The sequence below is a fragment of the Phyllobates terribilis genome, unplaced genomic scaffold, assembly GCF_046119375.1.
Source record: "Phyllobates terribilis strain yellow unplaced genomic scaffold, ASM4611937v1 Scaffold_259__1_contigs__length_2703414, whole genome shotgun sequence".
Lineage (NCBI taxonomy): Eukaryota > Metazoa > Chordata > Amphibia > Anura > Dendrobatidae > Phyllobates > Phyllobates terribilis.
This window is the reverse complement of record NW_027363019.1, coordinates 1,435,186-1,579,364: the sequence shown is the minus strand read 5'-3', so window position 1 is coordinate 1,579,364 and position 144,179 is coordinate 1,435,186. Positions and strand designations below refer to the sequence as shown.

Sequence of the window (144,179 nt, the reverse complement as noted above, 5' to 3'; positions counted from 1 at the left end):
TACCTACACAATGTCCCTCCGCATACACTGCCTCCCATACTGTGCCCCCTCTCCACACTGTGCTCCCTCCATACTGTGCCTACACAATGTCCCTCCGCATACACTGCCTCCCATACTGTGCCCCCTCTCCACACTGTGCTCCCTCCACACTGTGCCTACACAATGTCCCTCCGTATACACTGCCTCCCATACTGTGCCCCATCTCCACACTGTACTCCCTCCATACTGTGCCTACACAATGTCCCTCCGTATACACTGCCTCCCATACTGTGCCCCATCTCCACACTGTACTCCCTCCATACTGTGCCTACACAATGTCCCTCCATATACACTGCCTCCCATACTGTGCCCCATTTCCACACTGTACTCCCTCCATACTGTGCCTACACAATGTCCCTCCGTATACAGTGCCTCCCATAATGTGCCCCATCTCCACACTGTACTCCCTCCATACTGTGCCTACACAATGTCCCTCCGTATACAGTGCCTCCCATACTGTGCCCCATCTCCACACTGTACTCCCTCCATACTGTGCCTACACAATGTCCCGCCGTATACACTGCCTCCCATACTGTGCCCCATCTCCACACTGTACTCCCTCCATACTGTGCCTACACAATGTCCCTCCGTATACACTGCCTGCCATACTGTGCCCCATCTCCACACTGTACTCCCTCCATACTGTGCCTACACAATGTCCCTCCATATACACTGCCTCCCACACTGTGCCCCCTGTCCACACTGTACTCCCTCCATACTGTGCCTACACAATGTCCCTCCGTATACACTGCCTCCCATACTGTGCCCCATCTCCACACTGTACTCCCTCCATACTGTGCTTACACAATGTCCCTCCGTATACACTGCCTCCCATACTGTGCCCCATCTCCACACTGTACTCCCTCCATACTGTGCCTACACAATGTCCCATCGTATACACTGCCTCCCATACTGTTCCCCATCTCCACACTGTACTCCCTCCATACTGTGCCTACACAATGTCCCTCCGTATACACTGCCTCCCATACTGTGCCCCATCTCCACACTGTACTCCCTCCATACTGTGCCTACACAATGTCCCTCCGTATACACTGCCTCCCATACTGTGCCCCCTGTCCACACTGTACTCCCTCCATACTGTGCCTACACAATGTCCCTCCGTATACACTGCCTCCCATACTGTGCCCCATCTCCACACTGTACTCCCTCCATACTGTGCCTACACAATGTCCCTCCGTATACACTGCCTCCCATACTGTGCCCCATCTCCACACTGTACTCCCTCCATACTGTGCCTACACAATGTCCCATCGTATACACTGCCTCACATACTGTGCCCCATCTCCACACTGTACTACCTCCATACTGTGCCTACACAATGTCCCTCCGTATACACTGCCTCCCATACTGTGCCCCCTCTCCACACTGTACTCCCTCCATACTGTGCCTACACAATGTCCCTCCGTATACACTGCCTCCCATACTGTGCCCTGTCCACACTGTACTCCCTCCATACTGTGCCTACACAATGTCCCTCCATATACAGTGCTTCCCATACTGTGCCCCCTCTCCACACTGTACTCCCTCCATACTGTGCCTACACAATGTCCCTCCGTATACACTGCCTCTCATACTGTGCCCCCTGTCCACACTGTACTCCCTCCATACTGTGCCTACACAATGTCCCTCCGTATACACTGCCTCCCATACTGTGCCCCATCTCCACACTGTACTACCTCCATACTGTGCCTACACAATGTCCCTCCGTATACATTGCCTCCCATACTGTTCCCCATCTCCACACTGTACTCCCTCCAAAATGTGCCTACGCAATGTCCATCCGTATACACTGCCTCCCATACTGTGCCCCATCTCCACACTGTACTCCCTCCATACTCTGCCTACACAATGTCCCTCCGTATACACTGCCTCCCATACTGTGCCCCCTCTCCACACTGTACTCCCTCCATACTGTGCCTACACAATGTCGCTCCGTATACACTGCGTCCCATACTGTGCCCCCTCTCCACACTGTACTCCCTCCATACTGTGCCTACACAATGTCCCTCCGTATACACTGCCTCCCATACTGTGCCCCATCACCACACTGTACTCCCTCCATATTGTACCTACACAATGTCCCTCCGTATACACTGCCTCCCATACTGTGCCCCCTCTCCACACTGTACTCCCTCCATACTGTGCCTACACAATGTCCCTCCATATACACTGCCTCCCATACTGTGCCCCATCTCCACACTGTACCCCCTCCATACTGTGCCTACACAATGTCCCTCCATATACACTGCCTCCCATACTGTGCCTACACAATGTCCCTCCGTATACACTGCCTCCCATACTGTGCCCCATCTCCACACTGTGCTCCCTCCATACTGTGCCTACACAATGTCCCTCCGTATACACTGCCTCCCATACTGTGCCCCATCTCCACACTGTACTCCCTCCATACTGTGCCTACACAATGTCCCTCCGTATACACTGCCTCCCATACTGTGCCCCATCTCCACACTGTACTCCCTCCATACTGTGCCTACACAATGTCCCTCCGTATACACTGCCTCCCATACTGTGCCCCATCTCCACACTGTACTCCCTCCATACTGTGCCTACACAATGTCCCTCCGTATACACTGCCTCCCATACTGTGCCCCATCTCCACACTGTACCCCGTCCATACTGTGCCTACACAATGTCCCTCCATATACACTGCCTCCCATACTGTGCCGCATCTCCACACTGTACTCCCTCCATACTGTGCCTACACAATGTACCTCCGTATACACTGCCTCCCATACTGTGCCCCATCTCCACACTGTACTCCCTCCATACTGTGCCTACACAATGTCCCTCCGTATACACTGCCTCCCATTCTGTGCCCCATCTCCACACTGTACTCCCTCCATATTGTACCTACACAATGTCCCTCCGCATACACTGCCTCCCATACTGTGCCCCCTCTCCACACTGTGCTCCCTCCATACTGTGCCTACACAATGTCCCTCCATATACACTGCCTCCCATTCTGTGCCCCATCTCCACACTGTACTCCCTCCATACTGTGCCTACACAATGTCCCTCCGCATACACTGCCTCCCATACTGTGCCCCCTCTCCACACTGTACTCCCTCCATACTGTGCCTACACAATGTCCCTCCATATACACTGCCTCCCATACTGTGCCCCCTCTCCACACTGTACTCCCTCCATACTGTGCCTACACAATGTCCCTCCGTATACACTGCCTCCCATACTGTGCCCCATCTCCACACTGTACTCCCTCCATACTGTGCCTACACAATGTCCCTCCGTATACACTGCCTCCCATACTGTGCCCCATCTCCACACTGTACCTCCATACTGTGCCTACACAATGTCCCTCCGTATACACTGCCTCCCATACTGTGCCCCATCTCCACACTGTGCTCCCTCCATACTGTGCCTACACAATGTCCCTCCGTATACACTGCCTCCCATACTGTGCCCCATCTCCACACTGTACTCCCTCCATACTGTGCCTACACAATGTCCCTCCGTATACACTGCCTCCCATACTGTGCCCCATCTCCACACTGTACTCCCTCCATATTGTACCTACACAATGTCCCTCCGCATACACTGCCTCCCATACTGTGCCCCCTCTCCACACTGTGCTCCCTCCATACTGTGCCTACACAATGTCCCTCCGTATACACTGCCTCCCATACTGTGCCCCATCTCCACACTGTACTCCCTCCATACTGTGCCTACACAATGTCCCTCCGTATACACTGCCTCCCATACTGTGCCCCCTCTCCACACTGTGCTCCCTCCATACTGTGCCTACACAATGTCCCTCCGTATACACTGCCTCCCATACTGTGCCCCATCTCCACACTGTACTCCCTCCATACTGTGCCTACACAATGTCCCTCCGTATACACTGCCTCCCATACTGTACCCCATCTCCACACTGTACCCCCTCCATACTGTGCCTACACAATGTCCCTCCACATACACTGCCTCCCATACTGTGCCCCATCTCCACACTGTACTCCCTCCATACTGTGCCTACACAATGTCCCTCCGTATAAACTGCCTCCCATACTGTGCCCCATCTCCACACTGTACTCCCTCCATACTGTGTCTACACAATGTCCCTCCGTATACACCGCCTCCCATACTGTGCCCCATCTCCACACTGTACTCCCTCCATACTGTGCCTACACAATGTCCCTCCATATACACTGCCTCCCATACTGTGCCCCATCTCCACACTGTACTCCCTCCATACTGTGCCTACACAATGTCCCTCCGTATACACTGCCTCCCATACTGTGCCCCATCTCCACACTGTACCCCCTCCATACTGTGCCTACACAATGTCCCTCCGTATACACTGCCTCCCATACTGTGCCCCATCTCCACACTGTACTCCCTCCATACTGTGCCTACACAATGTCCCTCCGTATACACTGCCTCCCATACTGTGCCCCATCTCCACACTGTACTCCCTCCATATTGTACCTACACAATGTCCCTCCGCATACACTGCCTCCCATACTGTGCCCCCTCTCCACACTGTGCTCCCTCCATACTGTGCCTACACAATGTCCCTCCGTATACACTGCCACACATACTGTGCCCCATCTCCACACTGTACTCCCTCCATACTGTGCCTACACAATGTCCCTCCGTATACACTGCCTCCCATACTGTGCCCCATCTCCACACTGTACTCCCTCCATACTGTGCCTACACAATGTCCCTCCATATACACTGCCTCCCATACTGTGCCCCATCTCCACACTGTACTCCCTCCATACTGTGCCTACACAATGTCCCTCCGTATACAGTGCCTCCCATACTGTGCCCCATCTCCACACTGTACTCCCTCCATACTGTGCCTACACAATGTCCCTCCATATACAGTGCCTCCCATACTGTGCCCCATCTCCACACTGTACTCCCTCCATACTGTGCCTACACAATGTCCCTTCGTATACACTGCCTCCCATACTGTGCCCCATCTCCACACTGTACTCCCTCCATACTGTGCCTACACAATGTCCCATCGTATACACTGCCTCCCATACTGTGCCCCATCTCCACACTGTACTCCCTCCATACTGTGCCTACACAATGTCATTCCGTATACGCTGCCTCCCATACTGTGCCCCATCTCCACATTGTACTCCCTCCATACTGTGCCTACACAATGTCCCTCCATATACACTGCCTCAAATACTGTGCCCCATCTCCACACTGTACTCCCTCCATACTGTGCCTACACAATGTCCCTCCGTATACACTGCCTCCCATACTGTGCCCTCTCCACACTGTACTCCCTCCATACTGTGCCTACACAATGTCCCTCCGTATACAGTGCTTCCCATACTGTGCCCCCTCTCCACACTGTACTCCCTCCATACTGTGCCTACACAATGTCCCTCCGTATACACTGCCTCCCATACTGTGCCCCCTGTCCACACTGTACTCCCTCCATACTGTGCCTACACAATGTCCCTCAGTATACACTGCCTCCCATACTGTGCCCCATCTCCACACTGTACTACCTCCATACTGTGCCTACACAATGTCCCTCCGTATACACTGCCTCCCATACTGTGCCCCATCTCCACACTGTACTCCCTCCATACTGTGCCTACACAATGTCCCTCCGTATACACTGCCTCCCATACTGTGCCCCATCTCCACACTGTACTCCCTCCATATTGTACCTACACAATGTCCCTCCGCATACACTGCCTCCCATACTGTGCCCCCTCTCCACACTGTGCTCCCTCCATACTGTGCCTACACAATGTCCCTCCGTATACACTGCCTCCCATTCTGTGCCCCATCTCCACACTGTACTCCCTCCATATTGTACCTACACAATGTCCCTCCGCATACACTGCCTCCCATACTGTGCCCCCTCTCCACACTGTGCTCCCTCCATACTGTGCCTACACAATGTCCCTCCGCATACACTGCCTCCCATACTGTGCCCCCTCTCCACACTGTGCTCCCTCCACACTGTGCCTACACAATGTCCCTCCGTATACACTGCCTCCCATACTGTGCCCCATCTCCACACTGTACTCCCTCCATACTGTGCCTACACAATGTCCCTCCGTATACACTGCCTCCCATACTGTGCCCCATCTCCACACTGTACTCCCTCCATACTGTGCCTACACAATGTCCCTCCATATACACTGCCTCCCATACTGTGCCCCATCTCCACACTGTACTCCCTCCATACTGTGCCTACACAATGTCCCTCCGTATACAGTGCCTCCCATAATGTGCCCCATCTCCACACTGTACTCCCTCCATACTGTGCCTACACAATGTCCCTCCGTATACAGTGCCTCCCATACTGTGCCCCATCTCCACACTGTACTCCCTCCATACTGTGCCTACACAATGTCCCGCCGTATACACTGCCTCCCATACTGTGCCCCATCTCCACACTGTACTCCCTCCATACTGTGCCTACACAATGTCCCTCCGTATACACTGCCTCCCATACTGTGCCCCATCTCCACACTGTACTCCCTCCATACTGTGCCTACACAATGTCCCTCCATATACACTGCCTCCCACACTGTGCCCCCTGTCCACACTGTACTCCCTCCATACTGTGCCTACACAATGTCCCTCCGTATACACTGCCTCCCATACTGTGCCCCATCTCCACACTGTACTCCCTCCATACTGTGCCTACACAATGTCCCTCCGTATACACTGCCTCCCATACTGTGCCCCATCTCCACACTGTACTCCCTCCATACTGTGCCTACACAATGTCCCTCCGTATACACTGCCTCCCATACTGTGCCCCATCTCCACACTGTACTCCCTCCATACTGTGCCTACACAATGTCCCTCCGTATACACTGCCTCCCATACTGTGCCCCCTGTCCACACTGTACTCCCTCCATACTGTGCCTACACAATGTCCCTCCGTATACACTGCCTCCCATACTGTGCCCCATCTCCACACTGTACTCCCTCCATACTGTGCCTACACAATGTCCCTCCGTATACACTGCCTCCCATACTGTGCCCCATCTCCACACTGTACTCCCTCCATACTGTGCCTACACAATGTCCCATCGTATACACTGCCTCCCATACTGTGCCCCATCTCCACACTGTACTACCTCCATACTGTGCCTACACAATGTCCCTCCGTATACACTGCCTCCCATACTGTGCCCCATCTCCACACTGTACTCCCTCCATACTGTGCCTACACAATGTCCCTCCGTATACACTGCCTCCCATACTGTGCCCTGTCCACACTGTACTCCCTCCATACTGTGCCTACACAATGTCCCTCCGTATACACTGCCTCCCATACTGTGCCCTGTCCACACTGTACTCCCTCCATACTGTGCCTACACAATGTCCCTCCATATACAGTGCTTCCCATACTGTGCCCCCTCTCCACACTGTACTCCCTCCATACTGTGCCTACACAATGTCCCTCCGTATACACTGCCTCTCATACTGTGCCCCCTGTCCACACTGTACTCCCTCCATACTGTGCCTACACAATGTCCCTCCGTATACACTGCCTCCCATACTGTGCCCCATCTCCACACTGTACTACCTCCATACTGTGCCTACACAATGTCCCTCCGTATACATTGCCTCCCATACTGTTCCCCATCTCCACACTGTACTCCCTCCATAATGTGCCTACGCAATGTCCATCCGTATACACTGCCTCCCATACTGTGCCCCATCTCCACACTGTACTCCCTCCATACTCTGCCTACACAATGTCCCTCCGTATACACTGCCTCCCATACTGTGCCCCCTCTCCACACTGTACTCCCTCCATACTGTGCCTACACAATGTCCCTCCGTATACACTGCGTCCCATACTGTGCCCCCTCTCCACACTGTACTCCCTCCATACTGTGCCTACACAATGTCCCTCCGTATACACTGCCTCCCATACTGTGCCCCATCACCACACTGTACTCCCTCCATATTGTACCTACACAATGTCCCTCCGTATACACTGCCTCCCATACTGTGCCCCCTCTCCACACTGTACTCCCTCCATACTGTGCCTACACAATGTCCCTCCGTATACACTGCCTCCCATACTGTGCCCCATCTCCACACTGTACTCCCTCCATACTGTGCCTACACAATGTCCCTCCGTATACACTGCCTCCCATCCTGTGCCCCATCTCCACACTGTACTCCCTCCATATTGTACCTACACAATGTCCCTCCGCATACACTGCCTCCCATACTGTGCCCCCTCTCCACACTGTGATCCCTCCATACTGTGCCTACACAATGTCCCTCCATATACACTGCCTCCCATACTGTGCCCCATCTCCACACTGTACCCCCTCCATACTGTGCCTACACAATGTCCCTCCATATACACTGCCTCCCATACTGTGCCTACACAATGTCCCTCCGTATACACTGCTTCCCATACTGTGCCCCATCTCCACACTGTGCTCCCTCCATACTGTGCCTACACAATGTCCCTCCGTATACACTGCCTCCCATACTGTGCCCCATCTCCACACTGTACTCCCTCCATACTGTGCCTACACAATGTCCCTCCGTATACACTGCCTCCCATACTGTGCCCCCTCTCCACACTGTACTCCCTCCATACTGTGCCTACACAATGTCCCTCCGTATACACTGCCTCCCATACTGTGCCCCATCTCCACACTGTACTCCCTCCATACTGTGCCTACAGTGTCCCTCCGTATACACTGCCTCCCATACTGTGCCCCATCTCCACACTGTACTCCCTCTATACTGTGCCTACACAATGTCCCTCCGTATACACTGCCTCCTATACTGTGCCCCATCTCCACACTGTACCCCGTCCATACTGTGCCTACACAATGTCCCTCCATATACACTGCCTCCCATACTGTGCCCCCTCTCCACACTGTACTCCCTCCATACTGTGCCTACACAATGTCCCTCCGTATACACTGCCTCCCATACTGTGCCCCATCTCCACACTGTACTCCCTCCATACTGTGCCTACAGTGTCCCTCCGTATACACTGCCTCCCATACTGTGCCCCATCTCCACACTGTACTCCCTCCATACTGTGCCTACACAATGTCCCTCCGTATACACTGCCTCCTATACTGTGCCCCATCTCCACACTGTACCCCGTCCATACTGTGCCTACACAATGTCCCTCCATATACACTGCCTCCCATACTGTGCCGCATCTCCACACTGTACTCCCTCCATACTGTGCCTACACAATGTACCTCCGTATACACTGCCTCCCATACTGTGCCCCATCTCCACACTGTACTCCCTCCATACTGTGCCTACACAATGTCCCTCCGTATACACTGCCTCCCATTCTGTGCCCCATCTCCACACTGTACTCCCTCCATATTGTACCTACACAATGTCCCTCCGCATACACTGCCTCCCATACTGTGCCCCCTCTCCACACTGTGCTCCCTCCATACTGTGCCTACACAATGTCCCTCCGTATACACTGCCTCCCATACTGTGCCCCATCTCCACACTGTACTCCCTCCATACTGTGCCTACACAATGTCCCTCCATATACACTGCCTCCCATACTGTGCCCCCTCTCCACACTGTACTCCCTCCATACTGTGCCTACACAATGTCCCTCCGTATACACTGCCTCCCATACTGTGCCCCATCTCCACACTGTACTCCCTCCATACTGTGCCTACACAATGTCCCTCCGTATACACTGCCTCCCATACTGTGCCCCATCTCCACACTGTACTCCCTCCATACTGTGCCTACACAATGTCCCTCCGTATACACTGCCTCCCATACTGTGCCCCATCTCCACACTGTGCTCCCTCCATACTGTGCCTACACAATGTCCCTCCGTATACACTGCCTCCCATACTGTGCCCCCTGTCCACACTGTACTCCCTCCATACTGTGCCTACACAATGTCCCTCAGTATACACTGCCTCCCATACTGTGCCCCATCTCCACACTGTACTACCTCCATACTGTGCCTACACAATGTCCCTCCGTATACATTGCCTCCCATACTGTGCCCCATCTCCACACTGTACTCCCTCCATAATGTGCCTACGCAATGTCCCTCCGTATACACTGCCTCCCATACTGTGCCCCATCTCCACACTGTACTCCCTCCATACTCTGCCTACACAATGTCCCTCCGTATACACTGCCTCCCATACTGTGCCCGCTCTCCACACTGTACTCCCTCCATACTGTGCCTACACAATGTCCCTCCGTATACACTGCCTCCCATACTGTGCCCCCTCTCCACACTGTACTCCCTCCATACTGTGCCTACACAATGTCCCTCCGTATACACTGCCTCCCATACTGTGCACCATCTTCACACTGTACTCCCTCCATATTGTACCTACACAATGTCCCTCCGTATACACTGCCTCCCATACTGTGCCCCATCTCCACACTGTACTCCCTCCATACTGTGCCTACACAATGTCCCTCCGTATACACTGCCTCCCATACTGTGCCCCATCTCCACACTGTACTCCCTCCATACTGTGCCTACACAATGTCCCTCCGTATACACTGCCTCCCATACTGTGCCCCATCTCCACACTGTGCTCCCTCCATACTGTGCCTACACAATGTCCCTCCGTATACACTGCCTCCCATACTGTGCCCCATCTCCACACTGTGCTCCCTCCATACTGTGCCTACACAATGTCCCTCCGTATACACTGCCTCCCATACTGTGCCCCATCTCCACACTGTGCTCCCTCCATACTGTGCCTACTCAATGTCCCTCCGTATACACTGCCTCCCATACTGTGCCCCATCTCCACACTGTACTCTCTCCATACTGTGCCTACACAATGTCCCTCCGTATACACTGCCTCCCATACTGTGCCCCATCTCCACACTGTACTCCCTCCATATTGTCCCTCCGCATACACTGCCTCCCATACTGTGCCCCCTCTCCACACTGTGCTCCCTCCATACTGTGCCTACACAATGTCCCTCCGTATACACTGCCTCCCATACTGTGCCCCATCTCCACACTGTACTCCCTCCATACTGTGCCTACACAATGTCCCTCCATATACACTGCCTCCCATGCTGTGCCCCCTCTCCACACTGTACTCCCTCCATACAGTGCCTACACAATGTCCCTCCGTATACACTGCCTCCCATACTGTGCCCCATCTCCACACTGTACTCCCTCCATACTGTGCCTACACAATGTCCCTCCGTATACACTGCCTCCCATACTGTGCCCCATCTCCACACTGTACTCCCTCCATACTGTGCCTACACAATGTCCCTCCGTATAAACTGCCTCCCATACTGTGCCCCATCTCCACACTGTACTCCCTCCATACTGTGTCTACACAATGTCCCTCCGTATACACCGCCTCCCATACTGTGCCCCATCTCCACACTGTACTCCCTCCATACTGTGCCTACACAATGTCCCTCCATATACACTGCCTCCCATACTGTGCCCCATCTCCACACTGTACTCCCTCCATACTGTGCCTACACAATGTCCCTCCGTATACACTGCCTCCCATACTGTGCCCCATCTCCACACTGTACCCCCTCCATACTGTGCCTACACAATGTCCCTCCGTATACACTGCCTCCCATACTGTGCCCCATCTCCACACTGTACTCCCTCCATACTGTGCCTACAAAATGTCCCTCCGTATACACTGCCTCCCATACTGTGCCCCATCTCCACACTGTACTCCCTCCATATTGTACCTACACAATGTCCCTCCATATACACTGCCTCCCATACTGTGCCCCATCTCCACACTGTACTCCCTCCATACTGTGCCTACACAATGTCCCTCCGTATACACTGCCTCCCATACTGTGCCCCATCTCCACACTGTACTCCCTCCATACTGTGCCTACACAATGTCCCTCCGTATACACTGCCTCCCATACTGTGCCCCATCTCCACACTGTACTCCCTCCATACTGTGCCTACACAATGTCCCTCCGTATACAGTGCCTCCCATACTGTGCCCCATCTCCACACTGTACTCCCTCCATACTGTGCCTACACAATGTCCCTCCGTATACAGTGCCTCCCATACTGTGCCCCATCTCCACACTGTACTCCCTCCATACTGTGCCTACACAATGTCCCTTCGTATACACTGCCTCCCATACTGTGCCCCATCTCCACACTGTACTCCCTCCATACTGTGCCTACACAATGTCCCATCGTATACACTGCCTCCCATACTGTGCCCCATCTCCACACTGTACTCCCTCCATACTGTGCCTACACAATGTCATTCCGTATACGCTGCCTCCCATACTGTGCCCCATCTCCACACTGTACTCCCTCCATACTGTGCCTACACAATGTCCCTCCGTATACAGTGCTTCCCATACTGTGCCCCCTCTCCACACTGTACTCCCTCCATACTGTGCCTACACAATGTCCCTCCGTATACACTGCCTCCCATACTGTGCCCCCTGTCCACACTGTACTCCCTCCATACTGTGCCTACACAATGTCCCTCAGTATACACTGCCTCCCATACTGTGCCCCATCTCCACACTGTACTACCTCCATACTGTGCCTACACAATGTCCCTCCGTATACATTGCCTCCCATACTGTGCCCCATCTCCACACTGTACTCCCTCCATAATGTGCCTACGCAATGTCCCTCCGTATACACTGCCTCCCATACTGTGCCCCATCTCCACACTGTACTCCCTCCATACTCTGCCTACACAATGTCCCTCCGTATACACTGCCTCCCATACTGTGCCCCCTGTCCACACTGTACTCCCTCCATACTGTGCCTACACAATGTCCCTCCGTATACACTGCCTCCCATACTGTGCCCCCTCTCCACACTGTACTCCCTCCATACTGTGCCTACACAATGTCCCTCCGTATACACTGCCTCCCATACTGTGCCCCATCTTCACACTGTACTCCCTCCATATTGTACCTACACAATGTCCCTCCGTATACACTGCCTCCCATACTGTGCCCCATCTCCACACTGTACTCCCTCCATACTGTGCCTACACAATGTCCCTCCGTATACACTGCCTCCCATACCGTGCCCCATCTCCACACTGTACTCCCTCCATACTGTGCCTACACAATGTCCCTCCGTATACACTGCCTACCATCCTGTGCCCCATCTCCACACTGTACTCCCTCCATATTGTACCTACACAATGTCCCTCCGCATACTGCCTCCCATACTGTGCCCCCTCTCCACACTGTGATCCCTCCATACTGTGCCTACACAAAGTCCCTCCGTATACACTGCCTCCCATACTGTGCCCCATCTCCACACTGTACTCCCTCCATACTGTGCCTACACAATGTCCCTCCATATACACTGCCTCCCATACTGTGCCCTATCTCCACACTGTACTCCCTCCATACTGTGCCTACACAATGTCCCTCCGTATACACTGCCTCCCATACTGTGCCCCATCTCCACACTGTACTCCCTCCATACTGTGCCTACACAATGTCCCTCCGTATACAGTGCCTCCCATACTGTGCCCCATCTCCACACTGTACTCCCTCCATACTGTGCCTACACAATGTCCCTTCGTATACACTGCCTCCCATACTGTGCCCCATCTCCACACTGTACTCCCTCCATACTGTGCCTACACAATGTCCCATCGTATACACTGCCTCCCATACTGTGCCCCATCTCCACACTGTACTCCCTCCATACTGTGCCTACACAATGTCATTCCGTATACGCTGCCTCCCATACTGTGCCCCATCTCCACACTGTACTCCCTCCATACTGTGCCTACACAATGTCCCTCCATATACACTGCCTCAAATACTGTGCCCCATCTCCACACTGTACTCCCTCCATACTGTGCCTACACAATGTCCCTCCGTATACACTGCCTCCCATACTGTGCCCTCTCCACACTGTACTCCCTCCATACTGTGCCTACACAATGTCCCTCCGTATACAGTGCTTCCCATACTGTGCCCCCTCTCCACACTGTACTCCCTCCATACTCTGCCTACACAATGTCCCTCCGTATACACTGCCTCCCATACTGTGCCCCCTCTCCACACTGTACTCCCTCCATACTGTGCCTACACAATGTCCCTCCGTATACACTGCCTCCCATACTGTGCCCCCTCTCCACACTGTACTCCCTCCATACTGTGCCTACACAATGTCCCTCCGTATACACTGCCTCCCATACTGTGCCCCATCTCCACACTGTACTCCCTCCATATTGTACCTACACAATGTCCCTCCGTATACAGTGCCTCCCATACTGTGCCCCATCTCCACACTGTACTCCCTCCATACTGTGCCTACACAATGTCCCTCCGTATACACTGCCTCCCATACTGTGCCCCATCTCCACACTGTACTCCCTCCATACTGTGCCTACACAATGTCCCTCCGTATACACTGCCTCCCATCCTGTGCCCCATCTCCACACTGTACTCCCTCCATATTGTACCTACACAATGTCCCTCCGCATACACTGCCTCCCATACTGTGCCCCCTCTCCACACTGTGATCCCTCCATACTGTGCCTACACAATGTCCCTCCGTATACACTGCCTCCCATACTGTGCCCCATCTCCACACTGTACCCCCTCCATACTGTGCCTACACAATATCCCTCCATATACACTGCCTCCCATACTGTGCCCCATCTCCACACTGTGCTCCCTCCATACTGTCCCTCCGTATACACTGCCTCCCATACTGTGCCCCATCTCCACACTGTACTCCCTCCATACTGTGCCTACACAATGTCCCTCCGTATACACTGCCTCCCATACTGTGCCCCCTCTCCACACTGTACTCCCTCCATACTGTGCCTACACAATGTCCCTCCATATACACTGCCTCCCATACTGTGCCCCATCTCCACACTGTACTCCCTCTATACTGTGCCTACACAATGTCCCTCCGTATACACTGCCTCCTATACTGTGCCCCATCTCCACACTGTACTCCCTCCATACTGTGCCTACACAATGTCCCTCCGTATACACTGCCTCCCATACTGTGCCCCATCTCCACACTGTACCCCGTCCATATTGTGCCTACACAATGTCCCTCCATATACACTGCCTCCCATACTGTGCCGCATCTCCACACTGTACTCCCTCCATACTGTGCCTACACAATGTACCTCCGTATACACTGCCTCCCATACTGTGCCCCATCTCCACACTGTACTCCCTCCATACTGTGCCTACACAATGTCCCTCCGTATACACTGCCTCCCATACTGTGCCCCATCTCCACACTGTACTCCCTCCATACTGTACCTACACAATGTCCCTCCGCATACACTGCCTCCCATACTGTGCCCCCTCTCCACACTGTGCTCCCTCCATACTGTGCCTACACAATGTCCCTCCGTATACACTGCCTCCCATACTGTGCCCCATCTCCACACTGTACTCCCTCCATACTGTGCCTACACAATGTCCCTCCATATACACTGCCTCCCATACTGTGCCCCCTCTCCACACTGTACTCCCTCCATACTGTGCCTACACAATGTCCCTCCGTATACACTGCCTCCCATACTGTGCCCCATCTCCACACTGTACTCCCTCCATACTGTGCCTACACAATGTCCCTCCGTATACACTGCCTCCCATACTGTGCCCCATCTCCACACTGTACCTCCATACTGTGCCTACACAATGTCCCTCCGTATACACTGCCTCCCATACTGTGCCCCATCTCCACACTGTGCTCCCTCCATACTGTGCCTACACAATGTCCCTCCGTATACACTGCCTCCCATACTGTGCCCCATCTCCACACTGTACTCCCTCCATACTGTGCCTACACAATGTCCCTCCGTATACACTGCCTCCCATACTGTGCCCCATCTCCACACTGTACTCCCTCCATATTGTACCTACACAATGTCCCTCCGCATACACTGCCTCCCATACTGTGCCCCCTCTCCACACTGTGCTCCCTCCATACTGTGCCTACACAATGTCCCTCCGTATACACTGCCTCCCATACTGTGCCCCCTCTCCACACTGTACTCCCTCCATACTGTGCCTACACAATGTCCCTCCGTATACACTGCCTCCCATACTGTGCCCCATCTCCACACTGTACTCCCTCCATATTGTACCTACACAATGTCCCTCCGTATACAGTGCCTCCCATACTGTGCCCCATCTCCACACTGTACTCCCTCCATACTGTGCCTACACAATGTCCTTCCGTATACACTGCCTCCCATACTGTGCCCCATCTCCACACTGTACTCCCTCCATACTGTGCCTACACAATGTCCCTCCGTATACACTGCCTCCCATCCTGTGCCCCATCTCCACACTGTACTCCCTCCATATTGTACCTACACAATGTCCCTCCGCATACACTGCCTCCCATACTGTGCCCCCTCTCCACACTGTGATCCCTCCATACTGTGCCTACACAATGTCCCTCCGTATACACTGCCTCCCATACTGTGCCCCATCTCCACACTGTACCCCCTCCATACTGTGCCTACACAATGTCCCTCCATATACACTGCCTCCCATACTGTGCCCCATCTCCACACTGTGCTCCCTCCATACTGTCCCTCCGTATACACTGCCTCCCATACTGTGCCCCATCTCCACACTGTACTCCCTCCATACTGTGCCTACACAATGTCCCTCCGTATACACTGCCTCCCATACTGTGCCCCCTCTCCACACTGTACTCCCTCCATACTGTGCCTACACAATGTCCCTCCATATACACTGCCTCCCATACTGTGCCCCATCTCCACACTGTACTCCCTCCATACTGTGCCTACAGTGTCCCTCCGTATACACTGCCTCCCATACTGTGCCCCATCTCCACACTGTACTCCCTCTATACTGTGCCTACACAATGTCCCTCCGTATACACTGCCTCCTATACTGTGCCCCATCTCCACACTGTACTCCCTCCATACTGTGCCTACACAATGTCCCTCCGTATACACTGCCTCCCATACTGTGCCCCATCTCCACACTGTACCCCGTCCATATTGTGCCTACACAATGTCCCTCCATATACACTGCCTCCCATACTGTGCCGCATCTCCACACTGTACTCCCTCCATACTGTGCCTACACAATGTACCTCCGTATACACTGCCTCCCATACTGTGCCCCATCTCCACACTGTACTCCCTCCATACTGTGCCTACACAATGTCCCTCCGTATACACTGCCTCCCATACTGTGCCCCATCTCCACACTGTACTCCCTCCATACTGTACCTACACAATGTCCCTCCGCATACACTGCCTCCCATACTGTGCCCCCTCTCCACACTGTGCTCCCTCCATACTGTGCCTACACAATGTCCCTCCGTATACACTGCCTCCCATACTGTGCCCCATCTCCACACTGTACTCCCTCCATACTGTGCCTACACAATGTCCCTCCATATACACTGCCTCCCATACTGTGCCCCCTCTCCACACTGTACTCCCTCCATACTGTGCCTACACAATGTCCCTCCGTATACACTGCCTCCCATACTGTGCCCCATCTCCACACTGTACTCCCTCCATACTGTGCCTACACAATGTCCCTCCGTATACACTGCCTCCCATACTGTGCCCCATCTCCACACTGTACCTCCATACTGTGCCTACACAATGTCCCTCCGTATACACTGCCTCCCATACTGTGCCCCATCTCCACACTGTACTCCCTCCATACTGTGCCTACACAATGTCCCTCCGTATACACTGCCTCCCATACTGTGCCCCATCTCCACACTGTACTCCCTCCATATTGTACCTACACAATGTCCCTCCGCATACACTGCCTCCCATACTGTGCCCCCTCTCCACACTGTACTCCCTCCATACTGTGCCTACACAATGTCCCTCCGTATACACTGCCTCCCATACTGTGCCCCATCTCCACACTGTACTCCCTCCATACTGTGCCTACACAATGTCCCTTCGTATACACTGCCTCCCATACTGTGCCCCATCTCCACACTGTACTCCCTCCATACTGTGCCTACACAATGTCCCATCGTATACACTGCCTCCCATACTGTGCCCTTACTGAACCTTCAGCTCCACTAAGGAGCACTTATTTTCCCCTACTTTGTGGCGCTCTATCACACAGCCAGCACCCCATGTACCTCCCAAATACAGCCAGCACCCCATGTACCCCCCATATACAGCCAGCACCCCATGTACCTCCCAAATACAGCCAGCACCCCATGTACCCCCCATATACAGCCAGCACCCCATGTACGTCCCAGATACAGTCAACACCCCGTGTACCTCCCATATACAGCCAGCACCCCATGTACCTCCCAAATACAGCCAGCACCCCATGTACCCCCCAAATACAGCCTGCACCCCATGTACCTCCCAAATACAGCCTGCACCCCATGTACCTCCCAAATACTGCCAACACCCCATGTACCTCCCAAATACAGCCAACACCCCATGTACCTCCCAAATACAGCCAGCACCCCACGTACCTCCCAAATACAGCCAGCACCCCATGTACCTCCCAAATACTGCCAACACCCCATGTACCTCCCAAATACAGCCAACACCCCATGTACCTCCCAAATACAGCCAGCACCCCACGTACCTCCCAAATACAGCCAGCACCCCACGTACCTCCCAAATACAGCCAGCACCCCACGTACCCCCCAAATACAGCCAGCACCCCGTGTACCTCCCAAATACAGCCAACACCCCATGTACCTCCCAAATACAGCCAGCACCCCACGTACCTCCCAAATACAGCCAGCACCCCACGTACCTCCCAAATACAGCCAGCACCCCGTGTACCTCCCAAATACAGCCAACACCCCATGTACCTCCCAAATACAGCCAGCACCCCACGTACCTCCCAAATACAGCCAGCACCCCACGTACCCCCCAAATACAGCCAGCACCCCGTGTACCTCCCAAATACAGCCAACACCCCATGTACCTCCCAAATACAGCCAGTACCCCATGTACCTCCCAAATACAGCCAGCACCCCATATCCCTCCCACATGCCGCCATTACTGCCCGTGTGCACAGCCCCTTATACAGCCGCACAGTATGTCCTCCAGAGAGATAGATATAGTGAGCAATCGCCTTAGAAGCCCCCTGATTAGTGCCGGCCCCCCTGTATGACGCCCCCTCAGTATAACCAGTATGGAGCGGCTGTAGGACTCGTCCTTATAGACCGCGCTGTGTGCACAGGAGCCTCAGTGCAGGAACTCCATCTCCTCACCTCTGCAGTGACACCGAGGAGGGGGCGGAGCTCTGAGGAGTGGGAGGAGCTCTGAGGAGGGGGCGGAGCTCTGAGGAGGGGGCGGAGCTCTGAGGAGGGGCGGGGGCGGAGCTCTGCAGAGGGGGCGGAGCTCTAATGAGGGAGAAGGAGGAGCTCTGAGGAGGGGCGTGGGCGGAGCTCTGAGGAGGGGCGTGGGCGGAGCTGTGAGGAGGGGGCGTGGGCGGAGCTGTGAGGAGGGGGCGTGGGCGGAGCTGTGAGGAGGGGGCGTGGGCGGAGCTGTGAGGAGGGGGCGTGGGCGGAGCCCTGAGGAGGTGGCGTGGGCGGAGCTCTAAGGAGGTGGCGTGGGTGGAGCTCTGAGGATGGATGTGGGCGGAGCTCTGAGGAGGGGGCGTGGGCGGAGCTCTGAGGAGGGGGCGTGGGCGGAACTCTTAAAAGGGGCGTGGGCGGAGCTCTGAGGAGGGGCGTAGGCGGAGCTCTGATGAGGGGCGTGGTCTGAGCGCTGAGGAGGGGCGTCTTCTTCGTGGCCCGGGGCCCCACATGCTGAGGGCTCAGTGCTGGAGTCCCCGCCCTGTACACAGACAGCAGCCTCCGCTGTGACTCCATCCATCACCACTGGGGCTGACACCAGAGAGCAACAGAGCGCAACACAGACCTACACCGAGCGGGAGGAGCTGCGGTGACGTCATCACATCACATGGCCTTCACTTCTCTCCTGAGCCCCGCCCACTGATCACATGTCAGTGACGTCACCACAGGTCCTTCACCACTTCTCTCCTGAGCTCCGCCCCCTGATCACATGGCGGTGACGTCACCACAGGTCCTCCCGCTGTCAGTGCAGCAGCTCCGTCCTGGCTGTGCGCAGCTCTTGCTCTCTGGTATCAGCCAGCAGCAGGTTTCCGCTTCCCGCCATTCCGGTGAGATTACAGGGAGGGTTTGTGGTGAATCTGTGAGAGGAGAGTGTGGGGTGAGATCAGAGCTGTTCCTGTGGAGGCTCCTGCTCCATGTGACTGCGGCTCCTCAGTGTTGTATGGGGGATGTGCAGCGGCTCCTCCTCACCTCACCGCCCCCGCTGGAGGTGGAGTTACCACGGTGACCGCCCCCCCGCTGGAGGTGGAGTTACCACGGTGACCGCCCCCCGCTGAAGGTGGAGTTACCACGGTGACCGCCCCCCGCTGGAGGTGGAGTTACCACGGTGACCGCCCCCCGCTGGAGGTGGAGTTACCACGGTGACCGCCCCCCGCTGGAGGTGGAGTTACCACGGTGACCGCCCCCCGCTGGAGGTGGAGTTACCACGGTGACCGCCCCCCGCTGGAGGTGGAGTTACCACGGTGACCGCCCCCCGCTGGAGGTGGAGTTACCACGGTGACCGACCCCTGCTGGAGGTGTAGTTACCACGGTGACCGTCCCCCGCTGGAGGTGGAGTTACCAGGTGACCGTCCCCCACTGGAGGTGGAGTTACCACGGTGACCGTCCCCCGCTGGAGGTGGAGTTACCACGGTGACCGTCCCCCGCTGGAGGTGGAGTTACCACGGTGACCGTCCCCCGCTGGAGGTGGAGTTACCACGGTGACCGTCCCCCGCTGGAGTTGGAGTTACCACGGTGACCGCCCCCGCTGGAGGTGGAGTTACCACGGTGACCACCTCCGCTGGAGGTGGAGTTACCACGGTGACCGTCCCCCGCTGGAGGTGGAGTTACCACAGTGACCGTCCCCCGCTGGAGGTGTAGTTACCACGGTGACCGTCCCCCCGCTGGAGGTGTAGTTACCACGGTGACCGTCCCCCGCTGGAGGTGGAGTTACCACGGTGACCGTCCCCCGCTGGAGGTGTAGTTACCACGGTGACCGTCCGCTGGAGGTGTAGTTACCACTGTGACCGTCCCCTGTTGGCGGTGTAGTTACCATGGTGACAGTCCTCTGCTGGTGGTGTAGTTTCCACGGTGACCGTCCTCTGCTGGAGGTTTAGTTACCACGGTGACCGTCCTCTGCTGGAGGTTTAGTTACCACGGTGACCGTCCTCCCTTGGAGGTTTAGTTACCACGGTGACCGTCCTCCCCTGGAGGTTTAGTTACCACGATGGCCGTCCTCCCCTGGAGGGTTAGATACCACGGTGACCGTCCTCCCCTGGAGGTTTAGATACCACGGTGACCGTCCTCCCCTGGAGGTTTAGTTACCACGGTGACCGTCCTCCCCTGGAGGTTTAGTTACCACGGTGACCTTCCTCCGCTGGAGGTGTAGTTACTACGGTGACCGACCTCCTACGAGGCTGATAATGAGCGGTCAGGTCGGTGGAGGAGGCCTCGGTGGAGTTTGTGGCTTTTCCTCCAGATTCTTCCTGATAAATGTCGGATATTTGGAGCAGAATTCAGTGATTGTCGTTATATCGTCCTCTGTGATCTCCATCTTCTCCTTTATCATGAAGACGCCGGCAGGACGAGATCCCTCCAGCTGATCCAGTGCTCATCCCTCCTTCTCCTGAATGACCCCCCGAGGATGGACGAGGATGAGACCACCAGAAGATTATTACACTTCACCCTGGAGATCGTCTCCCTGCTGAGCGGAGAGGTAACTCCTCTACATTTCTATCAGCTTTATTGTGTTATGTAACAAGTCCGACATCAGGAAGAGGAAATCCAGAAGAGGAAGAGAAGGATTCTTTACTGTAAGAGCAGTGATTGTGTGCAGCTCTCTGCCAGGAGGAGTTGTCATGGGGATTCCCTATAAGAGCTGTAGAGGGGCCTGGATGTCTGTCCTGAGTGTAATAATATTCCAGGTTATGGCCCCAGATTACTGGAGACGGTTATTGATCCCGGGATTTCTACTGATTGTCAGATCTGGAGTCGGGAAGGAATTCTTCTCCCTAAGTGTCTCTCTCCATACACAGGATTACACAATAGTGAGGAAGACAGCGGGGGAGGGTGTGACTCCCATCATCCATCTCCAGGAGTCAGGAGGGCGGAGCCCGGACCCCATCACAGAGCCTCCCCCGCACCCCCCGATACATGAGAGGAAGAGGAAGATCCTAGAGCTCAGCAACAAGATGATTGAGCTGCTGAGCGGAGAGGTGACTGCTGGGACATTATACAGGACAGCACTGGAGGATTCTGGGTGATGAGCAGAGAGGTGACTGCTGGGACATTATACAGGACAGCACTGGAGGATTCTGGGTGATGAGCAGAGACGTGACTGCAGGGACATTATACAGGACAGCACTGGAGGATTCTGGGTGATGACCGGAGAGGTGACTGCTGGGATATTATACAGGACAGCACTGGAGGATTCTGGGTGATGAGCGGAGAGGTGACTGCTGGAACATTATACAGGACAGCACTGGAGGATTCTGGGTGATGACCGGAGAGATGACTGCTGGGATATTATACAGGACAGCATTGGAGGATTCTGGGTGATAACCGGAGAGGTGACTGCTGGGATATTATACAACATAGCACTGGAGGATTCTGGGTGATGACCGGAGAGGTGACTGCTGGAACATTATACAGGACAGCACTGGAGGATTCTGGGTGATGACCGGAGAGGTGACTGCTGGGATATTATACAGGACAGCACTGGAGGATTCTGGGTGATGACCGAAGAGGTGACTGCTAGGACATTATACAGGACAGCACTGGAGGATTCTGGGTGATGACCGGAGAGGTGACTGCTGAGACATTATACAGGAGAGCACTGGAGGATTCTGGGTGATGACCGGAGAGGTGACTACTGGGACATTATACAGGACAGCACTGGAGGATTCTGGGTGATGTCCGGAGAGGTGACTGCTGGGACATTATACAGGATAGCACTGGAGGATTCTGGGTGATGAGTGGAGAGGTGACTGCTGGGATATTATACAGGACAGCACTGGAGGATTCTGGGTGATGACCGGAGAGCTGACTGCTGGGACATTATTCAGGACAGCACTGGAGGATTCTGGGTGATGACCGGAGAGGTGACTGCTGGGACATTATTCAGGACAGCACTGGAGGATTCTGGGTGATGACCAGAGAGGTGACTGCTGGGACATTATTCAGGACTGCACTGGAGGATTCTGGGTGATGAGCGGAGAGGTGACTGCTGGGACATTATACAGGATGGCACTGGAGGATTCTGGGTGATGACTGGAGATGTGACTGCTGGGACATTATACAGGACAGCACTGAAGGATTCTGGGTGATGAGCGGAGAGGTGACTGCTGGGACATTATACAGGACGGCACTGGAGGATTCTAGTTGATGAGCGGAGGTGTGACTGCTAGGACATTATACAGGACGGCACTGGAGGATTCTGGGTGATGACTGGAGAGGTGACTGCTGGGACATTATACAGGACAGCACTGGAGGATTCTGGGTGATGAGCGGAGAGGTGACTGCTGGGACATTATACAGGACGGCACTGGAGGATTCTGGGTGATGACTGGAGAGGTGACTGCTGGGACATTATACAGGACAGCACTGAAGGATTCTGGGTGATGAGCGGAGAGGTGACTGCTGGGACATTATACAGGACAGCACTGGAGGATTCTGGGTGATGACCGGAGAGGTGGCTGCTGGGACATTATACAGGACAGCACTGGAGGATTCTGGGTGATGACTGGAGAGGTGACTGCTGGGACATTATACAGGACAGCACTGGAGGATTCTGGGTGATGAGCGGAGAGGTGACTGCTGGGACATTATACAGGACAGCACTGGAGGATTCTGGGTGGTGACCGGAGATCTGACTGCTGGGACATTATACAGGACGGCACTGGAGGATTCTGGGTAATGGCGGTGTCGTTGTTGTCAGGTTCCTATAAGGTGTCAGGACGTCGCTGTCTATCTCTCCATGGAGGAGTGGGAGTATCTAGAAGGACACCAGGATCGGTACCAGGAGGTGATGATGGAGGAGCTCCGGCCTCTGACATCACCAGGTGAGAGGAGACTCTTGTTGGCTCCGGTGGATGTGATGACGTCTCTCGGCCTCGTCCTATAGTAGATGAGTTTTCTCCAGACTTGCTCTGGTTTTCTCTACATTTTCTCACAGCTTTCATTCCCTGATTATTCTCTTCTGATCTGTGAGTCGCGGTTTCTCCGCTGTCGTCTTCATCAGTCTTGAGTCTTCGTCCTCGGCGGCTTCTTTCAGAATCTTTCACCTTCCTTAGAGCATCGGTCACATTTTGTCTGCAGATGTCCCAGCGCTTCTGTCCGTTCTCTCCTGTGAGATCTTTCGGTACCTGAGTCTGTCGTGGATTGTTACTCAGCAGAGTCGGGGTTAATTTACTGATGATTTCCCCCCTAATCCGCTGTCGCTCGTCCGTCCCTCAGAATCGGTTCAGGCTCAATGTCGTCATCAGTCGTGGTCGGGCGTCCTTCTCCTCCCTCTTGGCTGACACTTGTGTGACCTTCCTTGGTTTCCTCCGTTCATTCTTCTTCTTTGTGACAAATCACTTTCTCCGTACTGAGCACAAAGTCCTGGATAAATATCGGCATCGGACCGTCCCTCAGACCCCGAAACACGAGTCCTGAGATAAAGATGGAGCGTGGTGGAGCCGATCACCCACCAGAGCCTGACATGGAGGCTCCAGCAGTTCTCCAGCCCCCGTGTCTATTCACCACTCGCTCTGCAGGAGGAGAAGCACAGAACTTTCCGTATTGGAGGAGAAGGTCGGATCACCGCGCACTCCTCTCTATAGGGGTAATGTGTCTCCTGGAGGAGAGCGGCGATTCTGAGTACGGAGAGTTATAGGCCGTGCAATGCCCCATGGGAAATAAGATATGCAGAGAACGGGGTCTCTAGCGCCACCTACAGGAGGCAGCAATCATAGGAGTCAATAGCAATGTTTCAACCCCATCCTGTTGGGGAAAATTTCCATTTTTTTCATTTTTTTTCCTCTTCTTCCATAAGCCAGAACATTTTTATTTTCTATCCACAGATGTTTGGGGTTTTGTGTTTTTTTCGCAGGACAAATTGTGCATTTTACCATATAATGTGCTGAAATCAGGAAAAAAAAAATCCAGCTGAGGTGAGACAGTTAGTGAAAAAAAAACAAAACGCAATTCCACATTTATATTTTGTTTTTTGTTTCTTTGCATTTATTGGGCGGTAAGAACGACCTTGTGGCGATTTTCCAGGTCAGAACAGGTACAGCGATTCCAAACTTGTTTTTTTGTTTTTTGAATATATTTTTTGGGTTAAACAGATTCTGTGGCATCGGACCAGACAATCTCTCCTTGGCTCCCCGTGTGCATCAGTAAGCGCCCATGACCCCGGTGCCGGCTCTCTAGTTGTCCTTTCTACACATTGATAGGTACTAACCGCTGCGTACCTGGTGCTCCCCACAACACCGTCCTTCTGGTTTCTGTGACTTCATCCGTCAGCCGTACATGTGCCCTTTTTTCCTCCTTCAGAGACAAACGCAGAACTTTTCAGCACTTGCTGCCTATTTTAGTGTTTATATCGAGGCGGATGTGGAGATTTATGTCTATTTAAAAAGGACTAAAAACGCATTAACTCGTATCTTTTTGGCTCTCAAAATACAATCACTGGTAAATGGTCACCGTCCTTCCCTCAATCTCCATACAGTGAATTAGGAGAGAAGAAACCGATAGATGGAAATGTGGAGCTTTCTCCAGCTCCTCTGTGGTTCCGTCCCTGGTGGAGACGAGACTTGGAGAAGTTGTGTTTTTTAGTACAGCTTCTCCATCTGACTGACGAGGGTCTTCTCTGTCCCTCTCCTCAGGGTCCTCATCCTCCGAGAGCATTAGGCTTTGGCCTCGCTGATTATCACTTCATAGTTGAGGCCACAATGTGCTGGGACCTCTGTACCGGGGGTGAGGACCACAACAATGTAATTTATTCCCTGATACATAAACCTAGAATTACCGGTTCTGAGAGACGGATCTCAAATATAGATAGATACACGGCAGGTCATGTATTCAGTCTCTGTGTCTCCACAGATGGATCCAGGAGGAGAAATCCACCAGAGAGATGTCCCCGTCCTCTGTATCCCCAGGACTGTCCAGAGGAGAATCACAACATCCCAGAGGATCATCAGGTAGATGACACTGAAGTCCCCACAACATCTGACCATGAAGTAATGGGACCTGAGCCCATCTTACATTTTTATTTTTAGGGTGAAGATCTGATTGATAATAAGATTGAGGTTATCGATGAAGAAGAAGAGATGATGGATTCATGGACCAATCAGCAGGGTGAGAAGAGGAGACTGTCATATCTGTTCTCTGGTCACCTACTACTACTCCCGTCATCTCATCACATGACACAATCTATTCCATCACTGAATTCATCATCTTTCCGCCATCCCATTCACCCCCCCCCCCCCAACTGACCTATCTATCAATGTCAATGGCTGTCCACTCTCCCCAGTCCCTCAAGCTCGCTGCCTTGGAGTAACCCTGGACTCTGATCTCTCCTTCAAACCACATATCCAAGCCGACTCCAACTCAAGAATATCTCCTGGATCCGCACATTCCTCAACCATGAATCTGCAAAAACACTAGTGCACGCTCTCATCATCTCCCGCCTCGACTACTGCAACCTCTTGCTCTGTGGCCTTCCCTCTAACACTCTCGCACCCCTCCAATCTATCCTAAACTCTGCTGCCCGACTAATTCACCTTCCCCCCGCTATTCCCCGGCCTCTCCTCTCTGTCACTCTTCACTGGCTCCCCATTGCTCAGAGACTCCAGTTCAAAACCCTAACCATGACATACAAAGCCATCCACAACCTGTCTCCTCCATATATCTCTGACCTAGTCTCCCGTTACATACCCGCACGCAACCTCCGATCCTCACAAGATCTCCTTCTCTACTCCCCTCTTATCTCTTCCTCCCACAATCGCATACAAGATTTCTCCCGTGCATCCCCCCCTACTCTGGAACTCTCTACCCCAACACATCAGACTCTCGTCGACCATGGAAACCTTCAAAAGGAGCCTGAAGACCCACCTCTTCCAACAAGCCTACAACCTGCAGTAACCACCACTCCACAAATAGCGCTGCATGACCAGCTCTACCCTCACCTACTGTATCCTCACCCATCCCTTGTAGATTGTGAGCCCTCGCGGGCAGGGTCCTCGCTCCTCCTGTACCAGTCGCTGTCACATTGTGTTCAAGATTATTGTACTTGTTTTTGCTATGTATACCCCATTTCACATGTAAAGCGCCATGGAATAAATGGCGCTATAATAATAATAATAATAATAATCACTGTGTGTTTCCTACAGATGGACTCATGAAAAGAAATCCACCAGAGAGATGTCCCCGTCCTCTGTATTCCCAGGACTGTCCAGAGGAGAATCACAACATCCCGGAGAGTCATCAGGTAGACGGTGCTGAGCCCTGTACCGGATCTGTATATGGGGGGACATTTCTGGTACTGAGGTCATAGATGTCACAGATTTTGGTGGTTTCTTGTATTGTGCTGATTGTTACATCTGATATATCAGGAGGAAGATCCGACTAAGAATAAAGTGAAGAATGAAACAGAAAAAGAAGCGATGACGAGGAGGGATCAGCTGTGTGTGAGTGACGGGAAGGAGGAGATTCCGGTAGATGTTTCCACAGGTATGTAATAATGACCGGCGTGTGATGATGATGACTGGCGTATGACGATGATGATTGGCATGTGACTATGATTAGCGGCGTGTGATGATGATGATGATGTCCGGCGTGTGATGATGATGATGACCGGTGTGTGATATCGTGTGGAGTCTCCGGTGCAGTGAAGCTTTATCCTCTGTCCACATCACAGCAGAAGAGTCCGGTGATGGCGCGGCTGCTCCTGTAGAGTCCGGATGCGCACAGATGACTAACAGGGCCGCCTCCACACCTGTTTTTGATGATTTAGGAATCAAATTCTTAATTTTCCTAATTATATGACTTCTAATATTACTTCCATATTTTTATTACACAAGTCCCGTGCTGCCATATAAATGACTGAGCTTGTGATCCAGACAGAACCTTTGGCAGAAGATTCCCTGTAATGAGGCAGATGGAGGCATTGTGGACCCCGTCTGACCTGGATTTGGCATTCTCCGTCTTTTCAGCGTGCGTAAAAGAGCCGTTAGCACAGTTTTGTGCATCTCTGAAAAGATGGACACAGCTGAACAGAGGCCTGACGGTGTCCAGAGTAACTCTGCTGCCACATTATAGTGAATGGATCCCTTGGGGGTGTCATCTGAATCACGTATTTTGTAGATTTAGATGGAAACCCTGATGTAAGTGCTCAGCGTAGAGCGCAGGATAAATGTGATCAAAATGTTTTGTACCCCAGAATGCCACCAATAAAAGCTTCTACTCAACCCACGAAAAACAAGTCCCCACTCTGGTTCATCATATTAACAAAAACATAAGGTGTCCACATTATGTGACGTGGCTCCCACCTAATGAAATCCAGCAAAATCTGCTCATCTAAATATCCTCTCTTCCTGTGTCCCACAGTATGCTTAAACCACAAGTTAGCGTCCACATGTTTTGCATTATTGTAGCAAGGAGAGCCCACTTAATTTACAGGGTGCGTGTCTCCAGAAGCACAAGCTGAGCATAATGTACTAGGCACTGCAATATACCGGGCGCTACTGTGTACTGGGCACTACATCGTATGGGCGCTGTGACGATACAGCTTAAAATTTTAATTAGCCAGATGATTAGATTTGTTAAGTCACAGTGGCTCAGTGGTTAGCACTGTAGCCTTGCAGCGCTGGGGCCCTGGGGTCAAATCCCACCAAGGACAACATCTGCAAATAGTTTGTATGTTCTCCCCGTGTTTGCTTGGGTTTCCTATAGATTCTCCGGTTTCCTCCCACATTCCAAAGACATCCTGATAGGGAATTTATATTATGAGCCCCAATGGGGACAGTGCCCATAATGTCTGTATATGGCGCGATATAAGTGAGTAAAATATATAAATGAATACACTATTATCTTGGTGTTGACTTGTAAATGTTTGTGTATTTATGTGCCTGGTCAATAAGAACAGACCAGTATTTGTATAACCCTGAATATTAACTTCTATTTGTTTGGAAACAAGGATGTTTACTATGCTAAAGACATGTTGCACTAAAAGGCAACTAGATGTTTATTTACAAGAGCCCCCTGTGATACCAACTATGTAAATTGATTAGCTCAAACAATGCCCTCCGTAACACCTTACCTGTGAATGTGTACTTGCACAGACAACTGTAGCTATTTTTAAGGGACATGTGCTTCTGTAGTAGTTAGTCTTGAAGCAGAGAATCAGAAAGGAGAATGAGAGACATCCTTCAGGACAGTAGATGGGTAGCATGTCAATTCCATTCAAAGAGACACAGATTTGGATTCTACATGACTCCGGCATAAGGGTATCATCCCTGAATGGAAAGATACGGATCTCTGCTCCATTGACAATCAGAGAACAAGGATACATTTGGGGAGACCAGGTTGGGATGATGAAGTCACTTGGCCCCATGGATATGTTGTTTGGAGTTGCCGGGAAGGACCCACTGGTCGCCTGGAACCCATGGAGACATTCAAAGAAGCCAGATTGGGACCCACTGGTCATCTGGCCCCATAGAAACTCTTGGAAAAGCCAGGTTGGGACCCTCAGGTCAACTGGCCTTGTACCTTGATGGACTACTAGCTTCCTAAGCTTACCGCTACCTTCTCTCTGTGGGGACCCGCCATAAGCGAGAAGCCACTGGTTGAGGTAGTTGGCCCTGGAAGTTTCCAAAGTTGCAGCTGTTCTATCCCAGGCGGGCGGAGTGGAATGGTGAGACTGTGTAATGTTGTACCATCTTAGGTATTTGCTGGGACTGTTCTGTGTGTTTATTGTCCTCTTTGTGGTTCAGTAAAGTATTGCCACGCTGTTTTACCCTCACCCTGTGTTGTCTGAGTAGCATTTCGCCCATGGAAGACCCCGGGTCTTCACAGGCACTATAATGGAATATTTGCATTTTCACTTTGCAACATCCACTGCTGCTCGTTTCTGAAAAACATTGATGGAGTCAAATCAATCACTATACCTGTAGATAAATTCTCAGATAGGTGTAATTTCCAAAACGGGATCACTTGAGGGGGGATTCTGCTCTTCTGCACTTAGGGGCTCCTTATATGGAGTCCGCAAACTATTCTAAAAAAATTTGTTCTCCAAGAGTCAAGTAGCGCTCGCTATATGCTGCCCCACGCTGCATATCTGACCGTCTTTTCCAAACTGTATCTATCTGTCTCCCGGTATGTTCCCTGCATCCAATATCTGCTGTGTATCCACTGATCCCTGCTAATTTCATTCTAACTGTCCTTGGTATGTTTGATCCCATCTGCACGTTCATCACCTCAATCCTTTGATCCCAAAACACACTGGTCCTTGACTGTCTATTTCCTGAATACATTTAGCCTCTGTGTCCTAATTACTCCCCCCTCCACCCATGCTTTTGTGAGCAGTCTTCCTGCGGCTCCTGCTCACCTGAGCCATCTCATGTGCTGTTCAGAGCTCCATAAATCAAGTGAGCCAAGTCTGGCACAGACGGGTCTGGTTTCTAAAGGGTCGCTTTTTAAGGGTCTAAAAATGAAATATGCCAGAAATGGGACAGAAGTGACCAGAATGTACGAATAACTATTTACTAATTGTACTTAGATTCTCTTTCTCATTCACACTTAACATTCATTATACTAACATACACCCTTACTGTTTTTGCCCCACTAATCCTAACTGTGCTTCGCTATCCCCAAACCCCAGCACCCTCTAACCAAATCATCATCTCTCCTTCCCTCTTACCTCCCCACCTGACCTCATCTACAGACCTGCTCCTCAACCTCAGGTCTATCCTACCAAAACATAACACAAGCCGGACACTCTCCTTCTCCCACCTGCTCTCCCTCTCTCTACTTCTCCTCACTGCTGGCGACATATCTCCCAATCCTGGACCCCCACAGCTTGTACCTTCGACCAATTCCCCCACCTATCGCTTCAAACCAACTGCAAACTACCACAACCTCTTTTATGTAAAACCCGTGCCCATGATGCCCACCCCCCTGCTCCCTCTCTCTGTAGCACCCTGGAATGCCCGCTCTGTCTGCAACAAGCTCCATTTTGTCCACGACCTCTTTACCTTTCGCAGTCTCCTTCCTGGGCATCACAGAGACATGGCTGACACCTTCCGACACTGCCTCCTCTGCTGCGCTGTGTTACGGTGGCTTGCACTTCACCCGCACTCCTCTCCCTGGTGACAGACATGGTGGAGGAGTGGGTCTTCTCCTTTCTAACAACTGCACCTTTGGCCCTATTCCCCCTCTACCCGACACCTTCCGACACTGCCTCCCCTGCTGCGCTGTGTTACGATGGCTTGCACTTCACCCGCACTCCTCGCCCTGGTGACAGACATGGTGGAGGAGTGGGTCTTCTCCTTTATAACATCTGCACCTTTGGCCCTACTCCCCCTCTACCCTCCCTTATTCTCCCTTCTTTTGAAGTCCACTCTGTCCTCATCTACTCTCCCTCCAACCTCCAAGTGGCTGTCATATATCGACCGCTAGGCTCGGTCACTGCCTTTATTGACCAATTCGCCACCTGTCTTCTTTACTTTCTCTCTGCTGACATTCCTACAATCATCATGGGCGATTTCAACATCCCCACTGACACATGCCAGTCAACAGCACCCAAACTCCTGTCACTTACTTCATCCTTTGGACTTACTCAGTGGTCCTCCTCAGCCACCCACACAGACGGACACACCCTAGACCTCATCTTCATCCGACTCTGCTCCCTATCTAACCTCACAACCTCCCCCCTTCCCCTATCTGACCATCATCTACTCACTTTCTCATCCCTGTCCTCGTCACCTGTCACCCATGTCCAGCAACTAGCACACCCCCTTAGAAACCTTGTACATCTAGACACTCACAAACTCTCTGACTCTATTCTACCACTGACATCCATATCTTCACTCCACAACACAAACAGCGCCACTGCTTTCTACAATGCCACTCTCGCATCAGCTATTGACTCGGTTGCCTCTTATGCATGGCAAAGCACGACGAGTCAATAGGCAAACCTGGCATAAAAACCTCACTAAACAGCGTAGCAACACTCGCATTCAAATCAGCACTCACCTCTGCTAAACAGGCCTACTTCACAACCCTCATATTTTCCCTGTCCTACAACCCCAAATAGTTATTCAACACTTTTAACTCGCTCCTCTGCCCTCCACTTCCCCCTCCGACCTCTGTCATCTCTGCTGAGGAGTTTGCCACACACTTCAAAAACAAGATTGACCAAACAGGGCAAGTCTTTACTGCCCAACCACCACAATCCCTTTGTTTTCCACACCATTGCTCTTCCCCCATAACCTCCCTTCCCAACATCACGGAAAGAGACCTTACTCGTCTCCTCTCCAAATCACACCTCACCACTTGTGCACTCGACCCCATCCCTAACCCATCTCTTCAACCTATCACTAACTTCAATTACCTTCCCCGCTGCCTTCAAACATGCCACAATCACACCCATCCTCAAAAAGCCATCCCTCGACCCAACTGCCTTGTCCAGCTATAGCCCCATTTCGCTCCTCCCATTTGCCTCCAAACTTCTTGAGCAACATGTTCACGCTAAACTTTGCTCCCACTTCTCATCTAATTCTCTCTTCGACAACCGACAATCCTGCTTCCGCCCCCACCATTCCACCGAAACTGCTTTTACCAAAATCACCAATGACTTACAGCCAAAGCTAACAGACAATTCTCTGTACTACTTCTTCTTAACCTGTCCTCTGCTTTCGATACAGTTGACCACTGCCTCCTACTACAGATCCTCTCTTCCTTTGGCGTCAAAGACCTTGCTCTGTCTTGGATCTCCTCATACCTTTTTAACAGCACATTTAGCGTCTCCCACTCACAAACTACATCCTCACCCCTCCCCCTCTTTTCTCAATGTATACCCTTGGCCTGGGACAGCTCATAAAATCCCATGGCTTCCAGTACCATCTGTACGCTGATGACACCCAGATCTACCTCTCTGCTGTCCAGAATCCCAGCGTGTCTATCAGCCATATCCTCCTTCTTCTCCTCTCGCTTCCTCAAGCTCAATGTGCACAAAACTGAACTCCTCATCTTTCCCCCAACTCGCATATCTTTCCCACTTGATCTTTCTATCACAATAAAGTACATCACGCATCCCCTGTACTGACAATCCGCTGCCTCGGAGTAACCCTGTCCTTCAAACCTCACATCCAAGCTCTCGCCACCTCCTGTCGCCTCCAGCTCAAAAATATTTCCAGAATTCGTCCTTTCCTCAACCCTCAATCTACTAAACTGCTTGTGCATGCCCTCATCATCTCCCGCCTCGACTACTGCAACATCCTCCTCTGTGGCCTACCTGCTAACACTCTCACACCCCTCTGGTCCATCCTTAACTCTGCTGCGCGACTGGTCCATCTCTCGCCTCGCTACTCCTCTGCTACCCCCTTTGCAAATCCCTTCACTGGCTCCCAATTGCCCAACGTATCCAGTTCAAGCTACTAACACTGACCTACAAAGCCATCCATAACCACTCTCCTCCGTACATCTCTGAACTAATCTCCCGATACATTCACTTACGTAATCTCCGGTCCTTTCAACACCTCCTTCTCTTCTCCACACTTATTCGTTCCTCGCCAAATCGCCTCCAAGATTTCTCCTGAATATCCCCCATCCTATGGAAGTCTGTGCCTCAACACGTCTTATTATCCGCCATATTTGGATCCTTCAGACGGAACCTGAAAACCCATCTCTTCAAACAAGCTTCCAGCCTGCCATGACCTTCCTTGCTGCCACCTCAACAACACCGGAGCTATTGCAACCCCCCCAACCTACTGTCTCCTTCCCCGCTCCTGTAGAATGTAAGCCCACAAGGGCAGGGTCCTCTTCCCTCTGTACCCGTCTATCATTGTTAGTTTGTTTACTGTAAGTGATATCTGTATTTGGCATGTAACCCCTTCTCATGTACAGCACCATGGAATCAATGGCGCTATATAAATAAGTAATAATAATAACTCTCCTTCCCTCCCGAGTCTCGCCATGTGGCTAAGCAGTACTGTACAGCCACATATAGTTCAGCAGAAATTGTGTAACAAATTATGTGGTCATTTTTACCCATTTACCTTTGTGAATATGTAAAATCTGGGCCTAAAACAACATTATAGTGGTAAAAATTAATTTTTTGTGTCTTCTCCGTTCAATGGTATAACATTTTGTGCAACACATATGGCGTCAAAACGCTCACTACACCCCTAGATAATGTATTTGTGAAAATGATTAATTTGTGGCCAAAATAACGTTTTTTGGGGAAATTTTTTTCCCTTCCACATTGCTTTAATTCCTGTAAAGCCCCTAAAGGGTTAATAAACTTCTTGAATGTGGTTTTGAGGACTGTGAGGGGTGCAGTTTTTAAAATGGTGTCACTTTTGGGTATTTTCTATCACAGGACCCTCAGTCACTTTAAATGTGATGTTTTCCCTAAAAAAATATGGTTTTGTAAATTTTGTTGGAAAAAATGAGAAATTGCTGATGAACTTTTAACTCTTCTAACTTCCTAACAAGTTTCATCAATGATGCTGATGTAAAGTAGATATGTGGAAAATGTTATTTATTAACTATTTTGTGTGATATAACTCTCTGGCTTAAGGGCATAAAAATTCACAGGTTGAAAATTACAAAATACTCAAATTTTTTTTTGCTAATTTATTTTTATATTTTCATAATTAAAGGCAAATAATAACGACCAAAATTTACCACTAACATAAAGTGCAATCTGTCACAAAAAAAACAGTCTCAGAATCAGTGGGATACGTTGAATTACCACATAAAGTGATGCTGGTCAGAATTGTAAAATGAGGCCGGGTCATTAACCCACATAACGAGCAAAGTATCTTGGTCCTTTAGGAGTTAATGTACCTTCAGCACTATTGCAGTTTTCTGAGGTTTCCTATTATGCTCTTATGCATGCTGTGGACATGATTACGGTGGCCAGAGCTCGACTGCTCCTGGATGTAGGGCCGCCTTCACTTTACCCGTCATTGTGTTAATGTTATGGCATGTAGTTGTCTTCCTTATTACCGGTACTTTCACTGACGAGGGTCTTCATTGTGAGATCCATAAAATACATTCTGAAATCTCTTTGGATATGATTTTTTTCTTTAACACAAATCTATGTTTCATCCTAATAGGAAATCTTTGTGAGAATAACGGTTTATCACTAAATTGTAAAAAAGAAGATATCATGAAGCACTCTAATGGAGGAAACCTCATCACCCTTCCTGCACCTCCTGGACTTCACAGCACTTCACTTTCTTATAATCCTCCTAATCATGAGGAACCCTCTCCTGAGCAATCTCACATTGTTACCACTATTCCAGGTGACACAGTGGATACAAGACTTCAGTGTGACAAGCAATTTACTAAAAGCTCAGCTCAGACACAAAGAAAACACAAAGGAGAAAAGCCATACTCCTGTTCAGAATGTGGGAAATGCTTTACAAGTAAATCAAAATATGTTATACATGAGAGAATTCACACAGGAGAAAAGCCGTTTTCATGTTCAGAATGTGGGAAGTCCTTCACAGATAAAGGGAGTCTTATAAAACATCAGAGAATTCACACAGGTGAGAAGCCATATTCATGTTCAGAATGTGGGAAGTCCTTCACAGATAAAGGGAGTCTTATAAAACATCAGAGAATTCACACAGGAGAGAAGCCGTATTCATGTTCAGAATGTGGAAAATGCTTTACAGATAAAGGGAATCTTATTACACATCAGAGAATTCATACAGGAGAGAAGACATATTCATGTTCAGAATGTGGAAAATGCTTTAAAGATAAAGGGAATCTTATTAGACATCAAAGAAGTCACACAGGAGAAAATACTTTTTCATGTTTACAATGTGGAAAGTTCTTTACAAATAAATCATATCTTGTTACACATCAGAGAATTCACACAAGAGAGAAGCCATATTCATGTTCAGAATGTGAGAAGTCCTTCAGAGATAAAGCGAGTCTTATTATACATCAGAGAATTCACACAGGAGAGAAGCCATATTCATGTTCAGAATGTGAGAAATGTTTTATAGATAATTCAGTGCTTGTTAAACATCAAAGAATTCACACAGGAGAAAAGCCGTATTCATGTTCAGAATGTGGGAAATGCTTTACAGTCAAATGGAATCTTATTATACACCAGAGAATTCACACAGGAGAGAAGCCATATTTGTGTTCAGAATGTGGGAAATGTTCTAGAAGTAAATCAGATCTTGTTAGACATCAAAAAATTCACACCAGGGAGAAACCGTTTTCTTGTTTACAATGTGGAAAAAGCTTTAGAGATGAATCAAAACTTCTTGTACATCAGAGAATTCACACAGGAGAGAAGCCGTATTCATGTTGACTTTGAGAAATGCTTTACAAAAAAAGTCTTTTGAGCCACGAGAGAAGTCACACAGGAGAGAAGCCGTATTCATGTTCAGAATGTGGGAAATCTTTTACACATAAATCATATCTTGTAAAACATGAGTAGTCAAACAGGAAAGAAACTGTAATTATGTTCTCTGTGTTTCATCAATTTTAATAAACATTGCTCAGCATAAATGAGTACACCCCTTTTGATAAATTTTATTTAATATCTCACTGAACACAAGAACAATTTCTAAAATTTTGCCAACACTGAATTCCATAGAATTTTTTTTAGAATCAAAACATGAAAGTAAGGTTGATTAGTGATTTGGTACTCGCCCGAGCATCTCAGTGCTCGAGATGTTTGGTACTCGGCGAGCATATTCTGAATGCTCGGGCGGGAGCCTGAGTCCTCTGCCTGCATGTTTGGTGCTGTTTAGACATTTAGACAGCCAATTAACATGGAGAGATTGCCTGCCAGCCACGGTAATGCCTCAGCCATATTGGTTGTGGCATTACAGTGATTGGCTGGCCGCATAGCGTCATTGGGTCTATATAAGACCTGGCGCCGCCATGCTCGTCACAGTCACTCCGGAATCAGACAGTGTAGGGAGAGGTGCTGCTGAGCGAGGGAGAGAATTGGCGGTTGTTTTAGTGAGGTATTCCACAGCATTACAAATCTACAGTAACAGTCCTTCTAAGGACTAATGCTACTGAATATTAATCCTGGTGATAGCAGGAGTTAGGCAGGCAGAGTTTGTGGAGAGCGTATACAACACAATAGGATCCTTTGCATGTTCTTTCTGCTGCTGTTACTCATATCCATAGTCCTAGATATCAGGGCTAATATTCTTATTGCTCTTAATCCTGATAATTTTGGTGAAAGCAATATAATACACCATTTTTACTGCTCCATTTGCTTGTTAGCAGCATACAGTCAGATTTGGTTGATTTTAACCCCTTCGCAACCCTGGGATTTTCCGTTTTTGCATTTTCGTTGTTTGCTCCCTTTGTTCCCAGAGCCATAGCGTTTTTATTTTTTGGTCAATATGGCCATGTGAGGGCTTATTTTTTTGCGGGACGAGTTGTACTTTTGAACGACATTACTGGTTTTACCATATCGTGTCCGGGAAAACGGGAAAAAAATTCCAAGTGCGGTCAAATTGCATAAAAAGTGCAATACAACAGATTGTTTTAAAAAATTTTTTTACCACGTTCACTGAATCCTAAAACTGACCTACCGGTATTATTCTCCAGGTCATTACGAGTTTGTAGACACCAAATATGTAGAGGTTCTCTTTTATTTAAGTAGTGAAAAAAAATTCCAAAGTTTGCTATAAAAAAAAAAAATGGCGCCATTTTCCAAGACCCGTAGCGTCTCCATTTTTTGGGATCTGGGGCTGGGTGAGGGCTTATTTTTTGCGCGCCGAGCTGAAGTTTTTATTGATACCATTTTGGGGTAGATCCGATGTTTTGATTGCCCATTATTGCATTTTATTGCAATGCTGCGGCGACCAAAAAGCGTAATTCTGGTGTTTAGAATTTTTTTCTCGTTATGCCGCTTACCGATCGGATTAATTCTTTTTTTTATATTGATAGATCGGGCAATTCTGAACGTGGCGATACCAAATATGTGTATGTGTTTCTTTATTATTATTTTATTTTGAATGGGGCGAAAGGGGGGTGATTTTAAACTTTTATATTTTTTACATTTTTTAATATTTTTAAAAACATTTTTTTTTTCCACTTTTTGCATGCTTCTATAGTCTCCATAGGAGACTAGAAGCAGCACTTGTCTGATCGCCTCTGCTACATACAGGGGATCAGCAGATCACCTCTATGCAGCAGAAATGCTCCTGTGCTATGAGCACCAACCACTAGGTGGCTGCTGCAGACCCAGGGTTGTCATGCTTACGCATCGGTGACCCGCGATCAAGTGACGGGGTCACGGCTGGGCGGGGTAAGTGGTGTGCTTCCGGAGCGGCAATGTTAAATGCCGCTGTCAGAGATTGACAGCGGCATTTAACATGTTAACAGCCGCAGTGGATCGCAATTTCCACCCGCGGCTGTTGCGGACACATGTCAGCTGACATGTGCCCGGTTGAACGGGTTTACAGCCTGGTGCGTACTAATACGCCACAGGCTGTAAAGGGGTTAATAGCATTGCTGTATTGTGGAAGCAGAGAAACTTGTCCATCATCTCAGGTGGTCAGATATTACTGTGGTAATAATCCAGACATTTTTGGAACGTGACAGATATTATACTCCATTTAAAGTCTGACAGCTGTGTCTTCAAACCTATTCACACTTGGTCGCTGACCAATAGCTTATCTATTAGGGCAGTGTTCCCCAACTCCAGGCCTCCAGGCCCACCAACAGGCCATGTTTTCAGGATTTCCTTAGTATTGCACAGGTGATATTTACATCACCTGCACAGGCAATAATCCCATCACCTGTGCAATACTAAATCCTGAAAACATGATCAAAGCTATACATGGAGTGAACATGCATGATTATATATAAAAGACCCACCAATACAATTCAAGATTGACATCACATGATTAAACTACCAATACAAAAGACAATCAAGATAACGTCACATTGGGGGCGTGGCCTAGCCAGGGATGTAGGCAGACGTGGTTCGGTGCTCTCTCGCCGACCGTCGCTGTGTGCGCCGACCCGGTATACCGCCGAGCCCTTCAGACACCGCCGGATCCTGTGAGAAGCTCTCCTGCCGCCCTGGGGAGCGTTTCTGACGAGCAGGAAAGAAGTAATGACCCGCACCAGGCAGCGAGATACTGGCCCTGGTAGAGGGGGCAGGGGCCAAGATGGCGCTGAGACTCAGGAGGAGGCGGCCAGAGAGAATGCGGCGTGCTCCAGGAGGACGTCGGCTGCTGCGCGCCTTGAGAGGTTTGCAAGAGTGGAAGTGGGTGAACACAGTGCTGGACTTTCAGAAAGGGAGGCTGGGGCAGAAGATGGTATGGAGGATCAGGAGAATACTGTGGGTGCAGGAGACTGTGCGGCTGATGGCTCTGGAGATGAGGTGCAGGACAAAAATATGGAGTCTGCTGCTGACCCTGCTGTGGAGGAACCCACCCTGAAAGATGTGTTCACTGTGGTGTCATACTGCAAACACGCGCTTACAAAGTTGTCAAAGCAGGTTACGGGTGTGCAAGCAGGAATTACTAACATTAAAGCTGCCATGCAGAAAGCCGATGTCTGCACAGGAGAGATAGAGGAAAGAGTGAGCGCGGCTGAGGACACCATAATATCTCTACAAGCTGCTCAGAAAAAGCCGGACAAGCAACTAACAGATGTCATTGCTAAAAATGATGACTTGGAAAACAGGTCACGACGTAACAATGTCAGGATAGTGGGGGTCCCGGAAAAATCAGAGGGATCAAATCCTACAGAGTTTATTGAGAAATGGCTGCTGGAAAAATTTGGAACTGATAAACTGTCAAAGGTCTTTGTTGTAGAAGGAGCTCACAGAATCCCACTGAGACCCCAGCCTCCTGGAGCAGCCCCCCGGGCCATGCTGGCTAGGCTCTTAAATTACAGGGACAGAGACACTATCTTACGTACGGCGAGGAAGATCAAGGATTTAACAATTGATGGACAAGATATCTCGTTCTACTCAAACTATTCATCCACGGTGCAAAGAATGCGCATGAATTATAGAGATGTAAAGAAAAAATTGAGAGACATGGGACCGGCGTATTCTGTGATGTATCCGGCCAAGCTGAGACTGGCTGCACTGGGGAGAGTACACCGGCCAAGCTGAGACTGGCTGCACTGGGGAGAGTACACCGGCCAAGCTGAGACTGGCTGCACTGGGTAGAGGACACTTTCTGCAATTTCCGGAAGAAGCTCTGGACTGGATTGAAAAGAATTCTAGACGAGTGCGAGAGCACAAGGACGGCTGAAGAGAGGGAGATTGTGGTTTTGTGAATGTGATTTATAATTATCCTTTGTTATCCTTTTTCAGTTGCATTTAACTATTTGTTGCAGGATACAAGTCTGATCATGGACTGGAGCGGCGTACTGGTGGTGCATACAGTTTATATACCTTTTATATAATATGTTTTTCATAAGGCGGGAGAGGCCTTTGGGAAGATAGTTGGTGGAATAGGCCGGTTTCATTCACCAACTCTCGGATAGAGAGAACGGAACGACAAATTGGGAGGTGGTTTGGGGGAGATAGGGGCGGTCAGAGGAGTTTTGGTTTGGGGCATGGGGGAGGGGGGGTTGGATGCGGGGGGGGGGCAGGGACAGACGGCATGGAGGACATCTTATGATGTGGTTATATACACAGAAGTTGAATCTGATAAACAATGGCGGGTATGGTTAAGGTGTTAAGCTGGAACATACGTGGTTTGGCAGACCGTAAGAGACGGGCTATTGTTCTCCAAAATATTATGGCCCACGGGCCTTCCATTATCTGCCTCATGGAAATACACCTGATGAGGGACAAAATTATGCCCCTGGCGAGGAAATGGGTTCAAAAAGTATACCACTCTACTTATTCTGCATATGCGAGAGGGGTTTCCATCTTGGTGCATGTGGGGACTCCATTTGAGGAGGTTGAGGTTAAAATAGATAAAGATGGACAGTACGTTTTTCTAGTCTGCAGACTTTATGGTAAATTATATTGCGTGGTGGCAGTGTATTTCCCACCTCCATTTACTGGGACAAAACTGCAAGAGATTATAGAGCTCACGAGGCATTGGACAGGGATTCCTGTGTTGCTGATTGGAGATGTTAACAATATAATGACTAAAATTTGGGACAAAACTAGTAGGCAACCGGGAAGAACCGGAGAGGGGGAGACACCCTTTGCTAAGTATGTGTCAGAGGTGGGCCAGATAGATTTGTGGAGAGTGAGACATATGGGAGTGAAGACATATTCATGTTACTCCTTGACGCACGGTTCTATGTCTAGAATAGACTTAGCCTTGGGAAATGGGTTGCTTAACCAAAACATCACTCATATTGATTATTTGCCTAGGATACGCTCTGATTATAGTCCCTTGCTGGTGGAACTGAGGTTCGGTATGTGTGGGAATGGTGGACGGAAAGAGTGGAAGGTTCACCCGGTATGGCTGGAAACGGTAGATATTCAGAAAATAGCAGGAGAGGTGGAGGAATTCTTCCAGAACAATATGGGAAGTACAGCCATAGGAACTGTGTGGGACACAATGAAGGCTTATGCTAGGGGTTTATTGATTCAAGATATATCCAGATGTAAAAGTCAGAACAGATTGGAGGAAAGAGAGGCATTGGCTGCGCTGAGGGGGGCAGAGGAGGAGTTGGTGCTTAATCCCACCGTAGAGGCACAACAGAACATGAAGGAAGCTCAAAAAAAGGTGGATAAAATATTTCTGGCCAATGGGGAAAAGAAGAGGGAATTCCAAAAAATTGCCTTTTATGAAGAGGGTGAAAAAGTTGGTCACCTGTTAGCTACTATAGCGGCAGCGCAGAGGGAACCGGGATTTGTGTATGGTCTCTTGGATCCAACTGGCACCCTAGTCACTGAAACGCGAGATATCTTGAGGGTGTTTAGAGACTTCTATAGTGACCTATATAACTCTAAATTAAGGAACACGGGAGATGATATAGACCAATTTTTGAGGGGTACTCAGATATCTGGGCTTAGTGAGGAGGCTAGGGATAGCTTGGAGGGCCCCCTGACGGTAGAGGAAATGGAGGAAGCTTTGGCTTCAATGGCAAATAATAAAGCCCCAGGTGCAGATGGTTTACCAACAGAATTCTATAAACATCTTAGAGATGTACTATTGCCAAAATTAAAAGATGTGTTTTTGGCTCTGGAGGTGGGAGAATTACCGGAGTCAATGCGGGAGGCTACGGTGGTGGTTCTGCCCAAGGCAGATAAGGACCGGACACAGCCAGATTCGTATAGACCCATATCCTTACTACCGGCTGATATTAAAATTTTAGCTAAAGTAATGTCTAACCGATTGAGCCGGGTGGTTTCTGGTGTTGTACACCCGGATCAGTCAGGATTTATGCCGGATAGATCGACGGCCATTAACTTGAGGCGACTATTCCTTAATATGCAATTGGCCGCTGATAATGCTGGGCATGGAGTGGTGGTCTCATTAGACACATGGAAAGCCTTTGATAGTGTGGAGTGGAGTTATCTTTTTCGTGTTCTCCAGTTGATGGGAATTGGTCCGTTTTTTTTGGCATGGATAATATTGTTATATACACGTCCGGTGGCCAGATTGAGAGTAAATGGGGAGTTGTCAGATAAATTTGATTTGACTAGAGGAACTAGACAGGGCTGCCCCCTCTCCCTGCTGTTATTTGCTCCGGCCATAGAGCTGTTGGCTGCTGTACTGAGACAGTCAGACGTGGTGAGGGGATTCCGGTATGGTGTGACGGAGGAGAAGATAGCGTTGTACGCAGATGATATTTTATTATTCTTACAGGACCCTCAGATATCATTACATGGAGCAATAGCTATTATCAATAGATTTGGTTTATTATCTGGGTTACAAATTAACTGGGATAAATCTCATATTATGGAAATAGACTCCCTGAATAGTTTAGATGTTGAACAGGTGGAGCGTACACAACTCAAGTTGCTACAAGAATTTAAGTATCTTGGAATTACAATAACATTACCAGTAAAGGAGTACCTTCAGCTGAATGTATACCCGATACTGGGGAAATTAAAGGATAAAGCATCTACATGGAGCAAAATGCGCCTCTCGGTGGTGGGACGCACCAATCTTCTTAAAATGGTGCTGATGCCCAAATTGTTGTACGTTTTACATAACTCCCCTGTGTGGATTCCTCGGTCGGTGTTCCAGCGCATTAATGCAATATTTAGGGATCTGGTCTGGGGTGGAGGGCAGCCTAGGATTAAGATGGAGTCTCTCCAGAGGCCGAAGGAGGAGGGGGGTCTCGCTCTACCAAACCCGTGGGTATATTTTTTGGCAGCTCAGTCCCAGCATATTAGAGGGTGGGAGCAGAGGGCAGGGAATGGGACTATTTGGGCGGTTCTGGAACTTTATCTTAAAAAGAGTCCATTGGTAGTGGGTCTAGAAACGGGACTTTTTGGGAAGATGGGCAAGTCATACCCGACCTGTGGCCTAGTCCATAAATTGTGGACGAGGGTGAAGAAGATTAGAGGCATAGTGGGGCTGACAATGTATACTCCTATTTGGGATAATGAAAACCTATGTGAATATTACAAAATAAGAGATCTGAGAGGCTGGGTGGTAAAGGGTGTACAATACATCTACCAACTGATGGATAATCAAAGCATCAAAACCCTAGAGACGCTGAAAGAGGAATTTCACTGATCGGACGGACACAGCTATCAGTATACACAGGTTAAACATGCGTTTATTAAGCCAGGGAAAATCAGGAACCGATCTGTTCAAAGGGACATCGTCATTGATTATATTTGTATGGGGGGATGTAAACAGGTGTCATATCTACGGTGTATGCCGATCTGCTTCACACCTTTCTACTGAATTATCCTGTTTTGGCGAAGGGAAAGTGGGAAGCAGATGTTGGTACCATTGAGGATGACAGGTGGGAATCCATATTAGAATATATCCCCAAGCTGACTCTAAGTGAACCCGCCAGAATGTCCCCACTACTTCTTATTCACAGAGCGTATAGGTCGCCCGATTTTATGTTCAGAATAGGGGTACGGGAGACCTCGGATTGCCCGAGATGTGGGTCAGAAGCTGACGGTATACTACATGTCATGTGGAGTTGCCCAAAACTTGCAAACTATTGGTCTGAAGTAGCTGGCCTAATTGAAGGGCGTTATCACTGTATAATTCCTACAGATCCAGTGGTTTGCTTGCTGGGATATGTGGAGGAACTTGTGGGGAATGATATCGCAAAACTGGCAATTGCCAGACTCTTATATGCAGCTAGAAAGGTAATAGCGAGGTATTGGGTGCGACCGGAGCCTCCCTCTAGACAGGAGTATATAAGGCAGGTGGATTATGTGGTGCGGATGGAGGAGAAAATCTATTTCAAAAGGAAAAATGCCAAACTCAGTGACAACCTATGGGCACCATGGAAGGTGTGATTAATGCTATTGGAGGGAAGATTCCGGTGAATACACTACGAAATGCAGTGAAATGGTTATAGGATGTTTTGTGGGATATTGGATCATATCTTATATAATGATGAGGGATTATTGCTGTCTGTAAAAGGGGAGGGGGGTTGAGGGTTCTTTTTGCTAATAAGAAAATGGAAAATTGTTATACTGAAGTTGTATTTCATTATTTTTTTCTAAATGAATAAAAAATTATCTGATTTAAAAAAGATAACGTCACATAATAAAGTCATCAATAGAAAAACCCCAATATAAAACTTCACAAGTAAGTACAATAATATATATATTTTAAATAATTATACATGCGAGCATATAAGATGCGATGTTGTTGTGGCATTGTATGAAGTGCCTGGAAGCATAGGATGTGTTGCGGCTGTATCTGACATATTATATACATCTAAAAACTACAAAAGACAAAAAATATATCTCATACCCTACCATCATTATATATAAATGTAAAGCAAAGTTGCATATGAAATATAGGGTACTTAGTGAACTATTTTTGATCAAGAATAGTTCACTAAGTACCCTATATTTCATATGCAACTTTGCTTTACATTTATATATAATGATGGTAGGGTATGAGATATATTTTTTGTCTTTTGTAGGTTTTGCATCTTTTTGCTAGTGTGAACATGCTCCTTTTTCTTGCATGTCTACCATCTTAGACCTCAGTTCACATTGCTTGGTTTGTTGTATATTATATACATCTGTGATGTGCTCAGAGATTCGTTTTTTTAATCTTCGTATGGTGCACCCCACATACATTTTGTCACATGAATTACATTTAATAACATACACCACATGATCACTGTTACAATTAATGTATTGTTTGATATGATTGTGATTTGTCTGAATTATGAAAGTCCTTTGTTATTTCTACATTTTGGCATAAATTACATCGACTGTGTCCACACTTATAAAATCCCTGGCAATTAAGCCCGGTGTGGCGTTTTTGTATTGGATTACATACATTTGGGGATAAAGTATTTCCCAAGGTTTGTGCTCTTTTGGCTGCTACCCGGATACCTGGGGTTAGAATTTTAGAGAGTCTGTTGCATCATCCTGAAGAATAGGTAAAAAAAATGTTAAGATTATCTTTTTTAATACTATAAAATTGTGGACTGAATTGTAAAGAAAGTGCTAAAGTATTAGAAAGATAATCTGAACATTTTTACCTATTCTTCAGGACGATGCAACACTCTCTATAATTCTAACCCCAGGTATCCGGGTAGTATTAGTTATTTAAAAAAATATATATATTTTTGTACTTTCTTATTTGTGTAGTTTTATATTGGGGTTTATCTATTGGTGACTTTATTATGTGACGTTATCTTGATTGAAATCACACGATTAAACTACCAATACAAAAGACAATCTTGAATTGTATTGGAGGGCCTTTTATATGTAATCACGCATGTTAATTCCAGGTATAGCTTTGACTAAGAACGCAGGCTTGCATCTGAAACGCGTTGCTTTGCCTTTTTTCTCCATGGAATTTCCATTTTACCATTAAAATCTAAATGCGCATGACAGAAGCTGGAACATTTTGTATTTTTACTTCTAACGCAAGTGGTCCCTTGAGGTCCAAGCTTCAGGACGCCAGGAAGTGTGGGTAAGCTGGTTTCTTTTTTCTCCTGTTTGACAGATATTATACTCCATTTAAAGCCTGCCAGTTGTGTGTTCAAACCTATTCACACTTGGTCGCTGACCAATAGCATATCTATTAGGCCACTACCTAAAACTGTGGTCATTAGACATGATCCTATATTACTGCAGTAATAATACAGACATTTTTGGGAATGTGTCAAATATTATACTCCATTTAAAGTTGGCAAGGCATGTGGCAAGGGACGGGGAAGTGGACGTTGCCAGTCCAGCTGCTAAGTCTTCCCGAATCTTGCTCTTTTTTAAAGACTGTACAGTTAACCCAAAAAAGGCCATTTGCAACATCTGTAATGCCAGCATCAGCAGGGGCAGCAAAACTACCAGCCTGACTACAACCAGCATGCTCAGGCACATGACAGCAAAGCACCCGACTAGTTGGGCAGAGCGCCAGGGTCCAGCAACAGTGTCTGCGGGTGACACCACTACCTGTTCCGCTGTTGTGCGTGCACGACAATCCCCTGTCTATGGCGCAGGCGAAGATGCCTCCCGCCCTGCACCTGTCATTGTACACTTGCAACCACCACCATCAGCATCCATGTTCTTGTCCCAGTGCAGCGTTCAGCTGTCCCTACCCCAGCCCTTGGAACACAAGCGCACATACGCAGCCAACCACCCTCAGGCCACAATACTAAACTGCCACATTTCTCGACGGCTTGCACTGGAAATGTTGCCTTTAGGATTTCCGCAACCTCATGGCGGCGGCCGTCCCTCGGTACTTGGTCCCCACCCACCACTATTTCTCCCAGTTTGTAGTCCCAGCCTTACACAAGCACGTGTCCCAGAATATTACCCGTGCCCTCACCAACGCAGTTACTAGGAAGGTCCACCTAACCACAGACACATGGACAAGTGCTTGTGGTCAGGGACGGTACATCTCACTGACGGCACTCTAGGTTAAAACTGTGGAAGCCAGGACCCAGTCGGACCCTGGGACGGAACACGTCCTCCTGACGCTGAGGATTGCGAGCCCTGGGTCAATCAGAGTTCCCCACACATTCTACAGCTCCTGCATCTATTCCTCCTCTTCAGCCTGCATATCCAAAATGACCACATCAGTCGCAAGCTGGAAGCACTGCCACCGCGAAGCGGCAACAGGCTCTGCTGAAGCTAATATGCTTAGGTGACAAACTGCACACTGCTGCAGAGTTGTTGAAAGCTTTAACAGAGCAGGCAGATCTGTGGGTCTCACCACTGAACCTACAGCCAGGCATGGTCATGTGCGACAATGGCCAGAACCTGGTGGAGGCTCTGAGGCTTGGCAATCTCGCACATGTACCGTGCCTGGCCCATGTGCTCAAATTAGTGGTTCAGCGGTTTCTCAAAACCTACCCAGATCTGCCCGAGCTCTTTGTGAAAGTACACTGCATGTGAGCCCATTTTAGAAAGTCAGCTACAGCTTCCACTGCCCACGTATTGGAACTCAACGTTGCAGATGTTGGGAAGGATTTGTGAGCAACAGAGGGCAGTTGTTGAGTACCAGCTTCAACATGCCCGTCGGTATTCAGGTCAGCCTCCGCACATAAGAGCTGATGAGTGGGCATGGATGTCTGACATCTGTGCCGTCCTCCAAAACTGAGGACTCAACCAGGATGGTGAGCAGTGATGACTCCATAATTAGCGTCACCATCCCGCTTCTCTGCTTACTGAAACACTCGCTCACAATTAAAGAGGAGGCTTTGCAGGCAGAGCACAATGAGATGGAGCAAGGAACTATACAGGGTGATGCTACACAGCCCAGCCTCATCTCACCCCAATGTGGATTGGGTGAAGAAGATCAGGAGCTGGGTTCCAGCGCTACAGACGGTACTACCCACACCACATTCGTACCGTCTATTCAGCTTGGATGGCCCGAGAAGAGGGAGAGCGAAGAGGAAGAGAACATGGACAGTCGTCCTCTTGGTGAGGACAGGGAAGTCTTGACTGTTGGCAGTCTGGCACACATGGCTGACTTTATGTTCTGCTGCCTTTCCTGTGACCCTCACGTTATATGCATTTTGAGCAGCAGTAATTACTGGTTGGTCACACTTCTAGACCCGCGCTACAAGGAGAACGTTCTAGTCTGGCAGAGAAGTCTATTAAAATGTTGCAGTACCAGAAGGCCCTTGATGAAGAATTATCTGACAACGCTGGTGGCAGAGGTCACATATTGTTGGATAACCAAGGAGTACAGGTGAGGGAGACACAAACCAGAGACAGGGAAACACTGTCAAAGGTCTGGGACAGTTTTCTCAGACCCTCCCAGCGCCTAGGCCCTGATTCGTGAGGTACTCTGACAAGAAGGGAAAAGTTTTGGAAGATGCTGAAAGAGTACCTTGCCGACCGTACCAACGTCCTCCGTGATTCCTCTGTGCCTTACAGCTATTGGGTATCCAAGCTACACAAGTGGCATGAACTGGCTCTCTACGCCTTGGAGGTCCAGGCCGCTGGCGTTTTGTCAGAGATGGTTTTTAGTGCCACCGGGGGTATTATAACATATACACAATAAATGTGTAGGAGACCCACTCCTTAATAATGGGAATGATATATGCAGGGAGGAGGAGAATGGAAGATCAGCTCAGCAGTAAGTAGTATCCAGGACACAGCTGCAGGGATCCGCTCAGAAGTCCCGGGACCGGCCTGAACAGCAAATGTAACAATACAAGTTCCAGCAGAGATCCAAAAGTAACAGAAGATGAAGTTTATTCACAAAGTAGTTACAATACACGGCAGCAACACGACCAGCTAGTGTGAACACCAAAGTGTTTCCACCCCCTGAGGGGTCTTACTCAGGGCTGTTTGCTGAAAACACAATGGTGCTATTTACAAGAAACAAATACACAAGTCCCATGTTAATGGCGACCAATGAATGTAACAGGTTAATTATGATAATTACATCACACCTGTACTTAGCTGAGGAGCCAGGAAACTGTTACCATCAGGGTCTGCATACAAATCTCATGAGTCCTATAGGGAAAAAAGAGTCCTGCATGGAAAGAGTTACATGGACCCGGAGTATAGTATCTGAGGGAAGGAAGCATACAACATATAATATCCCATATTCACACATAATATAATGCACGACAGCCGCTACCAATAATGTCATTACATTATCCACGGAGTATAGTCCCAGTTATTATAATGGGGTTAGAATCCACATCCATCAGGACATCTCAGCCCAATCTCCTCAGTGCCTGGATCCCCTTCCCTGTCGCAATTCAAGCTCACTAGCCATCTTTGAGGCTGTTACAGAAGAAGTTACCCAGCTCCTCACTTCTTCTTGACCTACAACCTGCAACAGTGACCCCATTCCTTCACATCTCCTGCAGTCTCTCTCACCGGTGGTCACCACTCACCTGACTAAAATATTTAACCTCTCTCTTTCTTCAGGTATCTTTCCCTCCTCAGTTAAACATGCCATCATAACCCCTTTACTTAAAAAGCCATCCCTGGTCCAGAACTGCGCTGCTAACTACAGACCTGTCTCTAACCTTCCTTACATCCCTAAACTCCTGGAACGCTTGGTCCACTCCCGTCTAATCCGCTATCTCTCAGATAACTCTCTTCTTGACCCTCTACAATCTGGTTTCCGCTCCTTACACTTCACTGAAACTGCCCTCACTAAAGTCTCTAATGATCTACTAACAGCTAAATCCAAAGGTCACTGCTCCCTGCTGATTCTCCTGGATCTCTCAGCAGCATTTGACACTGTGGATCACCAGCTCCTCCTCACTATGCTCCGCTCTATAGGCCTCATGGAAACCGTTCTCTCCTGGTTCTCCTACATCTCTGACCGCTCCTTCACTGTATCTTTTGCCGGCTCCTCTTCCTCTCCTCGTTCCCTTACTATCGGGGTCCCGCAGGGCTCAGTCCTAGGCCCCCTCCTCTTCTCTCTATACATTGCCCCTATTGGACAAACAATCAGCAGATTTGGGTTTCAGTATCATCTCTATGCTGACGACAAATTATACACTTCTTCCCCTGACATCACCCCTACCCTAATACAAAATACCAAGGATTGTCTGTCTGCTGTCTCTAACATCATGTCCTCCCTCTATCTTAAACTGAATCTCTCTAAAACTGAACTTCTTATGTTTCTCCCCTCTACTAACCCAACTCTACCTGACATTGAAATTACCTTGGAGGGTTCAACCATAACTCCCAGCAGCACGGCCGCTGCCTTGGGGTCATATTCGACACTAACCTTTCCTTTACTCCCTATATCCGATCACTCACTCGCTCTTGTCACCTGCATCTTAAAAACATCTCCAGAATCCGACCTTTTCTCACCTTTGAAACTGCTAAAACTCTTACTGTCGCTCTTATTCACTCTCGTCTGGACTACTGCAACTCTCTTCTGATCGGTCTCACTCTTACCAAACTTTCTCCAATCCGTAGTGAATGCGGCAGCCAGGGTCGTATTTCTGTCCAGCCGCGTCACCGATGCCTCCATCTTGTGCCAGTCATTACACTGGTTGCCTGTCCGCTACAGGGTCCAATATAAACTCATCACTCCCACCCACAAAGCTCTCCACAGTTCTGCGCCGCCTTATATCTCCTCTCTCATCTCTGTAAATCGCCCTACAAGTGCCCTCCGTTTTACAAATGACCTAACATCCCCCATAATCCGAAGCTCGCACCTCCGTCTCCAAGACTTCTCTCGTGCTGCGCCAGTTCTCTCGAATGCTCTACCCCAGACGATCCGACTGATGCCTAGCCCCCATGTCTTCAAGCGCGCTTTAAAAACCCATCTCTTTAAACAAGCCGACCACCTTAACTACTCAGTAAACTAACTTTCCCCTGTTCCCTCCTTCTAAATATTATTCAGAATCTGTTCCCTACTCTTCATCTGTCTCCACACCCTCCATGCACAAGATAACTGCACTCGATACTTGATTATTGCACTTATACATACGGGCTGATGACCGGATCATGCAGCTTTATATGAAAATCCCTATTTATTATAATTGCCAGACCTGAAATAACAAGCACTTTTCACCTACTGTGTCCCCCCATTCCCTTGTAGATTGTAAGCGTGCGAGCGGCCGGACCCTCGCTCCTAATGTAACTGTTTAAACTGTCTTACCTTGTATTGAATTTATTGTCTGTACATGTCCCCGCTTAATTGTAAAGTGCTGCGGAATATGTTGGCGCTATATAAATAAAACTTATTATGTTTTTTTTGCATTTCCTATATACGCCTATATATATATTTGTGGCAATGTGTATTGGTGTAAAATTCCATATTTTATTTGATAGTTAATATACTTTGTTATGGACGTTTTTTCATTTTTGTGTATATACACTGCTCAAAAAAATAAAGGGAACACTGAAATAACCCATCCTAGATCTGAATGAATGAAATCTTCTCATTGAATACTTTGTTCTGTACAAAGTGGAAAACACACTACAGGCTGATCCAACTTTGATGTAATGTCCTTAAAACAAGTCAAAATGAGGTTCAGTATTGTGTGTGGCCTCCACGTGCCTGTATGACCTCCCTACAACACCTGGGCATGCTCCTGATGAGGCTGAGTATTGTGTGTGGCCTCCACGTGCCTGTATGACCTCCCTACAATGCCTGGGCATGCTCCTGATGAGGCTGAGTATTGTGTGTGGCCTCCACGTGCCTGTATGACCTCCCTACAATGCCTGGGCATACTCCTGATGAGGCTGAGTATTGTGTGTGGCCTCCACGTGCCTGTATGACCTCCCTACAATGCCTGGGCATGCTCCTGATGAGGCTGAGTATTGTGTGTGGCCTCCACGTGCCTGTATGACCTCCATACAACGCCTGGGCATGCTCCTGATGAGGCTGAGTATTGTGTGTGGCCTCCACGTGCCTGTATGACCTCCCTACAATGCCTGGGCATGCTCCTGATGAGGCTGAGTATTGTGTGTGGCCTCCACGTGCCTGTATGACCTCCCTACAATGCCTGGGCATGCTCCTGATGAGGTTACGGATGGTCTCCTGTGGGATCTCCTCCCAGACCTGGACTAAAGCATCCACCAACTCCTGGACAGTCTGTGGTGCAACGTGACGTTGGTGGATGGAGCGAGACATGATGTCCCAGATGTGCTCAATCGGATTCAGGTCTGGGGAACGGGCGGCCAGTCCATAGCTTCAATGCCTTCATCTTGCAGGAACTGCTGACACACTCCAGCCACATGAGGTCTGGCATTGTTCTGCATTAGGAGGAACCCAGGACCAACCGCACCAGCATATGGTCTCACAAGGGGTCTGAGGATCTCATCTCGGTACCTAATGGCAGTCAGGCTACCTCTGGCGAGCACATGGAGGGCTGTGCGGCCCTCCAAAGAAATGCCACCCCACACCATTACTGACCCACTGCCAAAACGGTCATGCTGAAGGATGTTGCTGGCAGCAGATCGCTCTCCATGGCGTCTCCAGACTGTCACATGTGCTCAGTGTGAACCTGCTTTCATCTGTGAAGAGCACAGGGCGCCAGTGGCGACTTTGCCAATCCTGGTGTTCTGTGGCAAATGCCAAGCATCCTGCACGGTGTTGGGCTGTGAGCACAACCCCCATCTGTGGACATCAGGCCCCCATATCATCCTCATGGAGTCGATTTATAACCGTTTGTGCAGACACATGCATATTTGTGGCCTGCTGGAGGTCATTTTGCAGGGCTCTGGCAGTGCTCCTCCTGTTCCTCCTTTCACAAAGGCGGAGGTAGCGGTCCTGCTGCTGGGTTGTTGCCCTCTTATGGCCCCCTCCACGTCTGCTGGTGTACTGGCCTGTCTCCTGGTAGCACCTCCAGTCTCTGGACACTACGCTGACAGACACAGCAAACCTTCTTGCCACAGCTCACATTGATGTGCCATCCTGGATGAGCTGCACTACCTGAGCAACTTCTGTGGGTTGTAGAGTCTGTCTCATGCTACCACGAGTGTGAAAGCACAACCAATATTCAAGAGTGACCAAATCATCAGCCAGAAAGCATTGGTACTGAGATGTGGTCTGTGGTGCCCACCTGCAGAACCACTCCTTTATTGAGGGTGTCTGGATAATTGCCAATAATTTCCATCTATTGTCTATTCCATTTGCACAACAGCATGTGAAATTGATTGTCAATCAGTGTTGCTTCCTAAGTGGACAGTTTGATTTCACAGAAGTTTGATTCACTTGGAGTTATATTCTGTTAAGTGTTCCCTTTATTTTTTTGAGCAGTGTATATTTTATATAATGAGACTAATATGATTATATGAATGTTTGTGGTTTTCTTCATTTTTTATTTCATTGTGATGTCATTTCCTTGTTTTTTTCTATATAAATGTTGTATTTCTATGTGATTGGCCACAATTGACAAAAGCTCTGGAGGAGCTGAAGCGTTTTGCAGATTTGAGGATGTGGAATAAATGATTGACTACAGGTGAGTGCCGGGATCTCTTTCCTTTCCCCCTCCATTACTAACCTGAGGGCTTGAAGACAGCTGTGTTTTTTGACAAATCACAGCTGTCATCAACCCTAACCACCATTACCCCGATTGCCACCGCACCAGGGCAATCGTGAAGAGCCATGGGTGTTGTCCACATAGAAAGCCTCTCCTAAAGCCCATGTTCACAAAAGCCGCCCTACAATCTGCCAGGACACATGCGGAAACATATGAAGACTCCTGGGACTTTATACTCTGGAGTGATGAGACCAAAATAAATGTTTTTTTTTGAACTGATGGCTTCAAAACTGTATAACATTGAAGAGGTGAGGAATACAATGAGAATGCATGGGGTCTACAGTGAGACCTGGTGGTGGCCGTGTCCTTATGTGGGGCTGCATGAGGAGCTACATTTCATTGATGGTATCTTGAATTCACAGATGTTTTGCTCTGTAGTGAAAGAAAAGATGCTGCCATCACTCTGTTCCCTTGGTAGGCCACCATTGCATTTCTAAAGAACAGGATGAAAGTGATTCTGTGGCCAAGTGTCTCCTGATCTGAACCCAACCAAACACCTATGGGGAATTCTGAAGAGACAAGTTGTCATCACTCCATCCAGCATCCAGACTCCAAGTGAGCTCGTTATTGAAAAAGAGAAAAAAGATAGTTGTAGTAGTTGTAGCCAAAAAAAAGGATGGATGAAGGAAGAAAATACAGACAATAAGGGAAAGATGCCATGTTATGTGTATTACAAAGATACTGCTCTCCAGCCACCGCCCAATAATGGCAGACGGGGGGGGGGGGGATGGACCTGTACAAATTCCAGTCAGCAGAGTATTGTGTTGCATGTCACGCGCCCCGTCCAGGAGGCCCACCCCTTGCTACTACCCAAGCCACTCCTAGTGCCCCATCCTCATCTGTTATACCTATGTCCGCCCAAAGTTCCAACCCTTCCTGCAGCGGCCATGTTGCTACACCCATTGCATCACCTCCAGCCTCTGACCACATGTCCCTTTGGTGGCGGCCATCTTGGCACACCCGGAATACAGGCAGCACTACACCCGGAATGTGTATGATGAAGATCATCATGTCAGTATGTTATACATGCGATGGGACCAAAATATGATCCCCTGGATGTACCCAGGTCACAACACCTGCTCACAGAAACAATTCAAAACACCATAGCATACGCATCACAGCTTCATGCGGTCCCAACCCTAGCCCTGCCATTTATTTCCACTGGTATCTTTGCCTAATCAGTTTGCAAAGAACATGTCTAGCTGTCTGCTGCCATGGCAGCTGGACAACTCTGAGGTAGTACTGTTACAATACGTGGATGATCTTCTTTTGTGTGCCCCCACGGAGCAAGTGTCCATCAGGGCCAGTGTTAGCCTTCTCAAGCATCTGGCAAAACTGAATTGTCGAGTCTCAGCCTCGAAACTTCAGTTTTGCCTCGGTCAAGTGGTCTTCCTAGGCCACTGCCTTACTCAGGGTGCCAGACATCTCGCAGAAGAAAGAAAGACGACCATCTACCTGCTACCATTCCCAAAAGATCCCATAGAGCTGCAACAGTTCCTTGGACTATGTACATATTGCAGACAATGGATCCCAGACGCCTCACGTCTGATGCAGCCCCTATATGACAATTAAAAGAAGACACTCTGGCAGGTTTCATACTGGATATGCTGTCACAACTGAACATACATTGGTAGAGGCTACAGCCTTACCTCCCAGTATGTCAGCACAGGAAGCAGAGCTCAAAGCTCTGACTGCAGGTTCTCCTGTGAAAAATGCTGAAAGCGTCAGACAATTGATGGAAGCGGTGCAGCTACCAAGACAGTTGGCTGTCGTAAAGGTAAAAGCTCATACCCGACCAGATGCCCCTAAAGCAAGAGGTAATGCACTTGCTGATCTCCATGCTAAGCGAGCAGCTCTTCTTCCGACATCCATGTACATGGCTGTTGCGCGGCAACAGGCCAAACAGCTAAATTCCATGCCAACCCAGGATCAACCTGCAGAAGAGCATCAACCGGTCCCTCCAATCACAAAGCTACGCTCCACACAGCAGAAAGTCTCTAAAGAAGAACGCCAGTCATGGAAGGAGGCGGGTGCTAAATTGATAGATGGGCTATGGAAGAAGGAACAACTGTATTGTTTGCCTCGACTCCTATATCCAGCCACTGTAGCCTGGGCCCATGGACCGGTACATCGAGGGAAGAATCAAGCTTTGCTACTGGTACAGAAACTCTATTGGGCTCCAGGAATTTCCACCGTGTTGAGTGCACAGAACAAAGGTTGCACAATATGCCAAACCTGCAACCCAGGCTGATTACAGAAGGTACCGACAAAACACCTTGCCAAACCAGAGTATCCGTTCCAACGATTGCAAGTTGATCACATCACTCTCCCTAAAGCAGGACAATATGAATACTGCTTAGTAGTAGTGGATATGTTTTCCAGTTGGCCAGAAGCATTCGCCGTTCCAAACATAACTGCCAAGACTACCGCCAAGAAGCTGGTCTCTGAAGTTGTTTGCCGGTATGGAGTCCCAGAAGTTATTGAAAGTGATCAAGGACCAGCCTTTTCCTCATGCATGTATCAAGAAATACTTGCCATGATCGGATCAACAGTGGCGCTGCATACTCCTTATCATCCACAGTCAAGCGGCAAGGTGGAGAGATTGAATGGCACACTGAAAAGGCAGTTGACCAAAATGATGCAGGAGACTACGGCCCAGTGGCCTGAGCTCCTTCCCATTGCACTATATCACATACGCACCACCCCCATAGGGAAACACAAACTGTCACCATATGAGATACTATTTGGGTCACAACCAGCTATAGCTCTATTTACCCCACAACAATTATCAGAAGAAACAGATAATGTTGTGCAATATGTAATTCAGCTTGCCAAAGCACTAACACCCATGCGTTAGTATCATCTTCTATTCCAGATCCAGCTGATGCAGAAGGTTGGCATACCCCCAAGCCTGGAGATTACGTGTATGTGAAGAAGCATGTTCGGAAACACGGACTAGAACCATTATATGATGGACCATACCAAGTGCTCCTGACAACCCCAACAGCAGTAAAACTTGAAGGGAAGTCAACATGGATCCATGCTTCACACTGCAAACGTCAACCATCCTGAGATGTTTTATAATATTATGTATGGTTGTGACGCGCCCCCTGGGCCGTGGGGTACCCGGAGTCGGGCCAGTAGATGCTGGGGGTTGTAGTCACTGTGGCGGTGACCTGGTCCGTGACCCAGGGCAGTCAATAAAAGGGTAATTAAGATATATAGGTTGTATAATGTCCAACTATGCTACCTGTGGAGTGCGGCTAATGGAGGCCGCCGCTGCGGAACAGTCCTCTGAAGCTGGTGGTTTGGCAGCAAAGGTGATATAACTCCCCACAGGAAGAGTTAGCTTCAGGGCAGCGTGTGGATGATGGTGGTTGTGCAGGGTGTCGCGGTGCATAAATAACCACAAAGTCCGTATAGTGCAGTCCCAAGGTCGTTACTGGTGGCAATTAGACAGGCCTGGACTGGAGTACTGGCTAGAGATAAGAGTCTGGTCAGCCTGGGAGCAAGCATAGAGCTCTCCTGGCCAGGTGGAGTTGTAGGCCTGCCGTTCTAATATACTCCGTGGCTTTACTGGTTGTAGCTGTGTTGTAGTCCACGTCCCTGAGTGTAACGTGCTGTGCTCACCCGTATGGCTAGCAGCTCGGGCCTTGCGGATGCCTCTCTCCTCCGTGGCGGTACTGGTCCTTTGGTGCTGCTCAGCCTCCGAGCGTCTGATGGGGCCAGGAGACCTGCAATCTCCTGCCCTGCGGTATCTGCTGCTGGGCCTGAAGTGCCCTACAGCCTCGGACTCCGGTGTCCGGTTCTCTTTGTATTCCAGCTAGGACGAGCTATCTCCAGCTCCAGTCCCTAGCTCCTCTCTCCTGAATGTCCTAAACTCAACTCCTCACACTAGACTCAATTAACCCCGCCTCCAGATCCAGTTATCAAGGGGAGTCTCCTCCCCTTGCTGGTCTGGAGCCAGGAAGTGTTGCATGTGTAGTGTTCCTGACCAGGAAACCCCTGTTTGCTTCTAGACATGGTATTAACTCTTTTGAGGGAGGCAATACCACTGTGGCAACCAGACCCTTGGGGTGCCACAGTTGGACTAGGCAATACCTGGAATAGCCTACAACAGAGTACTGACTCTTTTAATAACAAGTTCATTACTCACCACCAGATTTTGGTACAAGAATTGAGACAATTAGAGAACAACCAGATCAGTGACTGTTGGATATGTACTCACTCACCAGTTTCAGCCGCTAGTATGCCCAGTCACTCTGGAAGAAATACTAAACTGGCCCAATTGTAGCGACGCCCTTGCTAATAACGCTACTATGTTTAGTAGATTATGGAGCACCACTGTAGGTATACCAGTAGTTGGGTGGGTGGATCTCCCCTGGTGGCAAGGAAATCTTACTGCCACCAGCAAATACCTACAATTCCTTGCCCTTAATGGAAACAAATGGGTGCCAGAAACAAGTCTTCCTTGACTAATTTAGGCTTCATACCAACTGAAGGTCTGCAAATCAGTTTTAATGCTACCTCTAGTACGGCAGATGCTTTTAAACCGTCATTGTTGGAAAGATACATTCATAATCACTCATGGGTACATGCAAACCTGTTTATAAAAGGTACCAATGACACATGTTATAAAATACCTGGTAATATCCCTTGCAATGAATCCTCTGAATATAAGCCTAGTGATCCAACATGTGGTAATCCGGATGTTGGATATTGTAGCCCCCTGGGACAAATGCCTTCATGGTGTATGTTATCAAATAACACAGTTTTTAACGATTTGGTACATAAGTTAGTATTACAGCACTCTGCTTTATGGGATCTACCATCAGCCACATATTGGGTCTGTGGGAATAATGCGTATAAATGGCTCCCAGTCGGAGTAGGGGGGACTTGTACGTTGGCCCGGCTAACTCCAGCCACTTATCTTATTCCCCATAGTAAAGTAGATATGAGAGCCATCCCTCTTCATACCATCTATAAACGTGCCAAAGACAACACCCCACGCCCATCAGGAAGACCTCATTTAGTACAAATGAGTATACCCAATAAGATAGCCAGTACTGTCTTCCTCTACCCTATGGTAACACAAATGTGGGACAAGTTAGTGGAAGTCACTGATTATTTAGATGACCAGATTTGGAATATTTTGGAAGTAATTAATACTACTGTTGCGGTGCAGAGTCAGCTTATTATAGTGGCTAATCAACATACGTTAGTGCTGGACTATTTGACAGCAGCTCAAGGAGGGATGTGTCAGGTTATAGGCCCAGCCTGAAGTCACTATATTGATCCCGACTCTACCATACGGTTAAAGACTAAAATGGAAGACATTAGGAAACTCAGGGAAGAGTATAACAAACATAAAGAATTGACCAAAGACAGTTGGTGGTCTGATACATTTTCCTTTTTGAATCCTGCTAATTGGTTTAAAGGGATTGGTGGATGGATTGCTGGAATATTACAAGAAGTGTTGCATATTGCTGCTTGCATCTTGTTAACATATGTCTTACTAAAACTAGTCTTTTATTCTATCCCATTTTGCATGAGGAAAACCTGCCAGCCATCAGAGAGCAAGGAGGACGCTGTTAACCGACATCCAGTGCTACTGTACACGGACCTCCCAGATGTAACCAGCATTGAGGACCTGGATGACAAGGGAATGATGACCTTTACCCGCATGCCCCGACCAACCTCACGTCTGAAGATCAGAGCTTTATGATTATATCAACCAACAAGGGGGGATGGACATGCCGCGACAACCTCGATTGGTAACAAGGGCACTAATTGAGTGAAGACCAATGTCCCTTTCTGAGGGGTTTTGAAAAGACTTGCAGACAGTACCAGCTGCCTGAGGAACAGTGGGCACGATACTTAACTGCAGCGCTGCGAGGCAAAGCTCTGGATGTGTTTGTGGCTCTTCCTCAGAGCCTCGATGGGAACTATGATGCCATTAAGCAGGCCCTAATCCAGAGGTTCCAACTGACTCCTGAGGTGTACCGTAAAAAGTTCCAGAACCTCCAACGTGGACCGCACAACAGTTACAGCGATGTGGTGCATGGGCTCCGAACCAACTTTGAGCAGTGGATCCAAGGACTGTCAGCGACCACCTTTGAGCAGCTAAAGGATCTGATGGTGAAAGACCAGTTCCTGCATCTGTGTCCGACTGAGGTACGGCAGTTCGTAATGGATCGGGAGCCACCAGATGCCAATAAAGCAGCGCAGATCGCAGACACCTACGAGGCCAACCGGAGACCAGAGGTGTGGAAGCCGGTTGTCGCCAGCTGGAAAGGGGGTAAGCCATCAACCGCCATCCCTGCCCCTGTCCGCCGACCTTCCGGAGGCCTTTTTCCCGTTACCAATGCCCGGCCTGCATCTGATGCCCGCAGGTGTTATTTCTGCAACCAGACTGGTCATCTCAGCGCCACTTTCCCAGAGAAGCAGAGGAAGAACCCCCCCCCCCCATCCAAGGCCCCAGGGCCTAATGCATCAGTTCTTTTGGTGAGTGGGCCGGTTGGGAGGGCCTGTGAAAACTTGCAGTCTGTCATGGTGGGGGACACTGTCACTGTAGGCCTCAAGGACACTGGGGCCGAACGAACCCTCATCCGACCCGAACTGGTGTCCGCTGAAGTGCTTATTCCGGGAAAGACCCTGTCACCAGGATTGGGGGCGTCCGATGCCCTTTGCCCATGGCCCGGATTTTTATTGATTGGGGTGCGGGGAGTGGGGTGAAGGAAGTGGGAGTATCTGAAAATCTACCTGCAAATGTTTTGTTGGGAACTGATTTGGGGAGGATGTTTGCTTATTATGTCCCTGACCCCCCTCCTCAATCTGATACGGTTGGTAAGGGTAATGCTGATACTGTGAATGTCAATGCTTTACCTGCTGCTGATGATGATGATGACGGCGTATTGGAAGGTACAGGAGAACTCAGCCATGTCATGCTGCGGGGTGATATTGCTGAGGATTCCCCAGCAGGAGCAAGTGTCAGTGCTAAGGGTAGTGGGGAGAGGCACGGGAACCATGAAGCAGGTGGTGCTGTGCCAGGGACCAGTGTCACAACAGATGGTGACCTGGCTGATGGTAGCTGCCCCATACGTAGCATTGTGCCTGAGGTAATGGGGGAGGATGGGGAAGTAGTACTCATAGACGCACAGGCTGATGGGATGGTGTTATTCCCCGGGGAGACAGCCTATATAGCCGCTGTTACCCGCAGTCAGAGTGCCCAGAATGCAAGTAACGCCCTGCCTTCTGGACCCTCCTCGGACAGAGGAATAACAGAATCAGGTATGGACCCAGAGCCAGTCTCAGAGGGTCCCAGTGAGGACGTGGCCTTAACCTCACTTCTGGCCTCCTCCAGCCAGGAGTTTCAGGCAGCTCTGCACTCAGATGCTAGCCTAGGGACGTTAAGGAGCCTCGCTGAGAAGCCTTTGGGTTGATAAGGGAATTCTGGGAAGAAGAGCCGAGCTCCCCAGGAGTGTCCATCGTGGAGTATGTCATGTGCTTCCGTGACAAGATGCAGACCTTGATGCAGCTGGTGCATGACAACATGGCGCAAGCCCAGGCTGACCAGAAGCATTGGTACGACCAGAACGCCCGAGAGCGGACCTACCAGGTGGGTCAGAAGGTGAAAGTGCTGGTCCCCGTACCAAAGGACAAGCTTCAGGCGGCCTGGGAAGGCCCGTACGTCATTCACCAACAACTCAACCCGGTCACCTACATGATCACTGTTGACCACGCGCGGGGTAAACGGAAGGCTTTTCACGTTAATATGATGAAGGCTCATCAAGAACGTGGAGCCTGCGTCCTACCGGTCTGCGGCCTGCCCGAGGATGGGGAGGACGACCCCCTCTTTGACATGCTGGCCCAAGTGAAGGCCAGCGGGTCCCGAGAGGATGTAGAGATAAGCGCCTTGCTATCCGCAGACCAGAGGTCTCAGTTGCGAGCAGTGCTGAAACCCTTCCAAATAGTGTTCACTAACCTGCCTGGCAGGACTGAAGTGGCGGTCCATGAAGTGGACGCCGGGAATCATGCCCCACTCCAGCGGACAGCCTATCGAATCTCCGACGAGGTGCAGCATGTCATGCGCCAGGAGGTCGAGGAGATGCTGAAGTTGGGGGTGATTAAGCGGTCCAAGAGCACGTGGGCCTCACCTGTAGTCCTGGTGCCAAAGAAGGACCGGACCACCCGGTTCTGTGTGGACTACAGGGGGCTCAAAGCTATCACAGCCTCTGACGCACAACCAATGCCACGCATTGAGGAGCTGCTGGAGCGGTTAGCCAGCGCGAGCTATCTCTCCATTATGGATCTGAGTCGGGGATATTGGCAGATTCCCTTGAGCCCCAAGGCCCAGGAGAAGTCCGCCTTTATCACCCCCTTCGGATTGTATGAATCCACGGTCATGCCTTTTGGCATGAAAAATGCCCCTGCCACTTTCCAACGAATGGTCAACCACCTGCTCCAGGGACTGGAGAGGTACGCAGTGGCGTACCTGGATGATATTGCCGTCTTCAGTCCCACCTGGGAGAATCACCTCGAGCATCTGCAGCAGGTGCTCGGGCGCATTCACCAGGCGGGCTTGACCATTAAGCCAGGAAAGTGCCAGATGGGCATGAACGAGGTCCACTACCTGGGAGAGCCTGGGAAGGTGGACACTATCGTGTCCTGGCCCACCCCCAGGACCACGAAGCAGGTGCAGTCCTTCTTGGGCACCGCAGGGTACTATAGACGCTTTGTACAAGACTATAGTAGCCTTGCGAAGCCCTTGACAGACCTCACCAGGAGGAGCCTACCCCATTCAGTCAAATGGACAGATGAATGCGAGGCGGCCTTTTGGGCTTTGAAGACTGCCCTGAGCAGCTCTCCTGTGCTAAAAGCGGTCGACGGCACACGGCCACTCTTCGTACAGACCGATGCCAGTGAGTTTGGCCTCGGTGCTGTACTCAGCCAGGTCGACTCGGGGAACCAAGAACACCTCGTGTTGTACCTAAGTCGGAAACTGCTGCCGAGGGAAGTGGCCTATTCCACCATAGAGAAGGAGTGCCTGGCCATGGTATGGGCCCTCAACTGTTTACAGCCTTACTTGTACGGGCGCCCCTTCACTGTCGTGACTGACCACAACCCCCTGAGTTGGCTGCACACCATGTCCGGTGCCAACGGAAGGTAGTTACGCTGGTGCCTCACCCTCCAGCAGTACGACTTTACCGTTCAACACCGTAAAGGCAGCGAGCATGGCAATGCCGATGGGTTGTCCCGGCGAGGGGAGCCTCCATAGATACGCCTGGAGGAGTACCAGAAGGTCCTACCTCCATAGCGCAGTCTAAAATGGGGGAGGTGTCAGGCAAAATGTATTTTTGCCCTAGTTTTCAAAATGAGAAATGTCTTAAATCTCCACCCCCTGCTCATTTGGAAGAGGCTACATAGAACTTCTCTGCTTCCCCCATCACAGGAATTTTTATGAGCGCCATAAAGCCTCAGCCAAGAGAACAAGCATTCTGGTTTAAACTGGAAATTCCCTCCAAGATCCTATTGTCTAACTGTACAAACTTTTAATGTCGATTTTAATAATGCACATGACTGTCACAAACACAGGGACCACATTTTTGAGATGTTCACCTTTTCCCAATTGTGATGGTGTGGTTTTCGTGGCTGGGAGACCACCAGGAACCGGGGAAATGGGTTCTGAGCTTCTGAGCGTCATAGAGATATCATATTTGATATCCATCTTCATGAATATTGGTGACGGCAAACATGATGTCTCCATCTTGGATGTGGGACCCCCACATACCAAGGTATGAAATCTGAAGGATTTTTATGTCTTATGCAGCTGGGTGGGTTCACAAAACCGAGCCCCCGTGTGAGTGTAAACATGGGTGTCTCCTAATGTTTTGGCCCCTTTCTAGTGTTGAGCGATACCTTCCGATATCGAGAAATATCGGATCGGATTGGATCGGACCGATACCCAAAAAGTATCGGATATCGCCGATTCCGATACCGGAAACCAATGCAAGTCAATGGGACAGAAATATCGGAATGAAAATAAACCCTTTCTTTCCTTGTAGGTTAATTCTACATGAAGGAAAACAACTAAGAATAATGTAGAATGTATTGGGGGAGGTGGGGGAGACAATAAAGGCACAGAGGTTTAGCCCAATCAAATGGAATAGCAGGAATTAATATTTTTTTTAAGACGTTCTGAGTTACGGAAATATTGACTATGTTAAGTATTTTTATATTTTGTCAGATATTTATGTTTCACTACTTCCATGCTCTTCACCTTCTTTTTTACTTCTCCCACACTTTCTCCTTCATCATCCTCAGCATCTTTTTCATCCACTTCTTCTTCACCTTCTTCATCTTCTTCTTCTTCACCTTCTTCGTATTATTCTTTTTTTTTACATTCTTCATATTCTACTTCTTCATCTTCTTCATATTCTTCTTCATCATATTCTTATTTGTGACAGGCATTCCTGTAGTTGTTATCTATAAAAGGTTGGACATTACACCTTTCGTTCTGCCCGTCACAAAAGATTTACAACAGGATTTGTCCGCGTTCAGTTTCGCCTGCAGCAGCAGGTCTTTTCCAGGGGCACCACGAGGAGGAACGGACTCACCCCCATTCACTGCTTAGTCATCTTCTGCTTATAATTTAGATATTACTTTTGCTCTGATTTTTAGTCTTATGCTTAATGTTCTTCCGCTTTTTGTTCTGCAGCTTCTTGTATTTCTGCTTCTTGGTTTTCTGTCTCTTGTTCTTCTGTATCTTGGTGCTTGTCTTCTCTTCTTTGTCCTCTTGGTCAACTTCTTCAGGGTCATCTTCTTGGTCTTCTTCGGGGTGGTCTTCAGGGTCGTCGTCTTCGGGGGTCCTCGTCTTCGGGGTCCTCTTCTTCGGGTTGGTCTTCTGGGTCCTCGTCTTCGGGGTCCTCGTCTTCTTCGGGGTGGTATTCAGGGTCCTCGTCTTCTTCAGGGTGGTCTTCAGGATCCTCGTCTTCTTCGGGGTGGTCTTCAGGGTCCTCGTCTTCAGGGTCGTCGTCTTCGGGGTCCTCGTCTTCTTCGGGTTGGTCTTCAGGGTCCTCGTCTTCAGGGTCCTCGTCAGGGAGATCCAGAGTGATTACCAAGAACCATTTCAAAAAGCTTGAACTTGGAAATGTAGCAGAAGGTACAAGAAGGCTGAGGAACTACCGAGGACCAGCTGACGGTACTGGAACCCGGATGGGTAGCAGAAGGTACAAGAGCCAATGGAACTACCGAGGACCAGCTGATGGTACTGGAACTTGTAACATACCTGGCGGCGTCCTTGCATGGTGGTCCATCTCCCACTGTGCAAGAGCGCGCACTTGGTCTCCAGTCCAGAATGTCTCTCTGGCTTCCCTCCATGCTGTCTGTTTGTGTCTGTTTCTGCTGCTTAAGGGCGGCGCCCGATCACTTCCTGCTTTTTGTACCTGCTGTGGGTCACACCCCTTGTGCGTCCTCAGCCTATTGCTGTCTGTCACCTGGTATATAGCTCTGCTGCTCCCATCTATCCCTGCCTGAGCATAGTGGTTCATTCAGTGTGTGCTGCACTCTGAAGGTGCCAGGTCCCGTTCTTTGTCTCCTGCCTTGCGGTATCAGTTCCCGTGTCTGAACTGAGTCCTGTCTTTGTCTCCTGCCTTGCGGTATCGGTTCCCGTGTCTGAACTGAGTCCTGTCTATGTCTCCTGCCTTGCGGTATCGGTTCCCGTGTCTGAACTGAGTCCTGTCTATGTCTCCTGCCTTGCGGTATCAGTTCCCGTGTCTGAACTGAGTCCTGTCTGTGTACTCTTGCCTGCTGCCTCTCCTGGAGGCTGTATTTCCAGGCCTGTCTGAACACGCTCCTAGCCTGTTCCTCCCGCCTTCTAGGGGCCGATTTCCTAGACCCGCTCCTGTATCTTGTCTGTCCTGTCTGAACACGCTCCTTGCCTGTTCGTCCCGCCTCTCTGGGGGCCGTATTCCCAGACCCGCTCCTGTATCCCGCTGCAGTGTCGGTCTCCTCCGTACACTCAGTTCCAGTCTGAACTCTCTCCTATCCTTTACCTGTTTTACCTCTATTCCCTTCCTTTTTCTGCAGAGTCTGAACTCGTACCTAACTCCTGCTTGTTGTCTCACTGTACTTCCGTTTGTGAGTTTGTGGTCCACTCGCTACTTCTCTGCAAGTACCCTGTGGGTATCTGGTTCTGCCTTTCCCTTCTAGTCTGTTCCGTGTGAACAGAGCCCTGTTCCCACCGCGTCTGCGGTTTTCGCTTTGCTCAACTCTGTCCGCCGCGTCTGCGGTTTTCGCTTTGCTCAGCTCTGTCCGCCGCGTCTGCGGTTTTCGCTTTGCTCAGCTCTGTCCGCCGCGTCTGCGGTTTTCGCTTTGCTCAGCTCTGTCCGCCGCGTCTGCGGTTTTCGCTTTGCTCGGCTCTGTCCGCCGCGTCTGCGGTTTTCGCTTTGCTCGTCTCTGTCCGCCGCGTCTGCGGTTTTCGCTTTGCTCGGCTCTGTCCGCCGCGTCTGCGGTTTTCACTTTGCTCGGCTCTGTCCGCCGCGTCTGCGGTTTTCGCTTTGCTCGGCCCTGTCCACCGCGTCTGCGGTTTCGAATTTGTCTCCCAGTCTGTACTGGACCCTACCCAGCCTGCGCTCTAGTCTGCCTGTTCCAGTATTCCCCGGTGTGGGTCAACAGCCGTGTCCGGAGTCTGACCTGGAGTAGACCCTGGTTCCTCTGCTCGGTTCCTCCCTGGTGCACTGGCGTCGTATGCCGTCGTGCGACCTTGGTCGGATCGGGCAGATACTGGGTCAACAGCCGTGTCCGGAGTCTGACCTGGAGTAGACCCTGGTTCCTCTGCTCGGTTCCTCCCTGGTGCACTGGCGTCATATGCCGTCGTGCGACCTTGGTCGGATCGGGCAGATACTTAGTTACGCCCCTCCAGGCACTCTCCGGTTCATGGCACAGTGGAATCACTACATAAACATGTCAGTCCGGGCGTGTGCATAACAGCATGCTCAGGCCATGGTTCCCGTTGAGCCCCACGGCCTTCGCTCTCTGAGAAATTTTCCAGCGAATACATGCATTAAAAATAAATAAATAATTTTTTTTTTTTCTCAGCTGAGTTCCAGGCGAATTACGCACCTGTCCAGATGGATCTATCTGCTCTCGTTCCTGCGGATCCGCCACGTTACTATGGGGATCCAAGACAAAGTCGTGCATTTGTGGAGCAATGCATGCTACACTTCAAGTTCTACCCTCTATGTTTTCCCACCGATCGGGTTAAGGTGGCATTCATTATGTCTTACCTGGCGGGTGATGCCTTGGAATGGATCAACCCCCTATATGAAACACAGGATCCGATCCTCCTGGACCTAATGGCCTTCCTGGTGGCCTTTCTAATGGTCTTCGATGATCCTAACCCGGAGGCTCCTGCTGAAGCTTCACCTCCCAATATCCCGGAGCAGCCCCGATGGGTAATGTGTGTGGGTAGCGCAATAGTCCTCCAGCCCAATGAGACTACTGCCCACCCAGAATCCTCACAGGGTGACTACGCTTTCCGGAATACTTCTCCCAACCTCAAGAGGCAGTCCAGACGTGCTAGACGTAGAGGCAAGCCGTCACGCCAGGGTCTGTCCTCCCTGAGACCTCCTGACCCCAACCTTGAAGTCCCTACTGAAGCTTCATCTCCCTGTATCCCGGAGAAGCCCCAACGGGTAATGTGCGTGGGTAGTGCACCGGTTCTCCTGCCCGAAGAGACTTCTGCCCATCCAGACTCCACACAGGAGAACTTCCTGCACCCGGCATCAGATGCTTCACCCACTTTAACCGGTGTGCATGTCCAAGGATGCTCCAAAGCTGTAGTTACCCCCGAGTCTCTACACCCCTCCGACCAGGCGGAGGACCTCCAGTTGTCTCCAGAACCCTTCGGGGTGCTACCTGGTAGCGAAAGGACAGAGACTCTCCTATACTCTGTACCTGATACCTCGCTCGCTTCGTCCAGTGAGTCCAACCTAGTGTACTCCGAAGCAGAGGTTACTCCTGAGTCTTTACACCCCTCCGACCAGGCGGAGGACCTCCAGTTGTCTCCAGAGCCCCTCGGGGTGCCACCTGGTGGTGAATGGACAGAGACTTTCCTATATCCTGGATCTGGTACCTCGCTTGCTTCGTTCAGTGAGTTCGACCTAGTGTACTCTGAAGCAGAGGATACCCATGAGTCTCCACACCCCTCTGACCAGGCGGAGGACCTCCAGTTGTCTCCAGAACCCTTCGGGGTGCCACCTGGTGGTGAATGGACAGAGACTTCCTATATCCTGGATCTGATACCTCGCTTGCTTCGTTCAGTGAGTTCGACCTTGTGTACTCTGAAGCAGAGGATACCCATGAGTCTCTACACTCCTCTGACCAGGCGGAGGACCTTCAGTTGTCTCCAGAACCCTTTGGGGTGCCACCTGGTGGTGAATGGACAGAGACTTTCCTATACTCGGTACCCGATACCTCGCCTGCTTCCTCCAGTGAGTCCGACCTAGTGTACTCTGATGCAGATGTTTTCTCTGAGCCTCTGCACTCTTCTGACCCAGCGGAGGACCTCCAGTTGTTTCCTGAATTCTCCGGGGTACCACCAGATCACAAAGAGACAGTGACTTTTTCTCATTATGTACCTGATAACCCGTCTATTTCTTCCTGTGAGCTTGACAAGATGGACCTCGAAGCAGAGATTACCCCCAAGTCTCTGTCCCCTTCCAACCCGGTGAAGGACTTCCAGTTGTCTCCTGTACCCTCTGGGGTGCCACCTGAAAATATGTGGAGAGAGACTGCCTTGTGTGCTGGTCCTGGTACTCCACCCGTTTCGTCTGTTGCTGAGGATGGCTGGATAGGAGGTAGCATCCTAGCTAACCAGATGGGATCAATTTTTCCTGTGGACAGTGGAAGTGATCTCCTTGAAGTGAACGACTGGTCCTCGAATTCCCTGCGGAAGATTCTGGCAGGCCTGAAGAAGAGGGGGCGTAAGGGGGGAGGTACTGTAACATACCTGGCGGCGTCCTTGCATGGTGGTCCATCTCCCACTGTGCAAGAGCGCGCACTTGGTCTCCAGTCCAGAATGTCTCTCTGGCTTCCCTCCATGCTGTCTGTTTGTGTCTGTTTCTGCTGCTTAAGGGCGGCGCCCGATCACTTCCTGCTTTTTGTACCTGCTGTGGGTCACACCCCTTGTGCGTCCTCAGCCTATTGCTGTCTGTCACCTGGTATATAGCTCTGCTGCTCCCATCTATCCCTGCCTGAGCATAGTGGTTCATTCAGTGTGTGCTGCACTCTGAAGGTGCCAGGTCCCGTTCTTTGTCTCCTGCCTTGCGGTATCAGTTCCCGTGTCTGAACTGAGTCCTGTCTTTGTCTCCTGCCTTGCGGTATCGGTTCCCGTGTCTAAACTGAGTCCTGTCTATGTCTCCTGCCTTGCGGTATCGGTTCCCGTGTCTGAACTGAGTCCTGTCTATGTCTCCTGCCTTGCGGTATCAGTTCCCGTGTCTGAACTGAGTCCTGTCTGTGTACTCTTGCCTGCTGCCTCTCCTGGAGGCTGTATTTCCAGGCCTGTCTGAACACACTCCTAGCCTGTTCCTCCCGCCTTCTAGGGGCCGATTTCCTAGACCCGCTCCTGTATCTTGTCTGTCCTGTCTGAACACGCTCCTTGCCTGTTCGTCCCGCCTCTCTGGGGGCCGTATTCCCAGACCTGCTCCTGTATCCCGCTGCAGTGTCGGTCTCCTCCGTACACTCAGTTCCAGTCTGAACTCTCTCCTATCCTTTACCTGTTTTACCTCTATTCCCTTCCTTTTTCTGCAGAGTCTGAACTCGTACCTAACTCCTGCTTGTTGTCTTACTGTACTTCCGTTTGTGAGTTTGTGGTCCACTCGCTACTTCTCTGCAAGTACCCTGTGGGTATCTGGTTCTGCCTTTCCCTTCTAGTCTGTTCCGTGTGAACAGAGCCCTGTTCCCACCGCGTCTGCGGTTTTCGCTTTGCTCAGCTCTGTCCGCCGCGTCTGCGGTTTTCGCTTTGCTCAGCTCTGTCCGCCGCGTCTGCGGTTTTCGCTTTGCTCGGCTCTGTCCGCCGCGTCTGCGGTTTTCGCTTTGCTCGGCTCTGTCCGCCGCGTCTGCGGTTTTCGCTTTGCTCGGCTCTGTCCGCCGCGTCTGCGGTTTTCGCTTTGCTCGGCTCTGTCCGCCGCGTCTGCGGTTTTCGCTTTGCTCGGCCCTGTCCACCGCGTCTGCGGTTTCGAATTTGTCTCCCAGTCTGTACTGGACCCTACCCAGCCTGCGCTCTAGTCTGCCTGTTCCAGTATTCCCCGGTGTGGGTCAACAGCCGTGTCCGGAGTCTGACCTGGAGTAGACCCTGGTTCCTCTGCTCGGTTCCTCCCTGGTGCACTGGCGTCGTATGCCGTCGTGCGACCTTGGTCGGATCGGGCAGATACTTAGTTACGCCCCTCCAGGCACTCTCCGGTTCATGGCACAGTGGAATCACTACATAAACATGCACACGCCAGTCAGTCCGGGCGTGTGCATAACAGAACTCGGTTACTAAGCAGGAGGTACCTGTGCCAGAAAGCACTACCAAGGACCAGCAGACGTTGGTGGAACTTGGATACCGAGAAGGAGGCACCTAATCCAAAAGCACTGCCGAGAACCAGCTGACGGTACTGGAACCCGGATGGGTAGTAGAAGGTACAAGAGCAAATGGAACTACCGAGGACCAGCTGACGGTACTGGAACCCGGATGGGTAGCAGAAGGTACAAGAGCCAATGGAACTGCCGAAGACCAGCTGACGGTACTGGAACTCGGTTACTAAGCAGGAGGTACCTGTGCCAATAAGCACTACCAAGGACCAGCAGACGTTGGTGGAACTTGGATACCGAGAAGGAGGCACCTAATCCAAAGGCACTGCCGAGAACCAGCTGACGGTACTGGAACCCGGATGGGTAGCAGAAGGTACAAGAGCCAATGGAACTGCCGAAGACCAGCTGACGGTACTGGAACTCGGTTACTAAGCAGGAGGTACCTGTGCCAGAAAGCACTACCAAGGACCAGCAGACGTTAGTGGAACTTGGATACCGAGAAGGAGGTACCTAATCCAAAGGCACTGCCGAGAACCAGCTGACGGTACTGGAACCCGGATGGGTAGTAGAAGGTACAAGAACAAATGGAACTACCGAGGACCAGCTGACGGTACTGGAACCCGGATGGGTAGTAGAAGGTACAAGAGCAAATGGAACTACCAAGGACCAGCTGACGGTACTGGAACCCGGATGGGTAGCAGAAGGTACAAGAGCCAATGGAACTGCCGAAGACCAGCTGACGGTACTGGAACTCGGTTACTAAGCAGGAGGTACCTGTGCCAGAAAGCACTACCAAGGACCAGCAGACGTTGGTGGAACTTGGATACCGAGAAGGAGGCACCTAATCCAAAGGCACTGCCGAGAACCAGCTGACGGTACTGGAACCCGGATGGGTAGCAGAAGGTACCCATGTAAAAAAAAGTTTCAAGGCCGCGAGCCGGCCACAGTTACCAAAACCCACAGTCCTACAGGGGGTGCTTGTCCTATTGGCACTATGGAACCAGCCTTCATTGCCAGATCCCGCAGCCCACATAGGAGTCACATAAACTGCAGGCACCATAGAGTCGGCTAACCCAACCGCAACACGACAGGACATCGCATTGGAGGCAAAGTGACGTTGACACTACCCGGAAACAGCTGGCATGCTGGAACCAGGCTGGGCAGGAGGGAGTAACCGTGCCAAAGACACTGCGGGGAAACAGCTGGCGGTGCTGGAACCCAGGGTAAATACTAAAAACAGAGTGGAGCCAGAGGTGTAATTGGAGCAAGTTTTAAATCAGTAGTACAGTGGATGTGGACAAAGCAGGAGAATTTGCCGGACACACAGCAGGGGAACAGCTGACGTTACTGAACCCCAATAACAGTGGAGCAAGCGTTGACTGTGCAGACGGCACTTCTGAGCAGCAACTAGCGGTATTGGAGCCCAGGGTAAATACTAAAAACAGAGGAGCCAGAGGTGTATTTGGAGGAGGTTTTAAATCAGTAGTACAGTGGATGTGGACAAAGCAGGAGAATTTGCCGGACACACAGCTGGGGATCAGCTGACGTTACTGAACCCCAATAACACGGCAGCAAGTGTTGACTGTGCAGACGGCACTTCCGAGCGCCAGCTGGTGGTGTTGGAGCTCAGGGATAATAGTGAAAACAGAGGAGCCAGAGGTGTAATTGGAGCAACTTTAAAATCTGTAGTAGTGGGAATGTGGACAGAGCAGGAGAAATTGCCGTCCGCACAGCAGGGGAACAGCTGACGTTACCGAACCCCAATAACACGGCAGCAAGTGTTGACTGTGCAGACGGCACTTCCGAGCGCCAGCTGGCGGTGTTGGAGCTCAGGGATAATAGTGAAAACAGAGGAGCCAGAGGTGTAATTGGAGCAACTTTAAAATCTGTAGTAGTGAGAATGTGGACAGAGCAGGAGAAATTGCCGTCCGCACAGCAGGGGAACAGCTGACGTTACTGAACCCCAATAACACGGCAGCAAGTGTTGACTGTGCAGACGGCACTTCCGAGCGCCAGCTGGCGGTGTTGGAGCTCAGGGATAATACTGAAAACAGAGGAGCCAGAGGTGTAATTGGAGCAACTTTAAAATCTGTAGTAGTGAGAATGTGGACAGAGCAGGAGAAATTGCCGTCCGCACAGCAGGGGAACAGCTGATGTTACTGAACCCCAATAACACGGCAGCAAGTGTTGACTGTGCAGACGGCACTTCCGAGCGCCAACTGGCGGTGTTGGAGCTCAGGGATTACGGTTCAGGTGGTAGAAACATGAACAGAACAGGAGACCTGGATACTGTTGCCAACCAATTATTTATTCTGGAAGAGGACTGGCAAATTCATGAGAGATCCAGGCCTTGTTCATTTTGAGAAAAGTAAGCCAGTCAACGTTATCGGAGGATAGTCGCATGTGACGGTCTGTTAGTACACCACCTGCGGCACTAAAGACGCGTTCCGATAATACACTAGCAGCAGGGCAAGCTAGCACCTCCAATGCATACTGACTAAGCTCTGGCCATGGATCCAGCTTACAGACCCAAAACTTGAAGGGAGAAGAGCCGTCTGGGAGTACACTAAGAGGGCAAGACATGTAGTCTGTCACCATCTGACGGAAACGTTGCCTCCTGCTGACTGGAGCCGTCTGTGATGGTGTAGACATTTGTGGCGGCGGGGACACAAAACTTTGCCACATTTCGGCCATACTGGTCTTGCCTTGCGCTGAGGTGCTGCTTCTGCTCCCTCTTTGTGCAGAGCTTCCTCCACTGCCTCGACGCACTGAGCTGCTTTGTAAAGCACTAGCAGCACTGCTCTCGGTTGGAATGGAGAACATGATGGAATGCACCAGTGCGTCTTGGTACTCCCGCATTTTACGCTCCCGGTTCAACGGTGTTATGAGGCTTTGTAAGTTGTCCCGGTAGCGAGGATCTAGGAGGGTGGACACCCAATAATCAGCCATGTTGAGAATGTGGGCGATGCGGCGGTCGTTTCTCAGGCACTGCAGCATGAAATCAACCATGTGCTGCAGACTGCCAACTGCCCAAGAAACGCTGTCCCCTGCTTGAGGCGTGATCTCTGCCTGCTCTGCATCACCCCACCCTCGCTCTAGATACTGATTACTAGAGCATTGTGTACCTCTCTCCTCTGGACAGATGTCTTCCTCATCCATTGACTCCTCCTCATCCTCCTCACAAAGTGTTCCCTGCCTAGGCCTTTGTGAGGAACCACGTTGCGCAGACTGTAGAGAAGCAGATGGCATTTGTGACTCCTCATCCTCCACCTCTTCCAAAACCTCGTCCCTTAGTGCTTGCAGTGTTTTTTCAAGCAGGCAGATAAGGGGGATAGTCATGCTGACTAGTGCATCATCTCCACTCGCCATCCGCGTGGAATAATCGAAGGCACGCAAAACGTGGCAAATGTCCTTCATAGAGGCCCACTCAGTGGTGGTGAAGTGTGAACGGCGCGCACTGCGACTTGTTTGCGCCTGCTGCAGCTGCTACTCCATTACTGCTGCCTGATGCTCACACAACATATGTAACGTTGAATTCCACCTGGTGGGTAGGTCACATATGATGCGATGTTCCAGAAGACGTAATCGGCGCTGCAGAGCTGCAATGCGTGATCTTGCATTGCTGGAACGCCGCAAGTGAGCGCATTCTATGCGGACCTTGTGAAGCAGTGCATCAAGATCCGGATAGTCCCTCAAAAAACTCTGCACGACCAAGTTGAGCACATGTGCCAGACATGGGATGTGAGTGAGGTTGCCTAGGCCCAGAGCTGCCACCAGATTTCGGCCATTGTCACACACTACCATGCCTGGCTGGAGATTCGCTGGCACAAACCACACGTCGCTCTGCTGCTTGATGGCATTCCAGAGCTCCTGCACTGTGTGACTTCGATTCCCCAAAGAAATTAATTTTAATATGGCCTGTTGACGTTTGGCCACGGCTGTGCTCATATCGGTCATCATAACAGGTAACCGTTCACGGGTCAATGTGGAGGTAGACCGTGACGGCTCCTGCAGCGCTGATTCAGAGGAACTGGAGTATGAGGAGGAGTCAATGTGTACAGACTGGATTCCTGCAATCCTTGGAGTTGGCAGAACACGTACAGCGCCACTCTCAAGATCTGTACCCGGCTCCACAACATTTACCCAATGGACAGTGAGGGAAAGGTATCGTCCCTGTCCATGCTTACTGGTCCACGCATCGGTGGTCAGGTGGACCTTGCTACTGACGGCGTTTTGTAGCGCATGTTTAATTTTTCCCTCCACATGATGTTGCAGGGCAGGGATGGCTTGCCTGCTGAAATAAAAGCGGCTGGGCACGTTGTATTGTGGGACTGCCAATGCCATAAAGTTACGGAAGGTGTCAGTCTCCACTAGCCTGAATGATAGCATTTCAAGGGCCAGTAGTTTAGCAATGCCAGCATTCAGAGCCTGTGCTCGGGGGTGATTTGCCGAGTATGGGCGCCTTTTCTCCCATGCCTGTGCTAACGATGGCTGTAGACTGGCCTGGGAGTGTGAGGATGACTGGGAAAGTGGTGCTGTGGGTGGAATTACATTGTGTCTCTGTACAACAGTGCCAGAGATTCTTCCATGGCGATCCTGTGAGGAAGCCGAACCAGCTGTGTGTGAGCTGGAGGAAGAGACTACAACACGAGCTGAAGAGGTGGTAGGTGGCGCTGTAGGTTGGCCTAGGTCTTCAGTGTGTTTTTGTAACTCCACCACGTGCTTGGTCCGCACATGCTTCCACATATTTGTGGTATTGAGGTTGCTGACACTTTTCCCTCTTTTCACCTTCTGATTACACAGCTTGCATTTGACAAAGCAAATGTCCTCTGCAACTGTGTCAAAAAAGGACCAGGCACTGCAAGTCTTGGGAGCGCCCGCTTTGGATTTTGGAAGAGCCATGCTCCTAATGGGTGCCGAAGTGGAGGCTACAGGCAACCAAGTCTGCCCCCTCCCTCTCCCTCCTTTTTGGGCTGTTCTGGGAATCTCTTCCTCAGAGCTGCTCCCACCACCTTCCTGTCCCTCACGCCATGATGGGTCAAGGACCTCATCATCTACACCACCCTCTTCAAACAACTGCTTCTCCTGGGTAGTCTTAACAGCACAGTACGCACCAGAAAGTGGCACCTGAGTCTCATCATCAGATGCGTACTGAGGTGTGCTGCTGACCATATGCACTGGCCCACCCGCCTCTTCAGATTCAGAGAGACAAAACGGTTGCGCATCACTGCATACTACCTCTACTTCAAATTCTCGAATTCTGCTTGGCTGGCCCCCTCTTTCCAAGCCAAGAGATTCAGAGAACAGAAGTAGAGATGGCTCCTGTCCAGGGCTCTCTGACTGCCTGGGCAATTTGCCAGGTGGTGAAGAGACAGATGGGTGCTCTTCAGTGCTCAGGACCTGAGAGGATCTGGAACTAATTGAAGTCGATGCGTTAGCTGCCATCCATCCGACAACGGCTTCAATTTGGTCCTCCTGCAGCAGTGGGGTACGGCTAGCTCCTACAAAGCTGCGCATAAAGGACTGTTCCCTGCTAAAACTGGGGGATGCTGAGTCATTGGTTCCCTGCAGCAGGCACAGAATCCCCACGTCCTCTCCCTACAGGCACAGAATCCTCACGTCCTCTCCCTGCAGAAACTCCACGCCCACGACCACATGCCTTACTCCCTGCCTTCTTCATCTTGGTAGACTGATAAAGATAGGCAGAAAAGTACTAAGGGCTTAGTGTGCTTATTCCTGAACAGCTGCTAACAGGTATAAGAAACACTCATTTTATAAAGTGTGGACTAGACTTTAATATGAGCTAATGTGGCCTACACAACTGTAAAGTGGAGTGTTTGGTGAACTTTATTTAGTTTTTTTTTGTCACAAAAAGACACTGGATGGGCCTAAAGATGTAATAACGATAGTATCACAAACTTTTTGTAGCTATTACAATGTAGGAAGGTAACCTACAATGCAATAGATGAGGCTGCAAAAAATAGGCTAATACTAATCTGGCTGGGGCTGCAGGGCCCAATGCTGCAGAAAGGCTCCTCTAACTACTCCTATATAGTGTGTTTGGAACCAATGTAGCTGAATACGGATGGAACCACCACACTAATAGGAGATATCAGGAAAAATTATGAATTGGCAAAAAAGGACAATGTATGAGGCAGTGACGGACGCTGAGCGCACTACAACCAGACGTGGCTGAAGCACACACTACAGCGTGAGGTGCACTCACACACACAGACCTTGCAGACAGCGGTGAACAGTACAGATGCAGAGCACTGTGCACTAGCGCTGCAAGACCAAAAAAATTTCTCTAACTACTCCTATATAGTGTGTTTGGAACCAATTTAGCTGAATACGGATGGAACCACCACACTAATAGGAGATATCAGGAAAAATTATGAATTGGCAAAAAAGGACAATGTATGAGGCAGTGACACACACTGAGTGCACTACAACCAGACGTGGCTGAAGCACACACTACAGGGTGAGCTGCACTCACACACACCAGACCTTGCAGACAGCGGTGAACAGTACAGATGCAGAGCACTGTGCACTAGCACTGCAAGGCACAGCGATTTATAAAGTAGCTTGGGTAAAGCAGAATAGACCAAATAGGTAGCTAAAACTGTCCCTCAGAACAGCAGCGTCCTATCCCTAACTGAATTCACAGCAGAGTGAGCTCAAAATGGCGGCGGCGGCTTTTATAGTGCATCATGACATCATTTCAGCAGCCAATCACAGCCATGCCATTAGTTAAGATGCCTACATGTCTAACAGGATGTGCCCACACTTCTTAGGATCCTCATTGGCTGAATAAAATTAAAATGGCTCATTGCATTATGGGAACTTCCGATTCCGGTATACGATATTGCAAAAGTATCGGAATTAAGTATCGGAATTCCAATACCGCGAATATCGGCCGATACCCGATATTTCAGTATCGGCCGATACCCGATATTTCAGTATCGGAATGCTCAACACTACCCCTTACTAAAAACCAGAACGGCCATTTTAATTGAATTCTTAAAACGTCAGACGCATGCACACCTCGCTGCGTGGAAGAATCACATCTAATTTCCGGGGAGCCGTCCCCCCCACAGAATCTGAGACCATCACCTCGTGGCGCAGGTTTTGCTATCATTTACCCCTTTTATTTTAATAACTGTTTATGCATATATGTACATTGTCTCTTTTATAATATCTTGTATATCTTTTATAAACACTGCCCACTTTCGGGAGTAAATCATTATTATTTACCAGCTTCGTTCTTCTTGTCCTATGTCAAGCAAACACGTTCCTCACCCGCTAATTCACGTTACCTAACGGGTACCCGATCCACCTACTAAGCGATCGGTGGTGGCAGCATACCAGTATTTATGTGATATTGTGGTTTGAGGGTGGCTGGACGGAGGTATATATACGTTCCTGGAAGGAACTGGTGGTATATATACGTCCTGTCACATCATGTGCCACAATAGTAGACATAAATTAGAGCAGCTGTGCCCGTGCTTATCTTCGGTCAATACCATGCTTGACCAGCAGGATAAGGGGTGCCAGAGGGCTGCAAGGTCTGACTAAGTGTTTTTCATGACAGTGGTAAAGGACATATTGATATTCATACTATAGCAACTCCATTTTGTCTGATTGTTTCAAAATCATGTTATTATCACTCCTTGCATAACATACTACTTTCCTTCTTTTCTCGTGCTTTACATGGAACTTTCTCACACTAACTTTTTCTCACAAGCACACTTTGTCAGACACCCCGCTCCTGTTATCTAACTAGTCTAGGCCAGGATTGACCTTGTAAATTTCCATCGTGCTTCGAACTAACGATGATAATATGACCATATATGTGTTTCCGTAATAATTGCACTAACATTGGCTCAAGCCTTTAGTATTGTAGTATGGCTGTAGGTGATTGGCTATTGATATACTCAAAACAATATAAAATGCTAAGCAAAATAAACGGGATCAGAGATTCGTTGAATCCTCCCATACAGAGCACTGTCTCCGTCTGGTTCCCTGTTGGATTGCGCAATCAACATAATAATTTGACACTCACTTGGTCAACCGTGAAGGGCCATTGCCCTCCCTCAACATTGTCACTAACTTGTTCATTCCAGGCCTAGAAAACTTGGTGCCGTCCTTTAAAATTATGGAGGCCATACAAAATAATAGATGTAGTAGCTTTTGATGTGGGGTGTACTCATTTTTGCATCAACTAATTTGAGTAAAACTGAAGATTTTGTAATGATAGTTATATTATTACCCTTACTTTCATGTTTTGATTACAAAAAAAATGTTCTATGCAACTTAGTGTTGGCAAAATTTTATGAATTGATCTTGTGTTCAGTGAGCTATTAAACAAAATCTTACTCATCAAAGGGGGTGTACTCATTTATGCTGAACAATGCTTATTAAGCTTTATAAAACACAGTGAACATAATTACACTTTCTTTCCCGTAAGACTTCTCATGTTTTACAAGGTATGATTTATGTATAAAAGATTTCCCACATTCTGAACATGAATACGGCTTCTCTCCTGTGTGAATTATCTTATGAGCAGAAAGATTTGATTTACAGATAAAACATTTCCCACATTCTGATCATGAATACGGCTTCTCTCCTGTGTGAATTCTCTGATGTCTAACAAGACTTGATTTATATGTAAAGCATTTTCCACATTGTAAACATGAAAACGGTTTCTCCCCGGTGTGATTTCTTTGATGTAAAACAAGCTCCGATTTACTTTTAAAACATTTCCCACATTCTGAACAAGAAAACGGCTTCTCTCCTGTATGAATTCTCTGATGTGTAATAAGATCCACTTTATGTTTGAAGGACTTCTCACATTCTGAACAAGAAAATGGCCTTTCTCCTGTGTGAATTCTCTCATGTATAACATATTTTGATTTATATGTAAAACATTTCCCACATTCTGAACAAGAAAATGGCTTTTCTCCTGTATGAATTCTCTTATGAGCAGAAAGATTTGATTTACTCATAAAACATTTCCCACATTCCAAACATGAATACAGCTTTTCTCCTGTGTGAATTCTCTGATGTCTAACAAGTTGTGATTTATCTACAAAACACCTTCTACATTGTAAACATGAAAAAAGTTTTTCCTCTGTGTGAATTCTTTGATGTTTAACAAGGTATGATTTACTTCTACAACATTTCCCACATTCTGAACATGAATATGGCTTCTCTCCTGTGTGAATTCTCTGATGTATAATAAGACTTCCTTTACCTGTGAAGGACTTTTCACATTTTGAACATGAATACGGCTTTTCTCCTGTGTGAATTCTCTGATGTCTAACAAGTTGTGATTTATGTGCAAAGCACCTTCTACATTGTAAACATGAAAAAGGTTTTTCTCCTGTGTGAATTCTTTGATGTTTAACAAGGTCTGATTTAATTCTACAACATTTCCCACATTCTGAACATGAAAATGGCTTCTCTCCTGTATGAATTCTCTGATGTGTAATAAGATCCCTTTTATGTTGGAAGGACTTTCCACATTCCAAACATGAAAATGGCTTTTCTCCTGTGTGAATTCTCTCGTGTATAACAAATTGTGATTTATATGTAAAGCATTTACCACATTCTAAACATGAAAATGGCTTTTCTCCTGTGTGAATTCTCTCATGTCTAACAAATTGTGATTTCTCGGTAAAGCATTTCCCACATTCTGAACATGAAAATGGCTTTTCTCCTGTGTGAATTTTCCCATGTCTAACAAATTGTGATTTCTCTGTAAAGCATTTCCCACATTCTGAACATGAAAATGGCTTTTCTCCTGTGTGAAATCTCTCATGTCTAACAAATCTTGATTTATATGTAAAGCATTTCCCACATTCTGAACAGGAGTATGGCTTTTTTCCTTTGTGCTTTCTTTGTGTTACAAAATCTGAGCTTTTTGTAAATTTCTTGTCACACTGAAATCTTGAATCCACTTTGCCCCCTGGACTTTTGGTAATAATGTGAGATTGCTCAGGAGATGATTCCTCATGATTAGGAGGATTATAAGAAAGTGAAGTGCTGTGAAGTCCAGGAGGTGCAGGAAGGGTGATGAGGTTTTCTCCATTAGAGTGCTCCCAGATATCTTCTCTTTTACAATTTAGTGATGAACCGTTATTCTCACAAGGATTTCCTATCAGGATGAAAGATAAATTAGATGTGAGTTTTTTCTTCAACACAAAAGAGATTTCTGAATGTATTTTTTGGATCTCACAATGAAGACCCTCGTCAGTGAAAGTACCGGGAATAAGGAGGACAACTACATGCCATAACATTAACACAATGACGGGTAAAGTGAATGACACTTATAATCTGGTGACATTGGCACAAGTCAGGGGTGGCAGAGATTAGACAGCAAACAGTTCTTTAAGTGGTAATTACTGATGACAGGTTCCCTTAATGTACCTCCGGTGCCATTTCACTCTCTCAAGCTTCATATCTTGCCCTTAGTATAGAAAAAAGTGTCCACGCAATTAAAGAAGATGTCGACTACTAAATTCCCCCAATGTAATTAACCCGTTGAGAGAAGATTTTTTCTAATTACCTAGCTTTGTCTTTATTGGCTGTGAGCGGCGCTATCGCTGGCCACTCACCGGCATCACGCGACCCCCGGCTGCAGCCGGCTCTTGCTTCCCCTGATGTCACGTCAAGTGAGGCGTGACTCGGTGATGCGATCCCTGCGGTGGACGCCGGGCTGTGGGTGGGGTTTCCCCGTTTGTCACACCCAGCATCCACCGCGCACTTTCCCAATGAATACAAGGTAATTGTGATTCACAAAATGTTATACAATTGAACGGTGAAGAAATACAATTACATTTTTACCGCTATAATGTTATTTTAGCCCCAGATTTTACATTTTCACAAAGGAAAATGGGTAAAGATGACCACATAATTTGTTATACAATTTCTGCTGAAAGGGGCAATACCCCATATGTGTCTGTACTGTACTGCTTAGCCACATGGCGAGACTAGGGAGGGAAGGAGCGCTATTTGACTCTTGGAGAACAAACTTTAGTAGAACAGATTGCAGACTCCATATACAAAGCCCCTAAGTGGCAGAAGAGCAGAATCCCCCTCAAGTGACACCAGTTTGGAAATTACACCCCTATGGAAATGTATCTACAGGTGTAGTGATGAATTTGACTCCATGGGTGCTTTCCAGAAACGAGCAGTAATGGATGTTGCGAAGTAAAAATGCAAATATTTCATTATAGTGGCCAGTACATTGTAGTGTCCGGTACATTGCAGTGCCCTTACGTTGTAGCGACCAGTACATGATTCCCAGCTAGTGCTTTCTGAAGAAATAAATTGGCTCTCCCCGCTACAGTTATGCCAAACATGTGGATGCTAACTGCACACTGTGGGGAAGGAGGAGGCAGCATTTGGATTTAGGAGCGCAGATGTCACTGGATTTCTTTAAGTGGGAGCCAAGTCACTTTTCCAGAGCCTTTGTGCTACCAGTGATATGGACACCCCCTATATTACTGTTTACAGATGATGAACCTGAGTGGGGACTTGTTTTTCTGTGGGTTGAGTAGAAGCTCTTAATGGTGGCATTTTGGGGTACAGAACATTTTGGATCATATTTATCCTGTGCTGTACACTGAACACTTACAGTGGGTACGGGAAGTATTCAGACCCCTTTAAAATTTTTCACACTTTGTTTCACACTTTTTTTCTCATTAAAGTACACTCTGCACCCCATCTTGACTGAAAAAAACAAATGTAGACAATTTTGCAAATTTATTAAAAAAGAAAAAACTGAAATATCACATGGTCATAAGTATTCAGACCCTTTGCTCAGACACTCATATTTAAGTCACATGCTGTCCATTTCCTTGTGATACTCCTTGCGATGGTTCTACTCCTTCATTGGAGTCCAGCTATGTTTAATTAAACTGATAGGACTTGATTTGGAAAGACACACACCTGTCTATATAAGACCTCACAGCTCACAGTACATGTCAGATCAAATGAGAATCATAAGCTCAAAGGAACTGCCCAAGGAGCTCAGAGACAGAATTGTGGCAAGGCACAGATCTGGCCAAGGTTACAAAAGAATTTCTGCATTACTCAAGGTTCCTAAGAGCACAGTGGCCTCCATAATCCTTAAATGTAAGAAGTTTGTGACCACCAGAAGTCTTCCTAGACCTGGCCGTCCAGCCAAACTGAGCAATCGTGGGAGAAGAGCCTTGGTAGGAGAGGTAAAGAAAAACCCCAAGATCACTGTGGCTGAGCTCCAGCGAAGTAGTAGGGAGAAGGGAGAAAGCTCACAAAAGTCAACGATCACTGCAGCCCTCCACCAGTCGGGCCTTTATGGCAAAGTGGCCAGATGGAAGGATCTACTCAGTGCAAGACATATGAAAGCCCGCATAGAGTTTGCTCAAAAACACATGAAGGACTCACAGACTATGAGAAATAAGATTCTCTGATCTGATGAGACGAAGATAGAACTTTTTGGTGATAATTCTAAGCGGTATGTGTGGAGAAAACCTGGCACTGCTCATGACCTGCCCAATACAATCCCTACAGTGAAACATGGTGGTGGCAGCATCATATTATGGGGGTATTTTTCAGCTGCAGGCACAGGATGACTGGTTGCAATTGAAGGAAACATGAATGCAGCCAAGTACAGAGATATCCTGGATGAAAACCTCTTCCAGAGTGCTCTGGACCTCAGACTTGGCCGAAGGTTCACCTTCCAACAAGACAATGACCCTAAGCACAAAGCTAAAATGACAAAGGAGTGGCTTCAGAACAACTCTGTGACCATTCTTGACTGGCCCAGCCAGAGCCCTGACCTAAACCCAATTGAGCATCTCTGGAGAGACCTGAAAATGACTGTCCACCAACGTTCACCATCCAACCTGATGGAACTGGAGAGGATCTGAAAGGAAGAATGGCAGAGGATCCCCAAATCCAGGTGTGAAAAACTTGTTGCATCATTCCCAAGAAGACTCATGGCAGTACTAGCTCAAAAGGGGCTTCTACTCAATACTGAGCAAAGGGTCTGAATACTTATGACCATGTGATATTTCAGTTTTTCTTTTTTAATAAATTTGCAAAAATTTCTACATTTCTGTTTTTTTTTCAGTCAAGATGGGGTGCAGAGTGGACTTTAATGAAAAAAAAAATGAACTTTTTAGAACTTACCGAATAGCTGCAATGAAACAAAGAGTGAAAAATGTAAAGGGGTCTGAATACTTTCCGTACCCACTGTACATCGGGGTTTCCATCTAAATCTACAAAATACATGATTCAGATGACACCCCCGAGGGATCCATTCAGAATAATGAGGCAGCAGAGTTACACCGGACTCCGTCTAGCCTCTGGTCGACTGCGCTTTTATGCACGCTGAAAAAGATGGACATCACTGGATCATAGGCCAGACGGCGTCCACAGCGCCTCATTATACGGAATCTTCCCCCGGGGTTCTGTCCGAATCACAAGCTCAGTCATTTATATGGCAGCATGAGACTTGTGAAAGAATAATATGAAAATAAAAGATGGAAGTAATATTAAAAAACACAATTAGGAAAATTAAAAATGTGATTATTAAATCATTAAGAAGTGGTGTGAATGCGGCCCAGTTATTCATCGGTGCGCAAACGGACTCTGTACAAGAGCAGCCGAGACATCACCGGACGCTTCTGCTGTGATGTGGACGGCGGATAAAGCTTCACTGCACCGGAGACTTCATACAATATCACACACCGGTCATCGTCACGCGCTGCTAATCATAGTCACATGCCAATCATCATCGTCATACGCCAGTCATCATCATCACACGCCGCTAATCATAGTCACATGCCAATCATCATCGTCATACGCCAGTCATCATCATCACACGCCGCTAATCATAGTCACATGCCAATCATCATCGTCATACGCCAGTCATCATCATCACACGCCGCTAATCATAGTCACATGCCAATCATCATCGTCATACGCCAGTCATCATCATCACACGCCGGTCATCATCATCATCACACGCCGGTCATTATTACACACCTGTGGAAACATCTACAGGAATCTCCTCCTTCACGTCACTCACACACGGCTGATCCCCCCTCGTCATCGCTTCTTCTTCTGTCTCGTCCTTCACTTTATTCTTAGTCGGATCTTCCTCCTGATATATCAGATGTAACAATCAGCACAATACAAGAAACCACCAAAATCTGTGACATCTATGACCTCGATCAGAAATGTCCCCCCATATACAGATCCGGTACAGGGCTCAGCACCGTCTACCTGATGATCCTCCGGGATGTTGTGATTCTCCTCTGGACAGTCCTGGGGATACAGAGGACGGGGACATCTCTCTGGTGGATTTCTTTCCACGAGTCCATCTGTAGGAGACACACAGTGACAGAATACAGTGACATGTAAAAGTTTGGGCACCCCTGGTCAAAATTACTGTTATTGTGAACAGTTAAGTTTAAGATGAAATAATCTCTAAGTGGCCTAAAGTTAAAGATGACATTTCCTTTGTATTTTAGGCAAAACAATAAATAATAAACTATATATACAGTGGTGGCCAAAAGTATTGGCACCCCTGCAATTCTGTCAGATAATACTCAGTTTCTTCCTGAAAACTGTCTGAGGACTTGAGAAACCAAATTGTGAGGAAGCATGAGCAATCTCAAGGCTACAAGTCCATCTCCAAAGACCTGAATGCTCCTGTGTCTTCCGTGCGCAGTGTCATCAAGAAGTGTAAAGCCCATGGCACTGTGGCTAACCTCCCTAGATGTGGACGGAAAAGAAAAATTGACGAGAGATTTCAACGCAAGATTGTGCGGATGGTGGATAAAGAACCTCGACTAACATCCAAACAAGTTCAAGCTGCCCTGCAGTCCGAGGGTACAACAGTGTCAACCCGTACTATCCGTCGATGTCTGAATGAAAAGGGACTGTATGGTAGGATACCCAGGAAGACCCCACTTCTTACCCCGAGACATAAAAAAGCCAGGCTGGAGTTTGCCAAAACTTACCTGAGAAAGCCTAAAACGTTTTGGAAGAACATTCTCTGGTCAGATGAGACAAAAGTAGAGCTTTTTGGGAAAAATCATCAACATAGAGTGTACAGGAAAAAAAAAGAGGCATTCAAAGAAAAGAACACAGTCCCTACAGTCAAACATGGCGGAGGTTCCCTGATGTTTTGGGGTTGCTTTGCTGCCTCTGGCACTAGACTGCTTGACCGTGTGCATGGCATTATGATGTCTGAAGACTACCAACAAATTTTGCAGCATAATGTAGGGCCCAGTGTGAGAAAGCTGGGTCTCCCTCAGAGGTCATGGGTCTTCCAGCAGGACAATGACCCAAAACACACTTCCAAAAGCACTATAAAATGGTTTGAGAGAAAGCACTGGAGACTTCTAAGGTGGCCAGCAATGAGTCCAGACCTGAATCCCATAGAACATCTGTGGAGAGATCTCAAAATGGCAGTTTGGAGAAGGCACCCTTCAAATATCAGGGACCTGGAGCAGTTTGCCAAAGAAGAATGGTCTACAATTCCAGCAGAGCGTTGTAAGAAACTCATTGATGGTTACCGGAAGCGGTTGTTCGCAGTTATTTTAGCTAAAGGTTGTGCAACCAAGTATTAGGCTGAGGGTGCCAATACTTTTGTCTGGCCCATTTTTGGAGTTTTGTGTGAAATGATCAATGATTTCATTTTTGCTTCATTCTCTTTTGTGTTTTTTCATTGAAGACAAATTAAATAAAGATAATAAGGCTGTGTGCCCACGTAGCGTTTTTCAAGCATATATGCTGCGGAATTTCCGCAGCGTAAACGCTTGAAAAACGCATGTAGATCCGCACCCCATGGTCCCCAATGGCATTCCGCAATGTCAATGCCCATGCTGCGGATTTTTCCGCAGCATATATGCTGCAGTCAAAAATCCGCAGCATGTTCATTAATTTTGCGGAAGCGCAGCGGAATCAATGTGCGGATGGTACCCAAGTCTGGAGGAGAGGAGACTCTCATCCAGACCTGGGTACCAAAGAACCTGTAAAAAAAAGAAAAAATAAAGTTTATACTTATCTTATGATGTTTTCCCTCCGTCGCGCTGTTGTCTGAAGGACCTGCCACGTCATTGAGTCATGTGACCCACCACATGACTCAATGACGTCACCGCAGGTCCTGCACACAGCAGCGTGAGCCGCTCAAGACTCCGGACGGGGCAGAGAATGCATCAGAAGGTGAGTATAAAGTTTATTTTTTTATTTTTTACCATTCTGAACAAGTTGTCAAGCACTTTTCCAAGTGATGCTTGGAGAAGTGCTTGATAACCCGCATGCAGAAATGCATGCAAAGACGCCTCACAAACGCTTCTACCTGGCGGGAAAACCGCATGTAATATCCGCATGCGATTTTCCCGCCAGGGAGAAGCGTAAAAAATATGCTTCAGGTCCGCAACGTGGGCACATAGCCTTAGACTAAAGAATTTGTGATTGCAATCATTTTCAGGAAGAAATGGAGTATTATCTGACAGAATTGCAGGGGTGCCAATACTTTTGGCCACCACTGTATTTTCATCTTTTACATTTAAAAAAAAATTTCAATAAGGAAAAATGGTTAAATGCAAAAGTTTTGGCACCCGGCAAGGTTAGTACCTAGTAGCGCCCCCTTTTGAAAGCATCACAGTTTGTAAATGCTTTTTGTAGCCAGACAATAGGCTTTCAATTCTTGTTTGAGGGATTTTCATCCTTTCTTCCTTGGAGGAATTCTTCCAGTTCTGTGAGATTCTTGGGTCGTCTTGCATCCTCTGCTATTTTGAGGTCTAGCCACAGATTTTCAATGATGTTCAGATCAGGGGACTGTGAGGGCCATTGTAAAACCTTCAGCTTGCGCCTTTTGAGGTCGTCTATTGTGGATTTTGACATGTGTTTAGTATCATTATCCATTTATATAAGCCATCCTCTTTTTACGTTCAGCTTTTTTGCAGATGGTGTTATGTATGTATCAAGAATTTGCTGAAATTTCATGGAATCCATTCTTCCCTCTACCAGTTCCCTGTGCCATTGGCTGCAACACAACCCCAAAGCATGATTGATCCACTACGTTCTTTTACTAAAATTCTGTGCCGTTTTTTCTCCACACAACTTTGAGCATTGCTCTATTTTAACCTCATCGGTCCACAAGACTTGTTTACAAAATGCATCAGACCTTCTTAGATGTACTTTTGCACTTTTGACGCTGAATTTTATGGTGAGGTCGCAGGAGAGGTTTTCTTCTGATGACTCTTCCATGAAGGCCATATTTGTGCAGGTGTCTCTGAAGAGTACAACAATGTACCACAACTCCAGAGTCTGCTAAATCTTTCTGAAGGTCTTTTGCAGTCAGGCGGGGGTTCTGATTTGCCTCTCTAGCAATCCTACTGAAAATTTGCTTGGTTTTCCAGACCTTATCTTGACCTCCACTCTTTCTGCTAACTGCCATTTTTTTATTACATTTTGAACCAAGGAAAGGGCAACTTGAAAATGCTTTGCTCATAGCCTTCTCCTGCTTTGTGGACTGCCACCATTTTCAGAGTGCTAGACAGCGGATTAGAAGAAGCCATGGCTGCTGTTTATTTCGCACATTGTTAGAGTAGGCTGGGTTTTTATAACACTGGCCTTTCCTAACAATGATAGTGAACGAGCCCTAACAGGCTACGTAAGATCTGAATCATTGGTCAAAGTTATCTGAGCACACAAATGTCCAAGCGTAATACAAAGGAAATGTGTCATCTTTAACTTTAGGTCTTTTAGAGATCATTTCATCTTCAACTTGCTTAACTGGTCACAATAACAGGAATTTTGACCAGGGGTGCCCAAACTTTTACATGCCACTGTAGATTGTGTCATGCAATGATGGAAGTAGTAGTAGATGACCACAGAACAGACATGACAGTCTGCCCTCCTCACCCTGCTGATCGGCCCATATTGCGGTCGCCTCTTGTGCTCCATGTATAACCTCAACCTTAATATCAATCAGATCTTCACCCTAAAAAGAACAATGTGAGATGAGCTCAGGTCCCATCATGTCACGGTCAGATGTTGTGGGGACTTCAGTGTCATCTACCTGATGATCCTCCGGGATGTTGTGATTCTCCTCTGGACAGTCCTGGGGATACAGAGGACGGGGACATCTCTCTGGTGGATTTCTACTCCTGGATCCATCTGGGGAGACACAGAGACTGAATACATGACCTGCCGTGTATCTGTCTATATATGAGACTCGTCTCTCAGAACCGGTAATTTTATGTTTATGTATCTGGGAATAAATTACATTGTTGTGGTCCACACCCCCGGTACCGAGGTCCCAGCACATTGTGGGCCTCAACTATGAAGTGATAATCAGCGAGGCCAAAGCCTAATGCTCTGCACTCGGAGGATGAGGACCCTGAGGAGAGGGACAGAGAAGACCCTCGTCAGTCAGATGAAGGAGCCGTACTAAAAAACACAACTTCTCCAAGTTTCGTCTCCAGGGATGGAACCACAGAGGAGCTGGAGGAAGCTCCACATTTCTATCCATCGGTTTCTTCTCTCCTAATTCACTGTATGGAGATTGGGGGAAGGACGGTGACCATTTACCAGTGATTGTTTTTTGAGAGCTTATGATGTCACCATGAGGACACGGCCTCCCTCCTGGACAGGATCCTCTGGGATCACTCAGAGGAGAGAACCTGACTTCCTCCTATTAAAAGACGAGTTACCACGTTTTTCTTCTTCTTTAAATAGAGATAAATCTCAACATCCGCCTCGGTATAAACACTAAAATAGGCAGCAAGTTCTGCGTTTGTCTCTAAAGGAGGAAAAAAGGGCACATGTACGACTAACGTACGAAGTCACAGAACCCGGAAGGACGGTGTTGTGGGGAGCACCCGGTACACAGCGGTTAGTACCTATCAATGTGTAGAAAGGACAACTAGAGAGCAGGCACCGGGGTCATGGGGGCTTACTGATGCACACGGGGAGCCAAGGAGAGATTGTCTGGTCAGACTCCACAGAAAAGCTCCATAATACATATTCTTCTGAACAAACATCCCTTTAAGGGAGACTTACACTTATTACCACCAGACCAGGATCTCAGATTGAAGTTACCATTATTTTTGCTTTGTCTCCCAAAATGAGAACAAATGTTTTTTTTTATAAAAATAAATCTAACTATCTATCTATCTACATACATATATACACACATATATATATTTTATTATTTGGCATTTTCACGTCAGGATTTATTGCACACGGTAAACGCCAAAAGAAAAAAACACATCAGAAACACCTCCCCAAAACTGCAATGAAAAAACAATGATCAAAAAAAGTCACCAATAAAAAGGTCAGCGGCCATTCAAGAAGAGAAGCCCTCACACAGCTCCGATAACGGAAGATAAAGTGATGGGTGTCAGGAACAGTTCTGAAAATGGCAGCGACGTCGTTCTTACCACCCAATAAATGCTGAGAAACAAAACCCAAAAAGCCAGAAGCCCGACCACGACTGATGACGACATTGAGCCGGCACCGATTCTGAGGGACGGACGAGCGACAGCGGATTAGGGGGAAAATCATCAGTAAATTAACCCCGACTCTGCTGAGTAACGATCAGACTCCGGTACCGAAAGAAATCATAGGAGAGAACGGACAGAAGCGCTGGGACATCTGCAGACAAAATGTGACCGATGCTCTAAGGAAGGTGAAAGATTCTGAAAGAAGCCGCCGAGGACGAAGACTCAAGACTGATGAAGACGACAGCGGAGAAACCGCGACTCACAGATCAGAAGAGAAGAATCAGGGAATGAAAGCTGTGAGAAAATGTAGAGAAAACCAGAGCAAGTCTGGAGAAAAATCATCTATTATAGGAGGAGGCCGAGAGACGTCATCACATCCACCGGAGCCAACAAGAGTCTCCTCTCACCTGGTGATGTCAGAGGCCGGAGCTCCTCCATCATCACCTCCTGGTACCGATCCTGGTGTCCTTCTAGATACTCCCACTCCTCCATGGAGAGATAGACAGCGACGTCCTGACACCTTATAGGAACCTGACAACGACACCGTCATCACCCAGAATCCTCCAGTGCTGTCCTGTATAATGTCCCAGCAGTCACCTCTCCGCTCATCACCCAGAATCCTCCAGTGCTGTCCTGTATAATGTCCCAGCAGTCACCTCTCCGCTCATCACCCAGAATCCTCCAGTGCTGTCCTGTATAATGTCCCAGCAGTCACCTCTCCGCTCATCACCCAGAATCCTCCAGTGCTGTCCTGTATAATGTCCCAGCAGTCACCTCTCAGCTCATCACCCAGAATCCTCCAGTGCTGTCCTGTATAATGTCCCAGAAGTCACCTCTCCGCTCATCACCCAGAATCCTCCAGTACTGTCCTGTATAATGTCCAAGCAGTCACTTCTCCGCTCATCACCCAGAAACCTACAGTGCTGTCCTGTATAATGTCCCAGCAGTCACCTCTTCGGTCATCACCCAGAATCCTCCAGTGCTGTCCTGTATAATGTCCCAGCAGTCACCTCTCCGCTCATCACCCAGAATCCTCCAGTGCTGTCCTGTATAATGTCCCAGCAGTCACCTCTCCGCTCATCACCCAGAATCCTCCAGTGCTGTCCTGTATAATGTCCCAGCAGTCACCTCACCGGTCATCACCCAGAATTCTCCTGTGCCGTCCTGTATGATGTCCCAGCAGTCACCTCACCGGTCATCACCCAGAATCCTCCAGTGCTGTCCTGTATAATGTCCCAGCAGTCACCTCTCCGCTCATTACCCAGAAACCTCCAGTGCTGTCCTGTATAATGTCCCAACAGTCACCTCTCCGGTCATCACCCAGAATCCTCCAGTGCTGTCCTGTATAATGTCCCAGCAGTCACCTCTCCGCTCATCACCCAGAATCCTCCAGTGCTGTCCTGTATAATGTCCCAGCAGTCACCTCTCCGGTCATCACCCAGAATCCTCCAGTGCCGTCCTGTATAATGTCCCAGCAGTCACCTCTCCGGTCATCACCCAGAATCCTCCAGTGCCGTCCTGTATAATGTCCCCGCAGTCACCTCTCCGGTCATCACCCAGAATCCTCCAGTGTCATCCTGTATAATGTCCCAGCAGGCACCTCTCCGGACATCACCCAGAATCCTCCAGTGCCGTCCTGTATAATGTCCCAGCAATCACCTCTCCGGTCATCACCCAGAATCCTCCAGTGCCGTCCTGTATAATGTCCCAGCAGTCACCTCTCCAGTAATCACCCAGAATCCTCCAGTGCTGTCCTGTATAATGTCCCAGCAGTCACCTCTCCGGTCATCACCCAGAATCCTCCAGTGTCATCCTGTATAATGTCCCAGCAGGCACCTCTCCGGACATCACCCAGAATCCTCCAGTGCTGTCCTGTATAATGTCCCAGCAGTCACCTCTCCGGTCATCACCCAGAATCCTCCAGTGCTGTCCTGTATAATGTCCCAGCAGTCACCTCTCCGCTCATCACCCAGAATCCTCCAGTGCTGTCTTGTATAATGTCCCAGCAGTCACCTCTCGGGTCATCACCCAGAATCCTCCAGTGCTGTCCTGTATAATGTCCCAGCAGTCACCTCTCCGCTCATCACCCAGAATCCTCCAGTGCTGTCCTGTATAATGTCCCAGCAGTCACCTCTCCGCTCATCACCCAGAATCCTCCAGTGCTGTCCTGTATAATGTCCCAGCAGTCACCTCTCCGCTCATCACCCAGAATCCTCCAGTGCTGTCCTGTATAATGTCCCAGCAGTCACCTCTCCGCTCAGCAGCTCAATCATCTTGTTGCTGAGCTCTAGGATCTTCTTCTTCCTCCTCTCATGTATCGGGGGGTGCGGGGGAAGCTCTGTGATGGGGTCCGGGCTCCGCCCTCCTGACTCCTGGAGATGGATGATGGGAGTCACACCCTCCCCCGGTGTCTTCCTCACTATTGTGTAATCCTGTGTATGGAGAGAGACACTTAGGGAGAAGAATTCCTTCCCGACTCCAGATCTGACAATCAGTAGAAATCCCGGGATCAATAACCGTCTCCAGTAATCTGGGGCCATAACCTGGAATATTATTACACTCAGGACAGACATCCAGGCCCCTCTACAGCTCTTATAGGGAATCCCCATGACAACTCCTCCTGGCAGAGAGCTGCACACAATCACTGCTCTTACAGTAAAGAATCCTTCTCCTCCTCTTCTGGATTTCCTCTTCCCGATGTCGGACTTGTTACATAACACAATAAAGCTGATAGAAATGTAGAGGAGTTACCTCTCCGCTCAGCAGGGAGATGATCTCCAGGGTGAAGTGTAATAATCTTCTGGTGGTCTCGTCCTCGTCCATCCTCGGAGTCATTCAGGAGAAGGAGGGATGAACACTGGATCAGCTGGAGGGATCTCGTCCTGCTGGCGTCTTCATGATAAAGGAGAAGATGGAGATCACAGGGGACGATATAACGACAATCACTGAATTCTGCCCCAAATATCCGACATTTATCAGGAAGAATCTGGAGGAAAAGCCACAAACTCCACCGCGGCCTCCTCCGCCGATCTGACCGCTCATTATCAGCCTCGCTGGAGGTCGGTCACCGTGTTAACTACACCGCCAGCGGAGGACGGTCACCGTGTTAACTACACCGCCAGCGGAGGACGGTCACTGTGGAAACTACACCGCCAGCAGAGGACGGTCACCGTGGTAACTACAGCGCCAGCGGAGGTCAGTCACCGTGGTAACTACAGCGCCAGCGGAGTTCAGTCACCGTTGTAACTACACCGCCTGCGGGGGACGGTCACCATGGTAACTACAGCGTCAGCGAAGGACGGTCACCGTGGTAACTACACCGCCAGCGGTGGACGGTCACCGTGGTAACTACACCGCCAGCAGAGGACGGTCACCGTGGTAACTACAGCGCCAGCGGAGGTCAGTCACCGTGGTAACTACAGCGCCAGCGGAGGTCAGTCACCGTGGTAACTACAGCGCCAGCGGGGGACGGTCACCGTGGAAACTACACCGCCAGCGGAGGACGGTCACCGTGGTAACTACAGCGCCAGCGGAGGCCAGTCACCGTGGTAACTACAGCGCCAGCGGAGTTCAGTCACCGTGGCAACTACAGCGCCAGCGGGGGACGGTCACCGTGGTAACTCCACCTCCAGCGGGGGACGGTCACCGTGGTAACTCCACCTCCAGCGGAGGACGGTCACCGTGGTAACTCCACCTCCAGCGGGGAACGGTCACCGTGGTAACTCCACCTCCAGCGGGGGACAGTCACTGTGGTAACTCCACCTCCAGCGGGGGACGGTCACTGTGGTAACTCCACCTCCAGCGGGGGACGGTCACTGTGGTAACTCCACCTCCAGCGGGGGACGGTCACTGTGGTAACTACACCTCCAGCGGAGGACGGTCACCGTGGTAACTCTACCTCCAGCGGGGGACGGTCACCGTGATAACTACACCTCCAGCGGAGGACGGTCACCGTGGTAACTCCACCTCCAGCGGGGAACGGTCACCGTGGTAACTCCACCTCCAGCGGGGGACGGTCACCGTGGTAACTCCACCTCCAGCGGGGGACGGTCACCGTGGTAACTACACCTCCAGCGGGGGACGGTCACCGTGGTAACTACACCTCCAGCGGGGGCGGTCACTGTGGTAACTCCACCTCCAGCGGGGGACGGTCACTGTGATAACTACACCTCCAGCGGAGGACGGTCACCGTGGTAACTCCACCTCCAGCGGGGGACGGTCACCGTGATAACTACACCTCCAGCGGAGGACGGTCACCGTGGTAACTCCACCTCCAGCGGGGGGCGGTCACTGTGGTAACTCCACCTCCAGCGGGGGGCAGTCACCGTGGTAACTCCACCTTCAGCGGGGGACGGTCACCGTGGTAACTCCACCTCCAGCGGGGGACGGTCACAGTGGTAACTCCACCTCCAGCGGGGGTCGGTCACCGTGGTAACTCCACCTCCAGCGGGGGTCGGTCACCGTGGTAACTCCACCTCCAGCAGGGGACGGTCACCGTGGTAACTCCACCTCCAGCGGGGGCGGTCACCGTGGTAACTCCACCTCCAGCGGAGGACGGTCACCGTGGTAACTCCACCTCCAGCGGGGGACAGTCACCGTGGTAACTCCACCTCCAGTGGGGGACGGTCACTGTGGTAACTCCACCTCCAGCGGAGGACGGTCACCGTGGTAACTACACCTCCAGCGGGGAGCGGTCACCGTGGTAACTCCACCTCCAGCGGGGGACAGTCACTGTGGTAACTCCACCTCCAGCGGAGGACGGTCACCGTGGTAACTACACCTCCAGCGGGGGGCGGTCACCGTGGTAACTCCACCTCCAGCGGGGGACGGTCACCGTGGTAACTCAACCTCCAGCGGGGCACGGTCACCGTGGTAACTCCACCTCCAGCGGGGGGCGGTCACCGTGGTAACTCCACCTCCAGCGGGGGACGGTCACCGTGGTAACTCCACCTCCAGCGGGGGACGGTCACCGTGGTAACTCCACCTCCAGCGGGGGCGGTGAGGTGAGGAGGAGCCGCTGCAGATCCCCCATACAACACTGAGGAGCCGCAGTCACATGGAGCAGGAGCCTCCACAGGAACAGCTCTGATCTCACCCCACACTCTCCTCTCACAGATTCACCACAAACCCTCCCTGTAATCTCACCGGAATGGCGGGAAGCGGAAACCTGCTGCTGGCTGATACCAGAGAGCAAGAGCTGCGCACACCCAGGACGGAGCTGCTGCACTGAGAGCGGGAGGACCTGTGGTGACGTCACCGCCATGTGATCAGGGGGCGGGGCTCAGGAGAGAAGTGGTGAAGGACCTGTGGTGACGTCACCGCCATGTGATCAGGGGGCGGAGCTGAGGAGAGAAGTGGTGAAGGACCTGTGGTGACGTCACCGCCATGTGATCAGGGGGCGGAGCTCAGGAGAGGTGGTGAAGGACCCGTGTTTACGTCACTGCCACGTGATCAGGGGGCGGGGCTTCGGGTGGTGATTGGCTCTCGCAGTGTTTCCTCACAGACTGTAATGAGTCTATAATCTATAGGCAGCGTCTAGATTGGAGTTGATTTCTGGAGGGGGAGGAGTGATTTCATTCTATCATGACGTCACCGGAAGGGGCGGGGCCTTCTCAGTCCAGCGGACACTATCCATCGTGCAGCTGCAGCAGTGCACATTGTGCCGGGACAGGAGGATGGTGATGAGGAGCTCGTGTTCAGCCTTCTGCTGTGAGGATTGAGGTGAGAAGAACTGACCATGTGAATAAATGCTGTGGAGGCATAAAGGGGGCTGTGTGGGTGGTGTGAGGAGGCGTGGGGTATGTAGAGGGACATCCAGGGGGCTGTGTGGGTGGTGTGAGGAGGCGTGGGGTATGTAGAGGGACATCCAGGGGGCTGTGCGGGTGGTGTGAGGGGGCGTGGGGTATGTAGAGGGACATCCAGGGGGCTGCGCGGGTGGTGTGAGGGGGCGTGGGGTATGTAGAGGGACATCCAGGGGGCTGTGCGGGTGGTGTGAGGGGGCGTGGGGTATGTAGAGGGACATCCAGGGGGCTGCGTGGGTGGTGTGAGGGGGCGTGGGGTATGTAGAGGGGGCATCCAGGGGGCTGCGTGGGTGGTGTGAGGGGGCGTGGGGTAGGTAGAGGGGGCATCCAGGGGGCTGCGTGGGTGGTGTGAGGGGGCGTGGGGTAGGTAGAGGGGGCATCCAGGGGGCTGCGTGGGTGGTGTGAGGGGGCGTGGGGTAGGTAGAGGGGGCATCCAGGGGGCTGCGTGGGTGGTGTGAGGGGGCGTGGGGTAGGTAGAGGGGGCATCCAGGGGGCTGCGTGGGTGGTGTGAGGGGGCGTGGGGTAGGTAGAGGGGGCATCCAGGGGGCTGCGTGGGTGGTGTGAGGGGGCGTGGGGTAGGTAGAGGGGGCATCCAGGGGGCTGCGTGGGTGGTGTGAGGGGGCGTGGGGTAGGTAGAGGGGGCATCCAGGGGGCTGCGTGGGTGGTGTGAGGGGGCGTGGGGTAGGTAGAGGGGGCATCCAGGGGGCTGCGTGGGTGGTGTGAGGGGGCGTGGGGTAGGTAGAGGGGGCATCCAGGGGGCTGCGTGGGTGGTGTGAGGGGGCGTGGGGTAGGTAGAGGGGGCATCCAGGGGGCTGCGTGGGTGGTGTGAGGGGGCGTGGGGTAGGTAGAGGGGGCATCCAGGGGGCTGCGTGGGTGGTGTGAGGGGGCGTGGGGTAGGTAGAGGGGGCATCCAGGGGGCTGCGTGGGTGGTGTGAGGGGGCGTGGGGTAGGTAGAGGGGGCATCCAGGGGGCTGCGTGGGTGGTGTGAGGGGGCGTGGGGTAGGTAGAGGGGGCATCCAGGGGGCTGCGTGGGTGGTGTGAGGGGGCGTGGGGTAGGTAGAGGGGGCATCCAGGGGGCTGCGTGGGTGGTGTGAGGGGGCGTGGGGTAGGTAGAGGGGGCATCCAGGGGGCTGCGTGGGTGGTGTGAGGGGGCGTGGGGTAGGTAGAGGGGGCATCCAGGGGGCTGCGTGGGTGGTGTGAGGGGGCGTGGGGTAGGTAGAGGGGGCATCCAGGGGGCTGCGTGGGTGGTGTGAGGGGGCGTGGGGTAGGTAGAGGGGGCATCCAGGGGGCTGCGTGGGTGGTGTGAGGGGGCGTGGGGTAGGTAGAGGGGGCATCCAGGGGGCTGCGTGGGTGGTGTGAGGGGGCGTGGGGTAGGTAGAGGGGGCATCCAGGGGGCTGCGTGGGTGGTGTGAGGGGGCGTGGGGTAGGTAGAGGGGGCATCCAGGGGGCTGCGTGGGTGGTGTGAGGGGGCGTGGGGTAGGTAGAGGGGGCATCCAGGGGGCTGCGTGGGTGGTGTGAGGGGGCGTGGGGTAGGTAGAGGGGGCATCCAGGGGGCTGCGTGGGTGGTGTGAGGGGGCGTGGGGTAGGTAGAGGGGGCATCCAGGGGGCTGCGTGGGTGGTGTGAGGGGGCGTGGGGTAGGTAGAGGGGGCATCCAGGGGGCTGCGTGGGTGGTGTGAGGGGGCGTGGGGTAGGTAGAGGGGGCATCCAGGGGGCTGCGTGGGTGGTGTGAGGGGGCGTGGGGTAGGTAGAGGGGGCATCCAGGGGGCTGCGTGGGTGGTGTGAGGGGGCGTGGGGTAGGTAGAGGGGGCATCCAGGGGGCTGCGTGGGTGGTGTGAGGGGGCGTGGGGTAGGTAGAGGGGGCATCCAGGGGGCTGCGTGGGTGGTGTGAGGGGGCGTGGGGTAGGTAGAGGGGGCATCCAGGGGGCTGCGTGGGTGGTGTGAGGGGGCGTGGGGTAGGTAGAGGGGGCATCCAGGGGGCTGCGTGGGTGGTGTGAGGGGGCGTGGGGTAGGTAGAGGGGGCATCCAGGGGGCTGCGTGGGTGGTGTGAGGGGGCGTGGGGTAGGTAGAGGGGGCATCCAGGGGGCTGCGTGGGTGGTGTGAGGGGGCGTGGGGTAGGTAGAGGGGGCATCCAGGGGGCTGCGTGGGTGGTGTGAGGGGGCGTGGGGTAGGTAGAGGGGGCATCCAGGGGGCTGCGTGGGTGGTGTGAGGGGGCGTGGGGTAGGTAGAGGGGGCATCCAGGGGGCTGCGTGGGTGGTGTGAGGGGGCGTGGGGTAGGTAGAGGGGGCATCCAGGGGGCTGCGTGGGTGGTGTGAGGGGGCGTGGGGTAGGTAGAGGGGGCATCCAGGGGGCTGCGTGGGTGGTGTGAGGGGGCGTGGGGTAGGTAGAGGGGGCATCCAGGGGGCTGCGTGGGTGGTGTGAGGGGGCGTGGGGTAGGTAGAGGGGGCATCCAGGGGGCTGCGTGGCTGGTGTGAGGGGGCGTGGGGTAGGTAGAGGGGGCATCCAGGGGGCTGCGTGGCTGGTGTGAGGGGGCGTGGGGTAGGTAGAGGGGGCATCCAGGGGGCTGCGTGGCTGGTGTGAGGGGGCGTGGGGTAGGTAGAGGGGGCATCCAGGGGGCTGCGTGGCTGGTGTGAGGGGGCGTGGGGTAGGTAGAGGGGGCATCCAGGGGGCTGCGTGGCTGGTGTGAGGGGGCGTGGGGTAGGTAGAGGGGGCATCCAGGGGGCTGCGTGGCTGGTGTGAGGGGGCGTGGGGTAGGTAGAGGGGGCATCCAGGGGGCTGCGTGGGTGGTGTGAGGGGGCGTGGGGTAGGTAGAGGGGGCATCCAGGGGGCTGCGTGGGTGGTGTGAGGGGGCGTGGGGTAGGTAGAGGGGGCATCCAGGGGGCTGCGTGGGTGGTGTGAGGGGGCGTGGGGTAGGTAGAGGGGGCATCCAGGGGGCTGCGTGGGTGGTGTGAGGGGGCGTGGGGTAGGTAGAGGGGGCATCCAGGGGGCTGCGTGGGTGGTGTGAGGGGGCGTGGGGTAGGTAGAGGGGGCATCCAGGGGGCTGCGTGGGTGGTGTGAGGGGGCGTGGGGTAGGTAGAGGGGGCATCCAGGGGGCTGCGTGGGTGGTGTGAGGGGGCGTGGGGTAGGTAGAGGGGGCATCCAGGGGGCTGCGTGGGTGGTGTGAGGGGGCGTGGGGTAGGTAGAGGGGGCATCCAGGGGGCTGCGTGGGTGGTGTGAGGGGGCGTGGGGTAGGTAGAGGGGGCATCCAGGGGGCTGCGTGGGTGGTGTGAGGGGGCGTGGGGTAGGTAGAGGGGGCATCCAGGGGGCTGCGTGGGTGGTGTGAGGGGGCGTGGGGTAGGTAGAGGGGGCATCCAGGGGGCTGCGTGGCTGGTGTGAGGGGGCGTGGGGTAGGTAGAGGGGGCATCCAGGGGGCTGCGTGGCTGGTGTGAGGGGGCGTGGGGTAGGTAGAGGGGGCATCCAGGGGGCTGCGTGGCTGGTGTGAGGGGGCGTGGGGTAGGTAGAGGGGGCATCCAGGGGGCTGCGTGGCTGGTGTGAGGGGGCGTGGGGTAGGTAGAGGGGGCATCCAGGGGGCTGCGTGGCTGGTGTGAGGGGGCGTGGGGTAGGTAGAGGGGGCATCCAGGGGGCTGCGTGGCTGGTGTGAGGGGGCGTGGGGTAGGTAGAGGGGGCATCCAGGGGGCTGCGTGGCTGGTGTGAGGAGGCGTGGGGTAGGTAGAGGGACATCCAGGGGGCTGCGCGGGTGGTGTGAGGAGGCGTGGGGTAGGTAGAGGGACATCCAGGGGGCTGCGCGGGTGGTGTGAGGAGGCGTGGGGTAGGTAGAGGGACATCCAGGGGGCTGCGCGGGTGGTGTGAGGGGGCGTGGGGTATGTAGAGGGACATCCAGGGGGCTGCGCGGGTGGTGTGAGGGGGCGTGGGGTATGTAGAGGGACATCCAGGGGGCTGCGCGGGTGGTGTGAGGGGGCGTGGGGTATGTAGAGGGACATCCAGGGGGCTGCGCGGGTGGTGTGAGGGGGCGTGGGGTATGTAGAGGGACATCCAGGGGGCTGCGCGGGTGGTGTGAGGGGGCGTGGGGTATGTAGAGGGGGCATCCAGGGGGCTGCGTGGGTGGTGTGAGGGGGCGTGGGGTATGTAGAGGGGGCATCCAGGGGGCTGCGTGGGTGGTGTGAGGGGGCGTGGGGTAGGTAGAGGGGGCATCCAGGGGGCTGCGTGGGTGGTGTGAGGGGGCGTGGGGTAGGTAGAGGGGGCATCCAGGGGGCTGCGTGGGTGGTGTGAGGGGGCGTGGGGTAGGTAGAGGGGGCATCCAGGGGGCTGCGTGGGTGGGGTAGGTAGAGGGGGCATCCAGGGGGCTGCGTGGGTGGTGTGAGGGGGCGTGGGGTAGGTAGAGGGGGCATCCAGGGGGCTGCGTGGGTGGTGTGAGGGGGCGTGGGGTAGGTAGAGGGGGCATCCAGGGGGCTGCGTGGGTGGTGTGAGGGGGCGTGGGGTAGGTAGAGGGGGCATCCAGGGGGCTGCGTGGGTGGTGTGAGGGGGCGTGGGGTAGGTAGAGGGGGCATCCAGGGGGCTGCGTGGGTGGTGTGAGGGGGCGTGGGGTAGGTAGAGGGGGCATCCAGGGGGCTGCGTGGGTGGTGTGAGGGGGCGTGGGGTAGGTAGAGGGGGCATCCAGGGGGCTGCGTGGGTGGTGTGAGGGGGCGTGGGGTAGGTAGAGGGGGCATCCAGGGGGCTGCGTGGGTGGTGTGAGGGGGCGTGGGGTAGGTAGAGGGGGCATCCAGGGGGCTGCGTGGCTGGTGTGAGGGGGCGTGGGGTAGGTAGAGGGGGCATCCAGGGGGCTGCGTGGCTGGTGTGAGGGGGCGTGGGGTAGGTAGAGGGGGCATCCAGGGGGCTGCGTGGCTGGTGTGAGGGGGCGTGGGGTAGGTAGAGGGGGCATCCAGGGGGCTGCGTGGCTGGTGTGAGGGGGCGTGGGGTAGGTAGAGGGGGCATCCAGGGGGCTGCGTGGCTGGTGTGAGGGGGCGTGGGGTAGGTAGAGGGGGCATCCAGGGGGCTGCGTGGCTGGTGTGAGGGGGCGTGGGGTAGGTAGAGGGGGCATCCAGGGGGCTGCGTGGCTGGTGTGAGGGGGCGTGGGGTAGGTAGAGGGGGCATCCAGGGGGCTGCGTGGCTGGTGTGAGGGGGCGTGGGGTAGGTAGAGGGGGCATCCAGGGGGCTGCGTGGCTGGTGTGAGGGGGCGTGGGGTAGGTAGAGGGGGCATCCAGGGGGCTGCGTGGCTGGTGTGAGGGGGCGTGGGGTAGGTAGAGGGGGCATCCAGGGGGCTGCGTGGCTGGTGTGAGGGGGCGTGGGGTAGGTAGAGGGGGCATCCAGGGGGCTGCGTGGCTGGTGTGAGGGGGCGTGGGGTAGGTAGAGGGGGCATCCAGGGGGCTGCGTGGCTGGTGTGAGGGGGCGTGGGGTAGGTAGAGGGGGCATCCAGGGGGCTGCGTGGCTGGTGTGAGGGGGCGTGGGGTAGGTAGAGGGGGCATCCAGGGGGCTGCGTGGCTGGTGTGAGGGGGCGAGGGGTAGGTAGAGGGGGCATCCAGGGGGCTGCGTGGCTGGTGTGAGGGGGCGTGGGGTAGGTAGAGGGGGCATCCAGGGGGCTGCGTGGCTGGTGTGAGGGGGCGAGGGGTAGGTAGAGGGGGCATCCAGGGGGCTGCGTGGCTGGTGTGAGGGGGCGAGGGGTAGGTAGAGGGGGCATCCAGGGGGCTGCGTGGCTGGTGTGAGGGGGCGAGGGGTAGGTAGAGGGGGCTTCCAGGGGGCTGCGTGGCTGGTGTGAGGGGGCGTGGGGTAGGTAGAGGGGGCATCCAGGGGGCTGCGTGGCTGGTGTGAGGGGGCGTGGGGTAGGTAGAGGGGGCATCCAGGGGGCTGCGTGGCTGGTGTGAGGGGGCGTGGGGTAGGTAGAGGGGGCATCCAGGGGGCTGCGTGGCTGGTGTGAGGGGGCATCCAGGGGGCTGCGTGGCTGGTGTGAGGGGGCATCCAGGGGTTTGTAGAGGGTTATCCAAGGGCCTGCGTGGTTGGTGTGAGGAGGCATGGGCTGTGCATGTAGAGGGGCATCCAGGGGGCTGTGTGGGTGGTGTGAGGGGGTATGTGGAGGGGCTGTGTGGGTGGTGTGAGGGGGTATGTGGAGGGGCATCCAGGGGGCTGCGTGGGTGGTGAGAGGGGGTATGTAGAGGGGCATCCAGGGGGCTGCGTGAGTGGTGTGAGGAGGCATGAGGTATGTAGAGTGGCATCCAGGGGGCTGTGTGGGTGGTGTGAGGGGGTATGTAGAGGGGCATCCAGGGGGCTGTGTGGTTGGTGTGAGGGGGCATGGGGTATGTAGAGGGGCAGCCAGGGGGCTGTGTGGCTGGTGTGAGGAGGCATGGGGTATGTAGAGGAGTATCCAGGGGGCTGCGTGAGTGGTGTGAGGAGGCATGGGGTATGTAGAGGAGTATCCAAGGGGCTGCGTGAGTGGTGTGAGGAGGCATGAGGTATGCAGAGGGGCATCCAGGGGGCTGCATGGCTGGTGTGACTGAGGAATGGGGTATGTAGAGGGGCATCCAGGGGGCTGTGTGGCTGGTGTGAGTGGGCATGGGGTATGTAGAGGGGCATCCAGAGGGCTGTGTGGCTGGTGTGAGGGGGCATGGGGTAGGTAGAGGGGCATCCAGGGGGCTGTGTGGGTGGTGTGAGGGGGCATGGGGTAGGTAGAGGGGCATCCAGGGGGCTGCGTGGCTGGTGTGAGGGGGCATGGGGTAGGTAGAGGGGCATCCAGGGGGCTGCGCGGCTGGTGTGAGGGGGCATGGGGTAGGTAGAGGGGCATCCAGGGGGCTGCGCGGCTGGTGTGAGGGGGCATGGGGTAGGTAGAGGGGCATCCAGGGGGCTGCGCGGCTGGTGTGAGGGGGCATGGGGTAGGTAGAGGGGCATCCAGGGGCCTGCGCGGTTGGTGTGAGGAGGCATGGGCTGTGCATGTAGAGGGGCATCCACTGAGAAGGGTTATTGCAGAGGGCTTGCACAGGATAAGGGCTGATGGTGCATGTTGATGTGCTGATACTGCATGCACAGGGCTGCTTCTTGGGCGTGCTTCACAGTGAAGGGGGTAATGCAGGTATGTTGCTACATGTTGATGGGTTTGCACTGATGCTGCATGTTGGCGGTTGCACAGGACTGCTTGCTGTGTGGATTGCATAGTCAAGGTGATGATGCATGATGGCGCTGCATGTTGGGGATTGCACTGGGAAAGGGGTTATGTTGCAACAGGCTAGTCTAAAAAAAGGGGGTGATGTATGGCATTGATCTTGCACAGAGATTGTGCTGATACATGCATAGGGCTGCACTTTGTGGGGCTTTCACAAGTGTGGTGGTACATGTAAATGTCTGCATGTAGGGGGGCTTGTGTGACGACTCATTATCTGGCCGTTTGTGTACAGTGTGAACTGTTCTGGATTAGGCCAGACTACAAATATTGTTCCTTTCTTTGGTAAATCAAGATATGTTAGCCATTGTTTCATGTCAGATGGGCCGGAGTCCTAATTGTGTGTTCATTTGTAGATTGTCTGACACGTGGATTTCCTCAATCCCTCGGCCTACATGTTCACCTTCCATCTTTCTCTCATAGAAGGCTGCGGATCTCCTCTGTGAAGCCTCCAGCAGTTGTTCTCCATCATTTTTACATTCCATCTCCTTAATATCCTGATGAAATCTTTCTCCTTGCTCTTCGCTAACAGCACCAATGTTTTCAGTTAAGTTGTCCAAATGGGAATGTAAAAAATGTAATGTGGTGGCAGGAGAACTCTTGTGGGATAAAGTAAACTTTTGGAAACTGTTCTTGAGTCCAGGTTGCAAAGATGTTCTCGTTGGTCAAACTTTTTTTTGGCTCCAGTGATGAGTCCTATCTCGGCTGTCATTCACAGAAAAGCATGGGTACTTTGTATATCCTCCTTGATACCCAAGGAGCAAAGAGAGAACTTACAGATAACACCTATTGGTCATCCTTTATCCTCTTGGTTAAGGTAAATTTGTCACTAGGTTTTTCTCATTTAAGCTGCAGCCACCACCGTAAGGCCATATATACCTTATTCCATAAGGCTGTATACAAGTCCCCAGGCCGATCTGTATCACTTCAAGAACAGCATTTATCCTCACTGGAGGGGCAGCCTGCTCTGATGGGCCTTGCTGATCTTGGCACAATGCCTCCTATTTTGTGAATGGCGCCCTCCTCTGCTTCATTTGGATAACGCGTCCTATGTCATACACACAGTCTCTCTTTGCGCTCCTGCGCAGGTGCACGTCTCTCTGCACTGCTGAGGGCAGAGCAAAGTATCCTAATGTGCAGGGAAAGCTGAAAGAAAGCCGGCCTTATTCCAAGATCTATTGATGAAAATGTATTTTGTGGAAAAACCATTTACAGCAGATTCTTCCTCTTTGTGTGAACTGATCCCTGCAATTTCTCCTCTTACTCCTGCACGCCATGACGCGCAATATCCATTCACAGTCTTCATATCTCAGAAGTGCTCCATTGATTGTGGGGGCCTGATCCGTGCCATCGTGGTGTGCTACATACAGACCTCATTCTAATGGCAGGAACTATCAGCAACATGTTTTCTGTAATGTTACATTTGTTTGTTACGTTTTCTATTTTAACCCCTTCACACCTGGCCATTTTCCGTTTTTGCAATTTCGTTTTTTGCTCCCCTTGTTCCCAGAGCCATAGCGTTTTTATTTTTTGGTCAATATGGTCGTGTGAGGGCTTATTTTTTGCGGGACGAGTTGTACTTTTCAACGCCATTACTAATTTTACCATATCGTGTACGGGGAAAAAAATTCCAAGTGCGGTGAAATTGCAAAAAGAGTGCAATACCACAGATATTTTTTTTTTTTTACCACGTTCACTGAATGCTAAAACTGACCCGCCGTTATTCTCCAGGTCATTACGAGTTCGTAGACACCAAACATGTAGAGGTTCTTTTTTAAGTGGTGAAAAAAAATTCCAAAGTTTGGTAAAAAAAAAAAAAAATGGTGCCATTTTCCGAGACCTGTAGCGTCTCCATTTTTCATGATCTGGGGCTGGGTGAGGGCTTATTTTTTGTGCGCTGAGCTGAAGTTTTTATTGATACCATATTGGGGTAGATCCGATGTTTTGATCGCCCTTTTATTGCATTTTATTGCAATTTTGCAGCGACCAAAAAAAACGTTATTCTGGCGTTTAGAATTTTTTTTCTTGTTACACCATTTACCGATCGGATTAATTCTTTTTTTATATTGATAGATTGGGCGATTCTGAACGCAGCGATACCAAATATGTGTATGTGGGGGTTTTTTTGGTGTTTTTTTTTTTATTTTGAATGGGGCGAAAGGGTGGTGATTTAAACTTTTATATTTTTTTTTTATATTTTTTAAAACATTTCATTTTTTTTTTTTTTCACTTTTTGCTTGCTTCTATAGTCTCCATAGGAGACTAGAAGCAGCAATTGTCTGATCGCCTCTGCTACATAGAGGTGATGAGCAGATCCCCTGCATGCAGCAGAAATGGTCCTGTGCTATGAGCGCCGATCACTAGGTGGCGCTCATGACAACCACTGGTGTCTGCTGCAGACCCAGGGTTGTCATGCCCACCCATCTGCAACCCGCGATCACGTGATGGGGTCGCCGATGGGCGGGGTAAGTGACGCTCTTCCCGGAAGCGCGAGTTAAATGCCGCTGTCAGAGATTGACAGCGGCATTTCACATGTTAACAGCCGCGGGTGGATCGCGATTCCACCCGCGGCTGTTGCGGGCACATGTCAGCTGTAAGAATCAGCTGACATGTGCTCGGTTCAGTGCGGGCTCAGCGCCGGAGCCCTAACTGAACCGGTGGTGATGGCCCAAGGCGTACTAGTACGCCATGGGCCAGTAAGGGGTTAAAAATGTCAGTGATTTCTACATATAGATGTATTTTTGCCTTTTGTTATTTTAATTAAACAGGTTGAGTGAAGCTTGTTGTGGCATTAATGACCGGTAACTGATAGTTTGATCTCTATCAAGGTGGGTAAACGTTGAGTTTTCAAGAAATCCAGAAGTATCTCCACAAATGTCCACAATAATAGATCTGCAATGACGGGGATCGTGTTCCTCCTGCAGACTATTTTATTAGGTCACAGCAGTGTTTCTTTGGCAATCTTGGTCCGTCACAACCTTCTGTGGTGGTTTTGCCTTCCAGGTGGCCTGTAGAAGTAAAGTTTTAGTGGTCATTGTGACTGGGTGTGTGACAGCAGGAAGGGACACCAGGCCGACCATCAATCCAACCAGATTTATTGGAACAGGGAAAATGGAACGGCAGAAATGAAGGTAATTCTGCAGAGTCCGCAATGAGTCCACAACAGCAGAAACAATGTGATATTTCCGATGATGCGTTTGAAAATCAGGCTAAGGATCTTGCATCATTCTTTATTGAGAGGGGGTACAGTAAGCATTGTATTAAAAATGGATATAGGAGAGCGCGGTCCACCCCCCCGGAATACACTATTACAGTCTATAACAAAATCAAAAGATGGTCCTGGCCAACTTAGATTCATCTCCACTTATAATCAGGACTGGGGGTTATGAGAACCATTCTTGAGAGACATTGGTCTGTGTTACTCACTGAACCGTCACTTTCCTCTCATTTAACAGCATCTCCTCAAATGACACCTAGGCATTGTGAAAGTATTAAGGAGATTTTGGTCAAAAGCCGCTATGTTCCACCAAGATCCAATCCATTTGGAACAAGGTGGCCGATAAATGGTTGTTTTCCGTGCGGTCGCTGTGTGGTGTGCGTTAATGTCTCTCGCATCTCCGAGTTCTCAAACGCTTCTGGGAGCCGCCAATATACAATCAATTATCATATTACGTGCAGAACATCTAATTTGATATATTATGCCACATGCGGTTGCAGTAAAATCTATGTGGGATTAACATCCAGAGAATTGCGGGTGAGGACTAGGGAGCATGTGAGAGACATTTGCGCCGCGAGGACTGTGGCCGACGCAACCTCCTTAAAGATGATACCACGCCATTTTAAAATCTGTCATGGGAGAAATCCTAAAACATTTATGGCATCGATGTCATCCATAGTGGCATTAGGGGTGGAAACGTAAAAAAAAATTCTGGCTCAAAGGGAAACCAAATGGACAGTGGAACTGGGAACAATGACGTCCAATGGCCTCAATGAGGCCCTGAGCTTCACCCTGTGAGAGAAGAATCCATTCTGATTGTGTGGTCTCCATCTTGTCTTGTAACTTCTGTGTAATGGTGATCAAGTAACACTGATGGGCGGGGAGGAGTCACATTACTATTCACTCCCCTTATGGTTACTATTGGTTCATAGGTCAGAGGGCACTATTCCTTTGTCTCTGACCCTATTTAAAGTCCCACATGTGATAATAAAGCAGAAGTCTTTTCTAGTCCACCATACAAGGCTGTGCGGTATTGATTTCCCGAGCGCTCGTAAAACAAATCGTATTAATTTGGAGTTCGGAAGGCAGAGGAGAGCGTATTTCACTCACAACCCCATTTCTTTAATAGATCTAATCTGTGGTATTTTTATACAATTGTATGTGTTGATTTAAATTTGTTTTCTTTGTTATTTGTAACTTTCTCCCCCCCATAGTCTATATGGATCACCTACATATGGTTAATCAATATGAGGATACTACGAGCAACAATTAAATTGGACCAAGAAAATAGATTTTCGTACTGACAGAATCGTGTTGCAATTATAGGAAAATGATACTGCTTACTCTAACACATTTTTGCATTAAGTAGTTGCTTTGCTATACTTGTCTAAATGCGTTGCTGTGTTATTCTCTTTGGTGAGCGCGTGGGTGCTGTGCCACCCCTTGCCTCTGCGTCATGCACGGCATCTGCATGGTGTCTGCGCATGTTCGGGGGCCATGCCAACATGTCCTGGTTCCCTGTCATGCGTGGTTCACCTTGATTGCCGTGCGTGACGCATCTGGCTCGGGCGGTTCAGCACGCATGCGCCAATGATCCAGGAGTAGTGATGAGCGAGTATGTTCGTTTAACCCTTTTCGCTCATCACTATCCAGGAGATGATTGGTCCGTTCCAGTCACGTGACCGCAGGTCCTAAAGTATATTTAAACAGACATGGAAGGTCCTATTAAACAATCCCCTCGAGGAAGCCATAGGATATACCACGTGAAACACTTGTTGTGGTGCTTGTTTATTCTGGGTGCTGACACCTCATCTAATATGGGTAAAAGTGCATTATAATTCTTTAGCATTTTTTCATAGGGCACTATGGGCCATATGGCACGTGGTACATATCCATAGTGATGAAATATGCCATCATTTTGTACCAGTGCATAAATGACTTGAATACGAGCACTTCTTGTCCCAATAGATATTTAACATCTATTATGTTGTATATGTGTCACCCAGTTTGGTTGTCTGTGTGTCGTCCTTTTTAATCACGTTTGTCTTTTCTGTATATTGTTTACAATAAAGTTTTTTGATTCTTTGCCATATACTCCATATTTGGTTTGTTTTTGCTATATAACACTATATAACAGCAGAAACAAGTCTGGGAGTGCCTCCCGCCAGGGAAAATATAGAAATAGTCCTTGGATGAGTTCAATGGATCCAGCAGATGAGGGACACGACACAATCCCACGTTGCAGCTTCTATCAATCCACATACGCCACGAGGATCTGGCTGCAGCCTGAGACCCTCCAGCGTCGGGAGTCACCATGCAACTGATAGGGCCAAACATGAGTCTATTGTTCTGTCTACTGGGATCAGACCCTGGATGGGGAAAGGGTTCAAACCCACTAGATGCAACAAGAGCTATTGACCTAGGCCTGATTACATTACAGTCCATGAACACAGGTCGGGGGAGGGACACACTGTTACACCCCTTAAACTAAAGCAGGTTACATTACATAGAGTACATGAACACAGGCGGGAGAGGGACACACTGTTACATATTGGATAAAACATAAGTTGCTGAGGTTAGGACCATCAGGGACCCCAATGTTACTTAGGAAAGACTATGTCCATGTTTAATAAAGTAATTTTCAGGTATGCCTAGCACAGGTCTGTCCGTCCATTCATGGATTCTGTATGGGACGAATAAAAATAGGCCATCACAGCACTGTTGCCAGATCAGCTTTGCAGGTTGGAGCCTTGTCATGGACCATTTTCTTCAACTTCCACCAAAGATTTTCAATTGGATTGAGATCCGGACTATTTGCAGGCCATGACATTGACCTTATGTGTCTTCTTCAAGGAATGTTTTCACAGTTTTTGCTCTATGGCAGGATGCATTATCATCTTGAAAAATGATGTCATCATCCCCAAACATCCTTTCAATTGATGGGATAAGAAAACTGTCCAAAATATCAATGTAAACTTGGGCATTTATTGAAGATGTAATGCCAGCCATCTCCCCAGTGCCTTTACCTGACATGCAGCCCCATATCATCAATGACTGTGGAAATTTGCATGTTCTCTTCATGCAGTCATCTTTATAAATCTCATTGGAACGGCACCAAACAAAAGTTCCAGCATCATCGCCTTGCCCAATGCAGATTCGCGATTCATCACTGAATATGACTTTCATCCAGTCATCCACAGTCCACGATTGCTTTTCCTTAGCCCATTGTAACCTTGTTTTTTTCTGTTTAGGTGTTAATGATGGCTTATGTTTAGCTTTTCTGTATGTAAATCCCATTTCCTTTAGGCGGTTTCTTACAGTTCGGTCACAGACATTGACTCCAGTTTCCTCCCATTCGTTCCTCATTTGTTTTGTTGTGCATTTCCTGTTTTGGAGACATATTGCTTTAAGTTTCTGGTCTTGAATCTTTGATGTCTTCCTTGGTCCACCAGTATGTTTGCCTTTAACAACCTTCCCATGTTGTTTGTATTTGCTCCAGATTTTAGACACAGCTGACTGTGAACAACCAACATCTTTTGCAACATTGCGTGACGATTTACCTTAAGAGTTTGATAATCCTCTCCTTTGTTTCAATTGACATCTCTCGTGTTGGAGCCATGATTCATGTCACTCCACTTGGTGCAACAGCTCACCAAGGTGTGATCACTCCTTCTTAGATGCAGACTAACGAGCAAATCTAATTTGATGCAGGTGTTAGTTTTGGAAATGAAAATTTACAGGGTGATTCCATAATTTTTTCCTCAGAATTGAGTGATTCCATAATTTTTTCCCTCTGCTTGGTCTGAAAAAAATTACCCTTACTGAGTACCACATTTTTTATCTTGATTTCTTTTAGTGTTTCTTAAAGCCCCAAAGTTGCCAGTTGAAATGACTTTAGTTTTGTGCCATGTCTGTGATTTGCTTTTTTTCAACAACATTAAACAACTGAATGAACATCCTCCGAGCCCGGTGATTCCATATTTTTTGCCAGGGGTTGTAGAATGGAGTTTCTGTACAGAGGACGTCCTTATACACAGTACATTGTGCCCCCAAATCATGGACCTCAGGGCAGCAGCTCAATCTTGTCATCTCTGTACTGAGACATATAGATTGGAGTTGCTGCAGGGTGTTTTATTATTTCTTGGCAGACATTATACAAGATTGCAGCCACAATTCATGAAGAAACAAATTTTGCATGCCAGTATTAATAAAAGATGACAGGTAGAAAGCTTTTTTGTGTTAATATAAAGAAAAACTTATTTTTTAATTTATCACTTTTCATAGTTTAAAAACTTACACAAAGCTCTGATTGTTCATGTTTGACAAAATGTTACTTCTCTTGCCTGTCCACCAGTCCTGGTCAGCACCAGCATTGTGAAGAGCGGGTGGACATTATCATAATTTACATCACAAAAGGGGCAAAAATGATCACATAAATGTTGTCTAGCTCCGTCCACTGTTCAGAAATGTCGGTGCTGTGGCTGGGACTGGTGGAAATACAGTAGAAGTCAAATTGGGGCAAAACTGAACAATCAGTGCTGTGTGTAATTATGTATGTCACAAAAAGTGACAATACATACATTTATAATTCCTACGCCACTAGATTGGAATCTATGAGGAGCTCCTGGAATTAACTCCATTCTGGAGGTTTCAGTCATGAGCCGTCTAGATTGGATTTGATCCTATGAGGACATCGCTCCAGCAACTCCATTCTAGTCAGGTCAGCAATGAACTGTACAGAATAGAGGCTACAGGGAGATCATCTATAAACCCACTCTGATGTAGACGGCTCACTAGTGAATCAGCTAGAATGGAGGAGCACAAATAATCAACTCCAAACTAAACGCAACCATAAACTATAAAGTTATTATAATGGTGAAGGAGCTGTGATGAGGCTGCGGTCATGTGACAGTGATGACGTCACCGCAGTTCCTCCCCCTCAGGGGTCATTGCCCCGCCCAGATCTGCAGATGATCCCGGCGCAGTCGCTCCTCCGGCTCCTCCTCCCTCTGACGTCACATAGTGGCCGCTTTCTCCAGTGATGAGGATTTCTCTGCTCCCGGAGGTTCTGTAAGTCCAGTAGTCTCATCAGGTCCACATCTATAGTAAGTTCATCTGTTTCCCCAGTCAGGGCTCGCTCTCACTTCAATCCGATAAAACACCAGACTGCGTCTGTACCCAGTAATCCTCGGATTCTCTGCTCAGCGGCGTTTTGTTTTCCAGCTCCGATCGGATCGCATGCACCCATATAATCTACAGGTGCGTGTGAAACATCGCACTGCACTCAGATACCACCCGAGTGCAGTGCAATTCCCGCCAATGCCAGCAACAGAGGAGATGGAGAAACTGATTTCCCCGTCCCCTCCGCAGCCGTGCGAGAGGATCAGAGCATGGAGCACTGACATTCGGCTCCCGCTCGCAGCAGAGCAGCAGCGAGTGTCATTAGCATATCGCATCGGGTGGTCTCGCATCGCATACCGTACGCTAGTGGGACCCCGGCCTAAGAGATACGTCTGTGTCTTGTATAGCAGAGCGGAGTTGTACAGATACCTGTCTTTACGTAGGCTCAGGTTCTCCCGGGTGCGACTCAGCCTCAGCATCCTCCCGCGCCATCTCCTCCTCTCCATGTTGTTGTGCAGAGTTCTCGGCGCCATCTTGTGATGAGGGTCTGGCGAATTTTTAATATTTTATTTAGTTAATATTTTTTTTCTCCTATTTTTTTAATTTTAAAAAATGTTATTAAAATGTTCTAATGCTGATAATTTAGTCATCCGTTCAGATATTAAAATATTCACCCAATGAGAAATGAAAGCCATTCTAAATCCATAACCCTTCTATGACCTGATCACTGTCTACATACTGAAAAACAATGAGTATACCGACATTATCACAACATAAGAACCGAAGCCACAAATAGTAATGTGAAAGCTTCTTCCCCGGAATCCAATGTTGCTCTATCCATAAAAAACCTTCATCAAATCTCAACTTCATTCCTGACCCCGATCATTTCTATAACCATAGATGTGTTAGTGCACAATGCGGTATCTGCGCTCCAGCGAGACCACCGTGTCTGTACTGTCTGCAAGAAGAAAGAAAAGAAAGGGAACATTTGTCCCCCAGCTCTACTGACAGACTCACATTATACTCTAGATTCAGGCCTTTAGGAGACAGACGATTTACAGTCAATATCCAGAAGGCTTCCCTCCTTAATAACCTTCTCTTAATACTGCCTCCTCTCCTAGGAGCACTCACTTGTTCTATCACCTGGTATTTTGTCTCAGACAACGATATCTTCGGACTTTCTCAAAATATCCACAAGTGAATTCAGGAGACGTGACTGGGAAAAGAAACCAAAAGGTGAGTCTCCTATGAACTTCATGCTGCAACTGTAATGGAATACTGTGGAGAAAAACGCCTATCGCGAGGACTGCGAGTCCATCTGCGCCCCACTCTGTTTTCAGAGGATGGGACTTTCTGCGATCAATTCGAGCAGATTAATAAGTGTTCCCTGGATTTAATCTTGTTGACTGCTGATAGACTGCAGGCGGCAGATACAGATTTAAAAGTGGAGATTGCGAAAAATGTAAAACAAATAATATATAAATTAGGTCAATAATTTTTCCTTCCCATTTATGATATTCAGAGGAGAATTAGAATGTGTTCTGGGTGAATGATGATACATGTTTTTTAGACTTTGGTGCGTATAGTTAAATGGTACAATGATTGTTATCTTACTTGTTTTAACTTCTGCTTTCTCACATCTCGCCCGCCCTTTAACACATTCTGTGCACTCTCTCCATATCCACCCCTCCCTTCTCCCCTCTCTCATGTATAACTCTGAGGCTCTACTGACATTTCTCACCCACTCCAAACCATCCACTACCTCCATACAGCACGCAAAAGTTCATACAAATCATTGCACCACCTGCTCTTTCTCTTTTTTCTCCTCCTAGTCGCTGGCGACATCTCCCCCAACCCTGGTCCTCCCTCCACTAGCATACACCACTCTCCTCCAGCTGCATATAGAAACCCTGCTAATCTTAGTAACATTCAGTGCATGCCCTCTCCTGTTGCTTTCCACTGTGCTCTCTGGAACGCACAGTCTGTGTGTAACAAACTAACTTACATTCATGATTTTTTCCTCTCTAATTCCCTTCACCTTCTGGCTATTACAGAAACCTGTATCCAGCATTCAGACACCATCGCAGCTGCTGCTCTCATTTGGTGGGCTGAAATTTTCACATACCACCAGACCTGAGAATAGACAGGGTGGAGGTGTTGGTTTGCTCCTTTCACCACAATGTGCTTTCCAGGTCATCCCCCCAGTTCCCTCACTTATGTTTCCTTCCTTTGAAGTCCTCATCGTCAGACTCTTCAAACCCTTTTCCCTGTGAGTGGTGGTTGTGTATCGCCCTCCAGGCGCCTCCCACCAGTTCTTGGATCACCTTGCCTCCTGGCTTCCTCACTTTCTATCCTGTGACATCCCCACCATCATCATGGGAGACTTTAACATCCCCATCAATGATCCCCTCTCCCAATCTGCCTCTCATCTACTTTCTCTAACCCCCTCATTCGGCCTCTCACAGGTTACTAACTCTCCTACACATGAAGACGGGAATACTCTGGACCTGGTTTTCTTCTGTCTATGCTTGCTGCATGACTTTACTAACTCCCCTCTCCCGTTGTCGGACCACAACCTTCCTTCCTTCTCTGTCAAGAACTGTCTCCTCTCACGGGACACCCCCACTTACCACACTTATAGGAATACACGTACCATTAATACCCAGCTGCTTATGGACAATCTCCACACATCTTTAGCCCCCATCTCCTCCCTCTCCTGTCCAGACTTGGCATTGTCACACTACAATAATACACTGAAGAGCGCCCTAGATGAAGCAGCACCTTCTATATGCAGAAAGACCCGGCGCAGACAATGGCAGCCCTGGCACACAATGCAAACATGCTTTCTTCAGCGTTGCTCTAGGTGTGCTGAGCGTCAGTGGAGAAAATCTCTTTTAGCAGAGGACTTCATCCACTATAAATTCATGCTCAAAACCTATAACTCTGCCCTTCATCTGGCTAACAATCCTACTTCACCACCCTCATCACTTCACTGTCCAACAATCCAAAATGACTTTTTGAAACCTTAAACTCTCCTGAAACCTAATGCACAGGCCCCCCACCACCAACCTCAGCGGTGAGGATCTGGCCACTTATTTCCTAGAAAAAATCAACCACATCCATCAGGACATCTCAGCCCAATCTCCTCAGTGCCTGGATCCCTTTACCTGCCGCACTTCAAGCTCACTAGCCATCTTTGAGCCAGTCACAGAAGAAGAAGTTACCCAGCTCCTCGCTTCTTCTCGGCCTACAACCTGCAACAGTGACCCCATTCCCTCACATCTCCTGCAGTTTCTCTCACCGGTGGTCACCACTCACCTGACTAAAATATTTATCCTCTCTCTTTCTTCAGGTATCTTTCCTTCCTCATTTAAACATGCCATCATAACCCCTTTACTTAAAAAGCCATCTCTGGACCAGAACTGCACTGCTAACTACAGACCTGTCTCTAACCTTCCTTACATCTCTAAACTCCTGGAACGCTTGGTCCACTCCCGTCTAATCCGCTATCTCTCAGATAACTCCTCAACCCTCTACAATCTTGTTTCCACTCCTTACACTCCACTGAAACTGCCCTCACTAAAGTCTCTAATGATCTACAAACAGCTAAATCCAAAGGTCACTGCTCCCTGATGATTCTCCTGGATCTCTCTGCCGCATTTGACACTGTGGATCACCAGCTCCTCCTCACTATGCTCCGCTCTATTGGCCTCAAGGACACTGTTCTCTCCTGGTTCTCCTCCTACCTCTCTGACAGCTCCTTCACTGTATCTTTTGCCGGCTCCTCTTCCTCTCCTCGTCCCCTTACTATCGGAGTCCGCAGGGCTCAGTCCTAGGCCCCCTCCTCTTCTCTCTATACACTGCCCCTATTGGACAAACAATCAGCAGATTTGGGTTTCAGTATCATCTCTATGCTGACGACACCCAATTATACACCTCTTCACCTGACATCACCCCTACCCTAATAGAAAATACTAAGGACTGTCTGTCCGCTGTCTCTAACATCATGTCCTCCCTCTATCTTAAACTGAATCTCTCCAAAACTGAACTTCTTGTGTTTCTCCCCTCTACTAACCTAACTCTACCTAACATCGAAATTACCTTGGAGGGTTCAACCATAACTTCCAGCAGCACGCCCGCTGCCTTGGGGTCATATTCGACACTAACCTTTCCTTTACTCCCTATATCCGATCACTCACCCGCTCTTGTCACCTGCATCTTAAAAACATCTCCAGAATCCGACCTTTTCTCATCTTTGAAACTGCTAAAACTCTTACTGTCGCTCTTATTCACTCCTGTCTGGACTACTGCAACTCTCTTCTGATCGGTCTCCCTCTTACCAAACTTTCTCCAATCCAATCCGTCCTGACTGTGGCAGCCAGGGTCGTATTTCTGTCCAGCCGCTTCAACGATGCTTCCATCTTGTGCCAGTCATTACACTGGTTGCCCATTCGCTACAGGGTCCAATATAAACTCATCGCTCTCAGCCACAAAGCTCTCCACAGTTCTGCACCACCTTATATCTCCTCTCTCATCTCTGTCTATCACCCTACACGTGCTTTCCGTTCTACAAATGACCTAACATCCCCCATAATCCGAACCTCGCACCTCCGTCTCTAAGACTTCTCTCGTGCTGCGCCAGTTCTCTGGAATGCACTACCCCAGACGATCCGACTGATGCCTAGCCCCCATGTCTTCAAGCGCGCTTTAAAAACCCATCTCTTTAAACAAGCCGACCACCTCAACAACTCAGTAAACCTACTTTCCCCTGTTCCCTCCTTCTATATATTATTCAGAATCTGCTCCCTACTCTTCATCTGTCTTCACACCCTCCATGCACACGATAACTGCACTCGATACTTGATTATTGCACTTATACATACGGGCTGATGACCGGATCATGCAGCTTTATATGAAAATCCCTATTTATTATAATTGTCAGACCTGAAATAACAAGCACTTTCCACCTATTGTGTTCCCCCCATTCCCTTGTAGATTGTAAGCGTGCGAGCGGCCGGACCCTCGCTCCTAATGTAACTGTTTAAACTGTCTTACCTTGTATTGAATTTATTGTCTGTACATGTCCCCGCTTAATTGTAAAGTGCTGCGGAATATGTTGGCGCTATATAAATAAAACTTTTTATGTTTTTTTTGCATTTCCTATACACGCCTATATATATATATTTGTGGCGATGTGTATTGGTGTAAAATTACATATTTTATTTGATAGTTAATATATTTTGTTATGGACGTTTTTTCATCTTTGTGTATATACACGGCTCAAAAAAATAAAGGGAACACTGAAATAACCCATCCTAGATCTGAATGAATGAAATATTCTCATTGAATACTTTGTTCTGTAGAAAGTTGAATGTGCTGACAACAAAATCACACAAAAATCATCAATGGAAATCACATTTATTAACCAATGGAGGCCTGGATTTGGAGTCACCGTCAAAATTAAAGTGGAAAAACACACTACAGGCTGATCCAACTTTGATGTAATGTCCTACAAACAAGTCAAAATGAGGCTCAGTATTGTGTGTGGCCTCCACGTTCCTGTATGACCTCCCTACAACGCCTGGGCATGCTCCTGATGAGGCTGAGTATTGTGCGTGGCCTCCACGTGCCTGTATGACCTCCCTACAACGCCTGGGCATGCTCCTGATGAAGCTCAGTATTGTGTGTGGCCTCCACATGCCTGTATGACCTCCCTACAACGCCTGGGCATGCTCCTGATGAGGCTGAGTATTGTGTGTGGCCTCCACGTGCCTGTATGACCTCCCTACAACGCCTGGGCATGCTCCTGATGAGGCTCAGTATTGTGCGTGGCCTCCACGTGCCTGTATGACCTCCCTACACCGCCTGGGCATGCTCCTGATGAGGCTCAGTATTGTGCGTGGCCTCCACGTGCGTGTATGACCTCCCTACACCGCCTGGGCATGCTCCTGATGAGGCTCAGTATTGTGTGTGGCCTCCACGTGCCTGTATGACCTCCCTACAACGCCTGGGCATGCTCCTGATGAGGTTGCGGATGGTCTCCTGTGGGATCTCCTCCCAGACCTGGACTAAAGCATCCGCCAACTCCTGGACAGTCTGTGGTGCAACGTGACGTTGGTGGATGGAGCGAGACATGATGTCCCAGATGTGCTCAATCGGATTCAGGTCTGGGGAACGGGCGGGCCAGTCCATAGCTTCAATGCCTTCATCTTGCAGGAACTGCTGACACACTCCAGCCACATGAGGTCTGGCATTGTCCTGCATTAGGAGGAACCCAGGGCCAACCGCACCAGCAAATGGTCTCACAAGGGGTCTGAGGATCTGATCTCGGTACCTAATGGCAGTCAGGCTACCTCTGGCAAGCACATGGAGGGCTGTGCGGCCCTCCAAAGAAATGCCACCCCACACCATTACTGACCCAATGCTAAACCGGTCATGCTGAAGGATGTTGCAGGCAGCAGATCGCTCCACAGCGTCTCCAGACTCTGTCACGTCTGTCACATGTGCGCAGTGTGAACCTGCTTTCATCTGTGAAGAGCACGGGGCGCCAGTGTCGACTTTGCCAATCCTGGTGTTCTGTGGCAAATGCCAAGCGTCTTGCACGGTGTTGGGCTGTGAGCACAACCCCCATCTGTGGACATCGAGCCCTCATACCACCCTCATGGAGTCGGATTCTAACCGTTTGTGCAGACACATGCACATTTGTGGCCTGCTGGAGGTCATTTTGCAGGCCACTGGCAGTGCTCCTCCTGTTCCTCCTTGCACAAAGGTGAAGGTAGCGGTCCTGCTGCTGGGTTGTTGCCCTCCTACGGCCCCCTCCACGTCTCCTGGTGTACTGGCATGTCTCCTAGTCACGCCTCCAGCCTCTGGACACTACGCTGACAGACACAGCAAACCTTCTTGCCACAGCTCGCATTGATGTGCCATCCTGGATGAGCTGCACTACCTGAGCAACTTCTGTGGGTTGTAGAGTCCATCTCATGCTACCATGAGTGTGAAAGCACAACCAACATTCAAAAGTGACCAAAACAGCCAGAAAGCATTGGTACTGAGATGTGGTCTGTGGTTCCCACCTGCAGAACCACTCTTTTATTGAGGGTGTCTTGATAATTGCCAATAATTTCCATCTATTGTCTATTCCATTTGCACAGCAGCATGTGAAATTGATTGTCAATCAGTGTTGCTTCCTAAGTGGACAGTTTGATTTCACAGAAGTTTGATTCACTTGGAGTTATATTCTGTTGTGTAAGTGTTCTCTTTATTTTTTTGAGCAGTGTATATTTTATATAATGAGACTGTTTGTGGTTTTCTTCATTTTTTTATTTCTTTGTGATGTCATTTCTTTGTTTTTGCTGGTTATCAAAAATAGGGAGGACTCCACATCTCTTTTTTAATTTATTAGCTAAACACAAGTACAGTAAACTCCACACACACGGCACTAATTATATATCTCACGGATATCTATCATCTATCTCGATCTTTGCACATCTAACACCTAAATATCTGTCATTTCTATTCTGCACTCTCTTCCGGCACGTGTCACACAGACGTGTGTGCGGATGTCACACTTTATGTCATCTGTGTGCAGGACGTACTGACGTCCGAGCTGCCGGCAAAAAACGGACATGTCCGGTCCGTGTGAACATGTGCGTAGCCTATAGATTATAATGGGTGTACGTGTGTGTCTCCGGTACGTGTGAAGGGGGCCTAAAGGGTATGAGCACTTTTAGTATGAATTACCAGTAGGGGGCGTGAGCACTTAAAGTGCCTAGGGCAGCATGAATGCCAGATACGGCCCTGAGCACAGCCCTAATAAAGTCATTAGAGCTGCAGATAAAGGGGGCTCGATCACAGCTCTGGATAGTGGGTTGTATGAGCCGGAGGTTATGAACATGGATGACGATACTAATATATGCCGCACTCTAGATGGAGATCCTACTAATTCATACAATACCCCCTTACATTGTCTTTTGGAGGAGGGTTTGGTATCGGCTGTACTTAATGCCAAACAAATAGAACGATTAAAGGAAAATCACCCACAATGTCCAATATTTCATACATTACCGAAAACCCACAAAGAAGGAAACATCCATCAGTCTAGAGTTACATTCAATACTGGCTGCAGAGAAGATTCCTATAATATAGTGAATATTACCAGAAAACATTTACCTATGTTATACACCGACAAGGATCCAGCAACAAGAAAGACAACTGACACGTGGAGGACAAACACCAAAGGTTTCATTGAATGTGGGAGAAATAAATGTGGTTGGTGCAAGTCTGTGCACAAAGCAAAAATGTCTGCATCTACTAACCATAATAAACCCTATAATATCCGACATCTCATTAGTTGTAGCTCCACACGCCATTGACACCATACAATGTGAAGCTTGTCTGCTGCAATATGTGGGGGGCACGGTCAGACCCTTACGTCACCGCATTGGGGGACACGTTAGGGACGTTCTTGGCCCCACAACACGTAATACATCTGCAGCATCACAACATCTCATACAACACAATAGGGATTAATCACTTTACAGTTGTGGGTATTGAATATGTCACCAGACCAGCTAAGGGGGAGATTGGTATAAAAAGTACACCCCCGAGAAGCCTTGTGGATTCTGGAATTGGACCCCAGATTCCCCAGTGATATGAATCTTCGTTCAGACCTTGTATCCATTTACTGAATTGTGTTTTTTCCTCTTTTATAGTAATTATACATAATATACACATTATAGATGCAGACACTTCATTCTTCTATTGCACGGATGCTTTTTGTTGTGGACATATGATCATCCATAGGGGTAATGTAGACATACTTGCACATGTCCATTTGGGGCTGGGGGTCTCCGCTGTGCATTAGACCCTATGATGTGTAGAAGAAGCCGGTTACTGGTGATTTATTATGTCATGAAGAAGAACTGAACACAAATACCAGGTAGAAACGCAGAGATGTTTTGCTCCTATCTGTTTTTTAATGTTTCTATGATTTTAATTTGGATTTTTCAATAAAAGTTTTTGACGTTATTCACACTGGAAAACAAGTGCTGGATTATCAGTAACTTTCTTTGTCCCGTCCATTCCTTCCCAACTGTGATTTTTCATCCAAGCATTGAGAGATGAGCTGAAAGCAGACATATTTTTCTATAGAGGAATGGCAGACATGGGTGTTGTCCACATAGAAAGCCTCTCCTAAATCCCATGCACAAAAAAGCCGCCCTACAATCTGCCAGGACACATGCGGAAACATATGAAGACTCCTGGGACTTTATACTCTGGAGTGATCAGACCAAGATAAAGGTTTTTTTTGGAACTGATGGCTTCAAAACTGTATAACATTGAAGAGGTGAGGAATACAATGAGAATGCATGGTGTCTACAGAGAGACCTGGTGGTGGCCGTGTCCTTATGTGGGGCTGCATGAGGAGCTACATTTCATTGATGGTATCTTGAATTCACAGATGTTCTGCTCTGTAGTGAAAGAAAAGATGCTGCCATCACTCTGTTCCCTTGGTAGGCCACTGTTACATTTCTGAAGAACAGGGTGACAGTGATTCTGTGGCCAAGTGTCTCCTGGTCTGAACCCAACCAAACACCTATGGGGGATTCTGTAGAGACAAGTTGTCATCGCTCCATCCAGCATCCAGGCTCTAAGAGCTCGTTATCGAAAAAGAGATAAAAGATAGATATAGTATTGTCACTAACTTGTTCATTCCAGGCCTAGAAAACTTGGGGCCGTCCTTTAAAATTATGGAGGCCATACAAAATAATAGATGTAGTATCTTTTGATGTGGGGTGTACTCATTTTTGCATCAACTAATTTGAGTAAAACTGAAGATTTTCTAATGAGAGTTATATTATTACCCTTACTTTCATGTTTTGATTACAAAAAAAATGTTCTATGAAACTTAGTGTTGGCAAAATTGTAGAAATTGATCTTGTGTTCAGTGAGCTATTAAATAAAATCTTACTCATCAAAGGGGGTGTACTCATTTATGCTGAACAATGTTTATTAAACTTTATAAAACACAGTGAACATAATTACACTTTCTTTCCCGTATGACTTCTCTCATGTTTTACAAGGTACGATTTATGTATAAAAGATTTCCCACATTCCGAACATGAATACGGCTTCTCTTCTGTGTGACTTCTCTCATGCTGCACAAGATACATTTTTTTTGGAAAGCATTTCTCACAGAATGAACATGAATACGGCTTTTCTCCTGTGTGAATTCTTTGATGTTTAACAAGATCCAATTTATATATAAAACATTTCCCACATTCTGAACAAGAAAATGGCTTTTCTCCTGTATGAATTCTGTTATGTGCAGCAAGAATTGATTTACGCATAAAAGACTTCCCACATTCTGAACATGAATACGGTTGTTCTCCTGTGTGAATTCTGTGATATTTAACAAGATCTGATTTATAACTAAAACACTTCCCACATTCTGAGCATGAATATGGTGACTTTCCAGTATGAATGCTCTGATGTCTACTAAGATGCCCTTTATTTCTGAAGGACTTCTCACATAGTGAACATGAAAATGTTTTTTTCTCCTGTGTGATTTCTCTGATGTCTAATAAGATTCCCTTTATTTGTAAAGCATTTCCCACATTCTGAACACGAATATGGCTTCTCTCCTGTGTGAATTCGCTGATGTGGAATAAGACTCCTTTTATCTGTAAATCATTTCCCACATTCTGAACATGAATACGGCTTTTCTCCTGTGTGAGTTCTCTGATGTCTAACAAGATCTGATTTAGCTGTAAAGCATTTTCCACATTGTAAACATGAAAACATAGTTACATAGTTAGTAAAGCCGAACAAAGACTTGCGTCCATCAAGTTCGAACTGTTAGTTCTGTAATTGCTAAAGTTGATCCAGAGGAGGGCAAAAACCCCAAATGATTTAGCCAATCTTCACCTGAGGAAAAATTCCCTCCCGACTCTGAAACCAGCAGTCAGAATAAATCCCTGTATCAACCTACTATTTTATTCTATTGTTAAGTATATGCAGAAATCTGCCTGGTATCTAGAAAAGCATCCAGTCCCCGCTTGAACTGGTTTAGTGAATCCGACATTACCGTCTCCTCACTCAGTGAATTCCATATTCTCACTGCTCTTACCGTAAAGAACCCCTTCCTATGCTGGTGCTGAAACCTTTTCTCTTCCAGTCTTAGTGAATGCCCTCTTGTTACCGTAATATCCCTCCTTTTGAACAAATCCCTGGCAAGGTCTCTATACTGTCCCCTAACATATTTGTACACATTTATTATGTCCCCCCTCAACCTTCTCTTTTCCAGGCTGAATAGTCCTAGTTTTGCCAACCTCTCTGGGTATTGCAGTCCCTCCATTCCCCTTATTAATTTTGTTGCCCTCCTTTGTACCTTTTCAAGCTCATTTATATCCTTTCTATATATTGGGGCCCATAACTGAGCACAGTATTCCAAGTGTGGTCTGACCAGTGCTTTGTACAGTGGAAGAACAATGTTCTCATCCTTTGCAGCTATACCTCTTCTGATACATCCCATTACCCTGTTTGCCCTTACAGCAGCGGCCTGACTTTGGGCACTCCAATTTAGTTTGCTATCAATCAAGATGCCCAAGTCCTTCTCCATCTCTGAATTCCCCAATGATTTCCCATTCAGTGAGTACTGGTGACTTCCATTTTTCCTTCCCATATGTATGACCTTACATTTCTCCTCGTTAAACCTCATTTGCCATTTAATGCTCCACCTACCCAGCTTATCCAAATCCCTCTGTAGGTCTTCACTATCCTCTTTTGTATTAATTGTTTTACATAACTTTGTGTCATCTGCAAATATTGATATTTTACTATTTATCCCGTTGACTATGTCGTTAATAAAGATATTAAATAACATTGGGCCTAGTACAGACCCCTGTGGTACCCCACTAGTGACGCTTACCCAATCTGAGTATATTCCATTTATAACCACCCTCTGCCTTCTATCCTTTAGCCAGTTAGCTACCCACTTGCAGACATTTTCCCCCAGCCCCATCATTGTCATTTTGTATACCAACCTATTATGTGGCACGCTATCGAACGCTTTTGAGAAGTCGAGATACACGACATCCACTGGTTCCCCCTGATCTACTCGAGAGCTAACCTCCTCGTAGAAGTCAATCAGGTTTGTTTGGCAGGAGCGATTCCTCATGAATCCATGTTGGTTCGGGGTTAATAGATTATTAGCATCAAGATGCTCCATGATTGCCTCATTAATAAAGCCTTCAAAAATTTTGCCCACAACGGACGTCAGACTCACCGGCCGATAGTTTCCGGTGTTACTTTTTGCTCCCTTTTTGAATATTGGCACTACATTCGCCTGTCGCCAATCAAGTGGTACAGACCCAGTCTCAACAGAGTCCTTAAATATAAGATATAACGGTCTGTCTATCACATTACTTAGTTCCCTTAGTACCTGTGGGTGTATGCCATCAGGTCCTGGTGATTTGTTTATTTTAATGTTACTGAGGCGTTTCTGTACCCCAGCTTGGGTTAGATTTGTCATACTTAGTGGAGGATTAAGCTTGTCACTTCTCATTTCGCCTGTTAGTTCTTTTTCCTTTGTGAAAGTTGACGAAAAAAATTTATTTAATAGATTAGCTTTATCCTCATCTTTCTCTATGATTTTGCCTCCCTCACTTTTTATCGGTCCAATATTATTCGATTTAATCCTTTTACTATTTATATACGTAAAGAACAGTTTGGGATTTGATCTACTTTCCCTAGCAATACGTCTCTCTGTTTCCTCCTTCGCTATTTTTATTTGTTTTTTGCAGGTTCTCGTTTTTTCCTTGTAACACATTAGTGCCTCCTTGCTGTTTTCCTGTTTTAATCTCTTGAATGCCTCTTTTTTGCTATTTAACGCCCCTTTTACGTTCTTATTCAACCATATTGGTTTCCTCTTATTTCTGGCCCTTTTATTCCCATACGGTATATACCTCTCGCACTGAGTATTCAGAATTCTTTTGAAGGTTTCCCATTTACTATTCGTATTTCCTTGATTAAGAATCATAGAATCATAGAATGGTAGAGTTGGAAGGGACCTCCTGGGTCATCTGGTCCAACCCCCTGCTCAAAGCAGGATTCACTAAATCATCTCAGACAGATGTCTGTCCAGCCTCTGTTTGAAGACGTCCATTGAAGGGGAACTCACCACCTCTCGTGGCAGCCTGTTCCACTCATTAATCACCCTAACTGTCAAAAAGTTTTTTCTAATATCTAATCTGTGTCTCCTCCCATTTAGTTTCATCCCATTGCTTCTAGTCTTTCCTTGTGCAAATGAGAATAAAGATGATCCTTCTACAATGTGACAGCCCTTGACATATTTGTAGACAGCTATTAAGTCTCCTCTCAGTCTTCTTTTTTGCAAGCTAAACATTCCCAAATCCTGCAACCGTTCCTCATAGGACATGGTTTGCAGACCAGTCACCATTCTGGTCGCTCTTCTCTGAACTTGCTCCAGTTTGTCTATGTCTTTTTTAAAATGTGGTGCCCAAAACTGTACACAGTATTCCAGATGAGGTCTGACCAAAGAGAAGTAAAGACCGATAATGACTTCACGTGATCTAGACTGTATGCTTCTGTTAATACATCCCAGAATTGTATTTGCCTTTTTTGCTGCTGCATCACACTGTTGACTCATGTTCAGTCTATGATCTATTAGTATACCTAAGTCTTTTTCACATGTACTGTTGCTTAGCTCTATTCCTCCCATTCTGTATATGCTTTTTTCATTTTTATTGCCCAGATGTAGTACTTTGCATTTTTCCCTGTTAAAAACCATTCTGTTGGTTGCTGCCCACTGCTCCAGTTTATTTAGGTCTTTTTGAATCCTCTCTCTCTCTTCTCTAGTATTAGCTATCCCTCCTAGCTTTGTGTCATCAGCAAATTTAATCAGCTTACCCTCAATTCCTTCATCTAAATCATTGATAAAGATGTTGAACAATAAGGGGCCCAGGACGGAGCCCTGTGGTACCCCACTTGAGACATTCATCCAGCTGGATGTGAAGCCATTTACAACCACCCTTTGAGTCCGATCACTAAGCCAGTTATGAATCCACCTAACAGTTGCCTGGTCCATTGCATACTTGGTCATTTTTTCAATAAGGATGGTGTGAGATACTTTGTCAAATGCTTTGCTGAAGTCAAGATATACTATATCTACAGCATTTCCCTGATCCACCCAGTCAGTGATTCTGTCATAGAAGGAAATTAAGTTAGTCTGACATGACTTGTTAGTTACAAACCCATGCTGACTCTGGTTAATCACTTCATTCTTATCCATGTACTTACATACATGTTGTTTAATAATTTGTTCAAAGATCTTTCCTGGTATAGAAGTCAGACTCACCGGCCTATAGTTCCCTGGGTCCACCTTCTTCCCCTTTTTGAAGATAGGAACAACATTTGCTCTTCTCCAGTCTTCTGGGACTTCTCCTGTTCTCCAAGAATTTTCAAAGATTATGGAGAGTGGTTATAAAATTTCTTCTACGATCTCCTTCAGTACTCTGGGGTGTAATTCATCTGGACCTGGAGACTTGAACTCATTTATGTTAGCTAAATATTCCCTCACAATCTTTCGGTTTACAGATAACTTGGATTCCTCTATTCCGTTAAAAGGACAGTGAAGATCAGTTGATGTTACATTTTCTTTCTGAGAGAAAACAGATGCAAAATAGGAATTAAAACGTTCGGCCTTCTCAACATCCTCTCTTACCATTTCTCCATTTTAATCCTGTAAAAATCCTATAGCATCTTTGACTTTTCTTTTACTTTTGACATACCCCCAAAATCCTTTTTTATTGCTTTTGACATCTCTTGCAAGCCTTAATTCATTGTCAGCTTTAGCTAACCTGATACGTGCCCTACAGGATCTGCAGACTGCATTATAATCTTCTTTAGATATGCCTCCCTCTTTCCATTTAATAAACATTTCTTTCTTTCTTTTTAGCATGTGTTTAAGTTCTGTGTTCATCCATCCTGGTTTCCTTAAATGCTTCCCATTCTTCCTACTTTTCGGGATTGTTAACGATTGTGCTTTGAGAATCTCATTTTTAAAAATTTCCCATCCTTCCTGGACATTTTTGTCCTTAAGGACATCCAGCCATTGGATCCCTCCTATTCTCTTTCTGAGTCTCTTAAAATCTGCCTTTCTAAAATCTAACCTTGAAGTTTGAGTCTTCACATGTCTTCCTCCTCTAGTTATCCAAAATTCTATAATAGCATGATCGCTGCCTCCTAGGGTCCCAGCCACCTTTACCTCCTCAACCATTTCCTCCCTGTTTATAAGGATTAGATCCAAAGTAGCAGATCCCCTTGTTTTCTCCCCTACCTTTTGGAAGATAAAGTTGTCAGCAAGAGAGGATAAGAATTTGCTTGACCTGTTAGTTTTACTTGAGAGAGATTCCCAACAAATGTCTGGATAGTTGAAATCTCCCATGACCACTACGTCATATTTTTTGGAGAACTTGGTCATTTGATACATAAAGAGTTCATCCATATCTTCAGCTTGCCCAGGTGGCCTGTAGTAAATGCCTACAATGGTGTCCTTTCCGTTGTTCTCTCCTTGTATTCTTACCCAAACAGTTTCCACAGAACTCCCAGTCTCTGAAGCTTCAATCTCTGTGCAGATATACGCTTTTCTAACATACAATGCAACACCTCCTCCTCGTTTATCAAGTCTGTTTCTTGCAAATAAGTTGTATCCTTTTAGCCTTTTATTCCAATCATGTGTATCGTCCCACCAAGTTTCAGTGATTCCAATGACATCATATTCCTTTTCCTGCATTAGTAGTTCCAATTCTCCTTGTTTGTTGCCCATGCTTTGTGCATTTGTATAAAAACATTTTAGTTTGTGATTGGTTTCTCTTCCTCCCATATTTTTATTATTTAAATTGTTTTGTCTTTGTTCTTCTTTTCCACTTCCAGTAGCAGAGATCTCAATAGTATTTGTCAGCTGTATGACTTTTTCTGGCCTTTTGCTTCCCTTCCCACATTGTTCTAGTTTAAAGCTCTTCTGATGAGTGTAGCAAGGCGACTTCCAAATACATGTTTTCCAGTCTTCATAAGGTGCACCCCATCTCTAGCAAGTAGTCCATCGTATAGGTAATTCATTCCGTGATCCAGAAATCCAAATCCTTGTTGACGGCACCATCGACGTAGCCAGTTGTTCACCTGTAGAATCTTATTCCACCTCATTGTTCCATGGCCATCCACTGGGAGGATGGATGAGAAGACCACCTGCGCTCCCAATTCTTTCACTTTCTTGCCTAAGTCTTCAAAGTCACTGCAGATGGTTTCCAGGTCCTTTCTTGCGGTGTCATTTGTCCCCACATGTATTAGCAGGAATGGGTAGTGATCTGTAGGTCTGAAGAGTCTTGATATCCTGTCAGACACATCTTTAATTTTTGCTCCTGGAAGACAGCACATTTCTCTTGAGGTTATGTCTGGTCTGCAGATAGCGGCCTCTGTTGCTCTTAACAGGGAATCCCCCATGACCACCACTCTCCGTTTTTTCTTCACAACATTCTTCTTTCTCCATCCAGGAGGATTCTGAGGGCTTACAAGGTTATTCATTGCTGGCAAAGTCTTATTTTGCTGTATTTCTTCATGGTTCTACTGCGTGAGAGCCTGGTACTGGTTCCTGAGCAGTATGGGTGCTGACTGCCTCTCGATCCTCCTGCTTCTGTGGGTCACATGCTTCCATTCCTCTGTTTCGTCAGGTGCAGTTCGAATTTCTTCTCTTTCTGAATCATGAAGAGATAATTCTGCTCTGTCTAAGAACTCTTCACCTTCCTTAATGATTTTCAAGGTAATTAACCTCTCTTCTAGATTTCGCAACTTTTCCTCCAACAGGGACACAAGCTTGCATTTCTGGCATGTGAAGTTTGGCTTTTCCACTGGCAAGTCTGTGAACATGTAGCAGGATATGCAGCTCACCAAATGGCTCCTGGACTCTTCCATGTTCTTATTGTTAATGTTCTGAAAACAGTGAAAAAAGCTTAAAAAAAAGCTTCAAAATGCGCGCGCCAGTAGGCGCGCGGTTTACCGATGTCCTCTTTTCAGCTCCAACAGCCAAAATCCAGTGTTCTTTGAGCTCGCGGAGACTCTTCACTTACCCCAAAATGCAGTGGGAATATGCAAATTATCTCCTCAGGACTCCTCCCCTGGTTTACCAATGTCCTCTTTTCAGCTCCAACAGCCAAAATCCAGTGTTCTTTGAGCTTGCGGAGACTCTTCACTTACCCCAAAATGCAGTGGGAATATGCAAATTATCTCCTCAGGACTCCTCCCCTGGTTTACCAATGTCCTCTTTTCAGCTCCAACAGCCAAAATCCAGTGTTCTTTGAGCTCACGGAGACTCTTCACTTACCCCAAAATGCAGTGGGAATATGCAAATTATCTCCTCAGGACTCCTCCCCTGGTTTACCAATGTCCTCTTTTCAGCTCCAACAGCCAAAATCCAGCGTTCTTTGAGCTCGCGGAGACTCTTCACTTACCCCAAAATGCAGTGGGAATATGCAAATTATCTCCTCAGGACTCCTCCCCTGGTTTACCGATGTCCTCTTTTCAGCTCCAACAGCCAAAATCCAGTGTTCTTTGAGCTCACGGAGACTCTTCACTTACCCCAAAATGCAGTGGGAATATGCAAATTATCTCCTCAGGACTCCTCCCCTGGTTTTGAACTTTGTCCCAGTCTATAAGTTGAAGGTTTTCTTTCAGCTGATCAAACTTCGTCCTCCTAAAGTTTAATGTTTTAGTTGTTCCCTTATTGATAACCCTACTGAAGGGCATTTTGAAATTGATAATATTATGATCGCTATTACCTAGGTGCCCCCCTATCTGTACCTCAGTTATTCTATCAGGCCTATTAGTCAATATTAAGTCCCTCTCGTTGGTTCCTGCACTAGTTGGGAGAGATAATTATCCTTAATATTTGTCAAGAACCTTTTTCCTTTCTGAGATCTACAGGTTTCTGTTTCCCAGTCAATATCCGGGTAGTTGAAGTCCCCCATTACAATCACCTCATTATGTTTTGCTACTTTGTCTATTTGTCCTAATAGCAGTTTCTCATTCTCCTCTGTTATATTGGGTGGCTTATAGCAGACCCCCAGTAATATTTTATTATTATTTTTTGCCCCCTCTATCTCTACCCACATGGACTCGACCCCCTCTTCTCCCTCTCCTATATCTTCCCTATATTCTCCCCGGTGTGAATTCTTTGATGTATAACAAGCTCTGATTTACTTTTAAAACATTTCGCACATTCTGAACAAGAAAATGGCTTTTCTCCTGTATGAATTCTCTTATGAGCAGAAAGATTTGATTTAAGCATAAAAGATTTCCCGCATTCTGAACATGAATACGGCTGCTCTCCTGTGTGAATTTTCTCGTGTATCACAAGTGTTGATTTCTCTGTAAAGCATTTCCCACATTCTGGACATGAATATGGCTTTTCTCCTGTGTGAATTCTGTGATGTTTAACAAGATCTGATTTATAACTAAAACACTTCCCACATTCTGAACATGAATATGGCTTCTCTCCTGTGTGAATTCGCTGATGTGGAATAAGATTCCCTTTATCTGTAAAGGACTTCCCACATTCTGAACATGAATGTGGCTTCTCTCCTGTGTGAATTTTCTGATGTGTAATAAGACTCCCTTGAAATGTAAAGCATTTCCCACATTCTGAACAGGAATATGGCTTCTCTCCTGTGTGAGTTTTCTGATGTCTAATAAGAGCCCTTTTGTTATGCACACGCCCGGGCTAAGCGGCGTGTGCGTGTGATTGGTAGTGATTCCACTGGACCGTGCCGGAGAGTGAATGCCTGGAGGGGCGTGACTAAGTATTCACCCGATCCGACCAGGGTCGCACGACGGCATACGACGCCAGTGCACCAAGGAGGAACCGAGCAGAGGGACCAGGTGCTACTCCAGGACAGACCCCGGACACGGCTGTTGACCCACACAGGGGAATACAGGAACAGGCTGGTAGGCTGGCACACAGACTGGTGGGTATAGGCAGGCACGACTGGTATGCAGGCAGGCGGGTATGCAGGCAGGGGGGTAAAGGCAAGCACAGCTAGAGTGCAGACAGAGAGGCACTAGCAGGTAGGAACACAGGCGGGATAGGACCCAGTACACACCGGGACTCAGGAACAATACAGGCAGAGGGTTACAGGCAAGCACAGCTAGAGTGCAGACAAGGCTGAGCAGGGAGGACAGGGCTCTGTTCACACGGAACAGACAGGAAGGGAAAGACAGAGCCAGATACTCACACAGTACTTGCAGAGACAACAAGCAGGAGTTAGGTACGAGTTCAGACTCTGCAGAAAAAGGAAGGGAACGGACATAGAGGCAAAACAGGTAAAGGACAGGAGAGAGTTCAGACTGGAACTGAGTGTACGGAGGAGACCGACACTGCAGAGGGATACAGGAGCGGGTCTGGGAATACGGCCCCCAGAGAGGCGGAACGAACAGGCAAGGAGCGTGTTCAGACAGGACAGACCAGACGCAGGAGCGGGTCTAGGAAATCGGCCACTAGAAGGCGGAACGAACAGGCAAGGAGCGTGTTCAGACAGGACAGACCAGACACAGGAGCGGGTCTAGGAAATCGGCCACTAGAAGGCGAGAGGAACAGGCTAGGAGCGAGTTCAGACAGGTCAGACAAGATACAGGAACGGGTCTAGGTAATCGGCCCCTAGAAGGCAGGAGGAACAGGCTAGGAGCGTGTTCAGACAGGACAGACAAGAGAACACAGAAAGGACTCAGTTCAGACACGGGAGCTGATACCGCAAAGCAGGAGACATACAGGACTCAGTTCAGACACGGGAACTGATACAAAAAGCAGGAGACAAGAGACGGGACCTGGCACCTTCAGAGTGCAAGCACACACTGAAGGAAACACTATGCTCAGGCAGGGATAGAAGGGAGCTGCTGAGCTATATACCAAGTGACAGACAGCAATAGGCTGAGGACGCACAAGGGGTGTGACCCACAGCAGGTACAAAAGGCAGGAAGTGATCGGGCGCCGCCCTTAAGCAGCAGAAAGACACAAACAGACAGCATGGAGGGAAGCCAGAGAGACATTCTGGACAGGAGATCAAGTGCGCCCTCTTGCACAGTGGGAGATGGACCACCATGCAAGGACGCCGCCAGGTATGTTACAGTACCTCCCCCCTTACGCCCCCTCTTCTTCAGGCCTGCCAGAATCTTCCGCAGGGAATTCGAGGGCCAGTCGTTCACTGGGTTGGAGGGGGACAGAGACTTAAGGGTAATCTCTGCTTCGAGGTACATCTTGTCAAGCTCACAGGAAGAAATAGACGGGTTATCAGGTACATAATGAGGAAAAGTCACTGTCTCTTTGTTATCTGGTGGTATCCCGGAGGATTCAGGAAACAACTGGAGGTCCTCCGCCGGGTCAGAAGAGTGCAGAGGCTCAGAGAAAACAACTGCTTCAGAGTACACTAGGTCGGACTCACTGGAGGAAGCAGGCGAGGTATCGGGTACCGAGTATAGGAAAGTCTCTGTCCATTCACCACCAGGTGGCACCCCGAAGGGTTCTGGAGACAGCTGGCGGTCCTCCGCCTGGTCAGAGGGGTGTAGAGACTCACGGGTAACCTCTGCTTCAGAGTACACTAGGTCGGACTCACTGGAGGAAGCAGGCGAGGTATCGGGTACCGAGTATAGGAAAGTCTCTGTCCATTCACCACCAGGTGGCACCCCGAAGGGTTCTGGAGACAGCTGGCGGTCCTCCGCCTGGTCAGAGGGGTGTAGAGACTCACGAGTAACCTCTGCTTCAGAGTACACTAGGTCGGACTCACTGGACGAAGCAAGCGAGGTATCAGATCCAGGATATAGGAAAGTCTCTGTCCATTCACCACCAGGTGGCACCCCGAAGGATTCTGAACACAACTGGAGGTCCTCCGCCTGGTCGGAGGGGTGTAGAGACTCAGGAGTAACCTCTGCTTCGGAGTACACTAGGTTGGACTCACTGGACGAAGCGAGCGAGGTATCAGGTACAGAGTATAAGAGAGTCTCTGTCCTTTCGCTACCAGGTAGCACCCCGAAGGGTTCAAGAGACAACTGGAGATCCTCCGCCTGGTCGGAGGGGTGTAGAGACTCGGAGGTAACTACCACTTTGGGGTACCCATTGTCAGGCTCACAGGACGAAGCGGACAAAGTATTGAGTACCGGGTGTAGAGAAGTCTCTCTCCATTTGTCATCGAGTGGTATCCCGGAGGGTTCAGGAGGCAACAGGGGATCCTCCGCCAGGTAGTAGAGGTGCACAGACTCTGAGGTAACCACAGCTTTGGAGCATCCTTGGACATGCACACCGGTTAAAGAGAAAGAAGCATCTGATGCCGGGTGCAGGAAGTTCTCCTGTGTGGAGTCTGGATGGGCAGAAGTCTCTTCGGCCAGGAGAACTGGTGCACTACCCACGCACATTACCCATTGGGGTTTCTCCGGGATACAGGGAGATGAAGCTTCAGTAGGGACTTCAAGGTTGGGGTCAGGAGGTCTCAGGGAGGACAGACCCTGGCGTGACGGCTTGCCTCTAAGTCTAGCACGTCTGGACTGCCTCTTGAGGTTGAGAGAAATATTCCGGAAAGCGTAGTCACCCTGTGAGGATTCTGGGTGGGCAGTAGTCTCATTGGGCTGGAGGACTATTGCGCTACCCACACACATTACCCGTCGGGGCTGCTCCGGGATATTGGGAAGTGAAGCTTCAGCAGGGGCTTCAGAGTTAGGGTCCTCGAAGACCATACGAAAGGCCACCAGGAAGGCCTGCAGGTCAAGGATGACAGGATCCCATGCTTCCCATAGGGGGGTGACCCATTTCAAGGCATCACCCGCTAGGTAGTCAATCATAAAGGCCACTTTAGCCCAATCGGAAGGAAAATAGAGAGGGTAGGCCTTAAAGTGTAGCATGCATTGCTCCACAAATGCACGACACTGTCTTGGATCCCCATAGTAACGTGGCGGATCCGCAGGAACGAGAGCTGATAGATCCATCTGGACGGGTGCGTAATTCGCCTGGAACTCAGCTAAAGGGGGAAAAAAAATTTATTTATTTTATTTTAATGCATGTATTCGCTGGAAAAACTTCTCAAAGAGCGAAGGCCGTGGGGCTCAACGGGAACCATGGCCTGAGCATGCTGTTATGCACACGCCCGGGCTAAGCGGCGTGTGCGTGTGATTGGTAGTGATTCCACTGGACCGTGCCGGAGAGTGAATGCCTGGAGGGGCGTGACTAAGTATTCACCCGATCCGACCAGGGTCGCACGACGGCATACGACGCCAGTGCACCAAGGAGGAACCGAGCAGAGGGACCAGGTGCTACTCCAGGACAGACCCCGGACACGGCTGTTGACCCACACAGGGGAATACAGGAACAGGCTGGTAGGCTGGCACACAGACTGGTGGGTATAGGCAGGCACGACTGGTATGCAGGCAGGCGGGTATGCAGGCAGGGGGGTAAAGGCAAGCACAGCTAGAGTGCAGACAGAGAGGCACTAGCAGGTAGGAACACAGGCGGGATAGGACCCAGTACACACCGGGACTCAGGAACAATACAGGCAGAGGGTTACAGGCAAGCACAGCTAGAGTGCAGACAAGGCTGAGCAGGGAGGACAGGGCTCTGTTCACACGGAACAGACAGGAAGGGAAAGACAGAGCCAGATACTCACACAGTACTTGCAGAGACAACAAGCAGGAGTTAGGTACGAGTTCAGACTCTGCAGAAAAAGGAAGGGAACGGACATAGAGGCAAAACAGGTAAAGGACAGGAGAGAGTTCAGACTGGAACTGAGTGTACGGAGGAGACCGACACTGCAGAGGGATACAGGAGCGGGTCTGGGAATACGGCCCCCAGAGAGGCGGAACGAACAGGCAAGGAGCGTGTTCAGAAAGGACAGACCAGACGCAGGAGCGGGTCTAGGAAATCGGCCACTAGAAGGCGGAACGAACAGGCAAGGAGCGTGTTCAGACAGGACAGACCAGACACAGGAGCGGGTCTAGGAAATCGGCCACTAGAAGGCGAGAGGAACAGGCTAGGAGCGAGTTCAGACAGGTCAGACAAGATACAGGAACGGGTCTAGGTAATCGGCCCCTAGAAGGCAGGAGGAACAGGCTAGGAGCGTGTTCAGACAGGACAGACAAGAGAACACAGAAAGGACTCAGTTCAGACACGGGAGCTGATACCGCAAAGCAGGAGACATACAGGACTCAGTTCAGACACGGGAACTGATACAAAAAGCAGGAGACAAGAGACGGGACCTGGCACCTTCAGAGTGCAAGCACACACTGAAGGAAACACTATGCTCAGGCAGGGATAGAAGGGAGCTGCTGAGCTATATACCAAGTGACAGACAGCAATAGGCTGAGGACGCACAAGGGGTGTGACCCACAGCAGGTACAAAAGGCAGGAAGTGATCGGGCGCCGCCCTTAAGCAGCAGAAAGACACAAACAGACAGCATGGAGGGAAGCCAGAGAGACATTCTGGACAGGAGATCAAGTGCGCCCTCTTGCACAGTGGGAGATGGACCACCATGCAAGGACGCCGCCAGGTATGTTACACCTTTTATCTGTAAAGCATTTCCCACATTCTGAACATGAATATGGCTTCTCTCCTGTGTGAATTCTCTCATGTCTAATAAGACTTCCTTTACCTGTGAAGGACTTTCCACATTTTGAACATGAATACGGCTTTTTTCCTGTGTGAATTCTCTGATGTCTAATAAGATCCCCTTTCTGTTTGAAGGACTTCCCACATTCTGAACATGAAAATGGCTTTTCTCCTGTGTGAATTCTTTGATGTTTAACAAGGTCTGATTTACTTCCAAAACATTTCCCACATTCCGAACATGAAAATGTCTTGTCTCTTGTATGAATTCTCTGATGTCTAATAAGATCCCCTTTCTGTTTGAAGGACTTCCCACATTCCGAACATGAAAATGGCTTTTCTCCTGTGTGAATTCTTTGATGTTTAACAAGCTCTGATTTACTTCCAAAACATTTCCCACATTCCGAACATGAATATGGTTTCTCTCCTGTGTGAATTCTCTGATGTGTAATAAGATCCCCTTTATGTTTAAAGGACTTCCCACATTCCGAACATGAAAATGGCTTCTCTCCTGTATGAATTCTCTCATGTATAACAAATTGTGATTTATATGTAAAGAATTTCCCACATTCTGAACAGGAGTATGGCTTTTTACCTTTGTGTTTTCTGTGTGTTAAAAAATCTGAGCTTTTTGTAAATTTCTTGTCACACTGAAATCTTGAATCCACTTTGCCACCTGGACTTTTGGTAACAATGTGAGATTGCTCAGGAAATGATTCCTCATGATTAGGAGGATTATAAGAAAGTGAAGTGCTGTGAAGTCCAGGAGGTCCATGAAGGGTGATGAGGTTTTCTCCATTAGACTGCTTCTTGATATCTTCTTTTTTACAGTTTAGTGAGGAACCGTTATTCTCACAAGGATTTCCTATCAGGATGAAAGATAAATTAGATGTGAGTTTTTTCTTCAACACAAAAGAGATTTCTGAATGTATTTTCTGGATCTCACAATGAAGACCCTCGTCAGTGAAAGTACCGGTAACAAGGAGGACAACTACATGCCATAACATTAACACAAAGATGGGTAAAGTGAATGACACTTATAATCTGGTGACATTGGCACAAGTCAGGGGTGGCAGAGATTAGACAGCAAATAGTTCTTTAAGTGGTAATTACTGATGACAGGTTCCCTTAATGTACCTCCAGTGCCATTTCACTCTCTCAAGCTTCGTATCTCGGCCTTAGTATAGAAAAGTGTCCACGTAATTAAAGAAGTTGTCCACTACTATTAAAAATGCCCCCAATGTAATTAACCCGTTGAGAGAAGATTTTTTCTAATTACCTAGCTTTGTCTTTATTGCCTGTGAGCGGCGCTATCGCTGGCCACTCACCGGCATCACGCGACCCCCGGCCTCAGCCGGCTCTTGCTTTCTCTGATGTCACGTCAAGTGAGGCGTGACTCGGTGATCCGATCCCCGCGGTGGACGCCGGGCTGTGGGTGGGGTTTCCCCGCGCGTCACACCAGCATCCACCGCGCACTTTCCCAATGAATGCAAGGTAATTGTGATTCACAAAATATTATACAATTGAACGGTGAAAAAAAAAAAAATTACATTTTTACCACTACAGTATTATTTTATCCCCAGATTTTACATTTTCACAAGGGAAAATGGGTAAAAATGACGTCATAATTTTATACAATTTCTGCTGAACGGGGCAATACCCCATATGTGTCTGTACTGTACTGCTTAGCCACATGGCGAGACTAGGGAGGGAAGGAGCGCTATTTGACTCTTGGAGAACAAACTTTAGTAGAACAGATTGCAGACTCCATATACAAAGCCCCTAAGTGGCAGAAGAGCAGAATCCCCCCTCAAGTGACACCAGTTTGGAAATTACACCCCTATGGAAATGTATCTACAGGTGTAGTGATGAATTTGACTCCATGGGTGCTTTCCAGAAACGAGCAGTAATGGATGTTGTGAAGTGAAAATGCAAATATTCCCTTATAGTGGCCAGTACATTGTAGTGTCCGGTACATTGCAGTGCCCTTATGTTGTAGCGCCCAATACATGATTCCCAGCTAGTGCTTTCTGGAGAAATAAATTGTCTCTCCTCGCTACAGTAATGCCAAACATGTGGATGCTAACTGCACACTGTGGGGCCCAGGAGGAGGGGGCATTTGGATTTGGGAGCGCAGATGTCACTGGATTTCTTTAAGTGGGAGCCAAGTCACTTTTCCAGAGCCTTTGTGCTACCAGTGATATGGACACCCCCTATATTACTGTTTACAGATGATGAACCTGAGTGGGGACTTGTTTTTTGTGGGTTGAATAGAAGCTCTTAATGGTGGCATTTTGGGGTACAGAACATTTTGGAGCATATTTATCCTCTGCTGTACGCTGAACACTTACAGTGGGTACGGGAAGTATTCAGACCCCTTTCAATTTTTTACTCTTTGTTTCATTGCAGCCATTTTGTAAATTCTAAAAAGTTCATTTATTTTTCTCATTAAAGTACACTCTGCACCCCATCTTGATTGAAAAAAAGCAGAAATGCAGACAATTTTGCAAATTTATTAAAAAAGAAAAACTGAAATATCACATGGTCATAAGTATTCAGACCCTTTGCTCAGACACTCATATTTAATTCACATGCTGTCCATTTCCTTGTGATTCTCCTTGAGATGGTTCTACTCCTTCATTGGAGTCCAGCTATGTTTAATTAAACTGATAGGACTTGATTTGGAAAGGCACACACCTGTCTATATAAGACCTTACAGCTCACAGTGCATGTCAGACCAAATGAGAATCATGAGCTCAAAGGAACTGCCCAAGGAGTTCAGACACAGAATTGTGGCAAGGCACAGATCTGGCCAAGGTTCCAAAAGAATTTCTGCATTACTCAAGGTTCCTAAGAGCACAATGGCCTCCATAATCCTTAAATGGAAGAAGTTTGGGACCACCAGAAGTCTTCCTAGACCTGGCCGTCCAGCCAAACTGAGCAATCGTGGGAGAAGAGCCTTGGTAGGAGAGGTAAAGAAAAACACCAAGATCACTGTGGCTGAGCTCCAGAGATGCAATAGGGAGATGGGAGAAAGTTCCACAAAGTCAACGATCACTGCAGCCTGACACCAGTCGGGCCTTTATCGCAGAGTGGCCAGATGGAAGCCTCTCCTCAGTGCAAGACATATGAAAGCCTGCATAGAGTTTGCTCAAAACACATGAAGGACTCCCAGACTATGAGAAATAAGATTCTCTGGTCTCATGAGACGAAGATAGAACTTTTTGGTGATAATTCTAAGCGGTATGTGTGGAGAAAACCAGGCACTGCTCTTGACCTGCCCAATACAATCCCTACAGTGAAACATGGTGGAGGCAGCATCATGCTATGGGGGTATTTTTCAGCTGCAGGGACAGGATGACTGGTTGCAATTGAAGGAAACATGAATGCAGCCAAGTATAGAGATATCCTGGATGAAAACCTCTTCTAGAGTGCTCTGGATCTCAGACTTGGCCGAAGGTTCACCTTCCAACAAGACAGTGACCCTAAGCACACAGCTAAAATGACAAAGGAGTGGCTTCAGAACAACTCTGTGGCCATTCTTGACTGGCCCAGCCAGAGCCCTGACCTAAACCCAATTGAGCATCTCTGGAGAGACCTGAAAATGTCTGTCCACCAACGTTCACCACCCAACCTGATGGAACTGGAGAGGATCTGCAAGGAAGAATGGCATAGGATCCCCAAATCCAGGTGTGAAAAACTTGTTGCATCATTCCCAAGAAGACTCATGGCTGTACTAGCTCAAAAGGGGCTTCTACTCAATACTGAGCAAAGGGTCTGAATAATTATGACCATGTGATATTTCAGTTTTTCTTTTATAATAAATTTGCAAAAATGTCTACATTTCTGTTTTTTTTTCAGTCAAGATGGGGTGCAGAGTGAACTATAATGAGAAAAAAATGAACTTTTTAGAACTTACCGAATAGCTGAAATAAAACAAAGAGTGAAAAAATTTAAAGGGGTCTGAATACTTTCCGCACCCACTGTACATCGGGGTTTCCATCTAAATCTACAAAATACATGATTCAGATGACACCCCCGAGGGATCCATTCAGAATAATGAGGCAGCAGAGTTACACCGGACTCCGTCTACCCTCTGGTCGACTGCGCTTTTATGCACGCTGAAAAAGATGGACATCACTGGATCATAGGCCAGACGGCGTCCACAGCGCCTCATTATACGGAATCTTCCCCCGGGGTTCTGTCCGAATCGCAAGCTCAGTCATTCATATGGCAGCATGAGACTTGTGTAAGAATAATATGAAAATAAAAGATGGAAGTAATATTAAAAAACACAATTAGGAAAATTAAAAATGTGCTTATTAAATCATTAAGAAGAGGTGTGAATGCGGCCCAGTTATTCATCGGTGCGCAACCGGACTCTGTACAAGAGCAGCCGCGCCATCACCGGACGCTTCTGCTGTGATGTGGACGGCGGATAAAGCTTCACTGCACCGGAGACCTCATACAATATCACACACCGGTCATCATCACACGCCGCTAATCATAGTCACATGCCAATCATCATCGTCATACGCCAGTCATCATCATCACACGCCGCTAATCATAGTCACATGCCAATCATCATCGTCATACGCCAATCATCATCATCACACGCCGCTAATCATAGTCACATGCCAATCATCATCATCATACGCCAGTCATCATCATCACACGCCGCTAATCATAGTCACATGCCAATCATCATCGTCATACGCCAATCATCATCATCACACGCCGCTAATCATAGTCACATGCCAATCATCATCGTCATATGCCAGTCATCATAATCACACGCCGCTAATCATAGTCACATGCCAATCATCATCGTCATACGCCAGTCATCATCATCACACGCCGCTAATCATAGTCACATGCCAACCATCATCGTCATACGCCAGTCATCATCATCACACGTCACTAATCATAGTCACATGCCAATCATCATCGTCATACGCCAGTTATCATCATCACACACCGCTAATCATAGTCACATGCCAATCATCATCGTCATACGCCAGTCATCATCATCACACGTCACTAATCATAGTCACATGCCAATCATCATCGTCATACGCCAGTCATCATCATCACACGCCGCTAATCATAGTCACATACCAATCATCATCATCATACGCCAGTCATCATCATCACACGCAGGTCATCATCATCACACGCCGCTAATCATAGTCACATGCCAATCATCATCGTCATACGCCAGTCATCATCATCACACGCCACTAATCATAGTCACATGCCAATCATCATCATCATACGCCAGTCATCATCATCACACGCCACTAATCATAGTCACATGCCAATCATCATCGTCATACGTCAGTCATCATCATCACACGCCGGTCATTATTACACACCTGTGGAAACATCTACCGGAATCTCCTCCTTCCCGTCACTCACACACGGCTGATCCCCCCTCGTCATCGCTTCTTCTTCTGTCTCATCCTTCACTTTATTCTTAGTCGGATCTTCCTCCTGATATATCAGATGTAACAATCAGCACAATACAAGAAGCCACCAAAATCTGTGACATCTATGACCTCGATCAGAAATGTCCCCCATATACAGATCCGGTACAGGGCTCAGCACCGTCTACCTGATGACCCTCCGGGATGTTGTGATTCTGCTCTGGACAGTCCCGGGGATACAGAGGACGGGGACATCTCTCTGGTGGATTTCTTTCCATGAGTCCATCTGTAGGAAACACATAGTGACAGAATACAGTGACATGTAAAAGTTTGGGCACCAATGGTCAAAATTACTGTTATTGTGAACAGTTAAGTTGAAGATGAAATAAACGGCCTAAAGTTACAGATGACATTACCTTTGTATTTTAGGCAAAACAATAAATAATAAATGATATATATTTTCATCTTTTACATTTAAAAAAAAATTCAATAAGGGAAAATGGGCAAATGCAAAAGTTTTGGCACCCGGCAAGGTTAGCACCTAGTAGCGCCCCCTTTTGAAAGTATCACAGCTTGTAAATGCTTTTTGTAGCTGACAATAGTCTTTAAATTCTTGTTTGAGGGATTTTCAATCATTCTTCTTTGGAGAATTCTTCCCGTTCTGTGAGATTCTTGGGTCGTCTTGCATCCTCTGCTATTTTGAGGTCTAGCCACAGATTTTCAATGATGTTCAAATCAGGGGACTATGAGGGCCATTGTAAAACCTTCAGCTTGCGGCTTTTGACGTGTGTTTAGTATCATTATCATTTGCCATCCTCTTTTCACCTCCAGCTTTTTTGCAGATGCTGTTATGTTTGCATCAAGAATTTGCTGAAATTTCTTGGAATCCATTCTTCCCTCTACCCGTTCCCTGTGCCATTATCTGCAACACAACCCCAAAGCAGGATAGATCCACCACCATGCTTAATGGTTGGCGAGATGTTCTTTTCCTAAAATTCTGTGCCCTTTTTTCTCCACACAACTTTGATCATTGCTCTATTTTAACCTCATCGGTCCACAAGACTTGTGTCCAAAATGCATCAGACCTTCTTAGATGTACTTTTGCATACTTCTGACGCTGAATTTCATGGTGAGGTCACAGGAGAGGTTTTCTTCTGATGACTCTTCCATGAAGGCCATATTTGTGCAGGTGTCTCTGAAGAGTACAACAATGTACCACAACTCCAGAGTCTGCTAAATCTTTCTGAAGGTCTTTTGCAGTCAGGCGGGGGTTCTAATTTGCCTCTCTAGCAATCCTACTGAAAATTAATTTGGTCTTCCAGACCTTATCTTGACCTCCACTGTTTCTGTTAACTGCCATTTCTTTATTACATTTTGAACCGAGGAAAGGGCAAATTGAAAACGCTTTGCTCATAGCCTTCTCCTGCTTTGTGGGCCTCCACCATTTTCAGAGTGCTAGACAGCGGATTAGAAGAAGCCATGGCTGCTGTTTTTTGGCACATTGTTAGAGTAGGCTGTGTTTTTATAACGCTGGCCTTTCCTAACGATCATAGTGAACGAGCCCTAACCCTAACAGGCTAAGTAAGGTCCGAATCATTGGTCAAAGTTATCTGAGCACACAAATGTCCAAGGGTAATACAAAGGAAATGTGTCATCTTTAACTTTAGGTCTTTTAGAGATCATTTCATCTTCAACTTGCTTAACTGTGCAACAATAACAGGAATTTTGACCAGGGGTGCCCAAACTTTTACATGCCACTGTAGATTGTGTCATGTGATCATGAGATGATGGGAGTAGTAGTAGATGACCACAGAACCGACATGACAGTCTCCCCTCCTCACCCTGATCGGCCCATATTGCGGTCGCCTCTTGCTCTCCATGTATAACCTCAACCTTAATATCAATCAGATCTTCACCCTAAAAAGAACATTGTAAGATGAGCTCAGGTCCCATCACTTTATGGTCAGATGTTGTGGGGACTTCAGTGTCATCTACCTGATGATCCTCCGGGATGTTGTGATTCTCCTCTGGACAGTCCTGGGGATACAGAGGACGGGGACATCTCTCTGGTGGATTTCTCCTCCTGGATCCATCTGTGGAGACACACAGACTGAATACATGACCTGCCGTGTATCTGTCTATATATAAGACTCGTCTCTCAGAAAAGGTAATTCTATGTTTATGTATCAGGGAATAAATTACATTGTTGTGGTCCTCACCCCCGGTACCGAGGACCCAGCACATTGTGGGCCTCAAGTACGAAGTGATAATCAGCGAGGCCAAAGCCTAATGCTCTCTGCTCTGCACTCGGAGGATGAGGACCCTGAGGAGAGGGACAGAGAAGACCCTCGTCAGTCAGATGGAGGAGCCGTACTAAGAAACAACTTCTCCAAGTCTCGTCTCCACCAGGGATGGAACCACAGAGGAGCTGGAGAAAGCTCCACATTTCCATCCATCGGTTTCTTCTCTCCTAATTCACTGTATGGAGATTGGGGGAAGGACGGTGACCATTTACCAGTGATTGTATTTTTGAGATCTCATGATGTCACCATGAGGACACGGCCTCCCTCCTGGACAGGATCCTCTGGGATCACTCAGAGGAGAGAACCTGATCTATTAAAAGACGGGTTACCGTGTCTTTCTTCTTCTTTAAATAGAGATAAATCTCAACATCCGCCTCGGTATAAACACTAAAATAAGCAGCAAGTTCTGCGCTTGTCTCTAAAGGAAGGAGGAAAAAAGGGCACATGTACGACTAACGTACGAAGTCACAGAGCCCGGAAGGATGGTGTTGTGGGGAGCACCCGGTACACAGAGGTTAGTGCCTATCAATGTGTAGAAAGGACAACTAGAGAGCCGGCACCGGGGTCATGGGCGCTTACTGATGCACACGGGGAGCCAAGGAGAGATTGTCTGGTCAGACTCCACAGAAAAGCTCCATAATACATATTCTTCTGGACAAACATCCCTGTAAGGGAGACTTACACTTATTACCACCAGACCAGGATCTCAGATTGAAGTCCCCGTTAATTTTGCTTTGTCTCCCAAAATTAGAACAAATGTTTTTGTATAAAATATATATATTTATTTATGTACACACACACATACATTATTTTGCCAAATAATAAAATATATACATATAGTACAGACCAAAAGTTTGGACACACCTTCTCATATAAAGATTTTTCTGTATTTTCATGACTATGAAAATTGTACATTCACACTGAAGGCATCAAAACTATGAATTACCACATGCGGAGTTATATACTTAACAAAAAAGTGTGAAACAACTGAAAATATGTCTTATATTCTTGGTTCTTCAAAGTAGCCACCTTTTGCTTTGATGACTGCTTTGTACACTCTTAGCATTCTCTTGATGAGCTTCAAGAGGTAGTCACCGGAAATGGTTTTCACTTCACAGGTGTGCCCTGTCAGGTTTAATAAGTGGGATTTCTCGCCTTATAAATGGGGTTAGGACCATCAGTTATGTTGTGCAGAAGTCTGGTGGATACACAGCTGATAGTCCTACTGAATAGACTGTTAGAATTTGTATTATGGCAAGAAAAAAGCAGCTAAGTAAAGAAAAACGAGTGGCCATCATTACTTTAAGAAATGAAGGTCAGTCAGTCCGAAAAATTGGGAAAACTTTGAAAGTATTGTAAGAAACTCATTGATGGTTACCGGAAGCGGTTGTTCGCAGTTATTTTGGCTAAAGGTTGTGCAACGAAGTATTAGGCTGAGGGTGCCAATACTTTTGTCCGGCCCTTTTTTGGAGTTTTGTGTGAAATGATCAATGATTTGATTTTTGCTTCATTCTCTTT

At 49.0% G+C, this 144,179-nt stretch overlaps 1 protein-coding gene, 1 long non-coding RNA gene and 2 pseudogenes across 2 annotated transcripts; 2 read left to right on the top strand and 2 right to left on the bottom strand.

Moving 5' to 3' along the window:
* The first annotated feature begins 20,052 nt into the window (after window positions 1-20,052).
* On the top strand, window positions 20,053-36,850 carry LOC141219269 (uncharacterized). Its single transcript, XM_073666044.1, has 9 exons — window positions 20,053-20,175; window positions 21,679-21,821; window positions 22,141-22,320; window positions 24,042-24,165; window positions 26,192-26,289; window positions 26,368-26,446; window positions 27,481-27,578; window positions 27,703-27,820; window positions 35,431-36,850. Exons 1-9 carry the CDS (start codon window positions 20,058-20,060, stop codon window positions 36,642-36,644), a joined length of 2,172 nt encoding a protein of 723 aa, XP_073522145.1. The 5' UTR covers window positions 20,053-20,057; the 3' UTR covers window positions 36,645-36,850.
* Window positions 36,851-78,786: 41,936 nt separating this feature from the next.
* On the bottom strand, window positions 78,787-92,852 carry LOC141219293 (uncharacterized; annotated as a pseudogene).
* Window positions 92,853-95,314: 2,462 nt separating this feature from the next.
* Window positions 95,315-108,252, top strand: LOC141219278 (uncharacterized). The gene is made up of 2 exons (XR_012287857.1): window positions 95,315-95,682; window positions 103,300-108,252. It is a non-coding gene; the product is annotated as an uncharacterized lncRNA (long non-coding RNA).
* A 13,013-nt stretch (window positions 108,253-121,265) lies between these two features.
* LOC141219292 (uncharacterized) lies at window positions 121,266-143,107 on the bottom strand (annotated as a pseudogene).
* Window positions 143,108-144,179: the final 1,072 nt, after the last annotated feature.

Bases quoted from the DNA above. Each gene is read 5' to 3' on its own strand.
- LOC141219269 (XM_073666044.1), top strand. From the start codon at position 20,058: ATGGCGGTGACGTCACCACAGGTCCTCCCGCTGTCAGTGCAGCAGCTC. The intron at 26,447-27,480 runs GTGAGAAGAGGA...TGTTTCCTACAG, and splicing joins TTCATGGACCAATCAGCAGG to ATGGACTCATGAAAAGAAAT. The intron at 27,579-27,702 runs GTAGACGGTGCT...CTGATATATCAG, and splicing joins ACATCCCGGAGAGTCATCAG to GAGGAAGATCCGACTAAGAA.